The 121896-nt window shown below is 37.5% G+C and overlaps 3 protein-coding genes across 3 annotated transcripts; all 3 read right to left on the bottom strand.

Moving 5' to 3' along the window:
• Positions 1 to 1438: 1438 nt before the first annotated feature.
• On the bottom strand, positions 1439 to 9733 carry LOC139686822 (protein bric-a-brac 1-like). The gene is made up of 3 exons (XM_071583893.1): positions 8651 to 9733; positions 8428 to 8574; positions 1439 to 4268 (listed from the first exon to the last, which is right to left on the bottom strand). The coding sequence occupies exons 1-3, from the start codon at positions 9365 to 9367 to the stop codon at positions 3876 to 3878; spliced, it is 1257 nt and encodes a 418-aa protein (XP_071439994.1). The 5' UTR covers positions 9368 to 9733; the 3' UTR covers positions 1439 to 3875.
• Positions 9734 to 11753: 2020 nt separating this feature from the next.
• Positions 11754 to 25590, bottom strand: LOC139686741 (E3 SUMO-protein ligase ZBED1-like). The gene is made up of 4 exons (XM_071583771.1): positions 24117 to 25590; positions 23382 to 23648; positions 18803 to 19144; positions 11754 to 14141 (listed from the first exon to the last, which is right to left on the bottom strand). Exons 1-4 carry the CDS (start codon positions 25275 to 25277, stop codon positions 13719 to 13721), a joined length of 2193 nt encoding a protein of 730 aa, XP_071439872.1. The 5' UTR covers positions 25278 to 25590; the 3' UTR covers positions 11754 to 13718.
• An 11584-nt stretch (positions 25591 to 37174) lies between these two features.
• Positions 37175 to 59088, bottom strand: LOC139686863 (opsin-2-like). Its single transcript, XM_071583939.1, has 4 exons — positions 58487 to 59088; positions 40602 to 40732; positions 37932 to 38316; positions 37175 to 37880 (listed from the first exon to the last, which is right to left on the bottom strand). Exons 1-4 carry the CDS (start codon positions 59086 to 59088, stop codon positions 37175 to 37177), a joined length of 1824 nt encoding a protein of 607 aa, XP_071440040.1.
• Between the last annotated feature and the right edge of the window lie 62808 nt (positions 59089 to 121896).

Genomic DNA, 121896 nt, shown 5'->3' with positions numbered 1-121896 from the left:
ATTTATAAGATGCAGGTATTTTTTCAACCATAATTTTGAGAAAATAAGGTGCATCCTACATGCCATTAAATATGGTATTTCATTATAAGGTGAGCATGGTAAACAATATAGGTACTGCGTGATTCTATTGGAAGTGTTCAAAAGTTTAAGCCTTTTCTCAGTTAAAACACACACCCACCAATGAAAATGACCTTGAAATGTACATAAATCATATATATACACATGTATTTTTCCAAGCAACTATTGTTTTTAGCAGATAAATTTTGGCTAGAGCCGGGTATAATCAGATGAAAATGGAGTCATACACAATGAGAAAATCAATATTTCATCTTTATATGCACTAGCCATTGTGTGTTACATTAAAACGAGGGGACATATAACCATATGGAGCACATATATTGGGGTAATATAAGAGGGTCATCCGGAAAGTAGTACCCGTTCGTGCCGCATGAAGTGCTGACGACGCGAGTAGCCGCTGGACGAGGTCAGATAGCTTCAGTGGCTTGTCTGCCTTCTCTGAGCCAAGTTGCGTGACGCTAGCATTGCCTGTGTTGTTTCTGTGATTGTTTACAATGTTTAAAAAAATTGAGAACGCCGCCAGTTGTGAAGTGAGGGCAGTGATTAAATTCCTCAATGCAAGAAACGTTCGCCCATGTGATATTCATCGCCAATTAAAGGAGGTGTATGGAGACAATGTAATGGACGAGTCGTCTGTTCGGCGGTGGTGTCGCAACTTCAACATGGGGAGGGGGAACACACACGACGATGAGCGTTCGGGGAGACCGTCTGTCATTACAGACCAACTGGTGAGCTCAGTTGACGAATTCGTGAGGAACGATCGGCGCGTCACAATTGATGACATCTGTGAGCATTTTCCCAATGTTTCTCGAACAATTGTTCATGAAATTGTTAAACACCATCTGCATTATGCAAAAATTTGTGCAAGATGGGTCCCTCGCGTATCTCAATGAGCTGGCGGCGAAGGACTATGCAGCAGGAATACAGAAACTTGTCACACGTTATGACAAATGCCTTAATTTGCTTGGAGATTATGTTGAGAAGTAGTTTAAAGTATCCTCTTTCAAATAAAATTTTTTATGTTTGTTAATATTTACTTTTGTGTCTTTATTTCACGAACGGGTACTACTTTCCGGATGACCCTCGTACATTCAGTAAAATAGTCTGACCACTGAAGTTCGACTGGATTCAATAATGCAGGTGAACTAGGCACAAATACCAGGAGAGAACATAATCCACCCTTTGCATCAAAAGTGAAAGGTCTAGGCTAAGAATAATATTCCTTACCTACATAGGAAAATTATGCGTACCTATGAAACCTCTCAGTCAGAAAATTTCTAGATATGTTACAGAGGTGAAGCAAATAAAACTGAACAATTATATACTATATAACATTCTAAGTATTTAATTTGCACTTTGAACTAATATAATATTTAAATATGTATAAATAAAATGTAAACATTTTAAAAAGTCTTCACTTTGCCATGGCAATACTGACCTTTAATAATGCTTACTCATCTGCAATAAAAAAATCAGTTTTCAATGGCAATACTTTATAATCACATTATGAGAACATATTAACTCCTTTAGAGTTCCCACTTTCTTAGGATATTCACGACAGCAACAGCTTGCTGGTGTATTTACTCACAAATATTCTAGTTGCGAAAAATGTCATTACAGCACAAATAATTAGCATTTCCATTTATTTAATTGCAAGTCTAACCATGCGGAAAATATTCGTTGCATTGTAAATGGAAAGTTCAAGGTACTCAACTGCAGAGCAGAGAGCATAAATACTTCAGTTTTCATAGGATTCAAATGGTGGCACTTCCCATGAAAAGTAAGCATTTACCTAAATGCTCTACCTGCCATGCAAATTCCATTACCAATAGCATTTCACAAGGTGGTTAGGCTTGAACAATTAGTTTGGTTCCAATTAGTTAATGGTTCCCTATCAGTGGACTTATCTATTTTCCTTAATTATTAGTGGTCATGCAGTAGATATAAAATATACTCCAGTCTAATTGATCCAGTCAGCTTATATTCAAACTTTGAAATTCCAAGTAGGAAAAAAGTGTAAAATGTACACACAGCATGGCGAGTAATTGTAAATAATCCACTCAAACAGCAAAGGCATAGGTTGGGGTAGCTAGACATTTTAGTAATTTCTTCCTTTCTTTAACATGTAATGATCAAAAAAAGAAAACAGTGAAATTCTTCCAACTTTAACCCTTATGTCTTTAGAAAATATCTTAACTGGTCTCAATTTAAATATGTCGAACTGTACAGGGATATGACTTGCAAATATATGTTTTTTTGATGCACATATAATTTCAGGTTTTGCAATAGAGCAGCAGCCTAGTGGGTAGAGTACATTTGTACTGACCAAGCGTTCCTAGGTTCAAACCTGAATGAGGCCTTTGGACACTCCTGGCTAAACCCATTCAAAAATTCACTTGACGATTGGTTTGATTGGTAAGGGTAGAGCTCAGTTTTTATATCCTCATGAAAGTCACAAATCAGGGAAATCCATTGATCTGCAGGTTCTCAGGAGATCTGACATCCAAAACTCTTTAACTTGGATAAAGCTTTCAGGGTTCAGAGCAACTAATATTTGAGCCCAGACCCTCTCGTAAGTAGCCATATGCTCTAATTGCTAGGCTACCACACCCTCTCCAGCTAAACACAAGCTCTTGAATTTCCAGGCAGCCAGGGCCTTCTATGAAACAGCATGATCCCAGGGAAATGACCCAGCTCTCCTAATCTGTGTGTCATCTACAAGCACTAGGTGCTAGCGCAAGGTAAGATCTACATTTAGTTTCCAAAATGCACGAGGAAATTAAGTGTTTTAACTAGCACCCAAAGGAACTTAGTTGTTGAAATGAAGTTCAATTAGAAAATTTAAACATCCTTTTTAATTTTGATCCTTCACAGGATCAAAATTAAAAAGATTTTTTACGGTAATCCATGTTTATTATTACCAATGCTTTACATATTTCATGAGATAAAACTTACACGGACACCATGCAGTTCCCATGAGAGAAGATAATGATTACTTTATAAACGAATATGATATGTGTAAGGAGGTTCATTCAAATTATCAAATCATAGTTTCAACGGAGAGTATGGATTCAATTACCAACTTCTAATAATATTTTTAATGCATTGTGATTTTATGAAATGAGAATTATTGCCTCAATTGAAGGTGCATAAATATAACCACATACTGCCATTCCTTTGCCTCAGGTAAGATAGTAGCCTATATTACAATGTTATTTATAACATTTGCACATATTTTCTGGCTAATACCTCATCAAGGATGATGTATTTTGATCAACCAAAAATAAAAGTTTCTAATTCACATCCTGCATCAATTATGCCATTGCACTGGTGTACAAGGGATTTTCTTTTACTCTCTTTATTACGTGAAATGGGAAAAAGAGTACCAGACAACTCAATAAATTCTACCACAGCAAAAGGCAGCTATTTATAAAAATTTACTTGACTTTTCCTGGAGGCCAGTTAATTGTTGACACCACTCTTCAGCCATTCTGCCATGGCTTCTGAGAAATTAATTGAATATAATGATTATTTGTACAAAACTAAGCATTTATATAAAAAACATAATTAAATTAAAAGTAAGTGATAATGACCATGATGTTAAAATATACCTTGTTGAATCATTTGTCTGAAAACACCAGAGTTAAACATTTTGTAACTGTTAATAACTTCGCCACTGATGAGGGAACCACTACAAGAAATTATCACACATTCAAACCATTTGTCACACCTCTGCAAGTTTTGAATTTGATGCGACTCATGGCAAAGAACGAACAGATTTTCAGTTACCATTGACGCTAGTCAATGTTAACCATTGCATAGCCTTGGCCATCAACTAGACCTCGACCTTCACCAGAGACACCTACATGTTTTGTCCGCTTGTGACGATACATGTTTGACTGCTGAGAGAAGGTGAGGCCACATACATCACAGCGATAGGGTCTTTCACCAGTGTGCGTTCGCAAATGGTAAGTCAAGTGGTGTTTGGCATTGCACATCTTCCCGCACACTGGACACTGATACGCACCTGTCCCACTACCATTGCCACTCACACTTACACAGCCGGGTCCACCACTGAATGGGATCCCACCAGCCACCATCGCCCTCATTGGCTGATGGCCAGTTCCTGGGATCCCACCATCTCCAGGCTCAAGAGTCCAGTGAGAGAGCAACCTTGCATTCGATGCCTCCTGCAGAGAATTGACATAAAGTTAAATTGAGACCAAGGGGAAGTGCTTGGCGATTATACTCTCAATATTGAAACTCATGGAATGCCTCACAGGTGGAAAAGCAATCAACAAGTGGGTCAGTATGCAGTGTGAAATGACAGTGCACATAGCCCTGTTTCTATGAATTACTTTCGGATACAAAAAAAGAAACTGCAATGGCATTCCCAATAATTATTTTATTAGAATTCTATTAATTGACTTAATGAGGTCTTCTGTTACTCCAATATGATAGAGAGTAAAATCAAATTAATCTTATTACTTTGGCATGCCATTATGTTACATGGTACATGGACATTATTATTATTATTAAAACGCAGATAGAATGTCAGGTGATACAAAAGTCCCAAGTATTACAATCAAACTTGCCTTGAAAAAATAACATGACATCTCAAATTCAATCGATATCCAAAAAGATAATAAATAAAATCAGTCAGAAAAAAAACAATACACTTAAAGGAAACTTCCAAACACCTATCTCTAACACAAAAAAAAAAGGAAATCCCCATCTCATTAACATCAGTTCCTCAATAAACAAGAAAAAAATCAAAACTTTGCTGTTACATACAATTTTACACAACACCATCAATCAAATTATTATACAAATAGTTTACATGCTTTCTAAAAAGTATTTACCCTGTTGGGAAATGACTCGGATAGTTTCGCAGGTAAACTGCTCCAATCAACAATTGTTTCGTTAAGAAATTAATTTTTTTAAATTTGTTCTTTGTGCCCGGCATTTTACCTTGAATTTGTGATAATTCCTCCCTATAAAATTTGGATTTCCCACCTCTTTCTTAATTTCTACCCAAGTTTTCTTTCTCTTCAGAATGCGAAACATTCCACCAAGTCTGCTTATTTTTCTTCTACTTTGTAAAGGTTCCCAGCCCAGCATTTTTAACATTTCAGCCACACTCTCCATCCTCCTATACTTCCCCAGTACCTATCTGGCCGCCTTTCCTTGAACTTACTCCAGTTTTGTAATATGTCCTTCTTCGTGCAGGTCCCATAAAAGTGATGAGTAATCTATATGGTCTTAGGCATTCCTCTAATTTTATCACATTCAAACAGTTGGGGAGAAAGTGTATTGGAACAAAAGTCTATGATAAAATTTATTAGGATTTGGGAAATATTTATCTCGGCAAAGTTCCAATCAGGGAGTAAAAATTTAAGACTTACATTGCAGTATGAATATCATATACACAAAAAAAATTAAATACAGTATGTGCCAGTTTATTAAGCAGTTCCAAATGTGTCATAAATAATGGTCATTATGTTAGTTTTATTCACAAAATATATTAAGCTTTTTGAAATGTTGGGTGCAAGAACTACCCCAGGTAGGGCCATCATACAGAAAAAGGGAAATAATACTTCTAAAGTATTTTGAAACAAAGGAAAATAGAAAAATTTCACCAGATGAAGGAGCCATCACTATCTTAAAGCAATATAAAGTGATGCAGACATTTGAGAAAGTTGGAGGGATAACTATGGAGTAATTTAAAGAGGAGGAAAGAAGATTCAATGTGGTGGGGTGATAGTGAAACTGAAAAGAAACTATAGGGTAGGTGAGGGACGAAAAAGTGGTAGAATTTGGAATTAGTACAGATAAAATATTAACTGAAAAATTACTGATAAACTAAGTGCAAATTGTGATAAGCCTCCTCCTTGGGACGAGACCCTAGATAGGACAGGTCTCTGGATGAAATAAAAATTGAAGGAGAGAAGGGCAGTCAATAAAGAACTTAATTTGTGTAAAACATAATAGCATTACTTCAATACCATTCAGAGAGAGAGAGCATCAATGAATCAGATTTAAAATATACACAATGAGCATGAACTGTATTCACCCTATTTGTATCCAAGCTTATATGCACAGGGATGGGAATATTTGTATTGAACATATTAAATTCTTGTCTTTTAAGTATTGTAGTGCAGTGAATATACTTAGGTGGAGTATTTCAACATGGTCTAATTATAAAACAATATACTATTTTGAAAGTTTCAACATTTTTAAACATGAATAATATTTACTTATAGATCCAAGAATTCGGAGTTCTATTGAAAAGATTTGTACAATATGATCCTTAAAATCAATGTTTGAGTTTAATAATACTCCAAAATGTTTTATGTTACTGACCCGGTCCACTTTATAAGATTCTTCATCTTTACAAGAAATATATATGAGATTCTTATTTTCGAGAAAGGTAAACATTGGGTCATGCTGCAAGGATGGATATGAAATTCATACATGATAGTAAACATCCAACTTACTAGTGGGATGCAAATGTTCAGTTTATCTGGCTGAATTCTTCCTGGAAACAATTAAGTTTAATATTTTAATTGATGTTTAGGCTTGTTATTGATTTGGGGGAGCTCTAAAAAGTCATTGCTTATAAATGTACCTTTTGGGACAATTCAAAGAGAAATTTATCACAAATATTGAACTGGTAATTTAGCGAAGTCTGGGAATTGCAGTCATGTCAAAATAGAACATCGTCATATTAGTCACCCATAATAAAAGATTCAAAGATTAATTAACTCACAGTGGTTCAAGTGATTTATTAACTCACAGTGATTAAAAAGATATAGTTTTTTGAATTGGAGAGGTTTTTTGAATAAATGGTATCCATTAATAACTTGAATGATTTATAGGAAAGGCTATTCCAAAGAACTACACCATAATGTAAACAACTGCTTAACTTGCTGAATGTATCAAAATCAATAACACCTTTATTTTAACTCTAGTTTCTTGTTTCCATCTTTCCTGAACGTGTTGTAGTTTTCTAACCAAAGTTCATGGATGCTTATTCCTGGCAACAGCCAGGTTACTGTTAGTGCTACACTGCATGACAGTGTTCTGATGCCACTTTTAATTGGGACAGTTTTTTCTTGAGACCTCAAACTTTTTTGTTATAAATATTTAAACTGACATATGAGATCTTTTTAATTTTTCACTACAGCTCCCATTCAAATGTTTAATTATTTGACCTAGGTATTCATGCTCATGCTAAGTTTTTGTCATTCTGAAGGAACTTTTGAACTACCTGTTGTTTTTTCAGAAGAAGTATGGCATCATATGATTCTTTCAATGAAATCTGAATAGACCCCTGATTACATTAAAAGTTTTTACCAAGGTAGTAGATCATCAGTGGAAATACAAGGCACTAGGTTTATTGCTGCAATCACTTATTTATAATCATTATTGTTCCTGTCATACTTACTTTTAGATATGGACCCCAGGATGTTAAAAATTAATCACATTCAATGATAGTCTTAGCCTTTCATGGGATTTACTGATTATCTCAAATTTTTCATTGGAAATTGTATCCATTTGGCTAGGGCCTGTAAAGATTGAACTGAATTTTTGAATCTATATAATCAGTAGACTGTGTCTCTAATTTTGACATTATTGCCCAACCTCAAATTATATAGATGAAAATCAGCATAGAAGCATTGGCATAAGCTCTAGAAGATCATTGTGCTTACAAAAGAAGTATTTACTAATCAAAGGGTACTGATAGCCAGGACACTGAATAATACGGAGAGAAGGTTAGTGTAATGGAGCATAGCATCACTTGGTTCTGAAAATAGGACTTTGATAAAAATAATGAGTGTATGTTGGAGGCTATCAAGATATGGGTACGGAGCAGGATAGAGGAAAGGAGCTCGAGTGACAGGAACACAAATGGCTTGTGTGGTTGAGGGACAGAAGAAATTTATTATAGGAAATTTGAGGCCTATCACAAAGTTAACTATGTAGAGGTAGCAAGACGTTGAACATTATTACAGAAGGTAATATGATAGGAGGGCGAGAATTACGGATGGCATGATATGATGAAGGTGGACCAAATGAGGAGTTGAGGAACGAAATGAAGGAAAAGTGTGTATTTTATTTACTTCAGGTGTGAGTTATTCACGACCATTTATAAGGATCAGGTTCAACCTACTGTTACAAGTCGGTAGTATGAAAACTGCTTTTGATAATGATAATTTGGTAAAACAAAGGTAATACATAAATATGGAATTACAACATCCAGTTATCAGTGAAAATACTTATCCATGTCCAAGTTTTAAACTCTGGTATTACTGAATCATAAATACAAATTAAATTAGAGGTACTCACCTGTCTTTGATCAGAATTAGAGTGCACCTTAGAGGCAACAACTGGCTCTCTACTGAGTAACACATCAACTGATGGCACACATGGTCTTGAAGTTTCCTTTTTCACTGGCGAGGTATTATCAGGTGATTCAATTTCTTCTTTGATATCCTGAAGGTAAGTGACATTTTAGCATTCAAAAAGAAACTAAATTGCTTATAATATTCCCAACGCAAAATGAACTAACCGTTTCAATAACTCTTGATTTACTGAATTGTTGTTCACGACTGATTTCTAAATTGTCCAGCATTAGTTCATCATTTTCCTTCACCTTATGATTTGGGATTATTTTTACACTGGGGTAACTATCTTTCGTTTCTTTATCAATAAGAACTTCAATGCTATCACCAGTATGATTCAAATCAAGATGAGGTAAAATTTCGTTGAGTTCCTGTTGCGATGGCTCATCGTCTGTATCTTCAGTAGTGTGAGGCACCTTCCTTTTGCTGTCCTCGAGGGAGTCTGAACTAGATAAATGCCTCTTCTTTTCATTTTGCTTATCCAAGCTACTCTCATTTATGGCAGCTTCTTCTCCACAATATTCATTTTGCAATCCTTTAGTGAGCCCATTCACAGATAGCTCGTCGGCAATTTGTAAAAATGAGGCCAGTTGGGTATGTGAAATTGTAACTTCTCCATTGTACATGAAATCCAGAATATCAATCATTTCCGATTTTTTCACCCCTTTCATAAATATCACAGGATGTTTGTCTGGAATAGTCATAAAGAGTGTCCGGAAATATGGACTACATGCCGAAAGAACTAGTCGATGTGCACCAAAATAATGGCCCTCACAGAGAAGAGTAACATCAGTTAACGACGCTGAATCATAAAGTTCTCTTAGCACACTAAATACTTGCTTAGAATGGGACTTCATCTGTAGAAAAAACTTGTCCACCGACATTGTTGCAATGTAATGGCCAAGTATCTATTGAGGTTGTTAGGATATTCAAAAGTGAATATATTTGACAGAATCTCACCGAAATACTTAAACGCGCTGAATGATTATTTTCTTTCACTCTGAATTACCTTTTAAAAGCGATCATTTGGCTTCCATCACCAAATAACAGTCATTTAAGTGTTCTGAACATCACGGCTACATGTCTGAGTAGGGGGACCTCAGGACATTTATTCTATTAAATTGGTTAATTTATAAACGATTTAGCTTTGAAATAAATAAATTAATATTAGTTAACCAATATGCTTATGATGTACTCAAAACATCGACTAAAATCTAAATATTCAGAGAAAAATATCAACGTTACGCAAACTTCATTCACTTCACTTTCCCAACAATAACAATCACGCATACCGATAGTGCTTTTTTAGTGCGGAAAATCTGACTACCACCAGTCAAAAATTGAAGAAAAAAGATTCCTATTCGAGTAGAATTGTTAATTGACAGATTTTGTCGACGAAAGGCCTGCTGCATTGTTGGCTTCGCTTCAACTTTTACTAAAAATTTGTTATAAATATAGTGGCTACGAGTTTATCATATATCATGGTTTTCTGTCGGAACAAAAATATGACCTATGCCAGCGTTTATTGTAGTCACATAATCAAATGTAGCTCATAAAATTAGCCACCAATATTACCAACTAATGATTCACTGACTAAATATGCATATATCTCAGGAATTGGTACTAATTATGTTGGTAACATTAGTATATCCCAAGCATAATAAAAATCAAGACGTTGCCATAGCAACCACAAGGCCGCCTTTCAAACAAAATAAACGACAAGTTATTTCTGACGTTTTGACGAAGTATGCGGCTTTCTGCTAATAGATACATCGTTATGCTTACATTTCAGCTTACTTTGATTGCAGTGGATCTTTTCATTAATGCCTTTTCCGATTTTCTCAGGAAAGATAATATAGTGACACTCGTTGTTTACATGTAAGGAACTCTTAGAAGAAAAAAGTCATCAAATGTCAATATATTGCTGTAAATGATATTAAATGATTCTATTTCAGAATTCAAGACTTTTGCTTGGTATTTTCTATCATATCGATATTCCTGAATTTCTTCTCGACTTTCATTTTTCAAGTGAGTTCCTATCTAATATTAGTTGGAAAAGTGTGATTCCAGATAAATTTCGTTTATTTACTTAATTATTTTAGGCTGGTCTCATTGGTCTACTCTTGGTGCGCTTTAAAGCTACGATAACTATATGCATTCTATATTTGATGTTGACACTTTCACTACACATATGGAGCCTCACATTGCGCTGGAATCACTCACTGAAACCACTGTGGACAGATGCCTTACTTTCGTTATTTGTCGCCCAGAGGTTTAGTAAGTCTATGGAAATATTTGGACCTATATTCTTGTTATTAGCACAGCCATAATCTAAATTGTGTCATTCTTTAGCTGCAGCGATATATTATTTCTACTACAAGCGCACGGTCCTTAAGATATCAGATCCCCGTTACTATGAAGATTTCAGCTGGATAAAGCAAGGCACAGATAGTGACAGCTGATCATGTAAGTTAACATTATTTTTTAAATTTAATTATAGCCCCGATATTCTATTAAATCATTCATTGCTCATTCATCATATTGCTACTGTACCTGTCGTTCGGTAGGTGGGGGAAATTTATTAGATAATTGCTACAACTAAGCATAATCTCCAGTGATGGAGTATAGATGATTTTGAAATTAAATATTTTAATTTAAAAACAAAGTCAACTCCCTAAGAGGGAAATAAAGAAGACACTTTGCATTGCAGCACAGCATTGGATCAAATGGTAGGTACTGGGATGTGCCAAAATGGATCAATATTTTTTCGCACAGAAACTTAAATACAGGACCAGGGTCTAGTCATGTTGGCACACTGGTTCATTTTTGATCTTAATAATCAATTTTAGGCTCAGATGGAAGCTGTATGGGTGTCCTCTAAGCCTCTCATCCTGTCTGAATGTGGCAGGTAGGCACAATTAACCAAGAGGTGCAGGTATCAGGGGCCCTTTTAAAACTCCACCACACCAACTCCTTTGATGCAAATGTAATGCTGAAAAACTAAGTGATCTCACTTACATCTCATCTGATTACACTAAGCGCCTCCCTGTTTGATTATTTGCCATTGCACTGCAGTTGCATCCATCAAATTAGTAGTCATATTTGGCAATATATTTTCAGAGCTTTCTGTGAAATGTAGTTGTTTGGGTCCAATGAAAAACTTTGGGACTATACTATTTCAGTTTTTTATTTTGACACAGCAAATAACCTACTTGATATTGAAAAATATTTTTGATTGGATAGGGTAACTACCATAATAAGGAAAGGACATTCAATTCAATGATTTATTTTACATTACATAATATAATTTAGAATCATGCTGTTCAAATTCTGTATTTGTCAGAGAATTAAAAAAAAAAATCACTGGAAAAATGTTTACGTAAGTGTGCAATTCTTGAAGTTTTATTTCAAAGCCATGTTTACAAGAAAAAAACTTGTTCAACTGATCATTACAAAGCATTCCTAGCAGTCGAAAACTTTTTATTGCTATTTGAGATGGGCATTGTAGTTAGTCTGTTTTCGAGTTGAAAAACATAGGATCTTTGAAGCTTTTACTTCATCAATCTTCATTTTTATGTGAATGTTGAGATATGCAACATTTCTTAAGAAGATTTCTGTAGGAATTAAATTACATATATTCACGAATAATGTTATTGGAGCCAGATTTTGAATTGACCAGTTATCACTAGTAGCATAACAAAGTAAGAATACAAAATTCTCTAGGTTCTTAGCTCCCTTCAAGAGTCCAATCTTTGTGACAGAATTCCTGTTCATTGAATGCACATTTTACCATCAGGAAAATACTATAACGATATAATTTACAAGATGGTGCACACTTCCTGAAAAAATACTTTAGAAAGTTAGCCAAATATTCAGTGATCTAGTTTTTGTGTCTTGTCCTTTCATTCATTGTTTCAGTAGCAACAAGTATTAACTAATGCTTGCTTAAGATCATATGGGAATCATACGAAAGAAAACTCCTATGCAACGAGCCAGTACTTTAAAATACAAAATTGCCAAATCAAATCTTTAAATAGATCATCCACATCAGCTTCAGTGGACCAAAATAATTTGTAACCCCAAAAATTGCATTCGAAATGGAAGCATTGACATCACACCATTGTCAATCCTTTTTCCCTTACCGATGGAAGGGCCTAATATACCAATGACTTGGAGGTTAGCTGTTTCTTAGTTAGCCGGAAAAAAAATCTTTCTATCAAGTGTTTTTCAATCACTTAGAGACACTCAATATCATATAGTGATACTATTCAATACATGTTGATTCACTTTGATTGGGCTAAACAATATGAGACTATAATATGTCCAAGGCCAGGGCCCATTGCTTCCAATATTACAAAAAATATCAACATCAACATTTATTATTTGAAATGAGAGAATATCATTTGAAGGTAAGTTTCCCATAAATCTATATTCAAAGAACACTCACTAATGAAAGTATTGGAGGAAAGAAAGGCACTGAAATAACTGGACATTACTTTCATTTGAATAACTATCTGACAACAGCAACTAGCTTGAATATAAGCTATCATGAAGTAACCTTTAACTTGGTGAAATAAATATGCATTGCTGTATGCATAAAAATAGTCAACAATGAAAACTGTAATCATGGACACCAATAATTATCTACAATTAAGCTTTATTTGCAAGTTCATTTGAGATTTAACCAAAAAATGTTCTGCAGTATATTATTACACAAAAAATATACAAGTATCCCTAACAGTTCTCAAATATTGTGTGATAGAAGGTAATTTGTTCAATCCGGTCATCTGCCTCAGCAAATTTATCTTGAAGCGTAAGGCACAAATAAATTTATAATGTTACCATATGAACAGTATTTTTGTTTGTAGTGTTCCATAATATTGATGGGAGTGTTTATTCTTTTAAGCATAGCATCAGTAAAATACATCATGTTTTACTGCATCCAAGAGTGAATAGAGAAGGGCCTGCTTCCTTCCCAATAACCCTAATGATGCAAATGCACTCATCTCTGTTTCTATTTTATCAGTCTTCATCTAAATATTCATTTGGGTGACAATTGTGTTTGAAAGTTGTGGAGTGCCTCATTGGCATGCAAATTAATACGAATATGGTATTATAAGCAATTAAAAAAGAATTGAGAAGAAACAAGCCAACAATTAAATGATATTTACAAATACATAATGGGTTATTTGCCTCTGTCTCTCTTTCAGTCTTAAACCATATTTTGCATCTCTTTCACACACACACATTGTGATTTCCATTAAGAAATAAGAGTTTATCAACTGTATTTGGTGAAATTGCAGCTCTTCGTACATCAAAAAGGACCTGAGCTTCGAGAGGTATTCTCTGAGGTGGAGTCACACAAGCAGGCACACAGCCATAGCGACGAGCCACTCTGGCCAATCGAGGGCATTTAGCAGTTGCACCTGCCCACCAAGCAAGAGGGCATGTATCAAGAGGAGCAGGTGACTCAGAATGATACTGCACCAATTCCAACTCAACACGTTCTTCAACTGGCATCCCGCTACGCAATGAGCACAAGTCTCCCAGCAATAGTTCCATTCCAGATAAGCGACTCTTTTTGCTCTTGGGCTCATCTCCACCACTGACATCCACAGACTTGCTGCCTGATCCACTTTCTCCAATGATGATCCTGACCTTCAGGAAAATAAACAAATGTCATTGTCAATAGCGTTTCTTGCATAAACCTTATCAATCAAGTTTTACCCGAATCATTAATGAAAAAAAAAGAAATCAAGTTACATGGTATGGTGCAGTGAAATAATTTGAAAGCTAAACCTTTAAAGCCACAAATAATTATGACAAATTTGTTAAACTTCACAATCATGACATTTAAGTGTTCAGGGCTTACTAACTTGACATAATAATGCTTGTTAATTCATGCTAAATTTTAATATGGTTTGGGTAATTACAGTGAATGAGTTTTCTTAATGTATGAATTTATACCTTCACACAATTCAGCAGCAAAGTCACCTAAAGCTATATCTATCAACTCCGAAGTTACTTGAAATAATGTACTATAGAATGCTATGATCTATAAATCACTTTCATTTTTTAGGTCATGTGTTTTGACTGTTCAAGTAATGAATTTTTCCTTCTCATAAATGATGCATACATGGCTAAATTATAAAAGGTACTGGGTGTAGTAGAAATAACTCCTGGATATGCCAATAGCACTACTTGACACCAGAGGTACTGCATGACTTAAGAGAGACAAACAAAAAAGCCATAATAGATGCTACAAGATTTTGCTATCCAAAAATTGACCTATATTTTCTATACGTGTTTAGACTATTACCATGAATTTCTACGTAATCTTCATTATGATTTCCAGAAGTATTGCCTCAATTTTGGATTGCAATTTATATCTCAACTTGGCTGTTGTTCTTAAGGTATGCTCAAACACCTCAGCTTTCGGGTATCCTTGGAGATGTAAGGCAAGGTTGTATGAAGATCCTAGCCATGAGATGTCACCTTACAGTGAGATGAAGTGCTCTGGAAACACATTCTTAGTACTCCCAAGGAATCTCTGGCCATGTGAGTATACTGGCCACACAATCTGAATTCCAAACTCTTTAAATTTCAGCTCCAGGAAGTTTCATAACTTTCACAGATAATGGAAAGAAGTCACTGTAATGGTATGCCTTTTCTCCTTCAAAAAGGATGAACCTAACACTCAAAATTTCAAAACAGCCCAAACTCAGAGTCAATTGTTGGCTGAAAAGAGGTTCCCTGTGAAGATCGAAAGGTTTACTTTCTGCCCAACAGTGAAAATTCTGCTCATCAACAAAATTGATCACTGAAAGTGAGCTTCATTACTTGAAATAGTGCTCCCTGGAACATTACCCATGATAACATGACAAGATGCATTTATGTTCACCCAGTCACATTCATTGAGTTCCTGGGCATCCATCACTGTAAACCAGGAGAATTTTAAGTGTACATGAACACTTTTCTCGCATTCAAATAACGTTTTACCATGGTAGCATCATGAAATGGCTTAGACTGAAAATGAGAGGGTAACACTGATACTACTCAGGGACACAGTTTTAACAAATCATGCATTAGTATTCAAGCAGTAATGGTTGAAAATCCATGAGTTACTTCTGCTAAATACTGTATAAATAAATATTAAAGGGATGCCTAATCGACTACTAGAAAACTATTTTTTATCCAATTAATAACTTACTTCTTGCCTAAACTTAAAAACTAATTAATACACTTGCAAGCAAGGGTTATTCATTGGATGATCTTAATTGTTTTCTCCTCCGATAACTAATTACCTAATCATCAGATAATTGATCATCATCATAACCTGGAAATAGCTGAAACAACATAACTAGGTTTCTATTGATAATGTTCACAAATGTTAGCCATGTTGAAATGCTTACAAATTTGCAGCGTCACAACAGAATAATCTCATGTTAGACATTTTTTCTACTGATAAATTTAAATGCAGCAAAGAACAAATGCCCATAATAAATATTCATTACCTATCAATTACACATTACAGTAACTATGAAGACATCCTTTATCTCTAACAACAAAGCTTACAATTACAAAAGAGGTATATATACCATACATATTCCTTTAGCTCTAAAAACCTCTTTTCCATCTCCTAATGTCTACCCATTTTGAAGGTGGTCATAATGCACAATCTCTCATTCATCAAAACTCAATTTCGTATCACCTACCAATACCTCCTTAATATAACTCCTTTATCTCCTTTGATTTTCCCAAAATGTCTTATCTTTCCAAAAGACATTAACAGTTTACCCAGTTATTTCTCCCTCTCACAATTCAAAATATATTTTCATATTCTTAGGTCAAATATAAAGTGCCTGAACCATAAAATACTACACTCCATTGATATTTATACATTAAATTCGTCAGGGATGTATTTTCTTGTTTAAGGGGTTTGCACGTGGCCTAGATGAAGGAGCATTGTGAATTCTCAGACATAAATGATAAAAGAGCACTGCACAAGGCCAAAAGTCTTACTTCTACTAAAACTAATTTGACATCCTCTGCTACAACAATCCTTTGTGCATCACAGTTGCAAATCAATAAGAAAATATTTTTAAAATATGAAACTTAGCTGACTAAAAATTGAAATATGGCTCTTTATCCACTGTATCTTAAATTACTTCCTTAATATTTATAGCTAAAATTCAAATTTGATGTCCACTTATTTTAAATTGCAAAATATGCTTGTAAGCAAGTTTATATATTTTTAAATACACACATCCAATTCACCAGGAGAAGACTAATACAACACTAACACTCTCACAAGCTAACAAACCTGACAAAAATGGTACGGATTTTAGCATATTAAAAATTTTTGGTAGTTGAGTAATTATTTGGTTTAGCTTTTGCCTATTCACAAATGCATTGTCTTAGGCATGGTTGGGTATTTAAAGGAACTTTATCATACCATACTTCATTTGTATGCTCTCATGACAACTGTCTTTCACACTAATTGTTCATATTCCTCTATCCAAAATATTTCAAATCAAAATATATATTTTTATCAGTCACATCAGTACACAATGTAGAAAAGTTATACTGGTCAAACTGAATTGGACAAAGGCCAACTTTATCACAGTTATATATTAACGTAAGAAACTCCCAAGAACCAGGAAGCATTTTTTCATACAGAGATTGAGTTGTGTGGAGGTACCAGCTGTATCACATACCAGCGAATGACTACATGAGGATTCCTTAGGAACTAATAGTAGTAGTTACGAGGTGAGCAGACAAACAGTGTTAAGGTTGGTGGTACCACTAGAGATAGGAGGGCATTTGGTAGAGGTAGGATTTTCAGGTATTGGGGAAAGAATGGATGAAGCAAAACCTGGTCTTGGCATTTGCCTAGTCTTTAAGATAAGGGTCAAATGGTCTGCAATTTAACATCCCATCTGAGAGATGGCATACTCCACTAATGCACTCCACACACGCATGTGATGCATGCTATCGATTACTTTACAAATGACATGCACCTTCAATAAGAGAAGATGTGCACCCAATACCCAATGTCACCAAAAGGAAAAGGTCAAACGTTGCAACTTGATGTTGCACGTATGGAGGTGGAAATTTGGGAGGATGTAGTAATTGAATGAAGGTATACATGGCACTTTGAAGCCCCCAGGTGTGAGAACTTACAATTTAAGAAAAATGGTAGTTACTATAATAGGAATCCATGGAATGGAGAATTTTTCTTTCCTAACTACAATAATTCTTGCTAACATGAATGGCCACTTTTACAAAATGATGCACATTTAATGGAAATTACATTGATCCACCACACCAAATACCAATAGATTAACAAAATCAATATTTAAACTGTTGAAACTTTGCCAGCACAACTAATGAGTTTGAAAGCTCTTTGGTTTATCATTTGGATAATGTTTTTTTCAATTCCCTTACGAAAGAGAGCACTCAACGTTTTAATTCCTCCATTTTTTTGGTTTACAAAAATTAATTTGAAATTGCAATCAGATTTGGATCTACACTGCTGAGGAGGAAACATTTGCAAGTACTAAACAACAAGAACATTGTATCTTTTAAAAATACCTATCTTATGTTGTTTTACACAAATACATAATTCCTCACCTCCTTTCTATTCCTTGGAAGTCTACCATCCATACTAAATAAGCTTTTTGACCACAAGTCCCAGTTCTATGGCAAAATATTGAAAATCTCAAAGTACTTAACTCCCGTCAATAAGTTTTCTCCTCAGTAGACAAGGCTTCTAATTCCTTAAACCAATTTCCTTCTCGGTGCCCTGGCCCACACACTGAGTCAACAATGCCATTTTCTTTACATTCATAAATTTGTATTAGCTTTCTAAGTTCCCCAAGGGAAACTAGAAAAAGTTCTAAAGTGATATAAATAAAATTTACTATTAATGGTCTGATGTCGTTCACCTCTAAACCAACAACTCAACTAAAATTCCCATTGCTCATTATTTTTCCCATGAAATGAGACAATTTTTTACAACTGCATCAAATTAGCATACAACATATTGGTAATCTTAAATGGATTTGAATCTTTAAGTTGGTCAGGCCAGATTGAAACTAATAGGAAATATTAAATATTAGCACTTGGTCTGACCAGAGCGTGTATGACTTCCTGGCCCCTGAAAGCCTTTAGATGATGATGAATTGCAGCCATTGCACTCCGTTACTAACTTAACCATACCATGATAAAATAAATATTTATTTTAACATATGCCCTACCAGCTCAATCAATTATTAATTAACCCATTATGTATAATATTAACAAGTCAAGACAGATACCTTGGAATCAATTTCATCTTCCCTGGAAGACCCTTCTTCTTCATTGGAGATTCCAACTAGAACTTTCTTTATGTGTTCTTCCACCACTGTTTTCTCATCTTCAGTGGCATATGGAAGCAATTTAAAGCGAGGATCTAGAGTTGTTGCAGTCTGAAGTAGAAGACTGACATCAGAATCACTATACTGAGTGCAGAGGGACTCAGAAAGTGCTTCCTTCAGTTCTCGAGCCACTGATGAGTCAGTCTCTTTAGTCTTAAGATGTGTGCTTACCAGCTGCCATAGCAATGGTTTTAGCAAGGATATCAATGGTGTTTTCTCCTCACTCAGAGTCATAATGGTAACCTGTAACACAGTTCATGTCAGTTAGAATTACAAGCACAAAGTAGAGCAATAGAATACTTTTAATTTTATAGCTTTTAACTGAAAATGTCATTTTTTTACCATATAGTAATATACAAGAAAACCAGACTATGACTACAGGGTTCGTCCGGAAAATAAGTGTACTGAGCTCAGGAAAAAAAATTTATTACACTTTTACATATCTTAAGCTAATATTCCTCAAAATAGGACCCTTGTGAGTCGATACACTTGTTCCAGCGGCGTTCCCATTCCTGGAACGCTCCCGCGAAGGCATCATCGGGAACCTCTCGAAGACTCGTCGTCGACCTCTTCTCTGCCCTCCACGAACATCTTGTGCCACCGAAAGATCATGTTTCTGAACATGGCTGACTCCCCGTAAGCCTGGTTAATCATGCCGACACTTTCGGTAGACGATTTCCCAAGCTTTACCGCAAATTTGATGGAATAACGCTGCTCCGGCATCGCATTCCGTGCGAAAAGGTGCTGGGCGCGCCTGGAGCGGCGCGCCCAGCCCAGGAGTCAGTACACTTATTTTCCGGACGAACCCTGTACACAAGCCCAATGTCTGAGAATAAAAGTTATTGATTGTAAATTTAAGGCAGCCTCTGGCATTTTACATACGTACTGAGCCAATTATACCTGTAAATAAACTGAAGCCTGTTTACAGAAAGTCCATCTCAGAAATTGATATACTTCTCCACATTCACATCAAAGGACAAGTCATTGCCAGATGTTGTCACATCAAATCTCCATTTGTCAAATTATTCTGCAACAGCCAGTAAAAAGTCTGCTTTATGAAAATCAAAGCCTTCCAATAGAAGCTTAATTTTTTCTTGAAAAGTAACCACAGTATTTACAGCTATTCATACTTTTAAGATGGAAATTTCAGTGAAGGTGACTTCTAAGGGTGAGAATTTTTTTCTCTAAACTGCTATTACTGGTGGTCGAATAGCATATATATTCAGAGTTAAAGTATTTACATCTGTGCCAAAGGGAAATCAAATCTTGCATTCTGTATAGGTGATAAATGGAATTCTAAATGCAATTTCTTATCTTCAGCTGCCAACCATGGGAGCTGAAATTTGGTTGAAGAGAATGAGGGGTGATGCTCATTAACACGTTCTGTATATTTTAAATATGATTTTGTTCTTAGGGTACTCTGTCACAGAACAACAATAAATATTATAATCACTGTACTAATTTTTCCACCATCTGTTAATTTTAAAACTTATTATTACCTCTTATTTATGATGGTAAAAATTTCATAAGACAACCAAATTATTAACAATAGGAACTTGGAATATTAAGAAAATGTTGGGGACAGAAAAATGAGAGAATATAAAGCAAGATATGGAGAGAGGAAATAGAGATATTTTAGGGCTATGCAAGGAGAGACTACTGGAGTGATAGCAATAATATTAATCATAAGGATAGGAAGAAGCAAGGTAAACATACAGCAAGTGACTGATAGAATATTATCAGTAGAAGTTAAAGATGAACCAATGAACTTGGTCTTTGTTCAGGCCTACATGCCACCAACAATCATAGGAAGAAAGAAGTAGATTGCATAGACGACCAGTTTGGGGACATAATTACAGGTGCTCCAGGAAGAAAACATCTAATGATGATGGAAGATTGGAATGCAATGATAGGTGAAGGAAGATACAGATCTGGTAGTTTAGGAACAAGGATTGACCATGGGTAGAAAGCCATAGAATTGTGGGAAACGGATTAATCACCAATACTTGTTTTAGACACCACAAAAAGCATACGCATTCATAGAAAATGACACCGTTGGGAACAACACGATTAATTTGCAGTCTCCTGGGAGCAGATTCAGACTGATCACAATTTTAGAAATGGAGCATACAACAGAAGCATAAACCAGATCGACATGGAAAGAGTATCAGCAGGCTGTACAGAAAATCATGAGTAAGGAAATTGAGCTGGGTACTATGGACAAAAAATAGGACCATATTGAAAAAGGGATATCGAAAGCCACAAAAGAAACTACAGGAATAGGGAAAAGGAGAAAAAAACAATGGACTACAAAAATGACTAGAGAGATATATGAGAGAAGAAACTAGAAGAATATGAACACGAAGTTAGGTATAGGGAAGTATGAAGCGTTCAATAATAAACTGATGGGCACAACAAAGAGAATGAAAGAAGAATGGTGGAAGATTCAGTGCAAGGGTATGGAAAGTTTACAGAGAAAGAGTGATGTTGATGCGCTTTACAGTAAGGTGAAAGCGCAGCCAGGAAGTAAGGAGAGAAAATCCATGCAAACAATCTAAGATAAGTCAGGGAAAAAATTATTTGAGACAGGGAAGATGAAAATGACATTAGGCCAACCAACTTGGACATAGAAAGAGAATATGATGTAAAAGAGGATAGCTGAAGTCCAAAGCTTACACTGATGGCAAGATAGAAAGGATATTAAGGGAATTGAAATCAAATAAGGCAATGGGGGTAGACAACATTCCCAAGGAACTACTTAACGGTTTAGGAAAACGTGGGAGGGAGTTTTTATTGACTAATTCATAGATTTTATGAGGGAGCAAATTGGCCAGAAGATTTTATCAAATCAGTTTTAGTTCCAATTCAAAAAAAGGGAAAGCCAGCCATACAAGTATGCAAGGACTAAATAATAAGTTTGATTTCACAACATGAGGATGGAGAGCAGGGAAAATGATTATTCAGGGGATGATCAATTAAAAAAGGGGAGTGGAATTGGCGATTCCATAGAGATAATTAAGTTAATAATAGAGAGGAACATAGAATAGAATCCAGATGTAGTTGTCTGTTTCATAGATTTAAAGAAATCATTTGATAGAGTGAATAAAGTAGAATTAATGAATGTATTGCAGAAAATAGGAGTACCATGGAAGGATATGAGACATACTTATGCCTCAGACTGCTCAAGAGTGAGTGACAAATGTAGAGTCTGGATTGGCAATGATAAGAAGAGGGGCAAGACAGGTGTCCTTTATCACCTATGCTTTTCAACATACATGAGGAGGCAAAGGTGAAAGAGGCCTCGGGAGATGTGGAGGCATGAAAATGGCAGGGAATCCATAAAATCAGTTGGGATTGCTATTGATCAAACTATAGTTTGCCAGTCATCCAAGGGTTTGCAAAATCACTGAGCACATTGACAAACCAGTGCATAGTTATAGAATGCAAATTAATGTAATCAAAACAAAAGGCTATATGGTTTTTGAAAAACAGAAAAGCTAAATTAAATACTATAATAGGAGTCCATAAACTAGAACAGGTGGAGGATTTTTTATCTTAAAAGTGGTCAGGAGCAAAACGTTCAAAAGAGTACGGATATAAGGAGAATTGAATAAGATAAAGAGGCTTTCACAAGGAAGGAATAGATGATAGAGATGTTCAGTAAGGAGGTTAAGAAACGGTTTGCCAAAAATTTTATATAGTGTTGTTTTATGGGGTGAATAAACAGGGACATTGAGATAGGATGATAGGCATAAATTAGAGGATTTTGAAATGTAGGTGTGAAGGAGGGAAAAAGTGGACTGAAAGAAAAACAAACATGGAAGTGCAGGTTATGGTAGTGGAGGTGAGGATTGTTGGGACGAATCAAAAAGAGGCAGGAAAGATGATCTCGGAGTATTTTGGTTGACGATGTGGTGTTGAGAACTGTGATAGGGAAGAACGTTGGACAAACTTGGAAGGGGAAGGAATAGGAGTGGAATGTTGGATGGAATGACGGGAGGAAAGAAGTTGATGGAATTGAAGAGGGACTTACAGTAGTGTCAAATGTCAGGATTAGCTTTTGTTAGGAGAGGCATGCAAAATTTATTTTTACACGTTCTCAACATGCTGTGTCTTTGAAAAATCTATCTCAACCGCAGATTACCAATAATAATAATAACAACAAGGATAATGAGCATATTGACATGATAAAATTATACACTGCACTGAGCAAAATAAATGGGTATTGGGCATTGATATTTTGTAGTACATTGGGCATTTTGATAACACAAACATGTATTAAGTAATGTATGTGCAATATAGTGATTGGTATTAAACAATACCATCCATTTACATCACTGATATTTGAGTGGCACTCAGCATACAAAAAAATGAAATATCGAATGATAACCTCACAAGCAATTTCCCATTTACACATTGGAAGGTACCTAATTACAGTATTTAATAGTATATCAAATAGAACTAGGTATATAATATTCACCTTAAATGGCTCCAGCACTATCACTACATCACGAACGACAGCCCACTCCTCTGGGGACAAAATTACATTAGGGGGAAATCTTTCTCCAGTAACATTCTCCACATCTTCACCAGCAAAAAAATTTGAAAGAATCTTCTCTCTTTCCAAAAATTTCTCCAGCATAACGTAGGTACTTGCCCAGGCTTTAGGGTAGTCAAGTAGAAGAGCTCTTTCTTCTAACTGATGCATTTGTTCTTGAACTCTAAGAGATGCACCAAGATCGGCACTCTGAAAGTATATTCAGAAAATTGCTACAATGTACCCCAATTGTTACTATAAGCAACCGAAAAATACCATAAGGCTGTACCAAACATAACTGCCGACCCTAAGGACGGCGGGGCACCACCTCCGCTAGCCAACTCAGAGATTGCGGGTTTGATTACTGCCCACGTGAGTTTTTCCCCACCTAGGGCTTGGGTGTTTGTAATTGTCTGGCTTGTTATTCTCAAGATTAAAAATCCGATGCAAAGCCAAAAATGGCTGTTTTCGAGTGAATGTTAAATAAATAAACATGCATGTAGTAATATTACCCACTAATAAAAATGCGAGGCTTAATTATTAATTTTGAATAATATACCAAGTTATAAGTAACAACTCTATGTCAACTAAGTAGTTCTAAAGCTCTTATCTCTAGGTTAATGGATCAAGATGAAATTTTGATTGATACTCCTGTCCAAAGATTAAACTTACACATACCTGAAGAATAAGGGTAATGACATCACGGCATTTTGCTATTATAGATGCAACGATGGGGTGCTGAAAGCATGCGGCAGCACTTTCTTGAAGACTGTGAACCAGGCATGGAACAACTGCCATATTTTTAGCTTCCAGAGCCATTAGTACATCTTCTCTTGATGTGGCCGCAACGACAGCTGTAACACGTTCACATTGCACTCCCCATTCTTGAAACAAAGAATCGAATGTTGCAGACCAACCCCCAGCCTCCATATTCGGCGAACACTGCACTGTGCTTAATACTTTCCTTTCCAACTCAGGTTCTTGATTCTGATAATGAGCTGCAAGAGTAATATATGCTTGGCCGTTTGAAGATGTCCATTCTTCCACACTTAGGCCAAGTTCTGAAGCGGCACTCACGTTGGCATACACTACCTCACGAAAAGTGTCATAAACTTTGGGAATTAATTCCTCCTCAAGTTTATTTTTACTGGGTATCTCACATGGAGACTTCAATGTCGCAATTAACCTCTGAAAACCACGACCCTCGACCACATCTGGGAGTTGAAGATCTAGTACAACGAATTCCACAATGGCATCAGACACAGACTTTCCGTCCACCATGCTGTGGCTCTGGGTACTCATATTATCTTCCGGAAGAATAATTGCTACATTCTGATCAGGCATATGAGAGTTGGACTTAAGAAACACTCTCAAATTTTGATTCCCCATTCCGTCCATATTAGCCATGTTGTTCAAATTGACAGAAGATGGACTTCCTGTGGTGTAAAATTGAATATCACCATCTATTTGCACAGTTCCATCAGCAGATGTCGTGTAAATATGGGTAGGGCCCTCAAATGTATTTTGCTTCATTGCCTTCTTCTGAGCTCTCTTTTCTTTGGGATCCGAAGGAGCACGTCTAGGAGGGGCATTAGCTTCCAACTCAGCCAACTCCTGTGGATGCTTATTTTGCAAGTGCATCCTAAGATTACTTGTATTGCGATTGTATGATATCTGAGTCTTACACAAAACGCAAATAATTTTCACTTTGGTCAAAATATCACCTTCGTCAGTCGCTGGAAAGCCGAAATAGCGCCAATAGATGCTCCGCATCGACATGGGCACCACAAGTTTTTTGTAGGTAAAAGTATGCTTTTCTTCCAACATTCTTGCAAACATAACGGTCCTCTCAGATAATGTAGAAGAAACTACTGCTATTTAAAACGTTGTATTTCACATCCCAAAGCTGAATGTATAAATGTCTCATCCACAACTATATCTTTTGTAGCAGCCATGAATTTCAAAATGGACGAACTCCATCATTTACACCAACGAAAGAACCTTAAAACGAACTTCCACATGACAATTCCTTCAAATCACAACCATTATTTAAAGAGCGTAAATAATCACTACAAATTTACCGCGATATTCAATCCAGAATCAACTTTTGACAAATAGATAGATATCGAACTTCAATCACTCGTTTCGCCGTTTCGGTATCTCACAAGTCGCACTGGGGAAATTGCGCCATCTCGGTCGTGAACGAGCGTTACTATCGAACCACTTGCAGCCCCTCCTTGAGAACGATCGAATTATCGGTTCACGCGATTGGTTGTTTCAGACGACAAATGAAGGAAGATGGCGTCACGCACGGAATTGAAGGATTAAAAAAAATAAACACATTCATTCCTGCATACATATCAAATGACAGAATAACTGATATTAAAGTGCTGATTGACTCTGATAAAATTTCCTAAGAAAAGTTTGGAAACGTTTGTCAAAAAATTTCGGTCGTAAGTAGATGCGAAGTAATGATTTTGTTGTTCGAATTTGGCAGGAATGAGCGGATATAGGTATTGAGAGAATTGGCTATTGATTAAATTTCCAAATATTGACAGAAGATCTACCATCTGCTTCTTCGAAGGAAAATGAATATCAGTAATGTAAAGGACTATTCAAAACCGGTGAATATGATTTCGGACCCATTAAGGTGATGGTGGAATTCAATTGTTACTCATCCAAAGGAGGGTTCAAGATCAAATAATTCATCAGAGGTGAAGCTGCTTATATGCTGTGTTGCAAATCTATGTTTACGAATGGATTCGGGTTTTTGAGTTTTTCTGCTGATCATGTTCGAGGAAATTTTAACGAGTGATGACAGAAGCTACAGTTCGTAAATTAATAATGAGCAAATAGGCGTTTTACTCCTAGGAAGGACTTTATTGTAGTTAAAATAACATTTTATTAGTTCGTAATTGCTATTCTACCAGGAATGGGAGGCGATTACGGAGATAAGTCCTAATTAAATACATATGATGGATGTGGGCTGTAAAAGTGGACAGTATGAAATTGCCTCATAAGCAGTTGAAATTTAGATATATGTCCATTAATATTTAATGCATTTTTATATGTTCGTTTGTTTTATCACAAGACTAATTATTATCGCGTGGTGATAGTAATCGTAAAAAGTGAAACAAATGGAAAAGACCCGTCACTTGAAAATAAATGGATACAAGTCATGTGATAGTTTCAAAAAATTCTAAGTTTATGGGTCATGGATCACCTAGTGTGCAGTTGTATGCTACTCATCAAAACATTTAATTTGAAGGGGGATCGTGACTTTTGTTTTTGGTGTAATTCACAATGGATTGCCTTATGTTAAAATAATTACCTTGACTGAAGAACTAATCATTACAAGGAGTTAAATGATTTCGAGGTATTCCTCTGTGGTCTGTATAGTGAAACCTGATGATGATAACCTCGTGAATTTCATTACAATTTGTCTCTTGCCTTCATCTTAATCGTCTTACTAGTAATCATAAACGCTATCATTGCTGCGTGTGAAATCAAACTTGTTATGTTGCCATCACGGCTGCCTCCCCGTTTTTGGGATGGGAACTAACATGGGTGTGACAAAATCTTCTAGGCAAATGCCTCCCTAATAAATGAATTACCCCATTTACGCTTCATTCTATGTTTAAATCTCATCAATCAAATTTTTTCCTAAGGAGACCTACAGTTATATCCTCTAATTGATCTTACACACTCAATTTCTTTTTTCCTATTATGGCTTATTTGCATATTATCTGCATAATGACCAATGTTATTGACTCAACTTTTACCCTTACTAATAATATTCTGTTTCTCATCTGCTCTGAGTCTTCTGTGATTCTTCCTGCCTATTTGTTCAGTTGCTACTGTCACTCCTCACTGGCTACATGATGGGTATTACTGTATAACTATTGCTGCAATAATTGTCCTTTTCATCCCACCTTGCACATCCCAAAAAATCTCTAAAGAATCCCTAAAGAATTTCCTTTCTCCATCTCCTGCCTTGTATTTTTAATGTTTGTGTCTTCAACGTAAACTAAACATTTCAAATCCCCATTTGAATTTGTTCAGTTCTTTGTGTCTTCTTTTCTGTTGCTGTGATAGATAACCCTTTCAAGGATTTCATATGATGATGACTGCAGAGGCCGTCACTTTCCTGCTGTTAGGTTAGACTTCCAGTCCGGTGAACTATGTCCTATAGTTGCCAGGACTCATTTTCATAATTGTGACCATTATAAAGTTATGTACGTATTCCCCTCCACCATGTCAAATTTGTAATCTAGGGGCCCTCACTTTACAACTAAGGAAATAATATCAAAGCTGGATATTGAAGAAACATAAAATCCAAGATTCTGAAATATGTTTTAAGTAAAAAGAGTTGGTTATCCATTTCATGTAAGCATTCAAGAATTAATTGACTTATTGGAGATGTAGAGGTCATTATACAGAGCAAATTGAGCATGATTAGTACCTTTGAAGCCCAACTTCAGCTAATATTATTAAATAAATGTGATGAATGTCACGAAAATGACTTTACCGAAGATACCTACTGATGTGCACTGAAATGCAGGACGTAGTGAAAGACAGTTGTGGTATAGCATTCCTGGGATTGGGTAGAGAAAAACGTTTATAAATATTATACATTGTGGAATGTAGATTGAAAGTAAAGTAAGAATTCCTAGATTTATGATTTGGGAATCCTATGTTTTTGGTAGGAAACCTGGTATATCATTGATGCCGTGATATGCGCTTCTGAAGTGAAAGAGGCTTTTTTTTAGCCCCACTGCTGAACTCAAAATATCTTGCTGAATGTCCAAAAGGAATGAATTTCAGCATAGTAATCTCTTGAACACCACCATTGAAAGAACAAATGCCAGTTTCTGTATGATGAAAATGTCTGTTGCCATCTTAGGTAAGACTGAATTAATGTGTGTACACAAGTAAAGGTCTTCACTTGTTTCTAGTCCTTGAATTTAAACCAATTTATAACATGCAGTGCATTTTATAGTTCATTTAAGTGGTTAGAATATAATTATGATAAAATTTCATGAATTTCTTCCTCTATAAATTAAGCAAGGAATTACTCATAATCTCAAAAACTCTTGGGCTTTAAGGCTTTGTTTATCTACCTCTCAGAATTTAGCGTTAACTCATTGTTATGCCTTTCATATACCGAGGAAGTAAACCTGTCAGCTCAACTCCTTTCAGTGGATTAAATTAAATTGTTGGTTTGTTTGACCTTGAACAGAAGCCCCAGGCACTTAAACCTCTTGATCCATTTTGCCAACCAATGCTTTGCCACATGCAGATGGGACAAGAGCACCACATTGAAGGTGTGGATGTCACCCATCCAACCTCCGTTCAAGCCTAGCATTGCTTAATTTTGGTGAACTAATGGGAACCATTGTGTCAATATGGCAAGGCCCTTGCCTGTTCCATTCTGTTCATAAATGTAATTGTAGGAATATCATGTGAAAGCAGCCCCACTGATTTTGATAAAAAGTTGCTGTTAATATTTTCTCTTTAAAAGGAAATGCTAAGGATTTAAAAGATATATTTGCTTGCATGCTAATTTACAGTTATGGTAAAATCTATTTTCGCTGAGGAGCACTCCACTTCTTGCCCTGATGACCTACTTTCTTTCTTCACTTGTTTGTCACTCCTGTAAGTCATCATTATTTATTTGCTAGTAATTTACAATAAGGATGAAAATTGGCAAGATTAATTGCCATAACATATGTTCCTCTTGTTATCCCTTGGGCCATGTGTCTTGTGTGGCAGTGGGGGAGGAAGGATGGCCATTATCTTACAAAATCCTTGCAAAGTAAAAAAAATATTAGCAGTACAAAAGAGGGCAGAAATAGGGACATGTTGAGATCAGGGTAATTAGGAAATATAAACCAGGAGACCCTCTCATGGTGACATACAGGGAGCTTTCGACTTAGTGTGATGGCCATCAGTAATAGTTTAGATGAATTAGCTATGTTTCCCAAAAAACAGTAAGAGTTCTGAGGAATTACTTTGAGAAAAGGAAAGTATACTTCCAATCACTTTACAACAGAACTGAAAAAATTGCTTCGGAAGGATAACCACAGGGGTCTGTTTTGGGACCTTTCATGTGGTGTCTCATGATGAACCAACTTCCAAGAAGAAAATTTGCAGGAAAGTGTGATGCCATCGCATATGTGGACATTACAGCAGTAGTGATCCATGGGGGTTCAAGGAAAGAAATGGAAGAGAAGGTGGTGGAATTCATGAGAATCATTGAGGATTAGGCGAAATGAAACTAACTATAGCCATGAACAATCCAAAGTGAATTTATGGTCTTTGGAAAGAAACTAAAGAAGAATCCAACGGTCAAAATTTACAGGCAGCAAATAGCTGGGGGGAAAAAGTATAAATACAATGGAATATATATAGAAAACAAACTCACATTTCGGACGCGTGTTAACTGTACAGTTGTTAATGTGAAAAAGATAAGTCATGCACTACGAAGACACTGTTGAACAAAGTTTAGGTAAAAATAAGTATTCAATGAATATAATGGCACTATTAAACCTATTGTTACATACGGGTGCACAATCTGGGGAAATAAGGCTCAGCACAGCAGGATTCAAAGAAAACTGCTGAAGGTGGAGGCCTGCCTGATTCATATTACGCATTGCCACAATATGCCTAGCATGATAGCCCTCAATATCATCGCTGTGTAACCTCCTCTCAAATACGTTGTGTTGGTGCATTTGGTCAGAGAATTGTACAAAGGGGCAATTTCGTTGCATAACTAGGTATAGAAATGGATAATCTGGAGGGGGGGAATATATACTCTTAAAAAGAAGCTCCGTGGAATGACAGAAGGAGATTGGGGGAAGGAATGGCCAGGATCTAGAAAAGGCAGATATATGGATATTCCCAGATTTTAAAATTAGGAAAAATGCCAGGTTTGAAGAATGCAAGTAAAGTGTGTCAAATAATAACTGAACATAGAGACTGTGGGGCATATCTTGCCAAGATAGAAAAAAAGAAGAGTGGGAATAATGAGGAATGTGGATTACCGGATGCATTCAAACATATAATGACTATTTGCATTAAATATGAAGTATGGGGGCTCTGGCATGAGATGGGGTACCAAGCAGAATGACTCGAAATGATACATAACTGTTTAAAAAACAATAAATTAAGTAAATTCATTAAAGACATCAACAAGTGCCAAGAAGAAGGGTAGAGTTTTAAAGACTAACACAATAATGCCAGCAATAAGATTAATTGGGAAAATTTGTCTAAAGGAATGACATGACTCCTTCATTTAGTATACATTTTTGTTTGTGCTAACATATTCAAGTTGATGATATCTAACAATTGGATCGCTAACAGGAATTGAAGTGAATGATTATGAATACTTTGGCAGAATTTTTTTAAAAGAAAATAAGGTAGTTGAAGGGATCAAGAGATCAAAAGGTGCAGCAATGTCAGTAGATAATTATTTGTATCTATGTGGAGTATATAAAAAGGAATGTTTGTCTAAAGCAGCAAAAATGACATTAGAAAAGTGAACTCCTTCAGACAGTATTTTATGGAAGTGTGTGTATGCATATTATATAAGCAGTACCATCTCCAGCACAACCTCTAGATACTGTATATTCTCAGTGTTTTAGGAAGGATTTATGTTCAATATCACTTTGATTTTAGTTAAATGACTGCCTAACCTTTCTTTGCACACTCCTTTTTTAGTAAATTTCCAAGTAATATATCATGATCAAACGGAACTAATGCTTCTAATAAAATCTGTATTAACATCTATGTGAATGACTCGCGCTAGACAGATTGAAGGGTAGTAGCCAGGAGACAGGCAATCTGCTTAATGTCGGCTTTTGAGTGAAGTGGCTTCACAGGAATCTGACCTTGGCGACCATTTAAAATGATGGTGTCATTTTAAAAACACTTTTAAGGAAAGCAACAGGAAACCATTCCAATTATTTCTCCCATGCAATTGTGATGGGCACAAACATAATTAGGAATCTTGGCAGCTACAAGACTCAGCCTATAGGGTTCATGATCATCAGTGTGGAAGACAGGGCTATGTATACAGAAATCAATGCACAGCGGAATTTACAGTAGCAAAAAATAAGATGTGGTAAGAAGCATGTAACTGTCATAAGAGGGACTAAGAATTTTTGATTGCCAAAAAGAATAGGGACATGAGTAAATAACAAATGGGAGATTGAGAGAGGGAAAATAGATATCCTGTCATTTTATTTGAGATATTTATGAATATTTTTGAGGCTTCTGAATTCCCAATTGCACCTAAGTGATGAATAATTCCTTAAAGGACGGTATCTATTAATGGGTTTCCAATTAACTCCTGTTGGGTATTCCATGATATTTCATTTAAGCTGTCAAAGTTTTCCAATATTTACCAGGCTCCCTCAGTTTTTTTTCATTTCAAGGTTCGTTGGATAAATTAAATGAAGTTCTATTGAAGTAATTGTTCAGTATGTGTGTATGTATGATTTTTATTGACTGATTTTTTGTTCTCATTGAAAGCAGGGTATGCTTTGGGATGTTATTAATGCAATGGTTGTAAAGATATTCTTGTTAAATCTTTCTTCTTAATTGTACAGGAAACACTTCAGCTATAATTTTCATGCAGTGATACAGCCTAAATTTGTAGAATTAAGTTATTTCGTTAAGGAAGTGTCTTTATAGGACCTGGTTCAATATTATATTGTATGCAACCCATAGCATGTCATGAGGAATGCCTCTTCAAATCAGATACCATTAAAACATTGCACCAAATTTGTTAAAATATGTTTCCAAATCTATTTTTGCCAATGTGAATAGATCGGATATTATTAAATATCTTTGAATGAATAGCAAATATTCTACATTGACAAAAATGGTTTCAATAAAACATTTTCATGTAGTTACGACAAATTTGGTGACTGTCAAAGAATACATATATTCTTCAATTATAATAATAGAAATATCATTTTTGTAGTGTTTTGAATATAGTTCTCCCATTTTATTTCAAGTCTCTCCTTGTTGAGCTTATCAGTAGTATGGATTAAAATAAAAAGATACGATTAAGGAGATTTTCTAGGAAAAAATGGAAGTTGAAAATAAATCAGCTCCTTGAACTGGGGAAAATTCTAATGTTTTACAATGTTTAGAAGCATTAAAAAACTTTCAAATATTTATACCAAGATACACTTTTATGGAATAATTGATAATCATAAACATTTAAATTAGGTACACTTAAAATTCTCTCTGCCATCTATGTAAGCAAAAACAGGTTTTGCATTTTCTTTTGTGTGCAGGCAACCAGCATTAAATCCACTTGTTTGATAGGAATTATAAGAAAAAGTTACCTGTGAATATGTGGAGACCTCACTTTCTGATTTCTCTTCAATTCTTCATTGAGAATTCATTGCATCCTTCTTGTATTAATTTTGAGTTTTTTAAATCTTGACATTTGTTTAAAAGAATTATTAATCTTTAACATTACTCATCACTTTATTTACTTGGCTTTATATTCCTTTACACACAAATTGTATTGATATAAGCTATTTTCTCTATAAAGAATTTAATCCTTTTAATGTCCAAATATTAAATATAGAGCAATGACTTAGATAAAGTTACTGGCTTACTGCTGTAAATTGCAGATATTATGAAATATGAACAATTTGGCCCTTAAATTTTCTCAATTTTGACTCAAAAATATATTCTGGTATATAAATAAGCACAGACCATTTACCTATGCAGACGATTTAATTATGCAACATTAATTTAGCATATGTGCTCTTTGTATTTCCTTGAATGTCAGGTAAAGTTTTTTTTCCCAAAATTGACTCAAGAGAAGGGAGATTTGCCTTGGATATTATCCATAGTATAGTATTCAATGCCTATATTTGTATTCTCTAAGGGTATGTAGTAATCCCTTTGATATTTTGGCTATGCCTATTGGGAAAATGGAGTGTTACTATGTATGGGCTTACACCTGTAGTATGGATGAATGAAAAATATTTGATAATTAGGTATATATGATTTAATGTGCTTGGAATTTCAACTTAATCTTGCTCAAGAATGAGCTGTTTTAAATTATTAGACTTCAAATTATTTTTATGAGGCCTCTTTTTGGAGGTTCCAAAGGTGTGGTTTATATTCATTTTCGTGCAACTAAAACATCTACCATGTTGACCAGAGGGTCATATCATTAGGTCAGTCCAGTTTAGGATTATAAGTGAGGATGTTATCAATATGATTCGTGGGCAACTCAAGAGTCAACCTTCAGGTGGATTCATGGCGTTCAGACAAGGACAGAAAACCCCTGTCCAATGTTATTTTATGACAACCTTTCTGACACTAGCTCCTCCTTCCCTCTGCTCCTGTTCAATCGTTCACCCCTAAACCAGGATCTACCCAAGCAGTGATTCACAATCTTTTTCTGTTGTTCAACACTTATTCACTTCCATGCTTCTCCCTTGATTTAATCATCACCTACTTACACCTAATTTTTAAAAGTGGTAAATTAATAGGACATTGTTTGACATATGTGCGCATATAAACCATAAACACAGTAAAGCCCGAAGGTCAGTTTGGTAATTGATGATAAGAGTTCACCCAGTACTAAGCCCGACTGCGTGTGAAATTCACACAAACAGGATAAGGGGGCCAGTTCTTTTTCACGTGCCGGTTATGGTTTCCCAGGAAGATCTGGTACCCAAAAAATCACATATCTTGGGTGGAGCTGAGGGTGCCCAGAGAGGCTTGCCTGGGAATCAAACCTGGGCCCTCCGGTCAGTAACCCATCGCTCCTAGTACACCTGGACTACTGCGACCCACTACGTTAACATATAAAAATACATAAAAGGCCATGGGGTTTTCAAATGTATCACATCACATCTAAAGAGTTTTCAGCATAGGAAAAAAAAACATTTAAAAAAATCTACGGCATCCCTTGGAATTACACAAACTACAAGTTGTGATTTCCTGTGCCAATGATCTTTATCTCTGACTATTTATGAATAATAGATTAGTTATTTTTTATTGTAAAAAAAATTGGACCAAAAAGTTTTTGAGTCAAATACTGGTAATTCTGTCATGAGTAATCAGCCCGATGCCTCAGTAATTTACTGTAAGGTTGGCTTTTGATGGTTGGAGTACAGCTCACCTCATCCTAAACCAAACTGTGTGACATTCCCATGATTAGCATAGGAGGACTAGTTATCATCTCTGTGACAACTATGGTTTACCACGAAGATCTAGTCCTCAGAAATTACACTTGCATGATTTTATGTGGGGGAATGTCTGCAGGCTTAACCTGAAATTGACTCAGGAACTCATGGATCCCTGAGTTAGTACCTCATTGTTCTACCCATTAAGTTTCCATGCCACCTTTAATTGAATGATTTATGGAATCAGCAGACACCGAGATAAATATTTCAGTCTCTCTTGCCAGGAAATCATTCTAATATGTTTTATATTTTAAGCTGGCATAACTTAATTGCTTGTACTACAAGTTTCAGAAAGAAACCAGCCTTGAGTGGTGTATATCAAGAATTAGAAATTTAAATGTTAGGTTTCAGGGCTAGCAAATGTCAATTTTTCAGTTGTTCTAATTTTTTTTTGCTCCTCTTGCTTGAGCTAAGCATGCTTGATTCTACTTGAATTTGGCATCAGAAGCATTGAAATTTCTAGCTATCACCACCAAAAGATGTGTTCAATCAATAATAATGTACAATGCAACAATTTCAGAGTGTAAAAATTATATGTCTTTGGGCAAGACGATGATTTTTATACTCTGAAATTGTTGCATTGTAATGCCGGCTTAGCAGATGACTTCGTTAAAAGTTACTCTTACAGTATTTCCTGCAGCTTCTTGGGAAAAAATGTAATTTGCTAACTTTTCAAATTGTATAGGAAAACTAACATACTATTTATGAAATATATATTTTTCAACTTTGATTTAATTTTATGGTTGATGGACTAGGGTCAGCATGAATTATAACATACTAATGGTTTCCATTATTTTTTCCATTATCCCTTATTTTTTATGGTTAAAATATTATTTTGTGAATGATTTGATTAGAAACTGAACCACTGCAAATAACTTAATTGAAAAGTTTCTTGTTATTCATTATGCTGGCAATATGACCTCTAATTCTCACACCCCCAGAACGTTTCCTCTGATCTTGCTACTTCTTTTACTATCTTGTCAATCAAAATAAAATAAATCATGCATGTATTGAAAATTGCCCACAGATATGTGCATAATAGTTGACATTCCATATGAAGGGCATAGACAAGCTGAATATATTTAACTACATGTATCTCAACAAGCATGCTGATTATGTTAAGAAGCTAACAAACTTTTAAAAATTATAATTAACAGAAAATGAAGTCACTCACTGAACTTGAGAAAATAATGTGTAATGCATCATTAGATTTATACTCCTATACTATTGTTTCTATGTATTATATCTGGCATTGCTCCTGATAGGTGCTGGTACTGATGACGTAACTATCCCTAGGCAAAATTATTAGGCACTGTTTCTTTAGGTACCTCAGATTAACATCCAGAGATTTCACTCCATCTTATCAATAAAGTAATATGTTGAAAGTGAGAAGTCAATAAAACTTTATTACTTTACACAATTGAAAACAGGAATTTTAACCCACTGCTTAGTCTGCTTGTGAAGCTGTTCCTGTATTCAGGAATCGGGCATAATGAAATGAGAATACTATTTAATGTTGCCAAGAATTCTGCTCAAATTTATTTCAGTAAATCATGAACATACCTACTCACCTGATTGAAAATTTTCGAGAGCAGTGTCACACTCAAATTGTGATGAAGTGCCTGAGGTTAAGGATTTTACTACATCGGAATTTTTTTCTATAATATGAAGATATATTTCCCAACTTAAAGGTTTGCTATATGTCTTAGATCTCTCACTAGGTATCTTGCTGAAGGGTTTTATTTACCCCCTCAGACTCAGTTAATTTGTCATAAATTTTATTGTTTGCTATACTTGGGTTTGACTAATCAATGAACAAAGACAAAAGTGTACACTCGGATGAAAGTGATATGTGGGCGCATTCTCCTTACACAGATTGCACTCTGTCCCTGAAATACATATTAATCCATCTGTCAACATCTTTCTCATAGGTGTGAAAGATGCAAAATGGCAGTTAATTCATGTGTGTCATAAATGAATTTTTGGAGAGCAGATTAAATACTGAGATATATGGTATTCATTAATCTAACTGAACTCTTCATTAGCTCAGGTGGCTTAGGTGGCTTTACTAATTACAAATCGACTAATGCTCACCATTCATAAACACATAAATTAGTGTCACAGAAAACAAATGGAAAACTAGGTGCTTATTCTGGGGGTGGTGGTGAAAACTAAAGCATTGCATATTAAAGTGGTTCAAAAAGTGAGGGAGGAGAATGCACTATGATGTTGCATGCTTTAAATATCATTCCTATTTTTCAATAAAATCTGATTATTGATGGAGCACTTATGACATCTGAATTTCTAAATTAGCCGGAAACATAATGGAATAAGTTTGAAATGAAAAGTGGAACTTTTATCGACCCCATTCACTTTCATAGGATATGCCATTTGGTAGAAATTTTTTCCTGAACCCTATTTTATCCCACTTCAAATGTCAATTTTTAAAGTTTATTCTATTCTGTTTAAAAAATTATTTAGTGCAGTGAAATGTGCTTTGTTCCAAAACTTTCCTCAGACAGTTGTCGGCTCAATATCACTCATGATGATGATTTCATTTGCTGATGGTAGATTTTTTGCCCGTAAGGAAATCACCTCACACTGTAAAGAGCCATTATCTTTGGCTTCAGCATAGTTTTTGGTGGTAGGCGTCCATGAACCAAAGGGATGGTGAATTCCTGGAGCTGGAAAGCTACGATACAATCTTCCATCTGTTGTCCATGGTCTGTCACCACTCAACCAATCACCATTTCTTCTTTCACTTGATGAAGATGTCATTTCCGAGTTGTCAATTACACTGCTACCTCTCACATCAACCATCACTACTTCCTCCTCGGACACTGAGATACCTTCTTCTTTTTCCCTATGTTTTTGCTTCTTTTCTTTGTTTGTTTCTCTTCTTTTCACACTCAACTCTCTTGCTATCTTATCTGCTGAGCCTTTCCTTAACGCACCAGACCCCCCACAGAATGGGAACCTCCTCGCAAACTCTTTCCTGAAACGTGGGTGAGTAATAGCATAGACAAAAGGGTCAACACAACTCGCCATCTTGCAAAACAGTGCCGGTATCATGGAAACCAAAGGTGTAATCAGTTGTTGGTGGCCTGAAAATCCAAGTAATGCGACTGTAGCATAGGGCGTCCAAGACACAAACCACATGGCCACCACCGCAAGGACAACTATTGCAAGTCGTATCTCAGTTCGACGTCTCTGCTGTTCTCTGCGAGAGGAGGCATTATTTGAATTGGAAAGCTTCCTGACCGTGTTTGACGAGGAGTAGGTTGCAGCTAGGGCTACTGCTCGGCAAATGGAAGCATAGCAGAATGAAATCAGAGCAAAAGGCATCACCCAAGCAGCTATGAAGAACACTAGGATGAAAGTTCGGCTTATATTATCATCTGTAAGGTAGTCGAATGAACAAGAGGTTAGGTAACCCTCTGGCACATATCGATTGAGGCCAAACAGAGGCATTGAGGAAAATATGGCACCATATGTCCATGCTAGAAGCACACATGCTCGAGCCCGTGCCCTTGTTGGAACTTTGAGTGGTTCTAATGGATAGAGCACAACAAAATATCTGTCAAGAGCTATTGCAGCCAGGGTTGCAATTGATGTCGTTCCTGTAAGTCCTCCCAAGAAGCCATACACTTGACAGCCTATATTTAAAGAAATAAAGCATATCTCAAAACAATATACATGCATCAAATAAATATTATACACACCACTAGCTAATAATATAGGAGCATTTTAAATTTTACAGGAATAATAAATGACAATGTAGGTTGGGACTCATTGTCAGATCTATTTTACCCTGTGTTGATCCATTCATTTGGAAGGGAAAGAGAGCATTCTGAACTAATTTACATAAATCACACAGGACTCACCTTATGTTCAATTTAAGTTAAAATATTTGAGCCTTATTTATGACTTGGTCAAGTAATTATATGTAGTGGAACTACTAGCTATAATGTTTTGAGGTGATGCATTTGGAAAATAAGAAGATGAATGAAGACTACCTTTGCAATTTTCACTGGACTTTTTATTTTTATGACCATGGTTTCATTGCAAGGCAACTTCCCTTGATGATGTTGCCTTGGTCATGACAAATACAAATTCCAGTGGGAATTGCAAAGTTAGTCTTTATTCGTTTATTATGAAAGACACCAGGTAATGCCGGAGATATTGACTAATGGGAAATAAGTTATTTAAGCTAGAGTTAAATCATTGTATTATATCATAAACACTTCATAAATTCACCTCAAGCATGGCTTTAAATAATGCGAAAAAAAATCATTTGTGTGAATTAACACAGGTTTAATTACACCACATTGTAATCATATAACCATATTCTTTGCAAGAGGGAAAATTTTCATGGAAGAAATTCTAACAATCACTGAATGTTTTAAAATTTTACTGAATGTCTGGGTTATTAAACATAAATGCAATTTCAAATGAGAGCAAGTTGGCAATCGAAAAAAATAGTTAAACTTTTTTGCCAGAGCTTTTCAAACTTCATGATTAAAATCAAGAAATAAATGTAGTCATTCATGTTTTATAATGTACACATTATGCAAAATCATATCGGAATTGTGGACTGATGCAGCATTTGTTTTGGTTGATCATTTTTTATTCTATCTTTATTACTTTTATGTATGCTAAGGTTTTGATTCACATTTCTAATTATACCCCATCTTATCATATATCTATATAATTTTTAGAAAAAATGTGAACCAGACCTGCATGATTTGTGAGAAAAGAGGAGCTAATGGGATAAAGATTAATTATTGAATAGAAACATATGATTTGAAAATAAAAGTGGTTCAACATGCATTATTGCATACATTCTGTGATCTATTCTGATATCATCTTTCCTGTGTATTATTACATCACAATTTCAAACCACCATTAAATGCAATATTACATCATTCCTCATCCCATGACTATCTATTAATGCTTCTGTGCTACTTCACTGGAGAATTGAATCCAAGTGAAATTATGTCCCCATCCCTCTGTCTTCATGCTGGATTGTAATAGTTGTAAAGTAGGCCCCTGTTATCCACGAACAAAACAGCTGTCAATATTCTTGTTATAAGTCATATTCCAAAATTTAAGATACATATATATAAAGAAATCCTATCAAATAGTGTTTGATGGTGTCTTGGGTTTCCAACCTAAGAATACTCTCCAATCAATTAATGTCTTTCTTCATATATTATTAACTGAAACATTTTTGAGGAAAAATTGATATATATATATATATATATATATATATATATATATATATATATATATATATATATATATATATTGAAAATAATGGTTTCTTGGAAAAGTGATCTTGGGGAGGCTAACATAACACCATCAGTTAGACAGACACAGTAGCTTAGTAAAATGGAAATTATAAACAGCGTTAAAAACTTATGACTTCCTTAGTTTACTAGCTACAAATACGAATTATCTCTAATTGAAATAGCTGTGCAATCTTTTATTAGAGAGAAATAACTATGCTACCCAAGCTTATGATCAGCAGCTTGGTATGGGCTGCAAGGACGCATAAATTTCCCCATCAACATTATATAAAATGAAAATAATGATTTTCTCGTAAAATGTTTACATAATATGATTTTTACTAATGAAAAAAAATATTTTCCAACTTTTTATCAAGAAATCTACATTATAAGTGCATATTCTGTTAGGAACATAACTGCAAAAATATTGTACAAAACTGCTATATGATAAAGTTATGGTGCTTACTGATGCTTGGTGGCAATCCATTTGTTTAATATAAAGAAAGAATTAAAGACAGTGTTTCCACATGAAAAAAACCTTCTTGTGGAAATGCAAAAACTTTGATTCTTTCAGCATGCTTTATATTGCCATTGCTAAATTCGTAAATTTGACTTTCAGACCTCTAATCTCTGCAGCTTTTGGAGATCTTTACCTAAACTACCAAGTGCTGGTCCCAGGTAGATACAGTTGTAGATGAAAACAGGCATCTTCAGCATCATAAGGGAGTCACTGATGGCCAAATTCATCACAAGTATATTTGCTGGGGTTCTTAGTGACTTGCATCTGAAAGACACTAACAAATAATTAGTTGCTTTATTTGTTGTTATGCAGAATAATTTCAGTTCATAAGGATAGGAACATGCTGTAATCATAAACTTCTATGTAAAAATATCATCCACCAATGCCAAAATCTTTATAACTGCTTCATTCTTTTTTGCACTGGGTATTAATAAGCATTAAATTTTTACATTCAACTGCTACTCTCCTTTTTTTACATCAGTGGTGTGAATTATAGACAAAAAGAACATTGAAGAAATGAAGCTCACTATGTGGGTATATACAATATTTGCATTATTATTGCTGTCAATGTACCTGAGCTAGTGGTAAAAGTAGAATGACACAGACTAATCACTGTTAAATTTCATTTGTTACCCTTCACTTTTAATCAGTCATTAATAAAGTGACAACAGACACCCTACGCTACAGTAAACCCTTATTCAATTCCGTATAATTTTTGCTTCCCTTCATTCTGACTTATGCTTATTTATTTCTTCCCTTAGCTCTCCAGCCTTAAAATTATGGCCACATCGAATACAAAATATTCCAGAGTTTCAATTCCCCCAATCAGGTTTCCTGGAGGGGGTGTGTTTTGGATACAGCTGAGGCAAGGAAGGGTTATAGAACAAATTTGAGCTTTAAATCTCTCTTTGTGCCTAGGAAACGTAAATAAGTCAAGGTTTTAATTATTGAAGCAGAAATTAATGTCCTAGGCTTGTGAAACAAGATGGGCCCTTAAATGAGGATTTTGTGTCTGAGAAATTTAAAGTTATCCACAGTGGGAATGATTAAACCAGGAAGAAAATGAAGTGGCAATAAAATTTGAGAGAAAAATGGAAAAGTTATACTATCAACACATATCTCCTTAGTGGCAATAATTATGATTGAACTTAAATCCTGCCCTTTAGACTTTTGTATTGTAACAGTTCACCTAAAACAGCATAGATGAAGAAGTAGAAAAAATGTATGAACATACAGAAAAGCTTATTAAATTAGTGGGAGTAAAAGATAATCTTATTATAATTGGTTATTTCAATACAGTTGTTGGCCAGAGCAACAACTAAAAATGGAGAGAAAAATGTGGATTAGGAAAAATGAATACCAAAGAGAAAGACTGCTAAAGATTTGTGAACAATGTGAAATGATAGTTGCTAATGCATTCTTTCAAGTTCTCAACAGAAGCAGGTACACATGGACAGGACAACGGTCAATGAATTTTATGCTAGTTAAACAAAAATATAGGAATAAGATTAATTTAAGTTTCATGCATTCACATCAAGGGTTTGATTGGGACAGTGACAACATACTTGTCATGACAAGATGCTACTGTTAGGGTCAGGAAGTACTGAAGACACATGCCAAAGAAATGGTGTTGTGAAAAGTTGACGAAAAAGAAGTAGTTCAACAGATGAGAGGAGCAACAAGTTGAGAAACATAAAGGAGAAAAAGACAGATGGGAAGTTATGAAAATAGGTATCACAGCTGCAGCACAATATGTCAGGGAAAGGACCCCTAGAATCATGAAAGTTATTGATGAACAAAGGAAAAGTAGACCTCACCAAAGGAAGGAATAAAAATAATTTTGGGAAATTCTAAAAGACAAAGAACCTAATTACTCCAAAATTCTGGAAGGAAAAAGGAAAGGTGGATGAAAGAACAAAGTGAGAACATGGAAGTGAATTTATTGATGGAAAATTGGGCCAAGAATATTTGAAAATTAGAGCACTACAATTAAAGTGAGGATCCAGAGCACATGTGATCAGAGGAAAAATTGGAAATATAGTTTTAAAAAATAAAAAAATTGGTGAAAGATGGAATGAATACATAGAAGAATTATACATTGTAACAGAAATACAGAATAATGATGAGTATATAAGGGATGAGAAATTACCTCCAATATCTTGAGAATAATTTATTTTTGTTTTAAAAAGCTTGAATGACTACAAAGCAACAGGAATAGATGATAAACTTGAACAAATACTTAAGTATTTGGTAGAAGCAACAAAAGAATGGTTCCATAAAATTGCAAATGATTGTTATGAGACACATAAGGTACTAGTTGATTTCACAAACAGCACAACAATTTCAATTACCAAAAAATATATTACTACAGACTGTTATAATTTCATAACAATTTCCATTCCATCTCACACGTCGAACATTCTATTGAAATGCCGAATAACAGGCTAAGAGAAAAAAATTAAACAAAATGTATGAAACGATCAGTTGAAATTTTAGACAGGAAGTGATAATAGCATTATGATAGATATTAGTGAGGAGTTTGAGATTGATAGAGAGACATTTGTGGCCTTTACAGGTTTTGATAAACTTGACTGGGGATTACTGTTTCAAGAAATGACATAAATTATTGTTGATTGAAAAGATAGAAGAATGATTTAAAATGTATACAAGACAGAAGGCTGAAATTGATATAAAAAGATGTACCATATAAGTAAAAATAAGAAGAGGCACATATGCTTTTCTGATTACCTAGTATTAATAACAGATTGAAAAACACATAAGCGGCTCAATTAATCTCTCAACCTTAGAATATTATAAATTGAAAATCAGCAAGTAGAGGGCTAAAACAATGATAATAGGAAAGAGAAGAGAAAATACTAAAACTGATATGGAAAGAGACAACTAAACCCTGGGACAGAGTGAAAAGTTTTTTTACCTCAGGAGTATTATTATAAACAAAAATAAATTTGGGATAGAGATTAAAATAAGAATAGCCAGAGTGGAACAAACTTTTCAAAAGAAAAATAACTTATCGAAAATCAAATAAGTATGGAGACAAGGAAATATTTAACCAAAGTGTTTGTTTGGTATGTTTTATTTTATATATGTGATACAAAATCCATCAAAAAAGTAGAAAAACTATTGAAGAAATGGAAATGTGGATTTGGAGGAAACTGATGAAAACAAGCCTGCTACAAGAAAAAAAATACTGGCAAAGTTCTAAAACTGAAAGAGAAGTGAAAGAAAATATATTTATCTTAAAAGCAATATGACAAAGAAGGGGAAAACTGATTGGCTATGCATCATGGTATAATCAATTCTTTCGAAATGTATTCAAAGGTAAAGTGATAAAAAAAAACAGGAGGATGACCAAGAGTTGGATTATTCAAAAACATGGAGCAGGAGATGGAATTCACACTGTATACTAACTTGAAGAAAGCAGAAATGAAAAGAGAGACATAGCCATTGTAATGAGGTATCGCTTCACCTGTCTCACATCCTCCCCTCAATCACAGTCTTTAACATTAAATTTCCAAAGAAAATGCTCCACATCTCTTTTGAATCTCTCCTGAAAATCCTGTATCTTCCCTACCATCAGTAGTAGTACCTTACTTGTTTACTTTTCTGTCCATTTTACTTTTTCCGTTTCCTCTACCCATATCTCAAAAGCCTCTAATCTATGCTCATAGCTATCTATCAGTCCAGATGTATATTTTGATGAGGTGCCCTGGTGAATGGCGCTTTTGAGCTCTGAATGAAGTGACTTAACAATTTATGGGAAACTGTAGGTTTCAATTGGAAGATATTTAGTCTTCATTTCTAGAATGCACAATTTTACACTCCATAGAGTTTAAGAAACTAAGCTTAGCTGTACCCTTACCTATCAAATTATTTTTTGCAGTAATAATGTTGGTTTGGTGGTCAAACAGATTATCACAAGAAATAATGCCTTAAGGTCATATATTTCAGCTAGGAAGAATAGATGGATGGCTAGCTATAATCTGATGGCATGATTTCTACCGGTAGAGATTCCATGGCAGCTTCTAGGGAATCTCATTCGGTTTATAGTTTTGGCACTGGCAGCTTCATCTAATTTTTCCTTCATAAATGTTACCTTATTTATTCCATGTTTTTTTAATGAAAGAGATACAAGTAATAATTAATTACTTATTAATTAATTATTACTTATAATCAATAGCTATCAAGATAATTGTTATATTAAAACTTGACAGCTTAACATTGAAATGATTCTGAATTAAAATATAAAAAACAAGATGCCTCAAATTATCCATTGTACCGACACTACAAATTAGTGTCAAAGAGTGAATCTTGAACTGAATGAGGTAGTTTTTCATGCATAAAATCTATTTCCCCTGTTAAATTATTCATTGGATAGAAATTAATATTACATTTCCTGTCTACAATAAGTAATTTCCAACTGTTGTAGAGAGGATATACGGCAATATTGCCTCTAAGCTAATTGTAATTTGATGCTAAGCCAGCAATTATAGTTTCATTGGACATCTTAATTTTCTCAGAGTATAAATTAATTTTCTGAAATTGCATTCAATGATAAAAATGGCAAGGGATTTATAGGTGGAATACCCAAGAAAAATAATTATATATTGACTTGATTGGAAGAAATCTCATTTACCATGTGATTACTCAAGAAATAGCTGGAAACGTTTTACACTAAATAATAAAAAAATAACTTTTGTGGATTGAATTTTTGCTGTTTCTTTCAGCCTTCAATCCACTCAGGCAGAATCCCGGTTGCGTGTGGTTGGAATACTTCCAGTTTCATTTAGGGCTGATATTTTTTCATAACCCATATTATATATACACTTTCTCCAATATATTTTTATGCAAAGTTTTCCAGGTGCACCTAATATCTACATGTCTCGGGAACTATCGTCACAGTGTACTAGAGGTGTGTTGTAACGGTCTTCCGAGCAATCCTACAACCTTCCACTTTCTTCACTCCTTCATGGTTCTTCACAAGTCTGCTTTTCATGATTCCAGTTATAGCTCCTGATAACATACGTCTTTCTAAGATTCAGCTAAATAATTAGTTGATAAGAGCTTTATTACGCTTGGGCATTTATTTTATTAATAGCTTGGTTACTATTTTTAACTGGAGGAGTTCATCCTGGAATATACAAGTAATTTACCGAACTATTTCATCTTGTTGATTATGAATGTCGGTGGTTTGTTCGTTACGTAACTTTGTTACGAAAGTAAACGATATTCTCATGACTTGTTGCCCGAATTAGATTTGCCTCTGGGTCCAAGAATTGAAATTGGAGAAATATATAACAGAATTACTATATTAATGGGCTCCTTTCCCATCGACAGTAATTGTTAGCAAACAGCTTTAAGATCTTCCTTCCTTCCCTTAAGACCCAAACCCCTGAAATCGGTTCAAACCCTTTTCGGTTCTCCGTCACTTGCAATGGGTACTTTCGCTCTCTACCAGACCCTGCCTGACTTACTGAGTAACAAAATTTAACTGGTAATAGATGAGATCCGTATTTCGGTAGAGTGAAAGAGAAGTCTTTGGTATTCCATTCATGCGACGATCTTACTTTTCGATTTTATACCCCACTCAGCAAAATGCAAGACAAGGAGAGTGTTTTCCCAAGGGCACATCCTTCTTCATCGGAGCCGTCGCATTCGATTCGAACTCGGGCCGGCGCTACTTGCTGCAGACCAAAAAGCTTTACGTAATTTTGACGTCTCCGCAGTATTGAACGGCCTTGTCTCGAAAGAGTATCCCCAGCGACTAATAATCTGTGAGGTGATTGACGTGCCGCCAACCCTTTCCGTCGCGAGGGATGGACCGCAGGGTGGGATTGACGTGACGTCAACGAGGCCCTGGGGATACCCGCCAATGGGAAAATGTCTTTGGGGAATTTCTTGGACGTGCACTCTCGGGAAGTGGTGTCGGAAGGGTGACCGCAAAAAAACGGGGATGGGGGCGGGCAGTTGGTTTGTCCTACACTTGAAGTCGACCCCATTGCCCACGATAGGGATAGTTTCTCGAGGAGGTAGGGGAAAGAGGGTGATCGCTCTCATCGGATACCCCACCTCCAATGATTTTCCTGGCTTTTTTCTTCCAATTCCCGGTTTATGTGTATCTGTGTATCAATTTTATGGCGTATGAAATAATTGTGTATTTCATTGAAAACAGGGATTTAGTGTTCGAATAGATATACGAATATCCCAGGATAGCTGAATTAAAAATCTGTTCACTGGAAAACTGAAAACTGCAATATCTTTACAGGCTATCGGGTCAGGTTTTACTATGAAGGGTCTCTCCAGTGTATGGAAATCAACTTAAATTTATGGACGAAGTCGACTTCTGCCTGGTGTTTTAATACGGATCGACTCCATAATATCGCACCTGAATCCTTACTGCTAACTCTCGCCGAGCCAGTCCCAAGGATTGATTAGGGAGCAGTGAACCACCATCGCCTCAAATGGTAAGTGTGCGTATTCATTCCACATCTTCACAGATACCCTGATTTCTCCGAGTTACATAAACTCACAGACCGATGTCACATTGAATTATCCCCGAGGAAACAGTCCATTTCGCCTCTCGCGGGGGATACGTCCCCTAGAGATCCACTTGCGGCGGAGCCTGAGCTATTAAGGTTGCTGCTTGATCCCGGAATGGAATGAGGACTTGGGAGGACATTGACACTTCTCAAGGGGTGTTCATATCCCCCTTGTAATGCATCGATTGGAAACAATTTTTCCGCACAGGCTGGAATATTTTGATTTATCACCAACTATCTGTAACCGTTTTCCGCACCCTATTCCAAAAATTATTGTGATCCACTCAATTTTTTATTTATGCCTCTCTTGTCATGAAAATGCGCTTCATCTTTTCAGTATTTTTTCTTTCGTCCTTTTCTCTTCTTTTGGCTGCTTTCCACTCCATAACCCCTCTTAGCCATCGTTCAGGCCATCTTACTTGCTCATACCATTTTTAAGAGCTATGCTTGGGGAGTATTCAAGTATCTTGGTACCTATGCCTCTAAGTTGTCAGATATGTTGGGGATAAATTATTGACTCCTCTCCAGAAATTATTTTAGTACCTTGCAGGTTTTTCGTTTTGATTCATCCTGTAAGTGTTCAGAGCAAATATCGGGACTCTTACGGAGTATTTTATTGATCGCCTTGAATTTTAATGAAAAGGATATTGCGTTCTCCTTAACCCTATCACCAATCACCATTTCCGAACTCCATTCCTTAATCTCTCACCCCAAACATTCACCCTCATCGGCTTTATCAAAAAACTCTCCAACTCCAATACTAGCCACTTGATATCTATCAATGAAGGCGTCAGGAATTTACCAGACTATGCCTTTCTGATGTGAAAGAGATCGCAGAGCATTGAATAAAGGAGCGGAAAATTCTCTTATTCTGATCTCAGTCTTCCAAAAAGTTAGGCGCGAAAGTACTAAGTTTTTGCGTGTTAAAATAATTTTAAACCATAATATACTTACATTCCATGTCACCAACTTCCTCCTCCTTGTAAAAACTTATCTACCTAACGCATTGCTTCTTTTTATGCCCCTTCTACTTTGACCATCTTCTTCCAAAACCCTTCCCATTTATATATAAACTATTCCATCTGCTCCAGTCTCTGAGTTATGTGGTATCATGGCATGCCGAGTTGTCAGCCAGTGCCTTGGTCACCCACCCATCGATCTCATTTATTTAACCCAAAAGGTTAACGTAAAAAGTCATGCCGACGATGGGGAATCCCTTCTCATCCCTTAATTGTGTCCGTGATTGAAAGTGATATACTCCCCCAAAGCAGGCTTTCGCGAAACTCTGGCAGGAAAGTAATAATAATAATGGATATGAAAGCGAAACATTTAAGTACGGGAACGTATTCATGCAAGCCTATGTCGCACATTGGGTTTGTACGAAACGAAAACTCATTCCTTAGAGTCCATTACATCGGAGGCAATCCTCCGTACTGCTATTTTTCTTCGTAAATATGCAGTATGGGCGGGTCATGAGTTCGCGTGATAGTTGACAGTTAAGTGAGGGAGAGAAGACAAGTGAATCCTTGTACGTAGTAAGCCGAATCAGATTCCAGCTTCATGCTTTACTGCTTAGATGTCTGCAAGTAGCCGGAGTGATTGCCGAGGGACTGATAAAATTGAAGTGTCGTGCAATTAATATGTAACCATAGCATCAATGTGGTCCAGTTGGTATCTTTTATTTGCGATTCATTATATTAGTACAATGAACATAAGCCGAAGTAGGACGATGGCGTAAAGCAGCTGCAATACGACAGTTTGGCGCACCTCAATATAAAGGAGAATTACTACAAAACTACCGGCCGGCGGGACTTCATTTCCGGAAAATATTAGATATTAACATCTCAAAATTATTCTTTTAGGTAATTAACCAATTAAAAATTAGGCTTCATATAGATTCTAAAAACTGTTGAAGGCTTTGTAAGATTCTAAGTTTTTTATTACAAGAAACACCTATGCAGTATAATGTTTCCTGCTTCAACTCATACCCTTAAATCCTCATCATAATGTTTGTAATAACTATTCTTCTCTTCCTTACGTTCTTTATTGAATTTCTGCCCCCTTTATTTAATGATCTATTAATATTGTAGTCATTGATTATCTCTCATTGATATTCTCTATCATTATTATATCCGTCTTAAAATTTTCAGGCTAGTACCAAAATTCACAGAATAAAAAATAATATCCTTGCTACATTTAATGTCCCTTTCTTTTAATGTGTTCAAATTTTTAAAGCACCATTTATTCCTCTCCCTTATCTAAACCTGAAATTATCTACTTCTAAGTAGTCGTTTGTTGTCATTTACAGCTTTTGTTGGTAATTCTTAATATTGCTTGCCCTGAGTACGACGTTGAGCGTGTGAGATTATAGTCCTCGCCTGCTGTTGATGCACAGTTTTTGGCTTTGAGATGACGGAGACTCGATATATTTGATGTCAAAGAATTACTTCGAGCTGGACAACATATTTTATTATTTATTTAAATGGAGTGATAATTATGCGTATTAAAACAAAGTGAGTAAATAATTTTAAGGATTAAGGTATTTTTAAAAATATTTCCTTTGTTAATTCGTTTTTATAGCATTCTAACGTTTTTGATTCTCCGGAATTTAATTACTGAATATATTTATTTCGGCCCCATAATACTTACAATAAAAACATATGGTACCCTAACGTGTGAAAGTATGATGGATTCCGTCGATTTCACACTCGACATACTCTAATGAAACGAAATAGATGGCACGACATTGACTGAGAGACCCCTTCCTTTAACGTCGGTCGTTTGCTTTGTAGATTTTGCGAAAGCATTCCATAGAGTGAAGCAAGCAGAATTAATGAAGGTATCACAGAAAATAGGAGTAGATTAGAGGGATATGGGACTTGTCCACAACCTGTACATGTCTCAGACTGCTCAGGAGCCTTTGGCGGATGGAGAGTGCGGATGGATAGTTTTGGAAAGGAGATTAGAAAGGAGGCACCGATTATCACCCGTATGTTCAATGCACGTAAAAGCGGAGGAAATCCTAAAAGGGGGATGAGAAGAACTGGAGATAGGGACCAGGGGAATCCGTAAAATCGGTTAATTATTTGGATGATCAAGCTATTTATAGATCGCCAGTCAGCCAAAGAGTTATAATCATTGCTGAGCACATAATAAATATTGTAATAGGTATGAAATGAGAATCAACGTAAAAAACACGCGGTAAGAGTTTTTCGAGCAACAGGAAGGCTAGATTAAACTTTAAAATTAGAGAGTATAGGCTAGAACAGTTTACCTATTTTAGAATTGTTTTGGATCAAGATGGTCAAAGTGGTAGAGAATTAAGAAGAACTTCATGAGAAAAAGAAGCTTTTACAAGGAGAAAGCAATTAATGGCAGGCATGTTAAGAAAATATTAGTAAAAACTTTGATATGCGATATAATTTTGTACGGCGATCGCAATGGCAAAATAACAGGTGTAGATTTGAGGATTTTTTGATGTGGGTGTGGAGGTGAATGGAAAAAGTAAAATCGACGGAAAATAAAACAAACTAAGAAGTGCTAGGCATGGTGGAAGAGTAGAGAGCGTAGTTGTAAAAGATCAAAAGAAGTCAAGAAAGATAGCTGTACCGCGTTTTGATCGATGATGGGATGTTGAAGATTGAGAGAGGGGAGAATGCTGGGCAGATGAGGCAAGGGGGGAAAAGACTACTTTGGGCAGAACGAAGGGCGGCAAAATTATGCGATAATGAAGAAGGGTTTATTGACGTGTTGGTGTTAGGTTGTGTCGTGTTAGACGAGGCCTAGAGATGTACGATGGCTAATCTGTGTCCATTCCTACCAATGGAATAAAAAAAAATCTCACCCATAAAGTATGTTAATCCGGCAGACGCAAAAGTAAATATGGTTGCCTGTGCACAGGGGTAACTATCTGGTCCTATACCCAAAAATAGGGGCGTCATTGTCCAATGGGTAGAGTTCTGGGCTACTGACAACAGGATCCAGGTTCGATTTCGGGTCAGTGTAACTTCACCCCTAGATCACCCTCACTTTCATTATTTTTTGTCTATGTGCATGTGGCTTTCAAACGCTGAAACGTGTCTTGCTGCTTAGTAAATGGTGTGAAATTTAAAAAACTCGATTATCTTACCACGTTTAAAATGGCCACTTACAAGGTTAAGGCTTCAGCAGTGAACTTTATCCTAACAGCTAATCCTTGGTCTAAACATCGCAATTCAACGATGACAAAAATTACTTGGAGCCGGAATTCGGCCCGTCCAGGGTAGTTCGGTGATCGAGGCGCTCACCAGATTACCTGATGGTCCCAGGTTCGAAATATACCTCAAACATTAACTTATTAAATTTTAAAGGTGCGAGTAAGTCGCGTCAACTGATCTTAGCCGTCGCACCAGCCACAGAATTCAATTTCTATTACTTTGTAATTAATTTCTATTACTGGCTTTTGGAATGTAATCCCCAATGTATTCGTGTAATTGTTGTATTTTTTATTCATTGCGATTTTATTGGTGTGGATGACATTCTTGCCATTGCTGCGGAAAAGCATGATGGTATTAGAATGATGGACGTGAAAAGGTGCTCTAATATAACATCAGTATTAAAGGATATTGTAAATCATTCATAATGCAATGCAACAATCCCTTATGGTTCGAAAAAAGCTGTCATACAACCTATTTACAAAGGAGGATCTCATAAAGATTATGAATAATTATCGACCAATATCAATACGAGGTATTTTTTTATTTACATTATGATCCCTTCGTTCATTCATTTTTGACAAGAGCCTCTGCAGGGTTTATTTTCTCTTTCCTTTTGCCATCGAGAAGTGGTATTTTTGATTGAAATATTCTTTTCTGACAACATGCGTTATTTCTTGTTACGATTTAGATCATTGATTTGATTGGCTTAACTGCTATGTTAATTCAACGTGCCACTGGAGCATTGCGATGTCATACCAGCATCCCAAAGGAATATATCCGCTACAGCATTATTAATCGTAACTCAATATTAAAGGATGAAATTGATGTATGATGGTTTTGCTACTGTTTGAATAACTCATAGAAAAGGAAAAGTGCGCATGATTATGAAATACTTTTAAAAATAGCCCGAATTCTTGGCGAGGTACTCGTAATATGCTCACAAAATCCCACGTACCTCCTAATAGGTAGGCACAGGTAATGCTATGCTAGCTATCAAGGTCAAAGTTTTAGACTGTCTCAAGGATAATAGTTTGTTTAGAATAGTGGAAGTGGGCCTGGGATATTACTAATCATTAGATTTTATTGAAGTATGCTCCTGAAAAGGTGCCACTATTGATTGGTATATTTCCAAAACGGTAATTAAGGTTAGTATGTATACTTTAATACCTTATCGTTGGTTACTTTTTAATTTGAGATTTAAGCCTCGGACATTTGGAAGCATTATGGACAGTATAGATTATATTAGATAAGGCCATCAAAAGACGACAATTACAATTTCTCTCGGAAAATTGGTGCATGGAATGTGAGAGATACGCACCAGAAGAAACAAGAGTAGATGAATGAAATAATTGTGAGACGAACTCATAGAAAATGGCAAAAGGGGTTTATTATTTTGAATTTAGTCGTAATGATTTGTTATTGCGGTCAGTAGTCGATAACAACACACGTTAGTCAAGGTGTAGGCTTGATTCGGAGTGAGAGGGTAAGGATTTATGGTAAGGAAATTCAAGTTGGCGTCCCTTTGGTTGATTTTGTATTCGTAAAATTGTGTGTGTATCTAGTTATGTACTTTTGGATGATGAGATCGAAAGCGTGGAGGTTGAGTTCTGTAGAAAACCGAGGAAAAGGATTGAATGAGTTTGCGTATTGAATGCGTGGTGAAATAATAATACTCTTAGGATACATGAATAGTTTGGTTGTTGTACGAAGGGTAGTCTCTAAGAAATGGTGAAATCATTCAGTGACCTCCGAGTGAACGATAATGGAGAACACTTGTTGAGTGTCTTTGTCTGAAACAGAGATCGTTTCGAATACGGCTTGGTGTAATTATTTACTATTTTTTTAAACATAGACCTGTAAATTTATTAGAATGAAAAATTGCAATTTTTAGGAGACTTTTTGTGTGTGAACAGAGACTGAGACCTTCAGTGAATAATAAGAGAGAAATGAGGGTTTCTAAAAGTTTAACTGATTGTTATTTGGTATTTTAGAAATTAGATCTGGAGAAAAAAGAGGGTAACAAATGAGATAAGAGTGTAAAAGCAATTGGCAGTATAAATAGAAAAGCTTAAATATGTAAGAACACAATATGAATACATATACACTTTAGGGTAAGCTGACCTCTAATAGAGCGTAATGGGAAACTATATCGGAAGCGGAAGTGCGAGTGTTGCTTAAAAGATTTTAGAAGGAATAATTGTACTGTAAAGGTATGTGGAAAGGGGACACCTGGTGGAAATAAGTAAAAGATTCTGTGAGTGCCGAGAAGGGAACCTATAAGAGAATGATTGAAACTGAAGGTGAGGAATCTTGGAAGATAGCATATGATGTGTTTACACGCATTAACTTAGGATTAACTTCTATTAATGTGCGTAGAAAGGAGTTGCTTTTATCGATGATAACCATAGTCAATGTAGTCTACATTGGACCACATTGACGTGTATTCTTTAACACTTTCGTATTTCTGCAAACAGTTACACCTTTCAAAGAGTGATCTCAGACTCAGCTTTGTGAAACTTCATGAATTTCTGAGCAAAATTTGTGTATTTTTACAATTAATTTATTATGGTGCTGCTGGTTTCGACGCATACGCGTTATTATAAGAACCTGATGATGTCACTCTTTGTTGAAGTAAGTTCTGCCAAAATAAATTTACCGTGAAAATATACACATTTTACTCCTTAAGTAGCACCTTAAAAACGTTTTGATTTGCTTCTCCTGAGAAGTTTTTGAACTAAGCCAATATCTTACATTTTTTACCCTGGCGTGGGTACGACAAGGAAATATTACTTTTATTCGTGCCTTTAATTATTTTTGCATTCGTAAAAAAATCTGTGGAGCGCGAGATTGGGTGGCGCGGGATAATTTTTCACCCACGAACTCCTCGCCGCCAGCCGGGGAGCGATATTAAGAGCGACAAAAAGACTGATTACGACTTTCCTCACCCCCTAAGTTCCTTTCTCTGGAGAACTGATCTATTCTCGTGCTTCTCAACCGGAGTAGAACCCTGTTCTCGGTCGTTATCAAAAGGCCAGGCTAGCGATGGGGAAGGTGGATGGAATAACCCAACGAAATGGGATATAATGGCAATTAACCAAGTCAATTTCTTTACGGAATCCTTATGATCCTGTATTATTCTACATCCTGCGGACCCCAGAGATGGAGTCATTCGCAATATATGGGATAATTATTGACGAGACGTAGGACTAATTTAATATTTCCGTAAGGGTGTCGCATCCATCCTTCTTTCATATTTGCTCCTGCGTTGGGAGGAGGGATTGGGGGAGATCAAATTAATACTCATGCCCTGTGATTGGTTTTTCTTGTATTATGAATGGTTCATCAGTTGAGATTTTTCCTGGTGAAGTAATGAAACGTCTCCTTTTCCTCTGCCCTCCACACGACTTGCCATGCCTCAAAACAATGGTGCGGTTCCGATCCGTCATTACTACGCTGGCAATGAAAGAGGAAGCCCATGGAAGACGGGTGATTGCCCCTTCGATGCGGAACAGTTAAAATTGAGCCCAAATTCGTACTCTAAGGACTAATTCCATCCCGTAGCAGTAATTATTAGCGGAGTTGTCCGGCTACTAAGGTCTTGACTACATCTCTGTCGTTACGGATGGATGAGTAATTTGGTACGGATGGGATTTTGTACGGTGAGGAGCCTCAGAAGAGTGTAGAGGAACCGGGCGCTGGATTTACTTTTTTGCGTCGCCATTACACCCAGTTTTTACGCAAGGTAAGATACAAAGTATAGATTGGAGTCTTTTAAGATGTGAGTGTGGGAAAGAATGGAGAAAATAAAATTTACGGAAAGGAAAACAAATTACGAAGTTTTAGGCATGGGAGGGGAAGAGAGATGGTTGCTGGAGAAAAATTTGAAGGAAGCAGAATGAGTAGATTTAGATGGAACCGAGAGGAAATGGGATACTGATAGGAGAATAATGTGAAAGCGAGGCAGTGGGAGGGTGGGAGGAATAGATTTGGGAATTTGGATGGAATTAAGGGAGACAGGAAACATGTAGAACTAAAGAATCAGTTACTATAATATGTAGGGGTCTAATATTATTTTTTGTCATGTTAGTTAGACTATAGGAGGACAGTAAACTGTATTGCCATAGCCTATCAAAAATCTATCCACATCCGGTCGACTGGTTTTAATTATATTTTAAGTTTTTCCGGTTTAAGATTTTCACTTTTTTACTATTCAAGCTGGAAGCCGATCTTCTCCGTGCGTTTTTGAGATTCATCGATCGTTTAAAGAGCTCTTTAGGTACTCAATCCATTTGCTGTCATGAAATTTTCTTCTCTGAAAGCACAGGTTGCAAATTTCTCGGAAATGTTTTGAAGCAAATTTAAACCTCAGAATGTATTAAATACGCTGAAATTTTCTCACACTGATGCATAGAGACTGAAATTTCTCTAAGTAGTTCCATTGTTTAGAAAAAAATTTCTCTAAGGCCTCCGTGATGCTTCATTTACGTAAACCTTTCACATAATGTCTTCAAGTGACGATACTTTGATTCCTATTACATTGTGTATCTTCAGAACCTGACCTGAGAATGATTCTTGGAACGGCAACTGATTTATGTTTATCCGAAGACATATAACACGGAAGAAACCCATATACGTCTATCAATCACTATTCGGAAGAAAAAAATTCAGTGTGAAATAAATTTCCATTTTCACTGGAAACGAAATGTATTTTTTATGAATACAAATCAATTGGTAGACTTCCGTTTTTTATATCTTTCACTCCATAATTTTTCTCAATCTCTTCTTTATGATGGCTCCGATATTAAAATTCAAGCACATTTCGGGACCTTTAAATGCCACCCGATTTTGCTGAGATTTTCAACTCGTTTTCTCATAGTGTCTCAAAGTATCATAAAATGAAAAGATCTGACTCTTATAAGTTACGTATTTCACCGAAAAATGGAAATATTTATGTGAAGATCTGCTTCCACGAATAAGTTGGAGAAATATTAAATGTATTAATATTTTCTGGAGTAAATACGCTATAATATCTTTGTCAAGTACTTTGGTCATCGTGGTGGCATTTGTGTGAATTTAATGGAAATATACGGTTTGACTGAATAGTAGTCTGAACGATAGAGACACATCAATGAATGGAGAGAATCTATTTTGAACATCGAATAATAGAAATGAAAAAATTATAATTTTGGGATCACTTTAAACATGTCAGACAAGATCTGTATGCAGCATCAAAGAATTCCTAGGTTCACATAAATTAATGGATCCAGTATAAATACTAGGAGTAAGTAATTTAAGGCACTTTTTAAAGTCATTTTTTCAGGCAAAGTAAATGCGAAAAATATATTGGTCTTTCCAAGCTTTAGTTTTTCAGTCAGCCAAGGGGCTGCAAGCATTGCTTAGTGAATTGGAAATTCATTGCGACAGGTATGGGATGAGATCAATTTTAATAAAACAAAGGTTATGCGATTTTCTAGAAATAAAAAGGCCAAGCTTAACATTAAAATAGGAGGGCAAAAACTAGAGCAGGTAGAACAGTTTACGTATCTCGGTAGTGTCTTAGACCAACACTGTCAAAGTAGTAGGGACGTAAGGAGAAGAATTGCGCTAGGCAAAGAGGCTTTCACAAGGAGGAGGGAGTTGATGACGGGGACGTTAAGTAAGGATGTTAAGAAAAGACTCGTAAAAACTTTGATATGGAGCGTAGCTATGTACGGCGCGGAAACGTGGTCATTGAAGCAGGAGGATAGACGTAGATTGGAGACTTTTGAAATGTGGGTGTGGAGAAGAATGGAGAAGGTGAAATGGACAGAGAAGAAAACAAACGAGGAAGTACTTGGTATGGTGAGCGAAGAGAGGGGTTTGCTGGGAGCAATCCTATGGAGGCAGGAAAAGTGGCTGAAGGGGGTATTGACCGGCAGCGGGATGTTGAAGACTGTAATAGACGGGAGAATGTTAGGCAAACGAGGAAATTGAAGGAACAGGATAGGGATGTTGGACGGGATGAAGGGAGGAAGAAAGTACTCTGAGCTGAAGAGGGACTTGGTGTAGAGTAAGATGTTGTGTTTTGCTAGGGGTCACAAATTATTTAATTAGTAATTATGTCTATCCAAAAACCTACCTTAACCGGTAGATTACCTAATAAATAAAAATAAATATTGGTCTTTGTGTTTAGTCACATGCTAGGGAAAATGTTAAGGTTTTTCAGTAAGTAATACTGTGCAAGCCCAAGAAATGTTATTAACGATCTGGTTTCCATCCCTTCTCCCAGAAGAGTTCTATTTACGTTCGTTCGCAGGTTTCCGCGGCGATGAGTAGGTGATTTCCACATTTTTCGGGCTGCGTCCGCGTATGTCGTTTAAATGTTCATCCTCAGGACGCCAGCAGGATAGCTGACGAAACTGTTGTACATTTAAACGACATACGCGGACGCAGCCCGAAAAATGTGGAAATCACCGAGTTTTATTTACCTTTGAATGGATGGAACTGATCCTAAAAGAGTTGAGTGGGAACTTCTATGCATATTTACTTGTGTTTTTTCTGCTTACGTAATTGTGCAGACAAATATTTAGTAGATACTCATTTCATGGAAAAAACATTACTTGACTTTTGACACACGAACAACGGAAAAATATATCTTTTTATCAATGAAAAATGCATTTTTATGACCAAATACTACAATTTTTCATTATCATGAACCCACTCCTTAGTTGTACATAAATTACGGATAAAGTCATTAAAAATTTTGGGACCAGAGTATTGACTTACAGCGGTTATCGTGGAAGATTACTGGGTCAAGAGATTGATTTCAGGCTCTCTCTGACAATTTTGGATACAACCACCTTCATATTTAAAACATTTTTGAGCAAATAACACTAGATTTTCCAAAACTTAGTGGTTTTCCATCAATAAATTGGAAATATTCAACTAGAATCCTTGTAACCCCATAGTTTACCCATGAACGGAGTTTGCAATGGTCAAAACAACAGACTCATGCCCAGAGGAGTAACTAGGACCCATAATCTATTGGACAAACAAGACAGATCCTTATCTTAGCATTCTAATTAAAAACTGTTTTTTATTCTGATCTAATTATTTCAAAACAAATGCTAGGGTGTGAATTTCGAGATTTTGTTTAGATTGATCTTAACGAACTCGTAATTTTAGTTTCAAAACGAATCAGATGAATCCGATTAACTTTAGGGAATCGAAAGTTTTATCTTGAATTGTGAGTGACACAGACGATACCGAAAAATGTCGTTTCTGACCTGCAAAACATGAAGATGACGAGGAAGTTCCCTGACACTCCGATCGTCATCAGGATGGTGTACAGGACTGCCAGCACGTAGTGGGACATGGGTTCCGGAGGAGGAAACTGCAGCCAATGAGGATTGATGAAGAGCAGATCCTCGTCAGTGTATATCCCATGGGCCTTCCATAGTTGGGTAGGCCAGCGAGACACGAACATTTCCCTCACAGCCCTGATTGAAGCATCGGGGTCGCTCAGGTTCGAAGGGGCCGGATACAGGGTCGAGGATTGGTTTGGGGCGACCGCAGGTGTCTCGAAGAGGTTACCCATCGGACCGATGGTGATTTCTTCACCATAAGAGAGCGTTCCGTTTACTCCAGGGTAGTCGTCAATCGTGGGGTCGGTGGAAGGTACTTGTGGCTCGTCGTAATCGGATTCGCTCGTTCCGTTGTCCATTTCAACCTCGAATGGAGCGGCGGGCGTTGAAATCTTTTCGCCCTCTGACGAAGGGGATGAGGAAGAGGATGACTCGTAGGGGAAGACCGCGAAGTCGAGCGATGCGTTCTGCATCGCCGAAACAAGCAGTGCCGTGGCGGCAAGGGCGCACAGGCGGGCGAACATGTCGCTCCGCCGGAGTAAGGGTCAGCCGGTGGTGCAAACTGAGATCACACGTGGTCCGTAGCCTTTTGCTCACCGGCTAGAATAGTGCTGTGTGCCTCACCCTATACTTTCAGGGGATCAGATGGGTAGGCACTTAATGGGGTGGGAGAATGGGAATCAGTTTGGAGAGGATTTCCGATGATTCTGTCATCATTTTCTCCGCGGGGCGTCCTTTCTCATCTGGAGGCGCACGTCGGTCGGTCAAGGTCACTTCAATCTGATTTCCTCCCTTCTCCGACCGGCATTTATTTTACGGCGCGACAGATGGAACGATAGCCACGGGAGATTCATATCCCCCAGCCGAGCTGTCACCGATTCAGCCCTCCGCTACGCTTTTCAATATCCCAGCGTACTTGCTTTCCAATTTCCGCCCAAGTTGGCGTTTATGTCCGTTGTTATCCCCGATGCGGCTCTCAATCCCCCCCTCTATCTCTATTTAACCCACGCTCCCACGAATCAATCCCGAAGGAGAGGCCATCTCAATGCTCCTTAAATCCTTTGCATTTGACCCAACCCTCACACCCCAACTGCCTCCACATCCATGGAGGCTTCCGCGAAAAGCATCCGCATTCTTTCACTTCCGCTTAAAGATTCCTATTTCGCGCAGTACTCTGCCCTCGGGTCTCTCACCCTCCTACTTGTATCGTTCCCCTTTGTCGTGTTCCAGAGGGGAGGGTGTGTGGGAGCAGTAATCTCATGGCCGCACTCCTTCGGTCCGCAGACCTTTAAAGAATGATGGAGACATAAAACACTCCACCAGTTTCGCCCTCGCTTCACTCCGCCGGCCACACTGTTTACTTCTCACCCTTTTTACGCGCGAAATTCGGATGCAAACCCTCGTGGTCCACTTTTCCTCCTCTCCGCGTAGTTTCCCTCCTCTCTTTCTCCCTCAAAGAACCCCACACGCCCTAATCGATTCGTCGCCCCTTCTCTTCCATCCTCCGTCTGAGAAGGCCTTTCTCCTTTCTCCTCGCGCTGTCGTTCCCTCGAATGAATGAATGGAATGTATCTTTTTGTGCCCGTGTGTGTGTGCCCTTAACTTCTTGTCTCCAGTCTTCCTTTCTATTCCTCCCCCTCTTTCGCCACCACCTTTAGTTTCTTCCGGTCAAACAATTCACCGGCACACAATAGGGGGTGGGGGAGTGTTGGAATCGTTGTTTCGTGATCAAATTAAACGGAGGCCAGTGAACGGACCGCCCATCGACTGATATATGAGGAGGAAATCGTAGCTTTTGATTCCCACCTTCCCTCTCTCTCACCTTCTGGAAAAGCGAAAGACCGGGAATTAGTTCGCAGTCCAGGAGACGAGGTAAAATGTCACATACTCGGCGGCAATTGCATTTTTTCTTCACACTCCCCGTCTACTGGGTGAGGGTCCGGAGAGGAATGGGAGTGTGGGTAACGGTGGGGGAGGGGAGTTAAATGGGCATGGAATTTCGAAGAGGTTTTCTAAAGGTCTCCCGGTGCCCTAGGAACTCATTTTACGAACCAGTGGGCACCGTTCTCCTGAGCTCTATTGCCCACGCCCACTATTCAAACGGGGGCTTATGCCAACAAACGGCGGGCGGCGCTGGAACTCCCCAAAGCAAAATATGTTAACCCTTTCCACACACCTGCTAGCCGCGACCGTCCTAAATGCACTCATTTTTCCGCACTGTGAATCAACGATGGATTCAGCCAGGGTTCCCTGGCTGAATATGGGCTCCATGAGCCATCGAAGGAAAACAATTTTCTGTGAGATATGCGGTACCAAAACAGACACCCTCGAAATAAAATTTTGCGAACTTACTACGGTTTGATTCGTTAAAGCGTGACAGTATTCTTGAAACATTATTTAATTGTCACTTCCTCGAACGGTTTGTTCTTTTAAAGGCATCATGGTGTTACTAATACACATTTATATGCATTTTCTACAACTTTATGGCTTTCTGGGGTCCATAATAATTGTCCGAACAAAATAATCACGGGATTTAGTTAACTAATGGCTAAGGTCTAAATAGTTCGTTAGCTTTGTTTGTTTGGTGAAGATGGTTAACTTCGTTGGCGTCAGAATGGAGAAGGGATAAGTTTCTTTCGATGCACAATGTTTTTTTATATTTTCATGTATCTTCGATGACGTATCTCGAGTCTATTGTCGGCTTCCAGAATCAACCGCGACCAGTTTTTTCTCTTCTTCTTCAAATCTCCAACAGAGGTAAAACTTTTGCTTTCAATGCGTTGTCTTAGAAATCAATACGTACCGAATCGAACTTTAAAATTCTGACGAGGTCTTAAGGAAGAATATAGACACCTTTTGTCGAGCTGTATGGTTCTGACGACGTCTCAGTGTTTCCAAACAGTTTCTGTTATAGGAAATGAAAACTATTGGATACCGACGGTAAGATGACGGAGGCAATGGACAGAAAAATGCATGTTGTTTCTCTATCCTCGAGTGTCCACGTCCGCAGACGGTGGGAGATCCGACGCCCGAGATTCCTTCCGGAGAAGACGCACTGCACTCACTCGCGACACTTTCACTGGAAGTGTTTTTAAATGAAAAGTAATGTACGCAAGAACGTGCGTCACCTTGATGAATCACTCGCCGGAAATGGCGTGGGGGTGACGGTTAAGAATTCAGTGACGCCTCCGGAGGAGCTCCGGTGTGAGGTTGACGACGCCGTCAGCCAGCGTCCATCGCTCGCGAGGGGCCGACCGGTCTGCAACCGCCGGAGAAAGGTTTTCGACCTTGCCTCTCCGAAGTACGACCTGCGTCTGACGATGCGAAATCGTCTCCCCCGTGCTTGGGGGTACCGTTTCTCTCTCTCCGCCTCTCTCCCTTCCCCCCATACCCCATTCCTCTCTTCACGAAAGGGATGCGGTGAAGGGGAGGCGGGGGACGATTTCTCCGGGGTTCCGAGCGAGGAAGTCGGTCCGCGCATCCCTGTACATCCGTCTCGGTCTTCATTCCCTACCCCGCCCCCCTGTCTTTCAATCTTCCCGCCCACCATACACCCTGCTGCTCACCCCCGATCTCGTACGTACACGCGTCACCCCGCCTCGCCTCCTTCCGCACCCTCCCTCCCCCCCGCCTTCATTCATCCCACCCTTTCACTCCGCATCACCTATCTCCTCCCGACGTGTCATTTTAATCCTCCTTTTTCTCTACACAGAATGCGATCGTGTCGCCTTCCCTCTCCCTCGCCGATTATCCGTTATTAGCCCCTTAGCTCTCTTCCCCTCCTCACCCACTTTACCTCCCCCCCCTCGCACTCCCTTGGCCGCTCCTCTCCGGTAAGACTCTCCTTTCCTCTTCGGATGACAACATAAAGCAGCACCCGCACTCTCATACTGCGTCCAGTCAACATCGAAAGTATCTTATATAACGCGAAGTCTCGCATTTCATGGATTACTTCTCCTGCGTAGCCCGATTTCCTTTCTCGATTCTACACCTATCCCTAGCACTGTCTCGTAATCAGGGTCGACTGGTCCGCAAGGGTATGACGGTCCTGATCGCTTGGTATGAAGCTAATTTTTAACCCCTTAATGATTGCCCTACATGATAATTATCTGCCCTTTTTTTAAAATGTGATTTCTTTTTCAGTTTTCAATGCGGTAATAATTGTCTGCACTTTTGAAAAGATTTTTTGCACGTACTTTTACGCACACCTTTTAGAGATGACGACTTTGATGCAACTTCATGTCATTGAAAGTGTGCCTCCTCTACGGTGTGTTATGTTATTACCATCATTAATCTTCTGACAGGTGGTTGGTGCCCTCAGTAGTCTTTTCTCTAAAGTCGTCTCTTTCAAACTTCTACACTCCTTCTTTTTTTCAGATCGTCCAACAGCTTTCTTCTTCCCCTCACTCTCTTGGTCAGTCCTTCCACACCAACCGTGGCCTTTTATGTGCTTTCGTCTTATAAAGTGGTCAATCCAGTTCTCTTTCCTTCTTTTTACTTTCTGTAGTAGCCTTTTCTCGTCTTTCACATGCTGTAAAGACCTCTTCATTTCTCACTTTATCTGTCCATTTTATTCCTCCTATTCTTATCCTTGTCAAATTTTAAAATATCTCAATTATTTTCTTATCCACCTCTTCACCTCCGTATTTTCGCTTCATACAAAAACACGCTCCAAACGTAACCCTTAACCAATCTCTTCTGCAGCCTCATGTTTATCTTTCTCGTAAACGAACTTTATATCCTGTTGAATTCTATGTTTTCCATTTATGTTCTTTCCCTAACCACCTTTTCACATTTCCGGCTTCTTTCCATCACTTTCCCTATTAGAACCTCTCAACTTGCTCAATTTCTAATACATCTATTTCAAGCCTATCTTCCCTTCGATACCGAGCCGTGTGCTCATCCTTATCCCGTATCTTTCCCATTTCTTGTTCAAATTTTCGATCAACATATGCACTGCTTTGGGGTTCTTCCGCGATCACCATCGCGGATGATTTATCCGCAAAATTAATGCATCTTATCTTTTTAACTTTATTTTTGCTCCTGTATGTTTATTCTCCTCCAAATTCTATTATATTATATTATATCTTCTAGATATATAATTAACATCGTTGACGATATGCATGACTCCTATCCCTCACACCTGCCCCTAACTCACTCCATTTCTCTTCAAATTATGTATACTTGGGAACAATGGAGCACATTTAGAATTGTGATAAGTCACTTAAAATACGAATTACAATGGATTCAGCGATTTATGAACGGAATTAGCATTGGGATGGTGCAGGGTAAACCTTGCCGTATTAATCGACTCGAAAGTTGTTTTTGGTTAGGAAGGATCAAGGGGAGCTCTCCATGAATGACATTTAAAACATTTGCTGTAGGTGAGCTAGTTTCTTTCCCAGTGCCACCTTAACTTTCCCCCGAAGTTCTATCATCAAGAAATTCGTAATTGTATGTTAGATAAGGTTGTTGAGATAGTATCACCATCCGGATTTGAACTGATCTCCCGATCAAAAAACTATAGTTCCACTAACTATGCAACCATGTCAAATTGTGAAATCACTACTAATTAGCGATGATACATTGTGACACCTGGGGCCAAATTTTTTATCTTACCACCTCTCGTGTGCTGTGAAATGACTCGATTTTCAGCATTGTCGGAAAATTCCTAAATTACCCGCGATGAATTTTTCTAAATTTTACCAGTTGTACACCATATTAAATTTGCGATATTTTGTTAGCCTATATATTTCGGTTGTACGAAATCTAAATTGATTTTTAGTCTCAGTTGCCATAAAAATCATCAGCAGTTATCAATCCGGAGATCGTTTTCCTAAATATCTCCTTATATTAATTTTAGTAGTTGATTTTATTAGTAAATTTAGCATTTAGAGCATTACTGACTAAAATCAGGTGATTAGATTTCCTAGTGCGTAAGGAAAAAATATTTATTCTTTTTTAAAATATTTTTAAATGAATGGTAGTCTAATCCTTAGATAGAACCCAGATCGTTAGAACATGTATATTTCCATATGACATCTAGGATCTTACTCTTTTTTTGTCCTTAGCCTTTTTTCCATTCCCTTTTTAGGAGATTTTCAATTAGGAAAGGACGAAAACTCTGACAAGGGAGAGACGCATCGTAGTAATTTGACCTTTTCACTTAATTCGAGGAAAACTCTTTTTTACCTCTATGATGCGCAGGAAGCGCGTCACGCAATATCCCAATGTCTTTAGCTTCCTCCCCCTCGTCGAGTATCACTGAAAAATTAACCAAATTACGTAACATATATTACTCCGAACTACTTAACATACCTCTTAACTTGTTTCTTTACCATCGGGTCACTGAGTTCGTTCATCTTAGTTTTTTTTTAAACTTTCAAATCCTATTTTAAGTGGTATTTAGAAAATTATAATTGGTAATCGACATTTTAGAGATAGATTTTGAACCACCCCAAAAGACTATTTCACGTTATGGCGGGGTTTAGAACTATTTCTGTATGACGTAAACACTTTTCCCTTTTTATTTAACTCCTCGTCTCCCTCTTGTTACTACTCATGTGCTTTCTCCAAAATGTGCTTTCTCTTTATTCCTCTTACTTGAACATCTAACTTTCTTCCTTTAGTCACAGCCACCAAAATTCCGTCAACTCTTAATATTCCATCAACTTTTTTATCTTCTGCGGGTTTCATCTAACACTTCTTCGTTTGCCTTCCTCAGCTAATTTTCTACATTATCCTTTGTAATCACGTCTTTTATAGCCGCAGTCTAAACTCATCATGTTCCCCCCAAAAGCAAGTTCCTACGCCCCGCAACATCACTTGCTAATCTCTTCTCTGAATGCTTCAACAGAGTCTCAGCCATCAGTTCCCTTGTAACTATACCTTTTTCTTTCGACGTCGCTGTTATTCTCCTAATTCCCTCACTGAAATCACAATTTCGTTCAAAATTCTGGTGAAATACGGGAACTGTTCCTCCTGCGATAAGTTATGCCTCTACTTTAGACTTTAACGTCAATTAGCATCAATTAGTCTCATTACGTCTTGAGAATCTCTTCGAATCCGTTTTGCTATAATTATTATCCATTATATTATCCACCTTCTATTTCTCATGTATCGGGCTCAACATTAAACGAAATAGATTTATTTTTAACGGCACGGAAAAAATTACGAGAAAAATGAAAATTTTTCCCATTGAATGGACATCGTCGCGCACTGGTCGACATTATTCTTTTTTTTTGACATATGACAGCCATCTCTAAATTTCGAATGTCCCTTTTCATTTGTGGGGATAATATGTGGGTGACTCCCATTGGAATTCATTTTCGGTGCGTCGATCGCGTCAACGCTACTGCGTACTGATATCAATTAAAATGTATGCCATTAAGTGCTGTCACAGCATCGATTTATGAATTCTATGTGACGGCCTTTGTGATGTTCGGTTGGTGCATCACTTCAAAGCTCAAGTTTAGCGGGATATATTTCTTGAATTAGTAAAAATTAACATGCACGAAATATTGTCACCAACTATAATTCAATTTACTTTCAGTACTATGATGAAGAAAACCAGTTTCTCACACGGCAGTCTTCTACGGAATTTTTTTGATTTGCTCTAAATTTTTCGTGTAAATGTTATTTTTATGTATATCTATGAGTACACTATCACTGTATTCAAGTGCTTGATTTAGCGATGTGGATTTGTTACAAAGAATGTCATCTAGAAAACATTGGGAATGAGTATTTATTTTTCAAAAGGTAAAATTTATAGTTTAACCACCTATTATATTGAACGGAAATCAAAATTTGGTATGATAAAACCTTCGAACAACATATATCATTCATTACCAAATATACGTAATGATCCGATATTTTTCAAAGTGTACATGTCGAATTGTGTATGAAATCACAATTTTTTCCATTTCGGTAACGGGGTTTAAATGACTATAATGGCGAGATAATCAAAAGTCCTATTTTCAGAAATTTTACATTAGCCTGCGTTGATTATTTTTATGAATTTTTGTTGGTTTGATATCATTGGCGTCGAAAAAAATTGTTTGTGTGGGACATGGCAGAATTGGAGTTTTTCATGTATTCAATGGTAAACATTAAAGTTTACTTTCCGCGAAAGAGGTGAACAAAATAGTTAATTAATCTTAGAAAATTTCGGAGCAAATGGATGGTAACACGGTCGGATATATTTTCTAGAGAAGTTACTCTGTAACATGCAATTCGCCCGATGCTCTTCTTCGAAGGCATCCGAAAATGGTATCGGTAATTATTCCGTAAAAGATCCCAGCATCAGCATCGTCAAACTACATCGGTGACAACCGATACCATGAAAGCCTTCGATTGGAGTGAAATTGATGCCTTATGCAAGACGCATCAAGCTGATGGAAAGTTGACAAAAGAAAAAAGTTTTCTTTCAATCAATTGCCATCGGTTTAAATTTGTTCAAATCAATTAAAAAACAGCAGGTGCGGATTATTCATATTCACAAAATAAATACAGAGAATTCTCTTCATACTCATGGGTTCACTTTTATAAATCGTGTACCACATACTTACCTTGTATTTTATAATTAGCATTTTTATATCATGAATAGGTTTTGGTAGGTATAACAGTCTGATATGAAATTTAAAACAAGAAGTCTTCGATACTACTTGTACTTTGTACAGCTTTATTATTGTCCGTGCGTATCCATTTGCCTCAGCAAATACTTCTCGTATCTCAAGGCATAAAAAAAATTAGGTTTCAATACGAAGGCGCATGAAAAAGTAAAATTAGCTAATGCAAAAGGAAGTATATTAATTTTCGTTTCTTGTTTAAAATTTGATACCTAGTTAAATTACACGGAATCGTGTCCAACGCTTTTCTGGTAGCTAATTTGTCCCTAAATTCTATTGTGAGCAAAAATTGCGCTAGCGAAAAATAGTATTTTGTTAAATTGAACAAACAGTAAAGAACTTCAAAATCTATTTCGCAAAAAATATGATGAACTATTAATGTTACAGAACTCTGTTTCGTGGAATAATACAAAAATAATTTCATTCCATTAGTCAAATAATAATTTTAAACAGTGATTATGTTGCATATTATCATGTGCTATGGAATATCTTTAAAAGCTTGGCACACTAATGAGTTAAAATTTGCGGATGGGTGAAATCTAAGTATGCCTCAAATATTTGACATTAGTGTTTATTTTTAGTGTGCAATGTTCGTAAGGAACTCAAAGACAGCGGACAAAATCTTCGTTTCGCGGCACGAATTGGTTTTATTGATCTCTTTAGAATTATTACAACTCGTTTTGCTGCGTGTAGCAAGGAGATAAAATCAGCCGCATTAACTACCTAAATTCTCAGGTATTTTCATAGCTAAAGTATGTACTGTATGACAAATTTGACAAATGACGACCACAGAGCAATGCATTTGTCATTGCAATTTCAGCAATGCCATTATGTCACGGACTCGGCAGCCCGACACTCAGCTAACGGAAATGGCAACGGTGACTTTTACGGAATACCTGCGGATACCATTTCACGTAGCCGATGCCATAGTGGCATCCTTAAGCACATAGAAACGGGTGCCATCGTTAGGAAATAACCTCCTCGGTGCTGCAAGGTGTTAGCGAGTGGTATTCGGGTGAAGAGTGGCACCACATCGAAACTGACCAATATATCGCCTGCCTGAAATCGAATGTCTTGAAGAACCTTCACAAATTTCGTCGATTTTTGCACAGGATGATCGCAATGAAATATTTGGTCAGGTATGAGTAGTCGAATTTATCGTACTGACGATTGGCATCGGGGGCTTCATTTATTTTAGTATTTTGGATAACTCTTATATCCAGGGTTGTGCAAGACCCCGTGGACGGGGGCTATCGAATTCCCGCGAATTCTTAGAAGGTTTGATATTGAACCTATTCTTCAACCTCCATTGAAACTCAGGAATCTGATGGTTAAGACAAAAGACCCAATTGGAATTGACGCCAGGAGTATATAACATACCATGTGGTGGATTCTACGTTGGCATTACGATACATACGATTGAAACTATGACTAAGGAACTTCGCTAACCCTCCGACTGGGTTAACTTACCATCTAGTCCGTAGCCGACCACAGTATTAACGAAAGCCACATGATTTATCTGGCAGAGGCCAAAATTCTTTTTCAATCTCGGGGATTTTGGGGTCGAAGTTTCAAAGAGGCAATGCTGATCCGATTACACCGCACAAACTTCAATAGAGACGCGGGCTAAAAAAACAATTGAAACATGGGAGCATTTCCTGAAGACCAGATAGAACATGCCGTTGAGCAGGAGACTCAACCAATCACGGGCCACCTGACCCGCTCGGGTTTGTTGCATATAAATTGGCTAGGCTGAACGGAATGGCACCTTGCAATTGAAGACCTGCTAAAGTGGAATACTACGGACCTGCTAAAGTGGAAATAAGTAGACGATGGCGTATTGACGTCAACCCTAACAAAACCCAGGTTATTGTGTTCCGAAGAAAAAGTCCGTCGGTTACCGTACTCAAAATTAAGATGGAAGGTAAAAGTGTTGCTTGGAGGAAAGAAGTGAGATACTTGGGAGTGACTATTCACCAGTGACTTACTTTTGCTTAGCACGTGATCACACGGTTAAAAAAACGCTCCAGGCACGCGCGCGAGTCTAATGCCGTCACAGAAAACCCCATCGTGGACACATGTACCCAGATCCATTTGATTAAGGCAGTTATTATCCCACATATATACATGTACTTCTACTAGCTACAAAGCTATACTCCCGCAGGTATGCTACGTTTCCCCTGCCTGGTCAGGTTTGGCATAAACATTTCAATAAAATAGGCTAAATAAAATGGTCAGGTCCTGCAATCGCACTGCGTTAAGAATGCCAAGAAATACTAGTGCATATATAATTCTCACCTTCGGCAGATGTGAGAACACAATGTTTGCACAAGAGAAAATTGCAATTGACCACATAACCAAACAAAATGACAGCTCACGTGCAGCAATTGAATATCAAGCAAAAATTACTCAACAAATTAGGGATAAAAGACCAATATTCGTTACCGGCATATAATAATAATATTTTACTTTAAAAAAGTCTGCGTGCATGTATACATGTACAGTCAGACACCACGAAAACTAGGATTAAAAAAAAGAAAGCTGAAAGGTTCACCTCTATATCCTTTGAAATAATGAGAGCCGAACACGACGGAAATAACTCCAATGATTCATTTGTTGGGGTGATAAAATGCCGTGGTGGAATGGCACCATTGAATTCCTGGATCTCTTAGGACGATGGACGAGTCGCACATCAGAAACATCTGAGGAGGAAATGAAGGAATTCAACTCTTTGGAAACTTGAGAGATTCTGAGCCCTCATCCAACCTTAGATTCCTAACCGAATAAAATACCTCCAATTCAACCTCATCCTTTTTAGGTACAACATTCCTGCATGAGCTCTTCCCTTTTCAATTAAAAGCTAACTCATTTCGTCCACTTGGATTTTTTCGTTTCCTATAACATTTTCTTAACTGATCATAGTATTCCAGAATGCAATCTCTTCTCATCTTGGGCTTGCCTATCAGCTTCCCGCGGATCTACATCAGATTATTCCTCCTCTCTTCTTCATTCCACGGGAATCCAATTAAAATATTCCCTCAATGATCTCCTCTCTCTATGAATCTCCTAAACGCCGTTCACTTTGGTTTCGGAAATTACATTTTTTTCATCTTCTCTCTTTCGTTCATTAAATTTTTTTCTTAGTTATCCTTCATTCTTTAATTACCTCGTTATTTACTCGTACTTTACGTGCCTTACCGGAGCGGCCAACAGAAAAGTTGTAAATTTTCAGGGACGAATTTGATATTTTTTAAAGTGGAATGTGTGAATATATTTTAGGGGTATTTCGTCCTCAAACGCCCAGCTCACTCGCAATCGTGTCGTGCATTTGCGATTGGTCGTGATACTGCAGGGCAGTCACTGGCAAGGCGGAGTGCGGAAGTGGCATGTGAGTTTCCGAGTGAATGCATTCTTGGAAATGAAGAGAGGCAATTTGCATGAGTGAGGATTTTAGAGAAGGGAATTTTTAAAACAATCCATTTTCGTTAAAGGTTAAAAAGATTTAAAAAAATCCGATTGAGCTCCTACCGAGTCTTAGTTATTGATTGGTTTTTCTGGGCTCTTTTCAATTATGAGAGTGCCTGAAGTATTTCATGCGTTCAAAATCAGTCACCTAATGGAAATAGCCATCTTTGGATGAATAATTATCTTTTATCAATGAAAATCATGCCACTAGATTTTCTCAAAATTATCCTTCCGTCAAGAGAATGGGAGAATATTATTTTCACTCTGATTTACGGAAAAATTATGCGTGGGTATCCCGGAATTGATGCAAAAACAGCGAAAATCTTGCACCGGATGCCTTAACTTATACCTTCTCTCAGTCTGATGAGAAAATCTCAACACAGATAGTAGGTGAGATTATTCTGTGATCATATTTTAACATATCTTAATATTTTTATCTTTTAATTTTAATCTGATGTAAAAAAAACGCTTAAATTATTTAGTATATTATTTCCTCCTATATTTTATCTATTAATTGGTAGTTCGTGCCATCTACATGACGCAATAGCTCACGGCTCCACCTTTCGTTTGAAAAAATCCATAGAGATTTACCAGCCGAATTAATTTTTGTATTATATTTGTACTATTCTGATGCCCCAAATGTTTTCCCAACTTAGGAAATCAGACCGCTTGCAAAATCCATTGCAAGCGGCCTGGTTTCCTCCGTTCTTGTAATTTTTCAGATATCACGTCCTCATTAGATATACCATTGCGATAGAAAAAACAGCGCTCAAATTCATCCTCCAATCACTAATGATATGGACGGGGTTTGGGATAAGGAAATGGGATATTGCTTCGACCGGAATTTCCGGCGGAAAATTGGGCCAACCGTCAAATCACTTACACTAAAGAAACTAGGTATAGATTGGATTCTTATGCTAAATGCGTCGAATTTTAAAAAGCCTTGTCTAATTCAGGGTTAGAATATTTCTCAGAGAACATATTGCACCTTTCATGTGCAATAAATATAATACTCGTATGTATGGTAAACTATATAGTATGTATAATAAACTCCCCGTCGACTACTTTAAAATCAATTAGCGCTATTGGTGTAAGTGTGGAGAATTTTCCACGTCACAGAAGAATACTCGTACACACTCCCGAGGTAGATTTAGGTCCACTGTCTTCAGGGTAGCCAGCTAGAACCCTAAAAGCAGGTGCAGCTTAAACATTATATCAAGGTTCAAGGTTTACTACCTTAATAAAGGTAGGTTTTGGACGGTCCTTCTAACTCTTTACTTCTACGAATCACGAGAAATTCCTCTTGCTTGCTCTAAATTATTTCTTTCTTCGTTTCTTTATGACTTCTGCCCGACTTCATGCCGTCTAAAAAGTCTACTCTCTTCCTTCCTCTTCCTCACTTACCCAAAAGTCTCTCTTCTATCTCAGCCTTCAACGTTCCACTCCTTTCAATATTTCCTCCACTCACATGCTCTTACTTTTGCGAATTTCCCCCCAGAACTTCCTCCTCTTTTCGCTCACTCTATTTAAAACAACCTCGACGTTCGTTTTCTCTTTGAAACTTATTTTCCCAATTTTTCGCCTCATTCACTTCTCAAAAGCCTACAATATGCGCTCATCCTCTCGCCTCAAAAGACAAGTTTTCTCATTCATCAAGCGCTACGATCCATATTAAAGTCTTAATTAATCTTTTCTTGACATCGTTCCTTGGTGTACCCACCGTCTTCTTCGTGTGAATGCTTCTTTCGTTAACGCATGTCTTCTCCTAATGTGGCCATTAATGTCGCCTTTTTTCTCTAAAATATTGCCCAAATATATTTATCGTGGCTATCCTATATTTCTCAAATTTGAATAAATCACATAGAATAAAATAAATCATATATGAAAATTGCATAAATGAAAATTGACATTAATAAAATTACAAACTCATTTAATATGGACATCGAACAATTCCACGAAGTGAAGTCTGAAGGTGTTTAGTATACAAATCATAAATGTTTTATTCCAGAAGCGAGCGAATATGTTACGTCAAGGGTCCATTCTGGATAAATAGCGTTTTAAGTTGGTGATGACAAGCTGTTGAAAATCCCAAATCCCAATTATCTAATGCTACTGTAATCGATGGATTCCTGTTTGCCAATTGAACACTTTCTCGCTTCAATTAGCATTAAGTGATAGGATGATTGCAATACTGTGCAGCCACAATACGTATACGGGTACAGTGGATTTTCTAAACCATGAATTATCCAGCAAGCCTCATTTGTGGTAGTATAACAGTTAAGACAGGTTTTTGGTGGACCAAGGGAGACTAAGTACTCGAGTACATTTAAACCCCACCTAATGCGATACGGAATGCCCTTAAAATTCATTTTGCATTTACCATTTTTTCAACTTCACATACTTGCTACCTCCATTTCGTTCAACATGCCACATTATTTCCTCCCTTTACGCAGATTACTCACATGTTAGCTTCTATCTTCAACATTCCATTGCTTCTCAACATCTCTTCTTTCCCTGCCTTCGAATTTCTCACGACATAATTCTATATTCCCCTTGTCTTGCTTATCACTTCCTCTTTTGTTGCCTGCTCCCGTTCTTTTCATTCTTTTTAACAGTCACATTAAGAAAGCCTCCAATGTAGGCATAGCCTGTTTCCTATATAGCCAAGTTTCGGAACCTAACAAAACTACGCTCCATATAAAAGTTTTAACCTATCCTTTCCTTATATCATTGATTAAGGCCCTTTCCATATTCCTCTTTTTAAAAACTTCACCTAATTGAAATCCCCTTTTAATGCACTCAGAACTTTGTCCATTTCCTTCAAAACACTTTGCGTTTCTCTTCTTTAATTTATTCCCACAAAGATTTAATGAAACCACAGAAATTATCCTGGATGTTTATACCCTTATCCTAGCCTTAATATTTTTTGAGAACTTCATGCCTTCGTTTTCCTATCTTTGAATATCATCCCATTTTTTATTATACTGGATCTGCATTTCTCTAAATAAGGAAAGAAATCCCGTGGCTGACTGGTTAGCCAAAGCCAATACATCCAGAAAACTGCCTTGATTAACTTCCCCACCTATAGTCATGCCTATCTTCGTCCCTTGTAATGCCTCTTTTGCAATTGACTCCGCGTATATTCTATTGTCAAAAGTCACATTAATGGTTAGAGCAATTTCTCCTGCCCCTCAGTAGCTTAGCTGGCTAAAGCACTTGGCCGGACATCGAGGGATTCCGGTCAAGGAGAAACATTTTTACTCTCTGAAATTGTTGCATTGTAGCACGGATTTCTATTTAGAAGGCTAGAGTTTACTGCCATGATGACCGAGGCTCTCAGGAAAAAACGATATGTACCAAAATATAGAATAAACATTTTTTTGCTTTAGAGCTGATTCCCATGCCCGTTGTTTTTCCTGGAGATGTGACTCGAGCACCTCTGGGTTCCATGTAAACTACCTGGAGACTGAACTATAGTACCATATCCGTCGCGAGCAATAAACCTCTAGAGACCCTGGGTGAGTAGTTGGGCTAATTGTCCAACCGAGCGAAGTCGTCGGCAAATACCGTTGCATAGCAACACATCGATCTGAGTCGGCAATCAGATTATTATTGCGATGGCATCTCACGTCCGGTTTCCGATAATCAACACCGTTGGTGCCATGTGTGGCCTCTGTTTGCCCTCTTTACCCTGTGCTGTGAGTATAATTCACTTGAATACACCCCCATTGGCTTCTATTTGAATCAGGTTGGGTATTTGTTTTGATTCCTCCTCCGTCTCTGTCTCTCTCTCACCCCCATCCACAACCAGTAACTGAAGTGTGAAATGATCTCCCAAACCCGAGCAATCTACACCATTGTGCACCGCTGCTGGTGCAGTTTGTCTTCCCTTCGCCCGCATCACCCACGGAAGGTGTCATTGAACAGCTGCCGCAATACACATTGATTTGCCGACTTTCAAGCTTTTTCGCGTCACCCATCTTCATACTTTCGTGGTAGAGTTTTACACTTTTAGTTGATATTTTGGAATCACTTTTTGAATGGTTATACTGGTCCTGTTTTAAAAAATCTGTCAGATTCATTAATAATCTACAATGAAATGAACTGTTGTGTAAGCACAAAATAATAATTTTTAGCTAGACGATGTAGTGATATCCTTTTCAATAGGTTCACATTTCGCTGGCGAGCTGTAAAAAATCTTAATTTGCTTGAACCATGAGCATTTATGAATTGCATAAGATCTTAACTACCAAATAAAAATAGACATTTCAGGCGTGATATGGTAGAATATTATGGTTAATTAATAAATTGGCAATTTTCCACAAAATAAAATTTAATACGACGTTTCCAATGTAACTGCATCATCATCAGGTGTAGTGTCACCTGATGATGATGTAGTTACATTGAAACCGGTCGTATTAAATTTTATTTTGTGTAATCTTATCTGCTGGTTAATAACTCAAAGTGCATGGTCAATTGATCTATAACACTGCCAGATTGTGCGTCTTTTGTTTTATTAGCATGTCAGAGATATCCGGTCATTACAATTATGCACCTTTCCTTTTCCTCCAACCGATCAATTGGTAATTATTGCCTAGCTAGGAGTGCTGGGGAGGTGATAATTTCGTCGTAGAGGGATGTTTTGGAGTTTAATGTTTTTTCATTTAGGAAGAATTCGTCTTGCGCACTCAGTATTTGTGCAAAATGATAAAAATGTATGTTGAGGTGATGCGTCAAGCTAAGTTAAAATTTTCACGACTTGCACTTTCACGACTGCCAGGGACTCTGGGGCAATAGTGTGCACATTTGGTTTCCAAAGTGTGTGTGGTGTCTGTCTGAGTAAGATAAAGTGCTGCGTTTGGAGGTGAGCAAAAAAATTGAAAGCGGAATTAGGAACAAACAATCTATAGACCATATCTTTTGCATGAAATTCTATGCCTAAGACAATTTGAAGAATTGATTTACACAATGCAAATAATTTTCTTTGATTCTCCATTTGTTCAATTTATTTATTGTGTTATTTTTATGTTTTATTTAGCTCCTCTTAGTAGTTGAATGTAAAAACTCATTAATATGCAATTGTTTTAATGCGATCCTGTATTTAAACTCGGGATCAGAGAAGAACATTGCCCCTCTACGCTCTTAACATAACGGATTCGTATCTGAAGAGGCCTGCTTGGCAGGCGAAATACCCGGTGTCAGGTTTTTTCTTGGCTTTTACCTAACTCCGCTACCGACTGCCTTCCTTAATATTTATATTTTTGTTTTCATCTGTGTAATTGACGGGTTACTGGCATAGGATAAATCCTTGTAAATCCTGAACGAGTGAGTGAGTGCGATTCACAAAGGTCTAAAACACCTGAGTGGTTGAGTGATTGCGAATCTACGTAAGTCCTATCTGTTTAGTTTTGTAATTTCTGTGTGATTGACGGGTCAATGGCATAGGAGAAATCCTTGTAAACTCTAAAAGTGTGAGTAATTGTGATCCGCAAAGATCCCGGTTTCCGAACACACCAGAGTAATTGAGTGAACGAGCGAAAACGTGCGTACATTATTTTTATATTCTTGTATTCATCTGTGTGATTGACAGGTCACAGGCATAGGAGGAATCCTTACAAACCCTGAGTGTGTGAATGCAATTCACGAGGGTAACTGTTATTCCTTAACAGACCCTGGAGTGGTTGTTAGTTTGTTTCCTTTATTTTGCATTGCTTGTGTGTGATTGAGGTACATGTTGGTCACTGTTTCCCAAACACACCCAAGTTACCTAATGTGTATAGCTTATCTTCCTCTTACTTTTAACTTCGTTTTTACCTCCTTCCTTAAACAAACCTAGTGCCAATCAAATTTACGGTCTCGGCTATCTCGATTTCCATTGCTTCACGACTGTAGGTACGTTAATTTTAAATTTACGCTCTTAACATATACTTGTAGACGCTTTGCAATGATTTGAGCTATGATATGTGCTTAAAATATGTGAAAAAATGTTAAGTTTTCACATAATGGATCAGGGCACTCATAAAAGTATTTTCCCGGAAGACTGGCGCAGTTGATTCAATCGGTTGATGATGCTCTATGACGCTGTGAAACACGTCACTCCAGGATGTCGAAATAGAAATAATTCATAGTTTGTTGTCAACTTGGGATTATTCATCGTTGCAAATTGCAACCAAAGTCTAAAAAGCGGTGAGTTACGATGACCTAAGTAGCGTTGTTCTGTCAAGACCAATACCGAACCCATTGGGATTCCTTTTGGACTTTCCTTGACTCCATCTTTCCAAACATAATGTAATTTTCAGAATGCAAAGATGAAACGAGTAAAAATGTGTGAGAACTTTCCGGAACTTCTTTATCACAGAGGTGTAGAAATGTCAAAATCACTTGGGCCATGAATCTGCTTACTTGACTTACAGAGAACAGCTGGTGATGCAATTATTATGGGTGTGGACGTAACGCTATCCCCATTGGGCACGTATTGAATAAAAATAATTGTTCGATCCCTTCAAGTTTTAATTAAAAATGGAGATCTCTTCTTTTGTGCACCATCATGGATTTAGCACACGGAATTCTCTTTTCCACCATATTATGAGGAATATGTGAGGCATCCTTTTATCCGAGAACGGAAATACTACATACCAACGAACGTGTTGGCTAAATAATACGGGCACGCTTTGTGGACTTCCATGAAGTTCCTTTCTGAGAACAACTTTTCTCCTTCACGCCATCGGACTTGGAAATAATTAAACGCATCTTTTACTTGTATATTTTACGTTTTCCTCTTCCAATTATAGTACGAAGTTATTGGAGAACTTATTATTCGCTATCTTTATAACTACGTACTCCCTTTGAATGAAGATTGGGTATGCTAATATGAAGAGTAAAAGCATGGAGGAGGCCGAATAAAAATCCTTAAAGGCGCATAATATTTCGTTAACTTTTCGCGACGGCAGATTGAGATTTCCCTCCATGCCTGAATCAGTTAATCAGACGAAGACGGGCATGGTATGTTAATTGAAATGACCTCTGCTTCAGCCATGATGGCATCCTTTCAGCGATGGAAATATAAAATGCGAAAGAGGGAGTTCATTGACCATGGATGACCAATGTAAAGGAAAGAGATTGGGTAGCCTTTTTGGCTATCAGTTTGCTGAAATCCGAATTCATAATAGCAGGCTAAATTGTTAGATTTATCAATTTATATCAACCAAAAAATTGCATATAGTACGAATTTACCCTGGAGGCCGTCACATGAATGCAGGTGGGGGCTCTGGCTCAACAATAATTAATTGCGCCATTGTAGGGAGTTGGGAATTTGTTTATGACATATAATTCAAAGAAAAAATTGAATTGTCATAAAAGCTGAAAATCGCAAGTTTTTGAATGTCTGAAATTTTAATTATTTAATCTATACTTTAATGAGGATTTTCATGTTTAAAAGTACATGCGGAAGGTTTCAGGTTTAAAGGTTCGTCCGGAAAATAAGTGTACTGATTTTTTCCCGCCGCTCCAGGCGCGCCCAGCACCGCTCTGACGGGCTGCGATTGGAGGGGGGTATGTTGGCAAGCGACGCTGAAAAAGGCAGTCGGCTCTGAGCTGTGGTGTAATGAGGAGCTCTGTTAACGCGAACCTCCACGCTCGACCCACGTCACGGAATGCGATGCCGGAGCAGCGTTATTCCATCAAATTTGCGGTAAAGCTTGGGAAATCGTCTACCGAAAGTGTCGGCATGATTAACCAGGCTTACGGGGAGTCAGCCATGTTCAGAAACATGATCTTTCGGTGGCACAAGATGTTCGTGGAGGGCAGAGAAGAGGTCGACGACGAGTCTTCGAGAGGTTCCCGATGATGCCTTCGCGGGAGCGTTCCAGGAATGGGAACGCCGCTGGAACAAGTGTATCGACTCACAAGGGTCCTATTTTGAGGAATATTAGCTTAAGATATGTAAAAGTGTAATAAATTTTTTTTCCTGAGCTCAGTACACTTATTTTCCGGACGAACCCTGTATATTATCTTCATTGAGATTTACGTTGCGAACTGCATTGCCCTGTGACCAATCATTCAGTTTTTCTTTTCAACTTTCCGAGCAATGATGTCAAAAAAATAATACTATTTGAAAAGCGCTAAACAATAAGATGTAGTTTTAAGCATGATTTTTTCAATAATATAACATGAATCACGTTTTCACGAAAAATTTAAGTTTCTTTTGAAAATTTGGTGACCAACCCCCGGCTGCAAAACCACAAGAGACGCGATCATAATATAAAGATATTTATAAAGAAACTTGTACTGTGGGAATATTTGAATGTCCACTAATTTCAAATGTGAATGAATTAAATGATTGAGTATTGATTCAGTTTTTCTTTTTATTATATAAAGTTACCCTTATTTACTTTTAATATATAAAGAAGACTGCTTACAAAGCGACAGGAAGAAGAGAATGGACATATGTCCATGATTCTAAAACGCCTACACACAAAACCGGGCAAATCTTGTTTGAATTATGTTAAAATAGCCGCTAACAAGTATCCATGAGATATCACTAAAAACTTGAGTTTTCAAGTTTGACTCGGAAAAAATTTTTGGATATTATCATTCTATTATCGTAATTGATGTACCGCTCCAAAAATTGTATGTGCTTTAATTTCAAAATTTTCTTTGATAAGAAATTTCATGCAAACACCTTAAACGGTGCAAACTATCGTAAGAATTGTGCGCCTCAGAACCTGTGGGCCTCAACTCGTGTTCGAACGTGCACACCGACTGAAAAAGAGCAAGCCGTTGAACGTATGTAAATGAACCAACAGCAATCAAAATGCATCCCGTGCGATACATTTTGAATTGAAATCACGTCCCATTCTCGAGCCATGATTTATCGTTGGTCGCACCTAGTCGTAAAGATAACTCTGAATTTAAGGGAGGGGTACGTTGAATTAAATTCTTCGACGGTTGGAACTCCTAATAATCATCCTTGGGGTTGCAAGTCCTCGTAAGGCCTTGGCCTTCCTCGTCAAGGTTCTCTAGTCTTATCGGTCCTCTTACCACAACCTCCTTAGTGTCCCTGTCTCCAGTTCTCTTTGAAGTACCTCCATGTATTCCAGCCATCGTTTTCTTGGTCCACCCTGTTCAATTTGACATTCGGAATCGCTTTTTCTACACTTAACGTAAGTCACAGTATTCATCCTCCATTTGTCACTTCTTTGTACTATCTTTGGCCAATTTTCTCTCCTATGATTCATTATAATCCTGTAATCCCCATTATTTTTCTCTGTGTCATACATATTACTTAACATTTTCTCTCCTCACACCTTTTCAGATATCCCTCATCTCTGTTAGCTTGAGCACGTTTCCGTTTCAGACATATGATTACAGGGAGCACGTTTGTATAAATATTGAGCTTAATTTAATTGCTCACAGGTGTTTAAGTAAAAATCTTCTTTAATGTGAAGATAAATTACTCCATTTTCGGCCATAAGTGTTCTCAGATACAGCTTTTGATATCTAATGGATGCTCCACGTTAACTGCATGAAAAAAAATCTTTTAGCCGTAAAGTAAATATTTTTCATATAATCAATCTAAAAAGGTCGTAAGAATATATATTTCACCTTTCCAGACGCTCCAGGTACTTACTTAAATGCTTTGCTATTTTGAAATGTATGCTTCATATTTTTACGGTCCAAGCCTCATTGTGTGTTCATTTCTTGTTGCCCACATGGACTTCCTTACATCCACTTTAAGTTTATTGCTCTTATTACTCTTTATAAATTATTATATTCCTCCTCTAATTCTTCCATGATACGAAGGGTAAGATCTCTGTCGTATTCGTATGCCAGGCTCTGGCACATTTATATTATGTTTGTTTTTCCTTAGATTATATCGATTTAATTCGTGACTTTTTCTCGTATTCTATTTCATAATAGTAGTGAAGTGGTACTATCATCCCTTAGCTCCCTTTCCTTTTTCAAATTCAATTGATGGTTCTCCTTCATTCTTTACTTAACCTAATTGTTTTCTTTGGCGTCATCTAAGGGAAACAATTTTCAATGCATTCATAATTCCTTCATTTTTTCATGAAGTTTCTGTCTTTCAACATTACTACCATTTGATTGCTTGAATTTTAGAAGAAAATGATGCGGATCGATATCAAAACCACGACACTTTTATTTTCTCACTCTCAATGGACAATTTTGTTTATTCTGGGCTCTTTCCTTTCTAAATCTATCCTGTTACACTCCCAATATTTCTTCTGCTATTTGTGTGATTAATTTGCATAACATTATTTTAAACGCCTTGTAGACCCTGCCGAGGAGTGTAAATTATCGGTAATTTTCGCAATAAGTTTTTTCATCCTTATAGATTGGGCACATAATCCCCTTTGCTATTGCTATGGCATCTCTTCTTGCCTCCCTCTTTAATGCAATAAATTTATTGTAGAATATCGAGAGTTTCTCCGTCCATTATGAGTGGTTCCGCTGATATTTTGTCTCCATGTGCTTTATCCTTTCTTCGTTCTTTTATAGCTTCTCTAACTTCCGTTATTGTCAGTCTTCCTGATTCTTCCAATTCCCCTTTTTCTTCTTCCTGCTTTATTAATTTCTTTCTTTCTTTATTGGTTTTCATAATTTCCTCTTCCACTTTATATTTTATGAAAATACACCGTCCTTCCATTCAAAATTTTTCCATCATCTCCGATCAGGTTTCCTTCCTTATCCCTTCAGGAACCCGATATGCTTAGGAATCCATATTTCATGTCTATTAATCCACAGAAGAAATTTTTTGTTCCTTATTTCCTTTTATTTTCATGTCTGCAATGTTCTCATGGTTTCAATACCTCTTCTTTCTTAAAAATAATTCATCTACGATTTTGCTTTTCTCTTTATTATCTTCCATGTTTGACCTAATATATCTCTGAGACATTTTCATTTATGCTTCAGTGCGTTTAATACCCATTAATTCATCGTTGACCCACTCCACTTAACTCATTTTTTTCCCCCAATAGGATACAGGTATCTCTGCAGATGTATAGGATACATGTATCTCTGCAGAAATTTGGATTTTTCCTCTGATGATTTTCCTTATATTCTCATTATTACCATATCCCCATGCTTTTCACTGTTGCCCTTGCATTTTTTTAAATTCTTCATCGGTTTTGTCCCACCAGTTGGAACATAATTGGTGAAGTCATTTCCTTCCTTTCACAAGAGTTCAGATTCCCCGCATTCAGTTTTTCTTGTTTCTTTCCTCCATTACCCTACTTTTAAACTTAACCAGTAAATTGTAAGATCCACGATCCGAGCCTCCGTATATATTCACATTTAACACATCCAACTGGTGTGTCGAGATGAGTCAATATGCACATGTTCTGTTTGGTTTCTCATGACTATATCTGGCGATATAATAACTATATAAAATTGCATTGAGCATAATTCCACCAAAACTTCTGCAAGGAGACTATGGCATTTTAAAAGACCTCTTAAATGCAGCAATTATATAAATATTAAAAATGAGGTTTTATAATGGACATTTATAGGTACTTACAAGAAGGATCAGAAATCCTACTACCCGTTTGGTACACCAAGAAAAAGATGAGAGTCGTATAAATGACTCATGCACTCTCCGAAAAGTGAGAGAGAAGTTAAAACGAAAATAAAAACATTAAATAAGAACAAGGGCTAAAATTACTTGACATTAATAGTTACGATGGCTCTCTTAAGACAGCTACCGAAGGTAAATTGAATAGAGAAGCTTGCATGGAAAACAAATAGCTGACGTGTTGGGTGAATAGCCATGGAAAGGTAAGGTTAATTGAAAGGAGAATGTATCAAATCATATGACGATTGATGACAATCTAGATGACGACAGTCGGCATAGAATATGTTTCTTCCTCGATGTAAATACCAAATGGCGTTATTTAATTAGACTCTAAAAGACACTAAATTACCCAATTTTGGGCTCAATATGTCCATTTAAAGATGATCGAAATCGCATAATTCTGACCTTTCTTCCTGCTCGTTCTGCAAAGTATTCTGTTGATGTAATACGACGATACTTCCATTCTTGAACTTACGATTCTCAACGGTGAAGCTGCAGTTTATCTCCCGTTTCCATGGTGAAATGCGTGTTTGAGTGGTGAGAGGGATGAAGAAAACACCTGGACAACCTTCGTCTTGGATTACGAAAAATGGCGTATAACTTTCTTCGTGGTCGTAATCGGAACAGGCCCTAATATAAAATGGAAGTGGTCCTGTCAGATTATGAGAACCACAAGCACTATCAAGAGCCTCCCCTCAGTGCAAATTTAAGAGGTGATAAAATTTCGGTTATTAACTGTGTTGATTGCTTGGCGAACTCAATAGTGGCAAGTGTGTGTGTGTCTTCCTCCTCGCGTACAAAAATAATACGAATCGATATTGAATACCTTGACGCAGTAAAGAAGAACTAGTGCAAAGAATATTCTATCTGCTCTCTAATACACATGATGGTGTTTGTATGAAGCTTGATCATTTATTATTTTCACCTTTTCTCAAAACGTATTCAGTAATCCTATACATTTTTTCGATTCATGACGATATAGGGCAAAATATTTTTTTTCTCTCATTTTCAATCAAATTAAATATTCCTTTTGTTTATTTTACTTTTCTGAGCACTCGAATATTGTTGCATGTGAATGGAATAAGTTAAAGTTATGCTTGCGAAGCTCCGACTACGATATTATGAAGGACCGTAGTTGAAACACATCCTCATTTGGAAAATGCCGTTTGAGAATTTGCTTTGAAGGCACGCATTGGAAAGTTTATGAAGGAAATTTGATGGCGTTAGTTCATTACGGCGGTGAAAGCCTAGGCCGTCGAAATATCTCGGGTAGTCCTTGTTGGTTGTGCCGTTAGGACACTTTCATTTGTGTCGCCCCTGGATCGCCAATGAGTCCGGCCGAAGCTAGAGAATCACACCGTTTACGCCGTCGTAAAAAAAGAACCCGCAATCCACCCCCGCCCTCCACACACTATTTCACTTTCCCCGTGAATTGAACCCCCTTGCCGTGCGCACATACCTCCCGCCCTATGCTTCCCATTCCCTGTCAACTCTCAATCCTTTATTTTCCTTTCCTTTTTATCACTCTCATTCCTGGCTACTTTATTTTCCTATCCCTTCCTTTTATATCCCCGACCGAGCTCTTAATGCGCTCTTAAGGATGGGAAAATTTTCAGGAATTCCGCTCGCGCTCAACGTCGGAAATCGGCTCACGCAAGACGTGTACTGCCATGCTATTCAGGTCACATGCACGCGCGACCTGATTTAAAACCGTGTGTGAAATTTTTTTTAGCACTACTCTGCTGGGTTAGAGTACGTTTTCGATGGATCCTGGCATAACCGGTTATTCCTCTGAAAACTGCACTGAAAACTAACCTCATGAGGTTAGTTTCCTATACAGTTTTCTGTAGGTTTCCTGTAGATTTGAATTTAGAGTAAATACACACATTTCCAGAGGATTTAAATAAAAAAACATTTGTACTATATCTGGTTCCCCTTATTTTTGCCTACCGTGATTTCAACGTGTACGCGTAAATTGACCGTATTAAAATGTAAACACGCACACATTAGTTGCTTACAAATGAAGCTTCAAATTAGTGAAGTGAACTGTGTGTGTGTAATACACCACAAATGTTTTGCCAATTTCAAACCATGGACGAAATTCAAAAAGTTAAGCGTGTTACAATTCACTGTTGTTTACGGGAAATCGCACCTAGGGTGAATACAAGTGTGAAATACTTCAACCCGTAATTGAAATTACTGATTGAACACGATAAGTTGGTTGATGGAGGTGTTTTCACTAATTATCTGAAAATATAAAACTCACCGAAAAGAAAACTCTGCATCAAATGCCTTCTGAGAAATTTCGTTTTTGAGGGATTTGTCTTTGATACTTTTAACGAGGAGTGAACATACCTACACAAAGGATATTTATTCAAACAGAGGCGATCTTATTAATCTCCTTTTAAGGGGAAATCATTGAGGTCGTTTACTGATTTTTTTCAGCTTAAGTGTATTTTTCCACAAACATTTGTATTGACATTTACATTAAAGTAAATAACCCATTTCCACTAGTATACGAATTTCTATTCTAACAAAGATACCAAGTGAATACAGAAAAAGGAACCAAAAGTACAGGTAATTAGCACACATATGTTAACCTTTTGAGGAATATTTACTAAACTGTCCAGCTGCTTACAGTATGCAAATCAAATGTACGAGGGTCATCCGGAAAGTAGTACCCGTTCGTGCCGCATGAAGTGCTGACGACGCGAGTAGCCGCTGGACGAGGTCAGATAGCTTCAGTGGCTTGTCTGCCTTCTCTGAGCCAAGTTGCGTGACGCTAGCATTGCCTGTGTTGTTTCTGTGATTGTTTACAATGTTTAAAAAAATTGAGAACGCCGCCAGTTGTGAAGTGAGGGCAGTGATTAAATTCCTCAATGCAAGAAACGTTCGCCCATGTGATATTCATCGCCAATTAAAGGAGGTGTATGGAGACAATGTAATGGACGAGTCGTCTGTTCGGCGGTGGTGTCGCAACTTCAACATGGGGAGGGGGAACACAGACGACGATGAGCGTTCGGAGAGACCGTCTGTCATTACAGACCAACTGGTGAGCTCAGTTGACGAATTCGTGAGGAACGATCGGCGCGTCACAATTGATGACATCTGTGAGCATTTTCCCAATGTTTCTCGAACAATTGTTCATGAAATTGTTAAACACTATCTGCATTATGCAAAAATTTGTGCAAGATGGGTCCCTCGCGTATCTCAATGAGCTGGCGGCGAAGGACTATGCAGCAGGAATACAGAAACTTGTCACACGTTATGACAAATGCCTTAATTTGCTTGGAGATTATGTTGAGAAGTAGTTTAAAGTATCCTCTTTCAAATAAAATTTTTTATGTTTGTTAATATTTACTTTTGTGCCTTTATTTCACGAACGGGTACTACTTTCCGGATGACCCTCGTAAGTTCCCAAGTAATCTCACGCACCCTGGTGAATTTCCATCATATTTTTCACCTTGACCAAGATGACGGCCATGGCCGGACTCCAGGTGAACCAACAATTTGAAAAGGATTTCTAGGGTACGACGATGAGGGTATAATACCCAGTATCTTTTCTGGGTAGTCAACGCCTCAATTTCAAGACAAACTCCGATTCCCTGAAACTCCAGGTGGGCTGAGGCCACAAGCTTTACGCCAGGTGAGGAAAAAAGGAAGAGGGGAAAAAAGGGAATGGGAGAGAGAGAATAAGGAGAGTGAAGGAATTAACCCTGTTTCCTTGAAACATCACACCGGCACACTCTCACACCAGTTCCCTTTCTGGGTCCCCTCTTGCCTTTTATCCGCCTGCGACCCCTGAGAATCCGAGCGAAAGCCTGTGTAGGAGTAGGGATGGGGCGGTGGAGGCTTAGCCGACCAAATTAGAAGAGGGATGGAAAAGGGGAAGCGAGTGCGTATGCCTCGGGCGAGGGCTGAAGGCAAGTGGGAGGGGGTGGAAAGGGGGCGGCGCGTGCGTTGAGGAGGGTTGGATGCTGGAAGGAAGGTATGTGGCGGAGGAGATCAATGCGGCGAGGGTTGCGACCAGTGAGGAAAGAGCCTCGGGGAGGGAGCGCACCATTACCCGTCGACGATATCCGGCGACCAAGTGGAAACGAAGCCGGATTGCCAACGATCACGGCTTGATCCTTTTGTGAATTCGGTCACCCGGTCCGCGCGATCGTAGGATCTCCTCCTCCCAGGAGAAACCGCCGGGAGCGAAATTAAAATAAAATAAAACAAAAGCCCGCGCAGTGTAAAAATTGAAATTCCGTATTGCGACCGCAACAGGGTATAAATATGATCATGCAGTTGTCGCAAAATTAATTTCTTTTTAAAAAAAGGCATATCTGAGGCATAAACCGAACATAGTAATCCATAATAGATTAACTATCATCATCAACGGTATTTTGCCCTTTAAGATACGTTTTGGATGGACATACCATGGCCACATTTCTGTGACTCACCTACACTACACAACGTGGCATCCAGCACTGCAATAAACATCTCATCAATTTCGTATACTTCCGGGCTCCGTTCAATTCATCAAACATGCCTCTTCTCTTCCTCTCCTCGCTTCCCAAACATTCTCTCCTGCATCATGGTCTTCAACAGTCCATATCCAATCAAAATACTCTGAATCCATGAATCTAATAAAAAATTATTTAAAAGATTCCTGAATTAATATTAGAGGATAAATGAGTCCAAAACAAAAGCGGTTAGCGGTTCTGTTTGATTAGGAGAATGGGAATGGCGATTGCATAGTGAGGGTAAATGACTTAATAATTGTACAGGTGACACAGTTATATACTTTCTCAGAATATTTGTCAAAGCTCGTAGGATAGCTGGAGAAAAGACAAATGACATGCAAATTTCGCTAGAAATATTGTGCGTGGTATGTTAAGTAATAATTTAAGTAGTATGTTAAGTAAATATTAAAAATTGAATAATACAGTATATTTGCCTTTGCATGAAAGAGTACTCTTCCCCGCTTTAATGCTTGGCGAAACATGGACATGCTGAGATAAGCATAGACGTCGACTGAGTGTGGTAGGTGCATGATGGGCTGTCATGGTAAAATGGAAATGATATAACGAGAAAGGAGTGGGATATGAAAGAGTGCAACCTACATGCATCATTAATAGGCAAAAGTGATAGAATAGTTCTACTCTGGTTTAGTCATATTGAGAGAATCGATAAGTATCGAATTAAGAAAAATATGAGAGTAGAGTAAATTTTTTGAAAGGGAAGTGTAGACCGGTGAAGTTCATGTGTGAGTGTGATCGCAAAATATTTTTCCAGAAGAGAAATATTGGAAGTTTAATTAACAGAAGAGTAACAGCATGGTATAGTGTATGAATGTAACAGAGGTGAAAGTAGTATGCTAGGATATTGCAAAAGGGAAGGAATTAGTAAGAGAAAGTGCGCCTCTTACGGTAACCTATAACGAATATTAAGTTGGCAATGCCAACCCCGAAAGGAAACGGCGTAAAGGGTATTTATGTTTGAAAATACTATAACTGAGGGAATTATTTTTATTCCTTAAAATTCAAAAATGACAAGAAAAATCGGCCAAGTAAAAATCAATATTTTCGGAGTCTTCCAATTCGTAACTTGCGTTGTACGTTAAATCACACGTTCCCTTTAATTTCCCTCGCCGTCGATTGCGGACAAATTGCTTGTTTAAGAGTACTTTCAGCGATCCTCCGTCTCATTTGATTGTGAGGATACGCTCAATCTTAAGGTGACATTAGTACGGACAACAGCATATAATGGATTCCGATTCTTATCTAGTCATCAGCGACAATAGTATTTTGCTAGGCAGAGCCTAACTGCTCCGCCACAGCTCCATACGCCCTGTGCCCTTCTCTTCATATCCACTTAGAAATTCCCCTTCATAACGTCAACTAACTTGTCTCCTCCTTTCCCTCCTCACAGTCCTCTCGACCGTTCCTTCCAAGACATCCCTCATCAAGCAATCCCTTCTCAGTTCACGTCCAAGCTAGTTCTTCTTCCTCTTTATGATGACATCGATCAAAAGCTTCTCTCTTCTCCGATTCTCCTCAGCATCTCCTCGTTCCTTACCCTGTCCGATCTAGTGATCTTCAGCATCATTCTCCAAATCCACATTTCGAAGCCTTCTATTCTTTTTTTTATCATTTATTCTTAATATCCATGCCTAAAATCCGTATAGTATTACGCTTCACACAAAATTTCACTAACCTCTTTATCAGTTCCAAATGCTCCCTGTTACTAAATAATCTGCCTCCCATTTATGCAACTTTGACCAATACTATTCTTGCTTTTATTTCCCTTTCGATTTGGCAGTCTTCCATCCAATAGCATCCCTTGTACCCATTTCCTTTCTGGGTCCAAACTGCTCTTCAGCAACGTCGTCTTCCATTCCCTTTTCCAGTCGTCTGTTCAATATTCTCAACATGATGTGGGCTACATGTAATAATGTGTTTTTTGCCCCATTCTTCTTTGCTAATGGAATTATTTCGGTTATCAGGAACTACTCTGGGCACTCACTCGCCTCGTATATTTCTTCACACAATGTAATCCCTCTCCTGTAGGCAATTGATTAATTCTACAGGGATACTATCTACGTACACCATAAACTTTTCCGTTCTTCATTTACTTGATCTCTACTAATATTCCTTCCATCGAAATATATTACCCCTCCCATCTCTGTCTATATTGGAAGTCTTCATCATCATCCTTAGAGCTTTCTAGATACTCTCTCCATCTTTCATTATCTCTTCTATTCCTTTTAATACTTACCCACTCTTATCTTCTATTTCTTGGGAGAAGATACCTTGAATTCTTCTATCACATGTTAGGGTAATTACTTTCTTGTACGCTTCGTAGAACGCTTTAATTTTTTTAATAACTTTCCTGATGCTTTTTGGCGTTATTTGGCTTTCTCCATTTCTATCTTAGTTCATCATTCAATTTTCTCTAGTTCTTTTAGCCTTCTTTACGTTCATCATTTCATATTTCCTTCTTCTCGGTATTTTCAATATAATCTCTAGAGTTTCTCCAGCTAAGTGTATAGAAAAGTCTTTTCAGGTGTGGGTGCGGAGAAAAATTGAGAAAATAAAAAGGACGGAAAAGAAAAATACGATGAAGGTCTAGACAGGGGTAGAGAAAGGGAGACGGCTGTTTGGAGAAATAATATAAAGGCGGGTCAAATGGATGCAGGAGATAGTAATAGGATGCTGAGGACGATAATAGAGGGGAGAAAGCTAGGAAAACGAGGTGTATGGAGGAAGAGAATATGCTTGTTTTAGATGGAATTAAGAGAGGTAGAAATTATGCAGGTTAAACGAATGAGTTACCGCGCATGAAGTCTGGGGATGTTTCGTGCCATAATGGTTTGGGCTTAAGAGTATGGAGTGTGTACTCATAGTTAACAAAATAATACGCAATTGAACAGGATGGGAAACATTTTGCAAGATATTGTGATGTTTTCTTATTTAATAATTAGAGGTCTGTTGGATTGGGGGAGGGTTAATATGAAAGTTTAAAGCAAATGGCTAGGCGAAAAACTGAATTTTTATCCCACATATCCTTATTTGCGTCCGCAAAATGCGTCCACAGCGCGCCTAGGCCTTTTTGCTGTGACTTTTTTTGTGGATATTGTGACAATTTCTCATCTCTCTCCTGTCAGATCTTCATCTTCGGGTAATAGATGAAAGTGACTTTAAAATACCCGCGGGGTAAATATGCATGTATTTCATGATCGTTTAGTAATAAGGCTAATATTTTTCTTTTTCAACGTTTTGACGAATGACATTGAATAGTTTTTACTTTCACCTTTTGTCCTTTGGATTGATCGGAACGGAATAGCGGCCTCCATGCAGAAGGTGTACAGTATAATCGTGTTCTCTTAGTTGAAGTGTTTTCGTCTCTCAAAAATATCTCTATCAAATATTTCCCGTACCTAGTCAAGCTTCTCACCTTCTGAAGGCGAATTTTGTTAAGCCCGAGGCTAAGGTCTGAAGCCCTGTGGGTGCTGGTACCCTAGTTGAGTCGTCCACAAAGAAAGATAGGTCACATGGAAAAAATACCACTCCATCGTAAAAATAAATTGTGATGAGTCATCACTCGCGCTCGTCTGAGAAGGATTGTTGTGGTTGCAAGAGGCTACGCTCGTGGCTTAGTCGTTCATCGGGTCTTGCAGACTTCACAACCTAGGAGTATTAAATAAATGGGGTCTCCCACTGTAGGAAAGGCTATCTTTTAGGAGTCGTGCAAAAATTTCAGTCCCATATAACCTGCTCTCCCGAAGATCTCCATTGAAATCTGTGACGACCTAGGGAGCCGCTTCCACTCTTCTCTCGCCTTTCTGATTTACTGAATAATACCCTTATGCGACCAGGGTCTACTTCGGATGACAATTCATTTGGCGTTTAATACCTATTTCAATATTTCCTTCACTTATGATTACTGATGACTTTTTTTGCACCAGCCGACAACAATTTAGCTCCACTAAAACTGACGTTTTCACATACAATTATTTATTACTCGATCTAAGGTCCGACTCGCAGCGTCAATAATCTGATTATACTACTGGTTGGAGTGTGTGTGTGTGTGTATATATATATATATATATATATATATATATATATATATATGTATACACATACGCACACCTATGAGATAGAAAGAGCATTAAGGGAGATGAAACTAAATAAGGCTGTTGGGGTGGATAACATTCCCGCGGAACTTTTAAAATGCTTAGGAAAATGTGGGAGGAAGAGGCTATATGGGCTGATCCGTAGTATTTATGACGAGGGAATCTGGCCGGAAGACTTCGTGAGATCAGTTTTAGTTCCTATTCCGAAAAAGGTAAAGGCCACGTCATGTGAGGACTACAGGACAATTAGTTTGATATCTCACGCAGCAAAATGTGTTCTTAGGATCATAAACAAAAGGATAGAGAGTAGGGCAAATGATTACTTAGGGGATGATCAGTTTGGGTTTAGGAAGGGGAGAGGTAGGCGTGATGCCATTGCAGTAATGAGATTATTAATCGAGAGGAATATAGAACACAACCAGGAGGTATTTGCCTGTTTCGTAGATTTCGGAAAAGCGTTTGATAGAGTGAATTGGGAAAAAAACTAATGAGTATATTGAAGTAAATAGGAATAGACTGGAGGGACAGGAGGCTAATCCGCAACCTTTACATGTCTCAGACTGCTCAGGTGCGAGTTGGGAATGGAGAGTCCGGATGGGCAGTGTTAGGAAGAGGAGTAATACAGAGTTGCCTGCTATCACCGGTGGTGTTCAACGTATATGTGGAGGAAATGATCAAAGAGGCATGGGAAGAACTCGAGGTAGGAATGAAAGTGGGCGGGGAATTCGTAAAATCAGTTAGGTTTGCTGATGACCAAGCTTTAGTTAGTCATTCAGCCAAGTTGTGCGATATTCTAGAAAGCAAAAGGCTAAGCTAAACATTAAAATAGGAGGGCAAAAACTAGAGCAGGTAGAACAGTTGACGTATCTCGGTAGTGTTAAGGATCAACACGGTCAAAGTATTAGGGACCGAAGGAGAAGAATTGTGCTAGGCAAAGAGGCTTCCACAAGGAGGAGGGAGTTGATGACGGGGACGTTAAGTAAGGATGTTAAGAAAAGACTCGTAAAAACTTTGAAATGGAGCGTAGCTATGTACGGCGCGGAAACGTTGCCACTGAAGCAGTAGGATAGACGTAGGCTGGAGGCTTTTGAAATGTGGGTTTGGAGAAGAATGGAGAAGGTGAAATGGACAGAGAAGAAAACGAATGAGGAAGTACTTGGTATGGTGAGCGAAGAGAGATGTTTGTTGGGGGAAATCCTACGAAGGCAGGAAAAGTGGCTGAAGGGGGTATTGACCGGTAGTGGGATGTTGAAGACTGTAATAGAGGCGAGAATGTTAGGCAAACGAGGAAAGGGAAGGAACAGGATAGGGATGTTGGACGGGATGAAGGGAGGAAGAAAGTACTCATAGATGAAGAGGGACCTGATGTATAGTAGGATACTGGATTTTGTATTTTGTTAGGAATCACAAAATATTTATTTAGGAGCTGTGTCTATCCAAAAACCTACCTTAACCGGTAGATTACCTAATAATAATAATATATACACACACATACACATGAGGGGCTTCGTTACTTACTACGTCCTGCCTCTGTGCTAATAAAGAAAAATTATTTTCTATTAAACGCACCTGAAGATGACGCCGCGCGTCGAAACATAGGCCGTGTAGTTACGTATTTTACGTGCAAGTACCAAGTGTTACAAGTTAGTTACGAATAGTTTTTCAATACAATGCCGGGGGCCATCTTGAACAAGAAAATCATTGTACCAAGGCAGTCCTCAAGCCTTCATCTTCGATGCGGATAATGTATGAGATCCTTCAGAATTACTAATACTAAAAGAATTGATCGTTGTCGAATTAACTTTGCGGAATTTAGAGAGTATACGAATAAATATACAGGTACCATTACGAATAAATATACCTATGCATCGTAATTTTCCACACTTTCATTTTAACATAACTCGACTAGATTGAACGCTTCCGTGTCATTATCAAGTGGTCAACAATGAAAAAGGAGCCGATTCCTATACCCTCATCCCATTAAAATTATTTATATTACTTGGTTGTCTACCTTTTAAGGTTGGTTTTGAGCACCCCTATATTTCCAAGCCTCTTCAAACTTTCATTTCAATTTATGAATACGAAATTAGTCATTCCTTTATATTTTTAGACCCCTTACGACTTGGAGACGTTGAAACCTGTTGGAGTGTATCAAAATTAGCGAAAAAAATGTCTGCAGTATTTTTACAATTCATACTGCACCTTTTCGTGAGAACAAAGTGTTTTTTTTATATCGCTGAGGGCTTGGAATACTGGAAGAGAGGGAGAGAGACACGGATACCAATACCCAGTCTCGACAGGGCCAGCACGGATGGAAAAAAAGGGTTGGAGATACTTCCCTCATTTATTTAATGCTCTAAACTCTCAATGATAAGCAGTCCAACGTCGTTTTTTTGAACGATCAGCCTTTACATGACGTCAGGAAACGCGGAAAGTTACGTTAAGCATAGCTGTGTATCACGACTCTGGTTTTTGTGGACACCAGGATAAGGGGCGGTCCTTAACTTACGTAAGACTTTAGGGAGGGTTCCATTTCATTACGTTTCCATTTAGGGGTTGGTGTTCCCCCCCTCCAACCAGTCTGGTTCAGGAGACATGTTACGTAAAGGTCATTGTAGTATTAATTCAGCCTCTGGCAATGAAGGAAGAATTTTCATTATTTTTTATCACCAAAGAGCGCATCGCGAAAATGCTTACTAATGGAAGGATCACTTATGAAACATTTATGAATCTGTTAAAATATTATTGAAATGTTACATTGTACTTTATAATATAAGTTATCATGTAGTATGGCGCAACTAAAATAAAAAAATCAAGTTTTCATGCATAGTAGGATACATTTTTCAGTACAAATACGTTACGAATTAGATTGTTAAATTGTCGTCGTGAAAAAAGATTTTATTAAAAATAAATGCGCCTTATTATTTTTTAAGGTGCCTATTTGATAAATTTCGTTCTTTTGATTCCTCGTCGGCATAAGTGATTTTCGTTTACTTGCTGGCTATTACTCTTCGTAGTTCACTCAGCGCACAACAAATGGACACGCCACTTTGCCCTCCGTGCATACCTAAAATGTATTGGTTTCTCGGACTTAAGCGCGTTTCCTAATATCACAAAAGGACTGTTCCATCCGTACATCTTCCAGCCGCATTCTCTTGTTGAATGTTCTTTTCATGCACCGTCAAAAGTTGATTTTTCCGCATCATTAATCTTCTTCAAGTTACAATTGGTGGCATTATCTCTCTACGGGCACCAATGCCTCCAAAAATGAGCGTCACGACTCCATTCGGAGGCGCAGAATCAATGCGAAGGGAGGAATAAATAAAATCAGGAAAAAAATTAAAACACAGTCAAAGGTATAACATTTTAATGTCAATGTAAATTTTGTAAAAAACTGAATAAATTAACCACGACCGTTGAAATAAGCATCAATTTTAAACCTTTCTATCTCTGTGTGGGGCCACCGATGGTCAATATGTAGGACAAACTCGAGTGAAAAAGAAATTTTGCTCTCGGGAAGTTTTATCATTCTTTTAAATTTGTTTTACACATTTAGTGGGTCACTATCATGGGGGTGATTCTCCGTCAGCACAGAGACTTGTTTAAGAGTCACTGAAAGTTATTGAGCAGTAAAAACCCGGGGAGCAAAGGGGTACGGGGAGTTGCGTCTTACTTTCACACGTGCGCCATTTGTGTCTCTACTACCCTCTCCTATATCGTTGTGCCCGTTAAGGAGTACAACAATCCAAATTGGCATTTTATTTTTTCTGAGGCGATTTCAAATTTCAAGTGGGTGTAGGAGATATTGACAGGTGATTTGATGCTGAAGATGGTGATGCGGCGGAAGAGGGGAGAAGGCTGGGAAAGAGAGATAGATAGAGGTATTTATTTGAGCGAAATAGAGACCAAATGGTCCCTTATTCCATTTAACCAATCTTCATATCCATATTATATCAGCCATAAAATTTAAAATTACTTGCATACACATAAATATATATAGACAGAGAGACATATATTATGCACAGATTTGCACATTATATATATATATATATATATATATATATATATATATATATATATATATATATTTTTTAAAGGTAATCTACCGGTTAAGGTAGGTTTTTGGATGGGCACAACTACCAAACAAACATTTTATTACTCCCAACAAAACACAAAATCCATCACCCTACTCTATATAAGGTCCCTCTTCATCTCTGAGTACTTTCTTCCTCCCTTCATCCCGTCCAACATCCCTATCCTGTTCCTTCCCTTTCCTCGTTTGCCTAACATTCTCCCCTCTATTACAGTCTTCAACATCCCACTACCGGTCAATACCCCTTTCAACCACTTTTCCTGCCTCCATAGGATTGCTCCCAACAAACCCCTCTCCTCGCCCACCATACCAAGTACTTCCTCGTTTGTTTTCTTCTCTGTCCATTTTACCTTCTCCATTCTTCTCCACACCCACATTTCAAAAGCCTCCAGTCTACGTCTATCCTCCTGCTTCAATGACCACGTTTCCGCGCCGTACATAGCTACGCTCCATATAAAAGTTTTTCCGAGTCTTTTCTTAACATCCTTACTCAGAGTCCCCGTCATCAACTCCCTCCTCCTTGTGAAAGCCTCTTTGCCTAGCGCAATTCTTCTCCTTACGTCCCTACTACTTTGACCGTGTTGGTCCAAAACACTACCGAGATACGTAAACTGTTCTACCTGCTCTAGTTTTTGCCCTCCTATTTTAATGTTAAGCTTGGCCTTTTTCTTTCTAGAAAATCGCATAACCTTTGTTTTATTAATATTGATTCTCATCCCATACCTGTCGCACTGAATTTCCAATTCACTCAGCAATGCTTGCAGCCCCTTGGCTGACTGACAAACTAAGGCTGGGTCATCAGCAAACCTAACTGATTTTACGAATTCCCCGCCCACTTTCATTCCTACCTCGAGTTCTTCCCATGCCTCTTTGATCATTTCCTCCACATATACGTTGAACACCACCGGTGATAGCAGGCAACTCTGTATTACTCCTCTTCCTAACACTGCCCATCCGGACTCTCCATTCCCAACTCGCACCTGAGCAGTCTGAGACATGTAAAGGTTGCGGATTAGCCTCCTGTCCCTCCAGTCTATTCCTATTTACTTCAATATACTCATTAGTTTTTTTCCCAATTCACTCTATCAAACGCTTTTCCGAAATCTACGAAACAGGCAAATACCTCCTGGTTGTGTTCTATATTCCTCTCGATTAATAATCTCAGTACTGCAATGGCATCACGCGTACCTCTCCCCTTCCTAAACCCAAACTGATCATCCCCTAAGTAATCATTTGCCCTACTCTCTATCCTTTTGTTTATGATCCTAAGAACACATTTTGCTGCGTGAGATATCAAACTAATTGTCCTGTAGTCCTCACATGACGTGGCCTTTACCTTTTTCGGAATAGGAACTAAAACTGATCTCACGAAGTCTTCCGGCCAGATTCCCTCGTCATAAATACTACGGATCAGCCCATATAGCCTCTTCCTCCCACATTTTCCTAAGCATTTTAAAAGTTCCGCGGGAATGTTATCCACCCCAACAGCCTTATTTAGTTTCATCTCCCTTAATGCCTTTTCTATCTCATTGTCTAGTATGCCTGGACCTAAGCTGTCTTCCTCTACGTCATAATCCTTTTCAATGTCTAAATTTGTTGGTCTAAGCTCTTTACTATCCAGTTCTTCTACATATTCCTTCCAATATATATATATATATATATATATATATATATATATATATATATATATATGTATATATTTAAAGTATACACCAAAATACACACCAAGTAAATTACAGCGAAGAAAGAAAATAATGAAATAGGGAAAGTCAAAGCAAAGAATGAGGTTTGTGGAAAAAGCTAGGGAGAGCGTGGCGTTGCTCACTCACGCAGAAAAACACCCACGAAGAGAAGGGGGGGGGTGAAAGAGGGAGGTAGGGAGCGAGGTGAAGGGGAAAAGATTATAGGCATTGTGGATAAAATTAAGGGAAGCAAAAAGTATGCAAGCCTAAAGAACGATGTATTGTAATGACTGTCGTAATATGGCATTTTAAATTATGATTATTTTGTGTCATTTATTCACTAATTTACAACTAAGTCATTTAGTCACTACTTTACTTCTAAAGATTTAGATTACTGCCAAAACTTTATCTTATGGTGATCCTAGAGACCTTATAAACTTTATAAATATGTCGATTTTGATTGCATTTATCACGGTTAGTTTATTTTTTCCTGCACTGAATCATCTAGGAGATCAGTATTTTCCTTGATGGGTGAAGGAGATGTCAATCGAAAATATGGAGTACACCAAGCGTACTCGGATATTATTTGCAAAAATACGTCGTGGAATGACACACGGGTTTTCCTCAATTGAATGGCGTGCGAATTCGTTAAAAGTTTCACCATTCACCAGAAAAATGTTTTTGTTACTCTTTTTGTAAAGTGTACATTCTGAATTTTTGTGAGACCGAACTCAAATTTTTTCCGCGCGTTCTCTGCCCTCTTGATTTCTTCACCTTTCCATCTACCGCGAATTTAAGCCGTAATCCCTTTCATCTCAGATATGTTTCCATTGCCTTTGGTGAGTCTCAACTCGCCGAGATGCATTATGTAAATTGAAAACAAACACTAAAGGGAAAGCTGCCGGAATCAATGAAAGTTGCTAGGATGGAATAGAAGACGTCACTCGATGGAAAAAAAATTTTTTTTCAGTGGAATGAATAGGAAACACGGCAATACGTACTAAATGACCATATATATATAGTTATATAACCTGAAATAGGTTCAGTGCTCGTAAATTCTCTTCCCTTCAACTTCCCTTGGGGAACATACTGCATAACACGCGTGACCGCCACAAGGCAATTTTCCTTCAAATGACGGATCTTGGGAAAATGCAACGCAAAAGTAAATGTGGAAGGTTCAATGGTATCACCTGACTTTTAGTGAAAAATCTATCGCCAAAAGTTTGGTGAAATCTTCAAAGTTTCCTTTACTTCATCAAGAGGAATGTTGCTACTTCGTATGATGAAAGTACAAAATTTTACTTGTAGTGTTTAAGAATTATTTAAGACGTTAAAAAAGTTTTGATACCTTTCATCTCTTTGTGTGTAAATCAAATAAAACAAATGAGAAATTCCTAACACATTCCTCACAATTCCTTACAACGGAAGCTTGGAGGTACTTTCAGCGGCGGCTTGGATCAATAATAGACCTAGTAATTACGATTACTTTTCTTCCTGATACCATAAATAGGTTTATTAACGCTTTCCACCCTGCACGAAGCCTATCGAGATAGAGGTACTCTTACTCCACTCCTCTCCTTAATGCTCGAATTGTAGACTCAATTCATCGATCCTCTCAAAATTCACCTGCCGTGCCATGACCTGTGAATCGGATGAATGCGCGCTAATAAGGATAAGGGGCATCATTCAAACCAGAAATCCTTGTGACTTCGTTTTTGGTAGCTGTTAATCTAACTCGCAGTATTTCGTGTTTTCGCCAAAATGAGAAAAGAAGGTGTCGGGATAAGAAGGAAATGAAACAGTATTTACACATTTTTTCATCTTCATCGCGCACATTCGTCAATTGTTACTTACGAGAACCAGTGGGTAATTTGACGGCTGATTTTATTCCTATGATTAGAAACTCCAGACCAGAATGAGATATTTTAAAACACGTAACCGTTTTAATATACAATGATGCTTTTACATTGCAGGAGTAATCGGTAAATTTAAATCAGATAAATTAACTAATAATTATTACGTTTAGCAGGCTGAATTTATAAAGAAAGCATTCTTCACTGAAGTAACGAAAAGGAATTTTAAATCATGCACAAATAGAGCTGCTTGGATTCACGCGGACGCAAAGAGATCCACGACCTCAATGATCACAAATTAAGGAGTTGATGCATATTCTACTCAAAGGGGGGGGGGGCATTCATTCGCTGAAAGCGTTAAATTGAATCCATTCAGAGAAGTGCAATGAGACATTTCTTCGACTAAACTTTGAAACTTAAAAACTCGCTAATTCTCTCCTAAGTATGAAACCTAACCGGTCTGATTATTTGTTAATGTTATTTGTTTAGAATACTTGTTCTCCCATTTTCATCCATTAATATTTACTCACTATAATCACTAGATGACCTGGTTCTCTCTCTCTCTCTCTTTAATCCTTTGTCCTCGATATTTTATACGTGAACGTTGAATTTCATAGATTGCAACTCCTCTCGTTGACTTTTCTTGTTAAAAACAATCAAGTCAACCAAATAGTTGCCATCTCAACCCAATGTCTCGTAATATATTTTACATTAGACCTAGTTTACATGGGATGCAGTTATGATATATATATATATATTACATGACATATCATTCTAGTTGCTAGTTTTTGTATCTTTGACGTGTCAATTTGCCTTTTGTAAATTAAAGGTCCGCCCAACTGGCGATTGGTACAGTTTTCACTGAAAATAGAAAATTTTTCACATTCATTGCTGACACGTAAGTGACAGACTGGCGAGTAATCCGATCACTCTTAAATAAATATAACTAATGAGTAATCTTCATTGAAGAGCCAATGTTTAATAGAAAATTTATGTTATGAATAAGTCCATCCCATCGCCGATCACGTCGATCTCCACCAGCCATTCGGTCACCCATTTCAAATACTGTATTTTTGCTTACGAATCGAAGGTACATGGTGAGCCATCGCAGTTTGTAAACCACTTGAAATGTAATTGCATTCCAAGAAGAAATGATTTTATCTATTTTGATAAATAGAATTAAGTGGTTCATATATTTTCATAATTTGTGGTATACGTGAATTACTTGGCAATAATGATTAGTTAAATTTTAATGGGGACATTAATTCTTGTAATTAAAATGTAAACTAGTCATGCCGTATCCTAATCAACAAGTACTCAAGCCTTATATCAGAAATCCTGAAATCATGTGACTACCATTCTTTGGTATTCAAATTTTGAGACACAACTCCTAAGGCGTCGCCGCTGCAATTTGTGTAGTAATTATCTCGAGAGCCTGAATAAAGCCACTCACCGGAATGAAGGACTCTCAGAATGAGTATCATTTGGCACGCATTCAGGGTTAGATTACTTCCTCGATCCCGAACTCATGCTCACAAAAATCCATTGATATAAAGCTTTCCCACTGGGGCTTCGAAAGAGAGGCCGGAATCGCGGATAGATTTCCGATCGCTTCCGTATTTTTTTTGCCTCCATTTCAATTCTGTAACGTTAGAGCAAGGAAAGATTTTTGTTTTTTTGAGAAAGGGCGCTCAGAGATTTGTCCATTAAAAGGTTCAATGTATTTTAAAAGCGAAGAAAGAACAGATTGGAGAGAAATCGAAGGCGAACGTCGAAGAGCCAGCAGAGGAAATTTCGTAGGAGAAAAGTAAGACAGATATAGCGCGAAACGAAAATGCTTACCAATTGAAGGATCACTTACGAACTAGCTATGAACTTGTTAAAATAATTTCGAAATGTTACATTTCAATTTGTGTATTATAGTGTCAATAAAATTACAAAAAAATATGGTTTCATGCATCGAAACATCGAGGAGCCATGGCTCAGGACATTTCGTGAGGAAAAAGTAAGACAGATGTCTTAATAGAAAACCTTTAAATCAAAAAAGACAATTTATGCGCAAGCCGAGAAGCTCGGCTTGGATCAAAATAAAGTGTTCTTCTCTACGGGCGCCTCAATCATATTAGATAGCATATACATGTGCCTATAACTTTCTATTAACTATTATACCCCCAATGGCATTGACTAATATCAACATGTCATTTAATAACGAAGAAAAGTGATAGGATACCCATGTTGGATAAACACGACGATGGTAAGGATGTAGAAGGTTCCTGATTTCAAATAAGATAGAAACTGATTCAGATCGGGAATCAACCCTAGGGTGTTCTGTTTTCCGTCAATAGATATGGCCCTATACTACTCGTTTATACTATTTGGTAGCCTCCCGTTTCAGTTAAGTTTTGAGTGGACACAAACTTAAAAACCATGAGTATAATACTAAACCCTACGGCGTGTGAAATTCACTCATCAGATTAAGGGGGCCAGTTAATTTCGCTGTACTATGTTTTCCCCAGGAAGATCTGGTCCTCGAAAAATCACAAAGCTTGGGTGGATGTGAGGGTGCCCAGATAGGCTTGCCCGGGAAACGTTACCCGACCTCATATACCTCGGCTTTGATTTCTTTCGGTGTTATGCCTCATAAAAGGAAGTGATTGATCGAACCCGGGCCCTCCGATCAGTAGTCCAACACTCTACCCTTTTAAGTTCATGAACACAATTGTAAACAGTCGCAAACACAAGAGCAGATGTGCCTTAAACTTCAGCCTACTTGGCTTTGATCTCTTTCGATGAGAGTGTTTGTTCACCGCACGAGACTAATTTATTTTTCATTTTTAGAAATTAACAAAAGCTTGTCACTTCAATCGACTATGAAAATGAAACCACGTGGCGGATATAGCTTAATCTTTGACACCACACCATTCCAAATATTTTACGAGGTTATTTATGAAGTCGTTCCCTGGCGTCTGGATTAATTTCCTCGTGAACTTGTTCGGTCCCTTTTTAGTACCATAAACGCATAAGGTGTTAAGGTACCTCAGAGCCGGTCCCTGGTGATGGGAATATCTCCCCGTAAACCACTTTGGACCAACCAGTGTGACTGATTGTGCATTTGCAAGTTCTCGAATACTGTTCCTGGCAATAGGATTAATTTCCTTGTAAACCAAGCCATGAAACCTTTGTGTAAATGTGTGCGTCTTACCATTCAATTTTGAATGTGTCTGATCAATGGCGAGGAATTGACTTTCCCCGTAAATCACCACACCAAGCTTAAAATTCTCCTCCTCTTTCCTTGTACAGTGGTGTAAAAAAACATTTACGTCTTAAGGAAAAAATAATTCATATAAATAGTTGACAATCGATGGTTTTGAAAGTTATGGCACACTTTATAATTCACTTTAATAGGCTTCATCTTGAAGAATTCCTTTGTTTAGCGGGGAAAGACATTGATTGCTAATAAAATTTCATTAAATGAAATTCGGTTTTCCATGCATCATCAGGCACACTTAATTTAGTTTGTGTATATAACTGAAAGTGTAAACAAAGGGGGAGAACCGAGCTAATTATTTGGGTGGATTGGGTTGATTAAACATCAGACAACTTCCTCCACGAGTTATTACCCTCCGAACTTCCTTCCCTTTACTCTTCGTTTAAAATTGGAATGCATACATACGATCTTTAATAACTTTAAAGGTGACCGACGATGTTACTCTGCTTTTAGAAATTCAGTTCGTACTCGATAAAATAATTTATGTTTTTTTCACTTAAGTTCTCCATGAAATATGGAGGTTCTTTAGTGCGCCGAGTGAAAAACACCTATGTGGAATTAGTTAATAGGACGTATTTAAACGGGCGTCCCTTCTTGATTCAGCAAGTTAAAACAAAACGGAGAGATGTCCTAACAATTTTATTTGAAAGAATGCTTGAGATCGCGAGAGGCTGGAAGGGGCGTGGTAGGGGCTGAAGGGGTTCAGGCCCTCCCCATTATAGGCAGAGAAGGATACTGAGTCAGCGGAAACGTCGAGAGGGTACTTGAAATTTCAAGCACTGCGTTGAGAATACATTATGGTTTGTAAAGCTAAGGGCTGGATGAGAGAGATGACTGGAGTGTGGTTGGGAGAGGAGATTTGGGGAAAGGGGGTATCGGATAATTTGGCAGCGGCTCGATATCCGGACACGAGCAATTTCGCGTTCGAAAGGTTTCTTTTTTCGCGCACGAACAAATATGTATCCTTCCACATGCTGTCAAGGACATGATAACGTAAAACGACTCTTTCTTCTCGAGTGAGATTTTCTGAGCGAGACTCATAGCTTGCACGCCTAGTTTTAATAAATTTTTTCTCGTTTTCCGTGCTTAAATTCGCTAATCTGTGAATTTCCTCCCCCAGCCTTCTCTGTTTCCCTCAATTCCTTCCCGAGGAAATCCCTCAGATTCCATTCCCAAAGTTATTGATTTTGCTTATCAATGATGAACTTTTCAAATGTAAAGGGAGAATGATTTCATTAACGTTGATGTGTATGAGGAATTTATTAGTGTATGTATGTAATTTTCGTTGTAAGAGTTATCTTTGACCAAACTTGACCGTTGCCTCCAGGAAAATCGCCTAATTGCTACGTAATTGTAAAATAAATAATAAATAAATAGTGTTTTTTGGGTGACTGCGACATGAAATTCTCCATGCCTTTCCTAATCACAAGTTTCCATTTCATGATGTCGTAGATTGAACAGATTGAGATTGGAGAGATTAATTTTAACAGCGTGGAGGGTAAACGCATAAATGGTAAACTTGAGTTGGTAAAAGACAGTATTACTGAGTTTCAATTCACAGAAGGCGGAAAACCTGTATGAGATAATGGAATGCTGAAGGCCGTGATAGGTAGGAGAGCGTAATTGAGTGGGTAATTGAATTGGAAAGAATAATTGATGGAATAAAGATTGGCAGTAAGCTTGGGCAGATGATATGCTTTATGCTATTGAAGTGTTTCCGAACCACGGTGTGTGAACATTTTTACGGAACGCCCGACACCTAATACTAAGAATAATACCAATTAAAGTGAAGATTAATTAAACTTTCGGAATTGACATATCAACGGAGTGCCAAAACTCCTGTCATGTGACCTGGAATATAATGGTTATATCAATATTCTCGCCATCGAAAAAAGATAGCTAGTCTTTCCCTCCGCCATTTATGTTTGAGGATCCAAAAAAATTAAGCTTTTTTTCTGATAGTAGAGTTCTTTTGTTATGTGCAGTCAAAGTTACAAGGTCTGTTTCAATAGTAGTATGACTTACTTTTTCCCGGATAGACGGACGCTGGCTATTTCTCTTGCTGGGCTCGAGGGAGGGGAGTCTCAGGAAAGACTGGACGCCGGTGGAAGTTGGCTCCTAGCCATTTGCAGAGTGCGGATGGTTCATTTGTGAAACCCCTATAACGTGACCTCGGTACGCTCCGCCATGAACCGGCTATTGGTACAACGCTACGCCATCAAATTTTACGTGGGCAAATGGGCAAAACCGGGGAAATAAACTCATGCTCAGCTTATGGTGCTAGCGCAATGGGAAGATCGAGCGTTTTTTGAGTTTCACGAGTTCTTTCGGGAAGATAGAGAAAATGTTGAAGACATCGAACGTTCAGGACGCCCTTTGACCTCAAAAAGCGACGAAAATCTTGTAGGAGTGAAGGCTTTGTTGGACAGGGATCGAATATTAAGTTTTCACATGATTTCTGATGAACTTGGCATCCTTTGGAGTGATGAGCATTGACTTGTGGCCGAAAACATTGGCACGAGAAAGGTGGGTGCGAAGTTGATGCCGCGAATGCTTTCGGTCGAACAAAAGGAAACTCGCACGTGGATCTGCCAAGAGCTTTTCAACCATGTGAGTGAGGATCCAAATTTTTTAGACAATGCCCCGCCAGACTTCTCTCTCTTCCCCCACCTCAAATCCGTGCTGGAAGGATGTCGCCACGGTTCGGTGGAAGCGTTACAACAGGCCGTGACGAGGGAGTTTAGCAGCATTCCGGTCGCCGCCTTCCAGGAGGCGTACGAGGCGTGGAAAACCCCTATCAATTCTGATGATATATTTTTTTAATCACCAGAGTGCCACTACTTTTGGGACAGACCTTGTATCTTCAGACCTACAGTGGGACACCTGTGCATCGTGTTTACTTTCAATCAGCCTTCCTGTGTCACATTTAGAATTCAACGGTGACGTGAATTCGGGAAGGTTTTTGTCATTTCTTTAATCTATTTTCTTTAATATTTTCAAGGTGTGGATCCTGCGAAGGGAGCAGGGGAATATCTCAGGAGAGGCGAGAAACCTAAAATGAGAAACTAGAGTCTTTTGTCAAACGAGAAGCACCGCGCCACTTGAGTTCACTGTGTAGTGCCCTTGGGAGCATTGAGGGAGTATGAAGCGTGGGGTATGAATGGTAGGGAGGAAAAGCATTAGCGAGTGACGCGGCATCATATTCCATTACTCATAATCCCGACCTTCGCCCGGCTGCTACCGAGACTTGAGCAAAAAAAGCGAGTCCACTTGCCAGTGCGTGGAATGCGAACGAGAGAACGAACAACACTTACGACCGCTCTCGCTTGCTTACGAGCCACGGACGAGGAAAACATCATATCTGTTCGATGGTTTCATGCCCTGGGGCTTCAGCTTCGAGGGCTTTCCTGCTTTGTTCGTTGCCAGCTAAAATGCGTTAATGTCTTGAAAAATTGCACCTCTATATCTTCAATCCTGCGGAGGGGATTAATTGGTGCGCAAAAATGCGGCAAAAGACTCCATTTCATAAGATGCCGATCGTCCGATGCCGTCCAAAGTTTATTCATCGTTTTGATTTGTAACAACAGTTTTCGTGTGCACGAAAAATAGGACGTAATGTGACAACTGAAACTAAAATTGACCTCTATTCAATCATTCCGATAGCTTCATTAATTCCGTGTGACATGCCTATCTTTTTGCCACTCATACCTTACTTGCAATACGTTTCCCCACTCTATAGCACTTTTCAGCATTCCATCGCCTATTAAAATGTTCTGCATCCATCTTTCTAGCTTCCTTTTTAAATCTCCCAACAATTCCATCCCCCCTCACTGTATAGCACTTCCTCGTTTGTTTTCCTTTCTGTCCATTTCACCTTTTCCATCCTTCTCCACCCCCACATCTCAGAAAATTTCAACCTGTGTCAATCATCATACCTTAACGACCTGTAAGTTTCCACATAGCACAGAGCCAAGATTAATATAAAAGTTTTTACCACTCTTTTCTTAACATTCTTACTCGACATCCCAGTCCTCAACTCCCTCCTCCTTGTAAAATCTTCTTTGCTTAAAGCAGTGCTTGTTCTAATTTTCCCCGGCTGCTTTGACCATCTTGGTCCAAAGCACTTCCAGGATAGGTAAACTGTTCCACGAGCTCGAATTTAATGCCCTCCTATTTTAAAGTTTAACTCAGCCCTCTTTATTCTTAAAAACCTCATGACCTTGTTTTTTACATTGATTCTTATCGCATATCTATCACTACCAACCTACTAATGTTCTCAGCAACGATTGTAACCCCTTGACTGACTGGAAAACTAAAGCTTGATCATTCGCAAACCTAACTGATTTTATGAATCTCCCACCGACTTTCTATTCTTCCTATTTCTAGTTCTTCCCATGCCTCTTTCACCCTTGCCTCCACAGTGATACAATTTCGTCAACTGTTAATAAATTATGTTCACCTTTAACGGGGTATACTCTGTGTACCTGAGGATATACAGAGTCAAAATTCACCTAATTCATATGAATGGTAATGCTTTAGACGTCAAAGACCCGCCTTTAATAAGCCATGGAATTATTACTCACTCATTAGCCGTATTGCTTTCCTCTGCAAAATGATATTGCAATATCAAAAGAGCTCCACGCGTCTGAGAGAAGTAATGAAATTAATACTGTGGGATATGAATTGAAGATGCGGGACGTGCCGTGTTGGTAAATTTTCTATGAAACAATCCTATTTCTATTGGCGCTGTTATTATTTCTTTTAATTTTAATTTCTTTTCATCAATCCGCCACCCAATCGGGTGTATGAAGCCTGTCCCAATAGCATGTATACAATACTACATGATGTCATGTCAGGACATACGTAGTGTATGTCTCTTTCAGTAAGATTTTCTTAAAGACATTGACTATCTTAAGTTAGGAATGTCGACACCACTCATTCAATACGAGGGTCGGGGTTAATTGTTTAATGGTGGAACACACCTGGTGCGCAAGGTGGCTCTGCCCTCAAGTTAAACGACGCCAGATTATGGGAAAATATCACCAATGCATCGGTTAAAAGAGTTTCAGCCTCTGAATGGCGGTAATTTTGATTTTAGCATTGCCATAATTCTTCCTTAAATATAAATATATATAAATATATATATATATATATATATATATATATATATATATATATATATATATATATATATATATATATACATACATACATACAATTGACTCTTATGGGCCAAATATCATCTTTAGTCAAAATATTTCATATTCGCCATAAACTTGTCTGTCCATTTTATATTTGGAGAGAGTAGTGTCCAAAGTTAAAAATTCCCGAGCTTCTCCTCATGAAGTGGAAATAGATTCAAAGAACCGCGGGAGATGCCGCCCCAGTAACTTTAAATGGAATCATCCGCTAATATTCATTAAAATGCATAAATATATAACTTATTCAAATACATTTTGCATTTACTGGTGTGTTTTTCAGTTTAAATATAGTGATCTGCTGTAATGCCAAAGAAACTAGTTTGTATATTTACAGGTAAATAAAGTTTAGTGTACATACGACTTAAGTCCGGTATATTCCAGTAAAATTTAAAAATATAAAAAAAAAATAATTTCTCGTTAACCTAAACATTAATGATCATTACTTTCTTGTTGAACACGAAAGAATGTATGGGTGAGTCCAATTTACACTTTTAGTAACAATATAAACATGCTAGTAAGCGCTTTTAATTATACATCATTTTTAAATCTATGTACCTGCAGAAAGGTAATGAGAAGTATCTCACGAAATAAGACCGAAGTGAAGCGCTTTCAAACTAAGTTTCCAGGGACCAGTTTCTTTCACTGGGCTTCGTGTGGTTTCCCCAAGAGATCTAGTATTGATTGGAAAGGAGTACTTTTTAAAGCTATTCACCGGAAGGAGTTTGTGGCATCACTAGGATGCCAATCTTTCACCTTGTGGATATTATCCATGTACAGCCGAAATCTCTGCCCACGACGAGTGGGGAAAGAGAGAAGTCTATGGAGGGTACTTAACACGAAGAAGAATAATAGTAGTCATTAGGTGAGGCGACACACAGCTGAGATAATTTACGCCGTAAGAGATGTGTGGTTAATTTAAAAGGGGTAGGAGTTTTAAGGAATAAGGGAAAGGTAGAGAGAAACAGAGCGTCGGCATCAGCCTACCCATAGCGATCGCGACAAGTGGCAGAGGGAAATTTATTGCGCATATCTCGAGGCACGATAATTTACCCGAGACCATTATTGAGGAAATTTTTAAGTTAAGGGGTTATAGACGAAATACGGACTAAGGTCAAAAAAGGTCGAATGCAAGAAGCTGATGGAAAATGTCAGCACAAGGAACGATTAGCGAGTGAAAATTTAGACAAGGAGCAAGATGAACACCTTGAAAATGAGTTTTTTAAGCTGAAACTAGCGTCAGGGAATAAAAAGATTAGTTCGACTCAATTGTAGTTCATTCATATAATGAAATACTACAAAATTATGTATGAAAACATCCAAAGTCATAAGGAAAAAAAGGACTTACAAACCAATCATCTGACTAATAACCCGTGATGATCACACCCATCCTCCGTCTCCAACGGTTGATGGGTCACGCTGCAAATGTGGAGGGAATACAGTAGAACATTAGGGGGGAGGCAAATGGATCTTGAAATTGATGAAAGGCTAAGGAAACTATTTTATAGGATTAGGTGCGGAAGGGGTGTTTGGGTAAACAGGAGGGGTTTTCAGCAACAGCGCTAATTGCGAGACTCGGGTAGATGTATGGAGAGATGTTCCTTCAATTTGATAATCAACAAAGGGGGTGGGATTATGTGGAACGTAAGGATCAGGGAGGTGCTGTGACTTTAATTTGCCGTAAAATCCGGCTAAAGGCGTAATATAGATAAAGAAGATGGTTTTGTTTAGTGTAGTGTTTTCGATAAAAAACTAGTTCTTTTCGCTTCGCGTTTCATGGACCGAGGGGTTTCTATTTTAATTTAGGTAAAACTATAGTAAAATTGGAAAAAACAAGGTAAAAAAAGGTAAAATTTCAAAAATTAATGTCTATTAACCGGCATTAAGCGTTGTGTGGCATGAATCATCAATGAAACCTATTACATTTATAAGATTTGGTAATGGAAAGTTTCTCGTGTTAACCACTGAAATTTTCTCTTTAAAAATAAAATGTTTCAGCTAATCGTCATTTGCAAAAAGATCTTTGTTAGGGATCGCGTTTAAAAAGAATCTTTTCGAATGATTATTGATCAGCCTTGGCCGTTTTAATTGGTTTCGAAAGTTAAAGGCAATCTAGAATTTGTGACGCACCACGAAAGGTTTTAATTTTCTCCTGAAAGCATGTGATCCTAAGCTTTCATTCATTTTATTTGCAAGGGTTTCTTTGAGCGTACGACGGTTGTGTTCTTTCCCGCGAAGTTCTTTTTCCCAGAACTTCGACGTATATAGTTGAGCTTTAAAAAATTGTTATTCAAGCTTATTATTGTAATGAGTTTCAATAAATATTATATTTAATAAGTATTCAGTGAATATTGTAGCATGTTGTTTTAGTACTGGTATTAAATAGAGGTGTTGTTAATGGCTACCAATGCGAGACACTTCTTCTACGTTAAGGCAAACTGTTGATATTCTATTTAATCCTATTAACTTTTTCCGTAGATATTAGGCCCATTGTGTCGTTGCATCTTAATTTTTCTTTATTATATTGATTTTTAGATATTCTCATGCCCATTCTTGACCGGCCAATTGCGTTAGATGCATATATACTCGTACACTAATATACTCTGTATATTCGATTTTTTACGTATTTATATCATTATTTACGTGTCCTTATTTCAGGACAAGCAAGGTGAAAAACTTATTGCAAGTTACTATTTCATAATATTAACTCACTTCTACTAATCAACTCCATACTGCACTAGCCTTGTACACTTCTTTCACCTCTGTCGTATTCATTCAATGTGCCACTCGTTGTCTTTCCACTTCGTGGGCTCCTATTATTCTTGACAGCCTCTTTGACTGCATTCACTCATGGCTTTCTCAATCAACACGTTCTTTCTAAAGCATTCACTTCTCTTTCATAGATCTGTTTGATGATTCCACTCTTATCCATTCTCTTAACATGATCAAACCAGCTCAGTATACTTAACTCACTCGTAATAAGTAAATAAGTAAGGCCTTAGAGGCCTTATATAATAAACGAATATTTTAATTATTCTTCTGTAATACCTTTCTATTGCCAGTTCTTTTAGCAATATCTCTGTTTTTTGGGGCAGATTACACTTCAACAATCATTTTGCTTCTTTGGACTTACATTCATTTGTTGAAATACTCCGCATACCATAAACAACCTTTCTGCCGGCATCCGCACGCCGTCCGATCACTTGACGAACCCTAAAATCTTTCGTGAGCATTCAGCCAAGATATACGAAAACAAAAATGTCATTCAGACAAACTGCAGTAGCAACGGAAAGGTAGTGTTAATTGGTGTAAATAGAACTCACCTCGAACTTCCTTTTGCAATCGCTTGTTTCTAGCATATTCTCGCTATCCATAAAGTATCACCGCTTTGATTTTATATGAGTTTGTTCTGTGGCATCATCAAGGGTGATATTTGAACCAGGAACCCCTCCGTTGACGAGCCCAACTCTCTTCCTACTAAGCTACTTTGCCCAAGTCTATTAGAAAGATCTCACAATATACGTTACGTTCCGTCACTGGTGAAAAATGTTAGAGTAATATATTGAGATTGGTATTTTTCTTTTCAAGGGGCTAGATTTTTCATTCTTTCATCCCGACAGGGATAATAATCTGGTTCTTGCCGAAAATTCATTTATATTGAGGATTTCAGGACACTTCGTGGCAGTACTGACAAATGTTACGTTATTTCTAAACATAGATTGGTCTATACTGTATGCCTGTTAGCAAGATGGAATTTTTAGTTGCTGAGGTCACATCTCAATGCACACCTAACCAATGAAAAATTCACTTTCTGACAGTAGAAGTCGTCTGGGGGACTGAAACAAGCGACTTATGGGTCGGCCGGTGTGCTGAGCTGACAATCGCGGACGGCATTTCACTTGATTTTCATTCCATAAGCTTTCGGATTGATTATGAATAATTTTATTATAATTATCTTATCCGAATGTAGGGAACGTGGTAGTAACTGATTACAGAGCCGGGCTAGTAACCGGAGGGCCCGGGTTTGATACCAGATGACACCTCTAGACACCCTCAGATTTACTTGAACTTTACGATTTTTCTGGTGCCAGATCCTCCTGGAAACCATAGGCAACAATGGGAAAGGAGCTGGCCCACCAACCTTTTTGTGTGTGTGCGCCGCTTACGCACATGCTTAGTACTAGACGAGATTCCGCCTTACCCTATCATAACCAGCCTTCAGATTGATAACTATTAATTTTTTATCCGAGTCAAGAGGTTCTCAGAAGGTTTTCATTTCGCAATAAGTGCCCAGTATACTCGGAGACGACGATCGAGTTAGACGAAAAATAGTTAGCCGACACTTGGCCCACGACAGCATTTCACGGTCACAAGCTAGATTTTTCATAAAGAGAGTAAGGAAAATTACTGGTAGAGTTCTGCCAAAAGACTGCTACTGTAAATATTTTTGGTAAGAAAAAACAAAATTTTTTAATGCAGAAGGATTGGAAATTTGTAAAAGTGTACTCTCCACCGCATGATTACACCGAAGTAAAACTTTGGAGTGCCAGATCAAATATAAATGTTGACTAAATACGGTTTGAATGAGTACTTTAGAGGTGTCTCTGATATCAATTCGAAAGAAAGGGTGAGGAATGAGTGGACCGTGATAAGAATGTGGATTAGTTCCATCTCTTATATTTAAGAATTAAAGAAGCGAGCGACATTGATTTGGTCATGTTGAAAGAATCAATAGCAGGCGAATCACTAATGAGATATTTGCAAAAAGAGTGAATGGTTACAGGGGAATATATGAACTGAAGAGGTCCATGTGTGAATCTGCTCGAAGAGGATGCGAAAATAATAAATATTAAACGTCTCAGGAAGAGGAGATGATGCATGGAACATTATATGGATGAGATAGAGTTAAAAAAGTATTCAAGTACAGGGCAGTGTGGCATAAATTAGTGCAAGGGAAATTCCCTCACACGATCAGGCATTTTTGAGTTTGCATACCTCGAATACGTTATTTAATATCGCAAATTTAGATAGTTTGTTGGTTTTTGCGGAGGCTTATAGAGTTGCTATACGAGGCCAAAGTGATGTTAGTTCACCTGATAAAATACCCTTACTACAACTGTACAACTGTTGAATTGTAAAATGAGTCCTCGGTTTAAGTAAGTAATACTCACCTAGTACTTAGTAATGAATATCCCTAATCGTATATAAGAACAAGTTTGCTTATTATGTTTCTCAATCTGAAGCTTTAATTTCGATCGTAATGATTATTTTACGCATTTAATAGTGAATGGAATCATTAAATTCTGGGGTTTAATTTATTTTTGTTTCAAACATGAGCAATTTCCTCTGCGGCTGGTGAAATTTTGGCGCTTGAGAGGGTAACGGTAATACTATCTTACAGGTTAAGAGATTATTTTGTTTCGGCGAAACGCGGATGCAAATTATGATTTCGGTTCCCGGCATTTTTGTATAATGGATGGCATGAAATATTAAGCTCATTTCCTGGGAAAATTCTCGACGATTTCTTTCTATTTGATACTGAGTAAAGGTCATGCTTGAATGGACTTTTAGTTAAAGAAAAGGCCCATAATATGTGAGTCCGACGAAGACTCTCATGGCTTCTTTAAGAGATGGGTGGGGCTTTTGAGCACAATGTAACCTCTCAAGGGATTGCCAAATTTAATTTCCCAGTTTAGAGCATTGCAAGAAGCAATCTTCAATTCTAAGCCCTGAAAGAATTATGCCTTCTTGAATTTTTTTCCTGAATGAACAGTTTAACTCTGCAAGATATACGATCGTAACGAATGCGAAATATAAAAATTTCTTCAAAGGTGATTGAAATGCCCATATTAGCTTTTTGATATGAATAGTAAAGCAATCTCTAGCGCAACAGCGAAATCTGCTTCGTTAATTATTACTGATGCACTTAAGTCTATGTCCTTTTCAAGTCGTAAAAACAATATATTCACGTATACATACCGGTACGTATGTACATTTCACTCCGTTCCTTTTCGGGTTAAGTACACACAAGAATGCTTTGTAGGTTATAATTTAGGGAAGTGATTCTTTCAAAAGTACATTCCTTACCACTTTGTTATCCCATCTGTCCTTCACCTCAATCATATTCATGCATTATATCATTCATGATTTTCTATCACTGAGACCCCCAATATTCTTCATCTTGAGAGTTTCGTCGATCGCATTAATTCCTGTCGTACTGGGTCTCAGCCCTTCCAATTAAAATATTTTCTCTTATATTTTTGCTTGGCGATTCAGCACTAACCCATTATCTTGAAATGACTAAACGGAGTCCACATATTTCATAACTATTAACCGGTTATCCAGTGCACTTTCATAGCCCATTGATCCCTTACCAATCTCTCTTATTATTTTGAGAAACACACCTCGAGTACTCTACACCTGAATAAAGCGAACGGTAACTGCGGCCATATGGATACTATGGGAAGAATAAACCCCAGCCGTACTCTTACAAATGGGCAAAGGATATCGTGAGGGAAATTACAGAGGAAAAAAAAATCAAATTAAATCAAAATAATATAAAATGATATAGGGGGTTCTAACATAATAACGATTAAAACAAAATATGATAACAAAAAACGCTCTGGCTAATGTGTAATAGAAGCATTGACCCTCGCCATTATCAAGCACTCCCCCAGACAGGGCTTGCGAGAGAATTATCTCCGCGCCAGCGGCCCACGAATCACACGTAATAAAATAGATGCAAATAAATCAGCTAATCTCTAGCTTGGAGTCAAGCTAGTAATTTCATTAATTTATTTATATTTTTCCTCTACAATTTCCCTCACGATATCATTTGGTCATTTTTAAGAGTACCGCTGGGGTTGATTCTTCCGATAATACTCTACACCTACCGCATTTAGTTGACTTGGTAGTTTTTTGACGTTCAGAATTTCCTCTTCAGGGAGTAATATTTCAATATGCGTCTTCTACTTGCTGTGAACTCAATTCCGAATATAATGTTTCAACGTCTTTACTTACGTCGTGGGCAAGCTGCGAGCTCAATTATGTCGGTGTTGGAGAATATGTTGTTATTTTGTTGGGTGAAATTGCGTCGAAAACTCGAGATTAATTCGAGAAAAATGAATTATATATTTTTCGTCTCATTCTATGAAGTACTGCTGAGAATATTAAGTTTTGTACCGACAGGAAGACTCAGTTAAACAAATAAATGGTGCACTTGCCTACCAACTTGAACATGAGAGGCCCTGAGTCCGACCAAGGGCACGGACGTTGTATTCTTCCGAGAGTGTTTTATGATAACAAAACGTTGCGGTGTGATATGATTACCTGTAAAATGGATACTACTTACCTATTGGAAGTTATAAATATAAGGAACAAACTTATCTCGAATTTCTTTCCGTTGTAAAAATCTGCTTTCTTAAGCTTTTATCTTCTTGAACGCTCATACTCAAGTTGCCGATGCGATAAAGCCGTTTATCAATTGAAGAGGCCACTTTTCTAAGGATTTCTTGAAATTGCAAATCGCATTGACTTCATAATTAAAAAGTGAATTTGGATAGTATGTGACATATTACAGTTTAGTATTCCACGCCATAGAATATTTTGAAAGTATTGTTTTATTTCACTTCCAAACATTGGGATAACTTTCTTATTTTTCAATTATCGTTTCACTCTCGTAAAAAGTGTTTACAGGTATTTTTAAGGAAGTTATCATTTTTAGTTTCACTTGTAACAATTTTGCCGATGAAAATTGAGATCAAATTCAATATCATGGTAGATTTCCACGACGTATTCATCCCCTTTTACTTCCGATTTTTAACTTCCGCTATTCGCTAGTACTTGTTTGAGATATTGCAAAGCTGTTTCACGTCCATATCTTTTATGTCCTGTGTCTCACAAAGAGGCAAAGCAATTTTTTAAATCGATTATAATTACAATGCAAGAGAATACGTGGTATAAAATATGCTATTTGTCACTTTTACAAAAAAACTCATTATCAAAGAATGACAGTAGTCTCATACAGGCACATTGTCATAATGCTGTCATTCACTTCACCACATTATTGTACTTAAAATTCTTCGTTTCTTCTAAGTTACTCGATACTAATATCTTTCTGCGGCCTTTGCTCATCAGTTGACGTGCGTTATTAACCACGAAGTTCACAAACCGTATAAGAGCTTTTGCTGTCATAAGGTGACGATTGATGTAACCTCTACGTTTATACCGTACAGTTAAATTGCTCATTTTAATTCAACATATTCCAATGCAATTACTTTGAAATGAAACAAGAGGTATGTTTAAAAAGCAAGTTAGTAGTGTTGTCAAGCAAGTTTGTAAGTTGTACTTTATATTATATTACACGAAATTACTTATATTTCGTCTGCTTCAGTCTCGCCGGGGAACGATTATTTGATATTGCAGGAATTTTTTAAATGACAGATTATAATAATATGATATAATTTTCTTATAGTACGGTGAGAATCTTTTAATATGGTCCTTTAAAGCATTGCTGTAAAATGCTTAGATTTCAAACCACTAAGCAAACCTCTGAATTGTAACTATGGTGCGGGAGATACGTAATGAGGAGACACCTTAGTTATAGCCGAAAAAATACTTTAATTTCGTTTTCTGTAAGGTTGCCAAAACTTTCAACCCGTTTTTCATCATAACCGTATCGATTTCATAAGTTTCATTGATGATTCTCGGAGAGCGAAAAGTTTCAAGTGGAAAGAGCGCAGTATTTGCTTTGGCGCAAAATCATCATTCATGGCACCAGTCATTTCCTGCGATATCACAAATTTCGCGATAATTCACGGAATATTTCAAAACCTGTAAAGGGAAATTAATTGCACGTCAGGTAAAAGTGACAGTTCCCACGACTTTTTATCAATTAAAACTGAGGCACAATTAGTCTTTTCAAAGTTGGAAATTCTCATTGAAACTCAATGATTTACCAAGCAGAATTATTTCAGACGTTAAACTGAAATTTTATGCCTAAAAAATGTACTTGTAAAGTAGGTAACTATCGGAATGGAGACATCGACAATCCAGGGCTAAGACACAAGCAAAGTCTAGATAATGACCATGAATGGCTAAGACTATTGTCAAGATCAACTGCCTTACCTTGAAGTAGTATTACTGATAAGCTTGTTTGACTAGTGCGTATTCTGAGAACTCGAGAGCAAAAATCCATATGCTCCTAAGAAAGCTTTAGACATGAATGTCTGTATATTTATGAGAGTTTGTGTGTATGAGCAAAAAGAAAAAAAATGCATAGTACATATGAAAGACAAAATTAAAACATAGACCCAAATAAAAAGAAAATTCTCATATTAATTTTTATTTTCCGGTGTAATGACCGGAAATGTAACATATACGAGGGTGGTCTGAAAAGTTTCCGACCTAACAAAGATACAAGACATTTTTCCTGAAATTTTGTGATATTTTTTGAGTCGGAAACTTTTCAGACCACCCATGTATATACACATGCGAGTGTCCTGTATATATATTGTGCACATAACACCTTCATGGCGTTCACTAATGCTTGATGGATTCGCATTAATATACAGGTTTTTAGAAAAGAAATTTTTTTTTTAAAGATTAACAAAAAAGCCACGTCCTTGCGGTGGCTTGTAGGATTTTGTGTTAGTGTATTAGTAAATTATATAATGAAAGATCCAAGAAGTCTGCGTAGGCCTTTCCCCTTCTCTTAAAACTGTTATATTTCATCGCACGGTCCTTTTTTTGTTTTTCAATACTTCGACGTATTACGTTGCAACGTATCGTAGTGATGTTTGGCAGAGGCGTTAAATTAGTGATCATTTCGTGATTTTATAAATCAAGCCCCCTATAACGTTATATTTAAACTACTGATTTTAATGATTGCATTTAGCGAAAAAAATTATAATTTTGTTGCTCCTGTTCCTGTTGGGGCGGAAAGGATTTCTCTTTTCCTTTGTTTATTATAATAGTCTATTTTGATGTTGAATAATCGCGGTTAATAATAACGGTGAGATTATTTATTATTGGGGACGCGAATGTGCAAGGGAAATATTCCTGTTATTTGCTGGTCTTGTGCAATAACTCTTCGTTGCGTTATCACCTTGTAAGTTTACATTATCCTAGCGGTGTCAAATATAAACTGGAAATAAGGGGTGCCCTACCTGGTGGCTTCATGCGGCCTATGGCGGTCATGCATGTGCCCCAGCAAGCAATTTTAAACTAAAATAGTCAAATAATTTAATAAAATTTTACTGTATGCTCGATCAAGTGTTTCCAAGGTGAAAGGAAACCAAAAGTAAAACCAAAATATCTGATGAACACTTTGAAAGAGTTCACTGAGAACTACTTCCATGGAACGAGATGTAGTTGCGAGAGTTTTTTTTCAAATGCAGTGTCACATTTCCCTTTACTTTTATGCTGATCTTTTCTCCGTCATTGTTATAATAAAAACATTTTTCATCTTGAAGTTTTATTATTCATATAAGTATATTTTTTATTTGTTATCGGATATTGTGATCGAACATAATGTAAAATCTGAAAGAAACGAATGGAACTTTCACAATTTTACAAATGTAACGGTGGATATAACGAAAATCTTCCACGGCTACTCATCTATCACTGCTATTTTCATTAAAAATTTGACGTAAGACAATTCTTCTTCTGATAGAATGGCCCGGAAAACCCAAAAGGTTGTATTTATCTAATTTGTAAGACGCTCGTCCAATCTCCGTGCTTCCAGTGACTCCCAAACCAAGCTATTTAATAATGTGGGAGCATATTTCTTTTTCCAAATGAAGATTTTCACGAAATGAGCATATTTTCTCTGTCTATTGTTCAATTCGGAAATTATGTCACTTTTCGTAGGGTTCCTAATGCTTATGCAATGTCGTCCGTGTTGATGCCTCCAAAACACAGTATCAATAAAGTCAGTATGCATTATCGTTTTGGAGATTAATTGCAATCGATCGCTTTTATGTAAATGTACGGTTGCCCTTTAGAAACACATAAAATGCCATTTGCGCTTCCTACCTTTACCCGTGGGAAATTAGTTGAAATGCTGTTGGCTTTTCTTTTCCGAAAGGTGGGGTGAATTTGATTCTCCATCGATGATGAAGGGAACCTTTGGGAGCTTACTCGAAGCTGTTTCTGATTAAAAACGGAACACTGTGCATCTGGAGTTTAAACTTTCCTCGTGACGCATTGGAGCGTTTTATTCCTTGATTTGAATGAATTACCATCTGCATTCCTTGGCATGATAACACGCGGAGGAGGTAGATTTTCTCTCTTCCACATTCTCTGAGGAACTCGGAATTCGATTATGTTTTTGAAGTTCTCCTGAATCAGCTTGTTTCTTACATTTACACTTAGGGTGAAGATTTCCTTATATTACGATCATTACACCCAGAATTTATTAATTTTTGTCCTTGGAAACCACAACGCAGAGGATATTTTAATCTTTCTGCCGACAGCGTACTGATTTCTCCCGCTGGAATACCAAGTCCGTTAAATTTGTAATCTGACCGTCTTTTATGAGTTTAAAAGAGAAAAATTTTTGGAAAATTAATATTAAAAATTAATATATATATATATATATATATATAATTATAAAACTGTAAGTAGACGAGTTCAAAATGGAAGTTTTAGAAGACACTTTTGTAGGCAATATTTCCTGTTACAAAGAAAATGGATTCGTTCACTTTAAGGCTAAGAGGGGAATGATTATTTAGGATATAAGGATAATGTTGATTCTCAGGTTGTCTGAATGTCAGCTTTTTGGTGTTCATTGCCAGAAAAAATGTTTAAGTAATTAAGGGAAGGGGATCGGGTTAGTAGGGTGGCTAGTGTAATGATTTTCCACTCCGATGATTTGAGTTAGAATCTCAGGTGTTGCAGGATTTTTCATTGGTATCCCGATCTCTTCTTTGGGTAATATGTGGATAGTACGTCAAGTGGAGTACATCGCACGTCGGATGGGACATTAAATTGGGATAACTCGTTAAAAGTAAGAATAGGCTAACGCTGGCGTTGAGTTTCTCTCCACCCTTCCCCCATGCCATGAACATCCTAACCTCTCTCACCCACCCATCCCTAATGCCGCAAATGTCGGTCGCTTCCTCTAATCACTACTACTAGGTGCCACTCTAGCAAGCGATGCATATTCTACGACTCTTTAGTGAGGTCATTTTAGCTTTTAAGATTCTCTCCTGCGATTTCCCTTCCAGGTTTGAGTGGTTTATGGTACCTAAAATAAATAATAGGTGTCGCCAACTACAGAAGTCGGTATCCCCTACCATTTAGGTGAGTTTGGTGGTTAGCACTTTTCTCGGAACTTTTCGGTGTTGCTCACGGCGGCCGTGGGAATGATAACGTACGAGCGATGGGAATGTGATTCAAAGAGCTGTGAGGGAAAATCAGCAATTCGTAAATGAACCGGTAAAGTTGGTAACATGAAAGGATGATAATTTCCGAAAACCTCGGGGATCCATGATTTGAACCGACGGCAAAAGTGCTGAGCATCACCATCCCTCAAAAGCCATAAAATGCGGTAGCTTTTTCTACTTTTAAAAGATAAACAATTGAGATGCTATCTTCGACTTCCTCAAGTGCATTTGACGGAACTGGTGTGCGCGTCAATAGTTTTGACTTCGCTAGGAAAACAGGACGAGCTTCAGTGCATGCGTTCAAGAGTCCTGATGTAGTCTATGCATAGATATTTTTTTCTGAATTAAACAAGAATAAGAGAAGCAATAATACATCCTCCATTCGATTGAATAATATCATTTTTTAATATATTTTAATATAATTCTTGGGCGTTCAGAACACCCGACTCCCTTTGTCTCCTCTCGATATCCGACTTCGTTCATTATGCCCCAATCTTCCTCCCCAGTGGTGGAATCATATTATGAAGTATTTCTTGCCTATCGCAAAAGTGTAAAATTCTCATTTTCCGTTTAGTACTCTTCAACTTAATGTAAAATGAAATAGGACCTAAATTATAAGTACTAATAGATTTCTCTTAGGCGGTGTTCCAGCAAAAAAAGTTGACTCATGGATATTTCTCCATTAGCCGTTATCCGGTGACGTTTCCCCATATGTAGATCGTTATAATCGCGTGTTATAAACGATTTGATTGTCCGAAATGATCATTAAGGGGTTGAAATAAGATAATAAATATTATACGGAAGGATCTGAATCAGTTGGATCAATCGCTATAGCCATTTCATGTAGTTTAATCCTACGTTAACTTAAGAAAAATTTACTATCGGGAAAGTTAATTTAAAAAAGGAGCATTGAAACACTATCTATTGTCTCTTATTATATTTATTCTCTTTATTTTACAGTTCTTCCAAATTTCATCAAGGGAAACCTTTGAAACAAAATTTAAATGACATCATGTGCCACAGTATGTTATGACTATGAGTATGTATAGTTCCCCGGGCAGAAAGCCCTATTTATGAAATACACTGTTTTAGCATGGGGAACACGAACTGTTAAACATTGATATGATAATGCAACTATGTCAATGCCATACTTAAGGCTTGAGTTGAGAATCATCGGGGAAAGGAAGATTCAACGCTAGGTTGGAATTGTCGCAAGAATTCAAAGCGGATGGCTTCCTTTTCTGGGTTTCGGGTTCATTAAATCGATAAATTTCGAGTAATTTGATGTTCTTGTACTGTCGTATTCCTTCCATTAATACAAATCGGCTTCTCGACCTTCCATGCAACACGAGATGCAAGATTTGACAACAATGGATGACTTGCATTCAACACGTTTAACTCCGTACGTTCGGCGAGGGCGTACAAGTCCCTAAAGCCAAAGCAGTTGCTTGTATCTCAGTTTCTATTTGCCGATCGGAGAAAGAGTATGTATTCAGATAAATAGATTCCAGAACTAATACCTTCAGGGATTTCATTTACCTGCAAATAATACGTGATTGAAGTAAATTAAAGGTCTCCAGGTCCAATCCCATTAAAATCTATTAGAAGCCACTTTCGATTTCTTTGTTTGCTACGCTCTTCTTACGGCAAGTAGGTTCCGGAGACGTGTGACGGAATTGAAAGTTTGTTGTATTATATTCCTTCAGCCACTGTGTGCGGAGAGAAAAAATAATTATCCTCGACCTCCCAAAGAACAAATTGAAGTAAAATTAAAAAAAGAGCATTACTCCTAACGCCGCACTCTTAGTGGACGCAATGAGGTTGTACCCACATGGTGTACGGCTTTAGGGTTATTCATTTTTTTAAATTTCATTTTTAAGTTCGCAGGTAGTTACATATGTTCTCTCTTTATGGAAAGAATATTTTTTTCCAATGCTTGGAACTTGAAATTGTCTATTTAGAATTATTTTGGCATGTTAAAAGTGTCATCAACGTTTTGTTTTCAGTTCTCCCTAGATATTATGATTGGACTAAAATAAAGTTGTCATATCGGTAGAAAATCGCAGCGAAAGATTCATCCAACCTGAATGCGCTGTTTTCAGAAAAAGCTGTTTTACGATCATGAGAATTGAGCGATAGGAGCAGTAGAGGAAATAAGATTGGAAGCGATGGTATAGAAGGAACCTAGGAATGAAATGGACTGACAGAGTTACAAATTTACGAGAAGTATCTCATTGTACTTCGGAGAGTAGGTGAAGAAAGAAACTCACGGTGGACACTTGAAAGAAGAAGAGAGAAATCGATTGGGCAAATAAACGATAACTCATTGAAGGCCATTACTAAATGAAATATGGAGCGAAAAAATTATATAGGAAGACGTAGAATGAACTAGGAGAAGCATGTGATGGAAAATTTTGTGGTAAGAAGCTCTGTGGGAATATATAGATTGGCAGGGAACGGGATAGTTTGGAAAGCTGTTACAAGCCAATTCTCGAATTGATCGCCCATCATGATGATAGGGAACAGGTGTCTATTTGATATAATACC

This window comes from Hetaerina americana, unplaced genomic scaffold (genome assembly GCF_022747635.1).
Source record: "Hetaerina americana unplaced genomic scaffold, ioHetAmer1.1.p SCAF_15, whole genome shotgun sequence".
Lineage (NCBI taxonomy): Eukaryota > Metazoa > Arthropoda > Insecta > Odonata > Calopterygidae > Hetaerina > Hetaerina americana.
This window is presented reverse-complemented; position numbering and strand designations above follow the sequence as displayed.

Bases quoted from the DNA above. Each gene is read 5' to 3' on its own strand.
- LOC139686741 (XM_071583771.1), bottom strand. From the start codon at position 25,277: ATGTTTGCAAGAATGTTGGAAGAAAAGCATACTTTTACCTACAAAAAA. The intron at 23,649-24,116 runs GTATGTGTAAGT...ATATACTTTCAG, and splicing joins TCATTACCCTTATTCTTCAG to AGTGCCGATCTTGGTGCATC. The intron at 19,145-23,381 runs GTGAATATTATA...ACTGTGTTACAG, and splicing joins TAGTGCTGGAGCCATTTAAG to GTTACCATTATGACTCTGAG.
- LOC139686822 (XM_071583893.1), bottom strand. From the start codon at position 9,367: ATGTCGGTGGACAAGTTTTTTCTACAGATGAAGTCCCATTCTAAGCAA. The intron at 8,575-8,650 runs GTTAGTTCATTT...ACTTACCTTCAG, and splicing joins AATCAAGAGTTATTGAAACG to GATATCAAAGAAGAAATTGA. The intron at 4,269-8,427 runs GTGAGTACCTCT...AATTCTCTGCAG, and splicing joins CTAATTCTGATCAAAGACAG to GAGGCATCGAATGCAAGGTT.
- LOC139686863 (XM_071583939.1), bottom strand. From the start codon at position 59,088: ATGTTCGCCCGCCTGTGCGCCCTTGCCGCCACGGCACTGCTTGTTTCG. The intron at 40,733-58,486 runs GTCAGAAACGAC...AGTGTCTTTCAG, and splicing joins GTCATCTTCATGTTTTGCAG to ATGCAAGTCACTAAGAACCC. The intron at 38,317-40,601 runs GTAAAGATCTCC...CTTTAAATATAG, and splicing joins ACCAGCACTTGGTAGTTTAG to GCTGTCAAGTGTATGGCTTC.